General features: G+C 45.4%; 1 protein-coding gene and 1 non-coding gene across 2 annotated transcripts; one reads left to right on the top strand and one right to left on the bottom strand.

Annotated features, from left to right (window-relative positions):
- The first annotated feature begins 13,257 nt into the window (after positions 1-13,257).
- LOC142869754 (U6 spliceosomal RNA) lies at positions 13,258-13,361 on the top strand. Its single transcript, XR_012918322.1, has one exon. It is a non-coding gene; the product is annotated as a U6 spliceosomal RNA (small nuclear RNA).
- Positions 13,362-61,896: 48,535 nt separating this feature from the next.
- UCK2 (uridine-cytidine kinase 2) lies at positions 61,897-139,911 on the bottom strand. The gene is made up of 7 exons (XM_076000351.1): positions 139,642-139,911; positions 81,611-81,770; positions 80,683-80,779; positions 76,179-76,321; positions 70,085-70,182; positions 67,189-67,237; positions 61,897-65,811 (listed from the first exon to the last, which is right to left on the bottom strand). The coding sequence occupies exons 1-7, from the start codon at positions 139,738-139,740 to the stop codon at positions 65,672-65,674; spliced, it is 786 nt and encodes a 261-aa protein (XP_075856466.1). The 5' UTR covers positions 139,741-139,911; the 3' UTR covers positions 61,897-65,671.
- Between the last annotated feature and the right edge of the window lie 4,268 nt (positions 139,912-144,179).

The raw sequence follows: 144,179 nt of genomic DNA, 5'->3' as shown, positions 1-144,179 counted from the left end.
GAGGAATGACTCCACAGAGGAATACGTTGTTTGAATCTAGTTGTTGAAATGTGGCAACATGTGAGTAGCTAATTTGCTCCAGAAAATGGATGCCCAAGATTAAAGCCCAGCTTTTACCATTTGTTATGGAGTTCAAGTCCTAGATAATTCAATGTCTAATTTTTACTAAAGCATTCTGGCCCCAGAATGCCTCTCTTCTCTGTTGTTTGACACACATGAATATGCTAAGGGAAAACCAGTAATAGAAAATAGCCACACCCTCTATTCTCCCCCACCCCTCTTCCTTTAACTCTCAAAACATTTGGGTAAATGACAACTGCTAGCACTTATTGAGAATTTACCAAGGTCTAAGTAATTTACAGGTACTATCAAGAATACTCATAACAACCCTACAAGTATTATTAATAACCACATTTTACAGATGAGGAAACTGAGGCACAGGAAGTTAAGTAACTTGCCCAGAGTCACACAAATGAAAGACCCAGAATGTGAACACAAGTTAAGTCCAGTCCACACTTTTTACCGTAATACCTCATGCCTCTGGACATGTTATGTGCTGCCACACCCCTGTGCCTTTATCCATACTTTTCCCTCTGTCTAAAATTCCCTTCTTGCCCCTGATCCATTATTTAGAGAGCTACTGCTCATCTTTTAAGACCATGAAATCATTCCCTAACTCCACTGGGAGGGTTACAGCCGGGCTCTCCTCCCTGTTCCTACGTATATTGCATATATTAATAACACAGCCACATTTCTTCTGCACCACTGTGAGTGCGGCTCCTGTAACCATCCCCTCTGGACCAGGTGACACTGGGGATCCTCAGGGGTAGGCCTACTTATTAATACTCTTTATTTTTGCAACTCCGAAACTAAGCACACATGGGGTTGAGCAGATTGTTGCCATTCAAAACGCTGTTGAAATTAAATTAAAAAGCAGGACCTGGTAGTAAACTGTTTGAATTCAGCAAACTCAGTAAACTGTTTGAGTTCAAGATCTGAACCTCATAATGAAACAGCTGACATCAAATTTTGTGCTGCAGATTTGCCAAGGATGAAATAGGATCCCGGGTTCCGTCGGCTCCTCAGAAATGTTTCTTCCTCGCCTTTACCACCTCCCTCCTCAGTTCTTGGCTGAACGATCGCTGTGGTCCCCAGCTCTTGGGTCCTCAGCCTCTTGTCTTACCCTTTCCAATTTATCCCTCCCTGCACAACCAGAATGATCCACCTAAACAGATCGTTTCCTACCACCCTTTCCACATCCCCACCTCCCACTCTGCTTCCACAGCCCTGCTCTATTGTGGGTGGTGCAATCTCATTTGCCCAGTTACAGCTCTGCATTTCTAAATACTTAAATAATATCACATTTCAGCACCAGAATGCATGTTTGGGAGAAGATGCTGAAGTCATCTTGCAGGCTTAAAGTGAAAAAATTTTAAGCTCATCAGTTTTCCATGCTGACCAAGTTCCAATTGGCTGGAAGCAAACAAATCAATCGCATCATTTTTCACTTAATTAGCCTTGAAGCTGCTGGCCTGGGCATTCTCACTGCCAAGCCAGCACAAACCATGCCTGCTTCATCCCCCTCCCCATTCGTCAGTAGAGGCTGTCACCCTTCCACAGTTAACTCCGAGGCCTGCAGTCACTTCCCCTGAGCTCCTCACTCCTTTACTCACACCTATGCTGGAAGCTTTTCCCATTCTGCCGCATGAAGCAGATGCCTGCCTTCCCACTGGGCTCTCAGTTCTGAAAGGGCAAAGACATTGCTCACTCATCATCTATCCCCAGGACCTGGCATGGAACTGGTACCCAATTAATTTTCAATAAATGTCACATCCTGGAGTGAAATTCCCAAGGGCCATGCTTGAGAAAACTTCTTGTTCTACTCCAATAACTGCATGGGGTCCTGCTGTCCTGCCGCACAGCGCACCCTCACCAGCTTTTCCCTTTAGGTAGAGGGTGGCAACATTCTCCGTGTGTCCAGCTGCCAGGAGTTAAAGCCAAGCTCTGGCATCTGACTGATCCCCTCTCCCCTTTTCAGTGGATAAACGGCTCCTTGGGGTGTTTAAGAACAAGATGTAATTAGCCTAATATTTTGCTTGTTTTAGAGGCATTCAGAGAGTTAGAGGACAATTATGATGTGTGATAAAGAACATGTGCTTTTTTATGAGTCAGTGGTCTTTGGATGATCCTAAGAAGAATGCAACTCATGGCCCCTCCAGGGGCGGGGACCCTGTTGCCTCAAGGCCACATGTGGCTCTCTAGATACCAAAGTGTGACCCCCTCAACCAAATCCAAACTTTGCAGGACAAACCTTTTATTAAAAGGATTTGTTCTGTAGAATTTGGATTCAGTCCACACTCAAGGATCTAGAAGACTAAGACCTAGTCTACTCGTGATCCTGTGGTTGCCAACAATAACTCTATCTGTACTCTTAATCTAAGGCCAAACTCTTCAATTGTGCACTGGAGCCTATTTTCTCTCACTTATGGAAGAACATCATTCCAGCAATTTATCTTATTCTCTCCTGCATCATTATATTTTTTTCTTTACCAGATCATTTCCATCATTGTACAAATGTACTATAATATCTCCCATATTTAGCAAAAAAAAAATCCTCCCTTGACTCCATGTCTCTTTACAGCTACATATCACAGAATAAAACTTTGGAAGAGTTTTCTACACTTACTGTCTGCACTCCCTCTTATCCTTTTCTTTGGAACCCATTATAATTGGCCGATAGCCCCAACATTCCACCAAAACTATGCCAATCAGTCCCTCATGACCTCCATGTTGTCAAAAGCAATGCCACTTCTCAGACTTCTCTTACTTGACCTATCAGCAGCATTTAATATAGTTGATTACTCCCTCCTTTCCTCACTTTGCTCTTGGCATACCACTCGCTTCGTTTTCCTCTGACCTTACTAGTCGCTCCTTCTCAATTACATTCACTAGTTCTTCCTCATCTCTCCTTATCTACACTCATTCCCTATGAGGACTGAACCCTGATCTTTTTCTTTGCCCAAAAAACTCCTTTCTAAGGGGGCCTGGTGAGGTCATACCTACAAATTATAAAATCTCAGTAAAAAGGTTTTTATGATGTGGTTTACTTCCCAACCCGATTCAGGTACAGCATCACATAAAAGACAGAAGATCCTTATCTTAACTCAAGCAATCCTTTCCGCTGATTCCTAGTCTTTTGCATAAAGCCTAACTCTCTCAGCCAATTGTCAACTAAAGAATCCCTAAATCCACCTATGACTTGTAAGCCCCTGCTTAGAGACATCCCCACCTTTTTGGGCCAAGCCAACGTATGCCTTCCATGTATCGATTTATGACTTTACCTGTAACCCCTGTCTCCCCAAAATGCATAAAACCAAACTGTAACCCAGCTACAGTGAGTCCACTTGCTCAAGGCTTCTTGGGTGTGGCTCCAGGCCATGGTCCTCAAATTTGGCTCAGAATAAACATCCTTAAATTATTTCACAGAGTCTGTCTCCTTTTCCATTGACACCTAAATGATTTCATGCAGTCTCATAATTTTAAAAACTGTGTAGATGACTCCCAAATTTATATATCTCTCCTTGAACTTTAAGTTTCCTCCTTAAACTTCAGGCTCATAGTACCAGCTGACTTATTAATATTAGACACCTCCCTTGAATGTCCAGTTAGCACCTCAAGCCTCATATGACTATTAGCAACTGACCTAACCCAATTTGCTCACCCACAACACTTTGTTTCTTTTGATAAATAATGATACCTGCCATTGAAACTTTAAAGCAAATGAAGGTAAGGTACTCTCCCAAACGTTCACTCTCCAGGGGTCCATCAAACTATGGCTCACGGGCCACATGTGGCCCTCCTAGGACATTTATTTGGCCCACCGGGTGTTTTTGCCACCGCTGCCTGTCCTGCTTAGCAGCCGACTGGTCCCGGGCCCACAGTGCGCATGTGTGCAATGTGTGCCGCACTCTCCAACAGCCCTCCGACGGTCTGAGGGACAGTGAACTGGTCCCCTGTTTAAAAAGTTTGAGGACCCCTGGTAGCCTATTGTCCGTCACTCCTGGGGTTGATCACCACGTTGTTCATAGCATCATTTGGAACACAGTCTGTGTTTAACTTATTAATAATATCATTCATGTCATAACTCCCAGACCATGGGTGGGGAACCTACAGCCATAAGGCCACACGTGACCTACTAGGTCCTTAAGTGTGACCTTTTGACTGAATCCAAATTTTACAGGACAAATCCTTTTTTTTCTTTGAGACAATGTCTCACTCTGCAGGCCTGGATAGAGTACAGTGACATCACTGTAATTCACTGTGACCTTAAACTCCTGAGCTCAAGCAATATTCTTTCCTCAGCCTCTTAAGTAGCTAGGACTACAGGTGTGTACCATGTTGCCTGGCTAATTTTTCAATTTTTAGTAGAGACAGGGTCTCGCTCTTGCTCAGGCTGTTCTTGAATTCCCGAGCTCAAACAATCCTCCTGCCTCAGTCTCCCAGAGTGTTAGGATTGCAGGCATGAGCCACCATGTCTAGCCCCTTTTATTTTTATTAATTTTTATTTTTATTCATCTTTTATATTTTTATTTTATTTTTTAAATGAACATATTTAAAATACCAAAGAATAAAATAGATTTCAAGGAAATAATCCTCCAAGATTGACCACACAATTAGACCATTAGTAAGCCAGAAGGGCTAAATTGACAGCTGCTACACACATGATTTTATTCCACCTTCCCCCCACCTGACTGGCACCACTATCACACAAGGCTGCTTTCAAGAGTTCATGGGTGTTGAGTACGCCAGTCAGTTATCAGCTTTTGACAATGGTGCACTGTGTTTCCGTTTGAAGTGGAATTTGTGAATAGTTGCACACAACTCAACAGTATTTTTTAATTGTCTGCTTAACAGCCCATAGTGTCAAAGAAGACCAAGAGAACACAGAAGGAAGAAAACAGATTTTTTTAATGAGGATTGGGAATTGCAGTATTACCTTGTTTCTGCTAAAGATAAGATGATTTGCTTGCTTTGTGATACTGCAATGTCAACATTAAAGAAATTCAATGCTCATCAGCATTATAACATTCATAAGGACCACAAATATTTTAAATTAGAGGGAGAGGCACGAAAGGTTGTATTGCAGAAATTAAAAGGTGAAGAGCAAAAGCAAAGACAATTCTTTCCAGCAGCAATATGACCTGGAAATAATGACACTGAAGCAACTTATAAAGTAGCTTATATACTCTGGGGAAAAAAGGGAAGCCACTCACGGATGTAGAAATTGTAAAAGAATGCATTGTTGAAGTAGTAGGATGCTTAGACCCTGATAACATTTCAAAGTACAAACAGCTGTCTCTTTCAAAGAGCTGACTGGCAGCATAAATTAGCCTTCAACTTAACAGAACAACTTCATGCAATGCTTCAACAGGAAAATATACATTATTCAATCACTTTGGATGACAACTGATGCTCCTGACTCAGTGCACATTTTATGCTTCATTTGGGTCATAACAGAAGATTTTCTTTGCTATGAAGAGTTACCCACTTTGGGCACTCTTGCAAACAGAACATGAGGAATAAATATCTTCAACAACTTTCAAGATAAATGTCATGAAGGTGGACTGAATTTGGTAAATTTAGTGAGTGTATGTATGGGTGGTACACCTTCCATGACAGGAAAACATGAAGGGTTTATTGCATGGATTAAAAAGTATTAACAGATCCAGATGCTCTCAATTCTTTTCATTGTAACTTGCATCAGCAAAATCTCTGTGCTGAAGTTACTATTTTAAATGACACTTTGCAACAAGTTATAAATATTGTTAACTATATTCTTGCAAATGCAACACTGCATCATCAGTTTCCTAACATGCTAAAGTTGAATGATGAGGTATTCAGTGAGGATTTGCAGTATCATTCTAAAGTGTGTTGGTTATCGCAGGAACAGGTGTTAGCCAAAATTTTATCTCAGTGAGAACAGATAATTAAATTTTATGAAAACAGAATAAGCAATGTGAATTGTTTAAAGAAGATTTCTATAGAAATGGAGCATTTCTGTATGATATCATGTCAAATGAAAACGACTTAAATCTTTCTTTGCAAGGTAAAACTAAGTCTATATGTGATATGTAGCAAAAAAAAAAAAATCCAAGCATTTAAAAAAAAAGCTATCTTTTTTCAAGACATTTCTTCAAAAGGAAATTTTGGATGAACATTTTCCCCAGTTAGGAAAGGTCATTGGTGAGCTGGACGATATATGTGAATCATTTAAAGAATATGCAGGCCGGGCGCGGTGGCTCACGCCTGTAATCCTAGCTCTTGGGAGGCCGAGGCGGGCGGATTGCTCAAGGTCAGGAGTTCAAAACCAGCCTGAGCAAGAGCGAGACCCCGTCTATACTATAAATAGAAAGAAATTAATTGGCCAACTGATATATATATAAAATTAGCTGGGCATGGTGGCTCATGCCTATAGTCCCAGCTACTCGGGAGGCTGAGGCAGAAGGATTGCTTGAGCCCAGGAGTCTGAGGTTGCTGTGAGCTAGGCTGACGCCATGGCACTCACTCTAGCCTGGACAACAAAGTGAGACTCTGTCTCAAAAAAAAAAAAAAAAAAAAAAAAGAATATGCGGCTATTATAGACCTGTTAATTGGAGAACACAATGAAAGATTCACTGACTTTGAGAACCATGACATCACACTCAAATTAGCATTTCAGCCTCAGCTAGTTGATATCACCAAGGCACCTAAAGAACTACAGATGGAACTGATTGCACTCTCAGTAGATGACATTTTAAAGTCATTATTTGATGCTAAGAAATGTCTTACTGAAATATGGGGAAATGCAGTAAGATACCCATGCCTTCAGCAGCATGCCTGAAGAATGCTTTCTTGCTTTTCAATCACTTATTGCTGCAAATCTTCATTCTCCTACCTAACCCAAATCAAGATGCTCTTAAGATCACAAATGACTGACACCCATCTAGAGGATCAACTGAAACTGTGGACCTCCATGCTGCAACCAAATATTCAAATGCTTTCCAATAAAGATCAGACAGAACAAAGTCATTAAAAGGTTAGTTAACTTTAAAATTAACAAATAGTTTTCATTTTTTAAAATTAATAAGTACATAGTAATTAGATTTTTACAAAATAATGTACGTTTTTAAGTATACCTGATTGAAGTTTCTTGAATGTGGCCTTATTTGACTGTAGCTAAATTAATGCAGCCTTCCAACATGAAAATGTTCCCCACCCCTGTCCCATACCCTCAGTCTATACTCGCTGGGACATGCACTGAATAGGAAGAGAGAGAAATGCTTGAGTAACTTCTGCTTCCCTATAACAAGACCTCAAGACTGATGGCCCAAGGCCTCACAGTTCCCTGGGTTATAAAATGGAAATGATGAGACCAGATCTGGCTACAAGGCAGCCTGGGCTAATTCAGCTTCCCCCACTGCCCATCCTCAGACCTCTGTACAGGAATGCCAGACAAAATATAACCAAGAAAAACATTTACACACATAACCAAGCTAGAAAGAAATTGAAGTCCTCAAGTACTGAAAGTAAAAAGGAAATTCATAGCCAAAGCAGTATACTCCAAATAGGTCCATGGAGAAGGACCACAAGGACACTGTACCTAGTTATGGGCTCAGGGGACTTGGATATGGAAACTCAAGGCCGTCACAGGGACAGGAGAAGGGAGTTTATGGTCAGCCAAGATAGGAAAATGAAGCCAAGACCTGAAAAATCTGGGAGACTTGAAGAGTTTCTATGTCCTTAAAGAAAGAACGAGAAGTCCTCCAATTCACTCCTATATCTCTGGCCTAGAGAAGTTATTAGAAAGCTCAGTCTTTGTCTCAGACTCTGGATACCAAGGAAGAAGAGTCATCTAGATATTAAAACCTGAAATACTTGACCTTTAAGACCCATGGCACAGTGCATCAGTTAGGATATGTGGCTGCAAGCATCAAAAACATCAATTCAAATGGGCTTTAAAATTAGGGAAGGTATTAACTCTAATAACTAGAAATCTAGAAGAAATGCAGGTATAGACAGGTACGATCAGCATCTCAGTAGTGTCAAGTTGCTTTCATTTTTGTTCAAATCTTTTATAGCCTTACTAATATTTTTTATGCTTGAATTGTTTCTTTCTATAATTATGACAATTTTTGCCTTATCTAGTTTGAGACTATTCTGTTAGATGCATATAGGTTCTAAATATTATATTTTCTTGTAAATTATTCCCTTTATTATTTTATAATAATGTTCATGATCCCCAATCATGCCTGCCTTTTTGTTTTAATTTCTATTTTGTTAGATCATAATACCGCTATACTAGCTTTAATTTGGTTCTTGTCTTCAAAGTATGCCTTTTTTTATTCCTTTGCTTTTAAACATTTGGTGTCATTACATTTAAGGTGTTTATCTTGTAAAGAGTTTGTATCTCCATCTTTCAACAAATGGGTTTAATTGTTTTATATTAGTATGACTACTATTATATTTAGCCTGCTTCTATAGTCTTATTTTACATTTCTGAGTTTTATGGGATTTTTATACTCTTTTGATTGGCCTTCTTTTTCCTTTCTTTCTTTCTTTATTTTTTTTTTCGAGGCAGAGTCTCACTGTGTTGCCTGGGCTAGAGTGCCATGGTGTCAGCCTAGCTCATGGCAACCTCAAACTCCTGGGCTCAAGCAATCCTTCTACCTCAGCCTCCTGAGTAGCTGAAACCACAGACACATGCCACCATGCTCAGCTAATGCCACCATGCCACCATGTTGGCCAATTAATTTCTTTCTATTTTTGGTAGAGACAGGGTCTAGCTCTTGCTCAGGCTGGTTTTGAACTCTTGACCTTGAGTGATCCTCCTGCCTTGGCCTCCCAGAATGCTAGGATTACAGGTATGAGCCACTGTGCCCAGCTTGGCTTCCTTTTTCTACTTTCAATTTCTCCTTGTATTTATTTAAAAATGAAAGTTACACAACTCATGTTATAAGGTTAGTATAAGACTAATACAACCTTATTACCTAAACTCAACATAGAGAATGCATGAAAGAAAAATTACAGATGTAGCTGAATGAAAATTCTAAATAAAATATAGCAAATTGAATCAAGGAATGCATAAAGAAAATATATATTATGATCAAGTAGAAGTTATCTGGGACATAAGGATTATTTAACATTTAGAAAATCTAATTAGACAATTTATCATATTAACAGATTCAAAGAGAATATCTGCTATGGTGTGGATATGTCCTCCAAAGTTCCGGTGTTGAAAACCTAATTCCCAATGCGACAGATTGGGAGGTGGGTTCTGATAAGTGATTAGGTCATGAGGGCTCTGCCTTCATACATGGATTATTGTTGTCATAGCAGGAGTGGGGTAGTTATAGAAAGAGTGAACTTGTTATAAAGGTAGGTTTGGCTGCCTCTGGTTCTTTGGCTCTCTTGCTTCCACACTCTCTTGTCTTTCCACTTTCAGCCACAGGATAACACAGCATGAAGTTCCTCCCCAGAAGCCAGTGCCATGCTCTTGGACTTCCCAGCCTCCAGAATCATGAGCTAAATAAATTTGTGTTCATTATAAATTACCTGATCTCATATAGGTAATTCTCATATAGCAACATGAATTAAACTAAGATAGAAAAGAAATGGACTAAGACAATAAGAATGAGATACTTTAAATAGAAACAGAGAAACATGTGTCAAAATTCACACATTTCTTGATTTTAAAAAATCTCAAAAAATTAGAAATAGAAGAAAGCTGTATTTTTTTAATAGGACAGAGGATATCTACCAAAATTTATAGCAAACATATTGTTAAATTGTGAGATATTAGAAATACTCCTACTAAAGTTCGGAACAAGGCAAAAATCCCTGCTTTTGCCTCAAATATTCACTATGTAGTCAAGGTTTTTAACAGTGTGATAAAACTAGAAAAGATAGAAAGAGAAAAAAAGTGAGATAGGCAGAGACAGAGACAGAAGGATTTGGAAAGTAAGAAACAAAAGTGTCATTATTTACTGATGATATGATTATCTATATATAAAGCCCAAAGAACAAGAATTTAGCAAGGCTTCTAGATATTTAAAAAACAAAACAAACCAAAAAGCAACCATATATTAGCAATAATTAGTTAGAGAAGATAAATTTTTTAAAGTATATGACACTTATGAGTAAAGCCTAAGCAAGATACTTTGTATATAATTATAAAGTCTAACTTGGTAACATAAAATAAGACTTAAATAAATTGAGCAATATATCATATTAATGGGTGGGAAGATTTAATACCTTAAAGATGACAAATTCTCCCCCAAATTAATCTGTACAGACAATGAAGTTCCAATCAAAATCCAAAAAAAGTTTTTGGCAAACCTAGATAACTTGATGCCAATATTTACACAGAGGAGTAAAGAGTCAAGGATAAACAGAACAGTTTTGAAGAAGAAAAATAAGGAAAGAATGTTGTGGCCAGGCGCGATGGCTCACGCCTGTAATCCTAGCACTCTGGGAGGCCGAGACAGGTGGATTGCTCGAGGTCAGGAGTTCGAAACCAGCCTGAGCAAGAGTGAAACCCCCATCTCTACTATAAAAATAGAAAGAAATTAATTGGCCAACTAATATATATAGAAAAAATTAGCCGGGCATGGTGGCGCATGCCTGTAGTCCCAGCTACTCAGGAGGCTGAGGCAGGAGGATTGCTTGAGCCCAGGAGTTTGAGGTTGCTGTGAGCTAGGCTGACACCATAGCACTCACTCTAGCCTGGGCAACAAAGTGAGACTCTGTCTCAGAAAAAAAAAAGAAAGAAAGGAAGGAAGGAAGGAAGGAAGGAAGGAAGGAAGGAAGGAAGGAAGGAAGGAAGGAAGGAAGGAAGGAAGGAAGGAAGGAAGGAAGGAAGGAAGGAAGGAAGGAAGGAAGGAAGGAAGGAAGGAAGGAAGGAAGGAAAGTTGCCTTATTATGAGACAAAAAAACATTAAGACAATGAGACAGGCATGGAGGTTGCCCACCCAAAATCCATTTCCCCTTATTAACCTCTAATAAAATGTCAATTTTGTTTAGTTTAGCAACATGAACAGTTAAAAAGAATCACCTTCTCACACTTTCTTGCAGCTGTGTGTTCACGTGACTGCAGTCTAACCATAAAGATACAAGTTAACTGAGTAAGAAAGCTATTATTTCTCTGAAAAGCAAAGGGCAGCCTTGGGGACATATGCCTTTTTCCTTTGCCTATATTCCTTTTTCCTCAATAGAATAAAAATGCTGTACCTGAAACTGCAGCAGCTGTCTTGTGACCATGAGACAGAAAAAGGCATGGTACTATTGGTGCGACAAGAGGAAGGAGGCTGGATTCTTGAGATCTCCTCAAGCTACTGCATTAGTCTTAACCTGACTACGGTACTTCTGTATTTTTTATTTTTGTCACAGGAGGAAAGTAAGTTCCTATTTACTGAGCTGGTTTAGTAAACTTGCATGCAACTTGATGCACCCCTGATTGATAAAGACAGAATTGTGTAAGTACACAAATAAAAAATGGTTTATGGAACAAAACAGAGGGCCGTCACAGACACCTGCATTTATGGAAGCTACATATGACAGAGAGGACATTACAAACTAGTGTAAAAGGATGGGAAATTCATAAATATTAATAGAACAAATGGCTTTCCATGTAAAAAATCAAATTAAAATTATACCTCACATAATACACATATTTTAAAATCCACTTAAAGTTTTAGGGCAAAATTTTTTCCAGAATACAGTTAATGCCACTGAATTGCATAGTTTAAAATGATTTCAATGGTAACTTTGATGTTATGTGTATCTTACCACAGTTAAAAACTACATGTATGTGAGGGAATGGGGTGAAAGGGCATTTATTGAAACCTTAAAATCTGTACCCCCATAATATGCCAAAATAATATATATATATATATATATATATAAAGAAAAAAAACAAATTTAAAAAAAAAACTACATGTAGCATTTATTCTTTTAAAAAAAACCTTTTAAAATTTTAGGAGAAAATATGTATAAATCTTTATGATATTGGGATAAGAAAAGATTTATTACTTTTATCAGGTGGTGGGCAGATGGGAGGGGGGAAGGATATATACTTACAAAATAGGTGCAATGCGCACCACCTGGGGGTAGGACACGCTTGATGTTTTGGTAAGGGAGGGGGCGGGAGGAGGAATGGCAGGAGCAATATATGTAACCCTAACAATATTTGTACCCCCATAATATGATAAAATAAAAGGAAAAACAAAAGAAAAGATTTATTAACTAATACACAAAAGCATGGACCATAAAAGAAAAAAACTATGAATTTAACTACAGTTTAATCTCAAATGTCTGTGCAACAAAAGTTGCCCGTTAACAAGAGGCTAGGATGGGGAATATCAACTGCAAGCATGAGCTAGATAAGGTGATCGTGGACGGCCCTTCTGCAGCAGTAGCGTTTAAACTGAGATGGAAAGGACCATATGAAGGGCAGGGGAGAGGCTCTTCCATGCAAAAGGAACACCGTGTGCAAAGACCCAGAGGTAGGGGAGCTTGGCAGTTATACAAACCATAAAAGGCCAGTGTGCCTGGAGATGGAGTTAAGGAAGGAGAGTGATGGGCCACACAGTTGGAGAGACAGGCAAGGGAAAGTGCCTCGGGGACTTGTAAGTCGTGATTAGAAGTTTGGACTGACCTGAAGTGTGCAGGAAGCTCTTGAATAGCTGTGAACAAGGAGAACCGTGAGCAAATTACTTGTAATACAGGGCAAATAATGATTGAAGAAGAGCTGACAAGGAACTCTGACTTCCTTCCTGCAACAACTAGATCAAACACAGGAGAGCATGTTCTCTAAGTCATTAGTGGTCTCACAGAAGGAGGAAGACTCCAAGAATGATGCTACCTCCCCACCACCACCAAAAAAAAAAAAAAGACAAATGGCCGAAGTGCCTTTTGGAGGCCTGAACTTAGAGAACTCAGAGTGAGGGAGCTAGGGCCATAAGGACTCTCAGACAGTCAGAAGAGTAAAGTTATCTGAACCTATATCAAGGCTATTGAGATTTTGAAATTTGAAAGAATATCTAGGTGAAAAACCTGTGCCTCTTGCTCTGAGTCCAACCCTTTTAGGAGGGCAGAAGTGGTCATGCCTCAGGGACACTTTTTGCCCATGGGCTGAAACAAAACAAAGCAAATGATCTCTGAAGGAAGCTTCCCCATGTTAGGTCTGCGAGACTCACAAACTAAGATCAAAAGGTGAGTTCAGTGCTTGCTTCTGCAGCACACATACTAACATTGGAATGATACAGAGATTAGCATGACCTCTGCTCCAAGATGACACACAAATTCAGGAAGCTTTCCATATGTTTCTAAGCAAAAAGAACAAAACTAGAGGAATCACACTGACTTCAAAACTTATTAAAAAGCTATAGTAACCAAAACAGCACTGTTTTTACACCGGTGTAAAAACAGACACAAGGACCAATGGAACAGAATAGAGAACCCAGATATAAATCCATGCATTTATGACCAACTTATCTTCTAACAAGGTGCCAAAAATTTTAAATGGGGAAAGGACAGTCTTTTTAATAAATGGTGCTGGGAAAACTGGGTAACTGTATGCAGAAGAATAAAATTAGGCCCTTATCTCTCACCAATAAACAAAAATCCAATCAAAATGGGTTAGAGACTTGAATCTAAAACTTGAAAGTACAAAACTACTAGAAGAAAACATTGAGGAAACATTCCAGGACATTGGCCTAAGCAAAGATTTCATGTGTAAGACCTCAAAAGCACAAAGAACCAAGCAAAAATAGACAAATGGGATTACATCAAGCTAAAAAATTTCTGCACAGCAAAAGGAAAAATCAACAAAGTGAATAGACATAAAGGAAGAAAATATTTGCAAACTATCCATCTGACAAGGGATTAATAACCAGAATATATAAGGATCTCAATTCAATAGCAAAAAAATAATCTAATTAAAAAGTAGGCAGAAGATCTGAACAGACATTTTTTTGAAAGAAGACCTGCAAATAGCCAAGAGATATATGAAAAAATGTTCAACATCACTAATCATCAGAGAAATGAAAATCAAAACCACAATGTGTTGTCATCTCACTCTAGTTAAAATGGCTTGTATCAAAAAGACAGGCAATAATAGATGCTGGCAAGGATGTGGAGAAAGGGGAACCCTTATACACTGTTGGTGGGAATGTAAATTAGTACAGCTACTATGGAAAATAGTTTGGATGTTCCACAAAAAACTAAAAATTGGATGGGTGCAGTGGCTCACACCTATAATCCTAGCACTTTAGGAGGCCAAAGTAGGAGGATTGGTTGAGGCCAGGAGTTCAAGACCAGCCTGAGCAACATAGCAGGACCTCATCTCTACAAAAAAAAAAATAGAAAAATTAGCCAGGCATGGTGGCGCACACCTATAGTCCCAGCTATTTGGGAGGCAGAAGTGGGAGGATCTCTTGAACCCAGGAGTTTGAAGTTGCAGTGAGCTATGATGATGCCACTGCACTCTAGCTCAGGTAAAAGAGCAGGATCCTAACTCAAAGGAAAAAAAACCTTAAAAATAGAACTTCCACATGATTTAGTAACTCCATTACTGGGTATATATCCAAAAGAAAGGAAATAAATACATCAAAGAGAATCCGCACTCCCATGTTTATTGCAGCACTATTCACAATAGCCAAAACATGGAATAAACCTAAGTGCCCATCAATAGATGAATGGATAAAGAAAATGTAGTATATACACCCAGTGGAATATTATTATGCCATAAAAAATGAAATCTGTCATTTGCAACAACATGGATAGAGCTGGAGGCCATTATGTTAAATGAAATAAGCAAAGCACAGAATGAGAAATATACATGTTCCCACTCATATGCAGGAGCGTTAAAAAGTGGATCTTGTGAAAGTAGTTACCAGAGGCCGGGGAAGGGAAGGGGAGAAGAAGGGGAAAAAAACAAATATAAATGTATTTATTACCACTAATCCATAAACTTAAAAGTGGTAAAGATTGGTAAATTATATATGTATATTTTACCTCAATCAAAAAAGGTTTTTAAAAGGAGTTCACAATTTAAAAAGCATCATTCCTCAAAAAATTAAACATAGAATTACCATATGACCAGTAATTCCATTTCTAGGTGTATATCCAAAAGAATTGAAAGCAGGGACTCAAAAAGGTATTTGTATACCAATCTCCATAGTAGTATTGTTCACAATAGCCAAAAGATGTAAACAACTCAAATGTGTATCAATGAATGAACGGATGAACAAAATGCAGCTATACTTATAATGTAATATCATTAGCCTTACGAAGGAATGAAATTCTGACACATGCTACAAAATAGATGAGCCTTGAAAACATGTTAAGTAAAATAAGCCAGACATAAAAGGACAAGTATTTTATGATTCCACTTATATGAGTTACCTGTAATAGTCAAATTTACAGAGACAGAAAGTGGAATGGTGGTTACCTGAGGCTAGGGGTAGGAGAAAATGAAGCATTGTTGTTTAATGCATCCCAACAAAGTTTCAGTTTGGGATGATGAAAAAGTTCTGGAGGTGGACAGTAATAATGGCTGCAAAACAAAGTGAATTTACTTAACGACACTGAATTGTACAGTGGTTTAAATGGTAAATTTTATGTTTTATATATATATATATATATTAATATTTTACCATGATAAAAAGTAGTAAATACACAAGAAGTCACTATGAGCAAAAGTCAGCTGAAGCATAAAGCAATAGATTTTGAACCTAAGGACCTCTTGTGAGAATATTTACAGAATATTTTTAACCACCTATGTTTAAAGAAATAAAAGATGTGATTACAAAGATAAGCATTCAATTAAAAACTATTAGGAAAGAAGAAACAGTTTGGGGGGAAATGGAACAATTAGTGAAAAATATAAAATAAAAAATTTTGACTGATTAAACAGCAGTTTCAGATTCAATTTAGCAGAGAATTAGTGAGGTAGGAGATACCTCCAAAGATATGTCAGACTATAGCAAAGCAAAACGAAGAAGAAAAAAATATAAAATAGAAGTTGAGAGCAATTGCAAATATAATGCGATACAGGGGTCCCCAAACTTTTTAAACAGGGGGCCAGTCCACTGTCCCTCAGACCGTTGGAGGGCCGTTGGAGAGTGCGGAGCACATTCCACACGTGCTCACTGTGGGCCCGGGACAAGTCGGCTGCTAAGCAGGACAGCCAGCGGTGGCAAAAACACCCGGCGGGCTGGATAAATGTCCTTGGTTTGAAGACCCACTCCAACATGTATGTACTTGGAATCCCAGGAGGAGTAAACAAAGGGAATGAAGAAGAGGCAATATCTAAGACAATAGAGATTCCACAGATTTCACAGAGCTAATAGAAAGTATGGATCCCAAAATCCACACTGAAATATCCCAGACAGGGCAGTCATGGTGGCTCATGTCTGTAATCCCAGCATTTGGGGAGGCTGAGGCAGGAAGATTGCTTCAGGCCAGGAGTTTGAGACCAGCCTGGGCCACATAGTGAGACTCCATCTCTACAAAAAAATTAAATATTAGCCAAGAATAGTGACATGCATCTGCAGTTCCAGCTACTCAGGAAACTGAGGCGAGAGGATTGGTTGAGCCCAGAAGTTCAATGTTGCAATGAGCTATGACTGTACCACTGCACTCCTGGGCAACAAAGTTAGACCCCCCTCCTCTCTAAAAAAAAAAAAAAAAAAATCCCAGATTTTTTTATGATAAATAAAAATAAATCCACACCTAGTATAGTAGTGAGCTGCATAATACAAAAAACAAAGAAAAGATCTTGAAAGCAGCCTGATAACAATAACCAAAGACTTACAAAAGATTGGCTATTAAAATGACAGCTAACTTGTCCATGGCAACAACAGAAACTATTCATAGAAAACAGTGGAGTTACAACTTAAATTTGTGAAGAGAAAATAACTGAAAATTAAAATTATGTACCCACCCCAGACCTCACTGCCATACAATACAACCGTGTAACAAAACCGCATTTGTACCCCCTAAATATATTGAAATTTTTAAAAATTATGTACCTCCAAAATGATCTTATAAGACAGAGGGTAAAATAACAACATTTACAGATAAACACTGATGGAACTTAGTATCAAGAAACTTATCTGTAGGACATACTCTCCAAAAAAGAAGAAAAGATACAGAAGGGTGATCTGAAATACAAAAAGGAAGAGACCAAAGAAAATGGAAAACTTGTAAATAAATTCGAACAGACACTGTCTAAATAATACAATAATAGTATCTTGTTTCTTGGATTAAAATGTCAAATCTAAAAAAATTAACAATAGCACATAAGTAGTGCATAAATAGTACATAAATTGGAAATGGAGTGACCCTTAGAATATTTGGAAATGGATGACAAGATACCACTTAACTTTTTCAATGGGTGAAGTGTAGCAACACTGGAAATTTGGAGACCCACTAAGAGGCTGTTGCAAGAGTCCAGTGGGGAGATGATGGTCCCCCAGACTAACAGGTGGCAGTGCAAATGGAAAGAAGCAGACACTTTCAAGACATATTTTGGATAGAGAAAGAATGGGAAGAACCAAGGATAACCTCCAGGTTTTGGATTGCATAACTGTGTGAATGGTGGTCCTAACCCACCCAGATGGAAAAGCCTGGATCAGGAGGGTGGGTGAGAGAGAAGCCAAGTGTCCCATTTGGACATGTTAAGTTTGAGAAGCCTGTGAGTCTACCAGGAAGGTAAGTGACAGGCAATTCTATCATGTTAAACATAGTTCTGAGCTGAGGAGATCAATCTGTGGGGCATCAGCATAGAAATGCCTTTTAAAATTCATGGAATTGGATAAAATTCCTTAGGAAAATAATTTAGAGAGAGATTGGAAGGGGTCTCAGGCAAGTCCTAAGGCACATGGGCTTTTAGAGACCAGGAAGAGCAGGAAGAACCATCAGCTGGACGTGCAGAGAACAAGTAAGGTTAGAGGAAGGAGGGGAGGGTGGTAGCACCGCATCCAAGAGGGGAGGGGTGCAGAAATAACTTCATGCCCTGCAGGGTCGGGTATGATGGGGCCAGAAGCAAGTGCAACCTTGAGAAGTTAATTTAGGGAAGTGGTGAGTGTTGAGTTGAGTGGGAGAGAAGGAAGTGGGGAAGGTGTGTGGGATGTGACCATGAAGGTTGGGTACGTAATGGGACACAGAAATGAAACATACCTGGACAGAGAAGGGAGGTCAACAGAGAGGTGTTTTTGGATTTGGAGGTATTGGACTGCCCCTGTATCGTATAGGGATGATAACGCTGGAGGGAAAACAAATCATCAAAGAGGTGCAATCTTTGACACACCGAGAAGGGCTGAGATCCAGAAGATAAAGAAAAGATTGGCTTTTAATGGAAAAAGGAACGCAGCCTCTATTTTTAGCAAAGGGAAGAAAATGTATTTATGTTTTCAGATTTAATGTCAGGAAGACGAAGGAGTTCACATGGACCTCTTCTAATTTCTCATTGTCATATGAGGTACGATGATCATCTAGGGGTCAGGAAAAAAGGAGCTACAAGTAGTTGTGGGGGGAAAGGCATAAAATAGTATTCTATTACCCCTACATCACAGCACTCCACTGCTTTCCTTTGTGGCAGTTATAACAATCTTTGTTTATTTTTCCATTTACTCGTTTGTTATCTGCCTCCCCTATTAAAATGCAGGCTTCGAGAGGGGCAGGAGCCAGGCCAGCCTCGTTCACAGTTAGATCCAAGGCCTAACACAGTGCACAGCACGTATTACACCCTGAAAAACTGTTACCTGAAAATTGAATGGATAAACATATTAGTGTATTCAATGCCCAATAATTATTAGAGAATTCTAGAACTCAAAAGTAGACGTTGTACTACTGAGACCAGTGTTGAGTCGGTCACCTGCCAGACACGCCTCCACCCCCAGCCTCCCTACCTACTCCATGCAGGCTTCAAGGATAGAGTCAAGACCCTCTGAAGAGGCCAGGCGTGGTGGCTCACGCCTGTAATCCTAGCACTGTGGGAGGCCGAGGCAGGAAGGTCACTTGAGCTCAGGAGTTTGAGACCGGACTGAGAAAGAGCAAGACCTCATCTCTACTAAAAATAGAACAAATTAGCCAGGCAACTAAAGTAGAAAAAAAAATTAGTTGGGCAAGGTGGTGTGTGCCTGTAATCCCAGCTACCTGGGAGGCCGAGGCAGGAGGACTGCTTGAGCCAAGGAGTTCAAGATTGCTGTGAGTTAGGCTAATGCCACAGCAGTCTAGCCTGGGTGACAGAGCAAGACTCTGTCTAAAAAGAAACCCTCCTGAGACCCAGCCACCCTCAGCACTTAGCACACAGCCCCGTGCACAGCCTGACACCTGGCACTGAACACCCTCGCCACCTACTCTGACCGGCTGGCACTCGAAAGTGACAGAGCCTTGAAGAAAACCCTCAGAGCCTCTGACGTTACCAAAAAATGTTTTTTTCTTTTCCTTTCTCATAGGAAGCAGATGGGATTGAAGATGGTCATAACTGTCTATCATTCTTAAGTAAATTAAACCAGCATCAGGTGCTCTGTCCTTAAAGAGAAGCTTCTGAAAAGGAAAAAAAAAAAAAGTAACAATGACAGAATCTCTTCCAAGCCGCTCCATTTAGAAATCAAGCTGGCTTGATGTTCATGCTTCTATCAGCATCCCAATTGAGGCAGGGCAATTATAATGATGTCATGACAGGCCCATGATGCCTGCCCCAGGGAAGATAGCAAGAGGGTCCGAGACACCCCTTCCCACTCTTCCTGTCCCCATCACCACTGGCAGTGCCAATTGTGTCTGCAAAGCTTGACTGTGCGCTGTGAGCAAACCTGTCTGGATCCGCCTTCAAGAGCCCCAGACTGTTCAGACACTTGGGAAAATTCCACCTTTAACAGAAGCCTGGAGGAAGCACTGATGATATCTGACTATTGCTCAATGCCAGGTTGGAAAAGGAATAAAGGAGCAGTGGGAACCTTCTAACAATTTCTTGGCTTCCTGAAAAGTCTATCTTATTGCAATTAAAAGAATTAAAAAAAAAAAAAAAGACTCATCCCAGGGAAGGGAGGCGCCCTTATGTTTGACAGGTTCTGAAACAGCAACACACAAGAACACAAATATGTTCACAGACACAACCCTCAGCTCCACAAGGTTAGGAGCAAGCTAGCAGTTAGCAGGCTTGACTAATACGCACCATCCTTCACCAGGAATGAAAGAAGATTCTTCACACACACACACACACACACACACACACACGAGGTGCAAAGGACTGTGTTTCATATGCCAGGTTGGCCCCGTTCACCTCATTGCTTTTCCACGTGCCCAGAATGTCTGCTCCCCACTAAAGTCTGCTTATCCTTCAAGTCTCACTCCTTCCTTGAAGCCTTCTCCAAATCCTCCAATACTTCTCTGAACTTCTACGTTTCTGATCCTGGCCACTGAGTATGTATATACTGCCTCTTAATCTATTTAAATGTTTCAGATTTGTCATCTCATCTGCCCAAAACAAGAACAGGGTAATTCATATATTGCCTTCCCCCAGAGCCACCAGGGTGCTGAGCTCACTGCAGATAGTCAGTAATAATTCAATGCATATTGTCCTACTAGTCATATGCTCAAATGGGTATGCGTAGGTGGCCAATCACATAGCAGGCACAACAATAACAGTAGCAGCTACTCTACTTGAGCAGTCACTATAGAACAGGTACTATATAAGCACTTTCTATGTATTACCTAATTTAAACCTCTCACCAACTCTATGAAATAGGTACTATTTTTATTCCCACTTCACAGGTGGGTAAATTGAGCCTTAACCCAAATTTGTCGGTTAACTTTTAACCAATAAACTGATTCCAGAAAAGTATGTATGTATGTATGCACATATATATATATATATATATAATTTATGAAATTTTAAATAGGACATTATAAGCCCTACTAATAATACTTTCCAAATACGTTCATAGACTGTCAGCCCCCAAAGGACTTTAGAGCTCATCTATTCCAACCCTCTTGTCTTACATATGAAGGAAACAAACCCCAGTGATCTGAAATGATTTGCCCAAGACTATACAGTCAGTAAGAAGCAAAGGTAAGACTAGAGCTTTGAGTCCCTTGCTCCCGGGGTGTGTGGCTTCTACCACTCACAAGTCTACAAATCAATGTTATCTTTTCTTCTCCTCCACACAAGCTTAACAGCAGACTCGGTCTGGCGATCTCAGGTCTAGAGGTTGTTAACACACCCATCTGGAGTGAGCAGGGTATTCCTCAACCCTGCTTTCCGTTCTTTCCCTTCCCTGCCATCCCCCCTCATCCATCTCCTCCTGCCTCCCCCACCCTCAACCCCACCCCGATTGCATTGCCCCCTGCCCTTCCCCATAGCAAAGCTTCTCTCTGGCCAAGCAGAGCCATTAGAGTGCTATTTGAATAAGACTAGATCCCTGGGAGACCAACATGGAGCCACTTCAGTGAGATTTGGGCGATAATTCACAAAGAAGCAGGAAGCTCAGAGGGTCGTGTCACCAGCCTGTACAAAAGCTCATAAGCCCACCCACGTCCACCCTAATTGCAGGAATCATTAGTCCTCTTCCCTGACATTCCAGTCCTCTTCTTTCCAGGCCCATGGTTGGACCATCTTTCCCTCCCCTTCTTCTGACCATATGACTAACCTTGACCAAAGAAATGTGAGTGGAAGTGACAAGTTACTCTTGAGTAGAAGCCTTTACATACTGATGTGCAAATTTCCATATCTCCTGCCTCCAACCACAGCAAAGTTTCAGAAAGTGGGAGCTCCGTCAGCCTGAGCGTGGAGTGAGGGCAGGGAGCAAGCTTCCTGGTGACCTGGGATGGCTTGTAGCATGAATAAAGATTCAGCTTTGCTGATTTAAGCCTCTGAGATTTTTGCACTTGTTTGTTCTTAGAGCATAAGGCAGCCCGACCAAACTCCTTAGGCTGGTACTCACGGACTTCCCATAAGTCAGGGCACCTACTCTTCCAGGCTTTTCTTTCATAATACTTATATGAACCCCACTCTCCAGCCAAACTGGTCTATGTACCATGTTCCAATCATAGCCAGCACCATCTAACAAGTAGGCCTCCCCATGCCCTTGGATAGCACTAAAAAAATAATAATAATAATAATAAGTAAATAAATGAAAAGCAGGCCTTTTCTCACACTAGTCCCTTTGCCCCAAATGCCCTCCTCCCATCTGAATCCTACCGACCTTATAAAATCCAATGTAGTAACTCTCTCCTCCAAGAGGCCTTCCTGAATGACCTGAATTAGAAATGCATCCTTCTGTGAATTCCAATAGCCCTTAAAGCATCGTCCACGAGCATTATATCTTACAGAAATTTCTAGAATATTTGGCCATTTGTCTGTCTCTGCTAGACTGTGAACTCCATGAGAGCAAGGCTTTGGATCTCACTGGTCTTTGTGATCCACACTCCATGTAACCCACACTGAGTGCCTTGCAGATTGCAGTCGACGACGATCATTCGCACAGGCTAGAACATTCCCTAAAAGCAGTTTTCATGAATCATTTTGTCTTATTTCTGCATCAAGAATATGGTGCGCTCTCTCAGTCACATTATGAATCCGAGCCACTGCTTCCAGCTTTTATCCCAAATTTCTGTTTTCTGGCCCACTCTCTTAACCTCCACTATTTTCTTTTCACCTTCATCCTCGATGCTAGTTGTTAGCTTTCTTTCAGAGGCCATTTTGCACTGAAGAACTAAGCTGTTATCCTTGCAAGAGTTATGACTTCTGAGGAGGCGAGGTGCAGGCACTGGGCAGGCAGCAAGCCTCCCTCACCCACCACGTAAGTTCCTTCTGCGCCCAGACTCACCATGCGTGACACAACACTGTTTTTAGCTGCACAACATGAACCTCCAGGTTGCGCAGGGATATCTGAAGCTGCAAGTGATAAGTTCCGTAATTCCCACCTTGCAGGGTTCCCATGAGGATTAGAGACTAGCCTGGGCAGTGCCTGGTACACAGCAGGCACTCAATAAGTGACAGCCATTGTTGTTACGACACAGCTTCAGTCAGGACACACACGCGCCTGAGCGTAGCGGGCATGGGGAGATGTAAGGGAGGCTGGCAAGCCCTCTCTCTTTTCACCACACCCCTCCAGCTCTGGCTCACTCTCCCACACACGCATAGTCTCCTCCCACTCTCTGTACGCTGTCTGAAATTCCAACACTAGAAAGCCTGTCTTTTATGTTTGAAAATACTACCCTTATCCAAGAAAGGCTCCTAGGAAAAATGAAAATAAGTTTATGTGACAACTTAAGCCTCCATCATCTAACATTTCATAGAAGACTCCATAACCAGGGCCAGCCGGCCCAGAGATTGGGGCATAGGATCACAGGTATAGGAGATTTGGTAACCAGGGCCATTCTAAGAAATGGGGTGTAGGATCACAGGCACTGTCCCATTGGTGGGATAATGTGGGGAGAGACCCAAAACTATAGAAAGAATCGTGGATCTTTAAAACAGAAATGACCTTGGAGATCAACCCCTCATCACAAATATAACGATTCTGAGCCCCAGAGATGGGAAGTGACTTGCCTACAGTCCCAGATGTATAAACAGGCATGCTGGCTCCCAATCCCTGACCTGCTGACTCCCTGTTTGCTGCTCTTTCTACACCATGCATCTCCTCGAGACAGAGGATGTTAGGGCCAAAGACCATTTTGCTGGGGCCAACTCCACCCCATCCTCCTATCACCTGCCCGAGTGTCTTCATCCTACCCAAGTTCATACAGCAATCCCTTTCTTATAAGTAGCATCACCATTAATAGAAAATTCTAGTTATCTTTTTTTTAAAAGTCGGTGGGGAGGGGAGGAAGAACCAAAAAATGGAGCTTCCCACACGCAAGTACAAAGCCCTGGCAGGCCCCGGGAAATATACAGCTGCTCTGGTTTTCTCATTTGAGCTGTTAGCGGAGATTCTGGAAACACAGCTGCTCGGAACACAGCAATGGAAGGCTAGCCCGCTCGGCCTCCCACATCTGCTCCTGGGCTCCAGAAGCGGGAGGGGCCGCCCAGCCCGAGCCTCAGAGCAGATGGCAGCGCTGCTCCCGCGGCTGACTTCACTTGGGTAATTACACCTGCCTTGCAGGTTGGGAAGCCGCCTTGCTGATGATAATTAGCCGGGGTAAATAAACTGAGCCCTGCTTGGAGGTCTGGGAGAACATGAAAGATTAATATTAATACAATATTAGTGGCTGCCAGTCACAGGGCACCTACTAAGTGCAGGTACCTTACACACCAGTTTTTTGTTAATCCTCCATGAACCCTGTGAAGTATAGGGTTTTTTTTTTTTTTTTATTGGATGGGGGGTTGTTTTTTCTCCCTTTGATCTATTGATAAATGAAGTATAGGTTTCATGATCTCTGTTTTACATGGGGAAAAAAACCACTAAAGCTTAGACAATATTAAAGCAACACACCCAAGATCACACAGGCAGTAGGTAATGGCTTCAAGGTTCAAATCTTTGTTCAACTGACTCCGGAGCCTGTGTTTTTTCCTGCGGTGCCACACGTATACCCATGTTGTCAACAATGTGGATCCCTCTAGCCACTGTGAATCCAGTCCCTGCTTTATGGCAGACACTCAAATGGCCCTGAGCATCCAAGGATAAATAAGCCACCATCCCCACCCAGGGGCTCACAGCCCTGGGGAAAACAAAAACAGAGACGTCAATGAGAATTACAACACTAAATGAGAAGCTTCTTCACAGAGGTGGGTAGTCACCTGGATGATTTCTGCTGTTGCTATTTAATCCCTTTCTATTGCCCCCAGGACCCTAAATAGAAAAATGTTATTGAGAGAAAGGAAGAAAAGAGTAATAAATGCAAGAAAGAAAGAAAAGGAGAGGGCAAAAGGGACGTATATATGTATATATCTACGTGTTAGAGCAAGAATCTCCAAATTAAACTAAGAGCACACAATAGGGAATTTGTAAGGGCCATTCAGGTCCTTGGCTACCAATGACCAGGGCTCCCTTCCATGGCTCAAAGACATTTATGCTGGATAAGAGATCACCTGAGTCAGACATCTGCCTCTCTTACTCGACAGAAGACCCTATGGCCCACCTCATGTATTCCCACCCTTGGTCTCAAAAGGTCATCGGGCCTCCCACTGCAATCATTTTCCCCCCAGAAATGTAAAGGTAAGATCTTAGGGCTAAAACTGGAAGTAGAGTGATTCCATGTGCATACTAGCTCCGAGAAAGATCTTCAGAGGCTGATGGTCATCTTCCAGGGTGGGACAGGAGGTTTCCTGCACTGAATACATCAGGGAACTAAACAATCTATAAGGTCCCACTCCACTCTGAGGGTCCTCTGCCATGTAAGCTGATCCCAGGCACAGAAAAGGATGAGAAGACATCCCACTGGAGCTTTGAAGTTATTGGGAAACTGGCCAGAGGACAAAAACAAAAAGGTAAAGAATGTCATAGGCCAATCTCATTTGTGAATATATTTATGAAGCAGCCATTATTCACTAGGCAGCATTTCTTAGGAGCAGTGGGCAGCATAGACCAGAAATCCACACTCTAAAGGCACACACGTTCTGGTGGGAGGAGACAGACGATCTCCACATAAAGAGATGTAATCAGATAACTAAAGGCACTGGTAAGTTCTAAGAAAATACAATAGGATAGTGTCATATAGGAGTATGACTAAGCTGCCTAACTGGACAGCTCAGGAAGAACCTCTCTAAGAAGGTGGCATCTGGGTTGGGTTAGGAATGCTGAGGAGGAGGTAGTGCAGAAAAGGTCTGGGAGAAAGACATTGGTCTGTGACAGAGTGAGGTTGGCATGTTCAAAACCAGAGCTGCCGCATCCAGAGGGCAAGGAGAGCAGGGAAGGAGAGCCAGGTGGGAACTGGATAATAAATGGTCTTACAGGTCATGAGATTTTATTTTATTTCCATTACAATGGCAAATCACCGCAGGTATTTAAACAGGGGACTGACACGATCTGACTTATGCTTTAGAAAGATAATTCTGGCTGCTGTGTGGAGTTGGGACTGAAAGAGTGGAGACAGGAGGACAGGTTAAAATACTATGAATGGGATTTGGTACATTAAAAAATAAACTCCTTGACTTCATGGGCCCCTTCCTGTCCCTTGCAGGCCTTCTAAGCCTGTGTCCGAGGGAAGTTTCCTAAATGTAAGAACGTGTTCTGTAATAATGGCAATGATGCCCAATAAAATAAGCCACCTAACATGCAAAAAATAATAATAATAATAATCCCTGAAGATGAAGCCAAGTTCATCCCATCAATACAAGGCTAGTCCAAAACTAAGAAAGCTGTATGTCTTATCACAACTTGGACATTCATGCATCGCTTAATGATTGGAATAAGTTCTGAAAAATGCATCGTTGGGCAATTTTGTGGTTGTGGGAACATTACGGAGTGTATTTACACAAACCTAGATGGTACAGCCCACCAGCCCCTGGGTACCCAGGCTATATGCTGTAGCTCCAGGTCACAGACCTGTACAGCATGTTACCGTACCGAATACTGTAGGCAATTGTAACACAAGTATTTGTGTATCTAAACATGTCTGAACATAGAAAAGGTGCAGTAGTATAACCTTATGAAACTATCATCATATGTGTCGGTATAGGTCTGTCCCTTAATTGCGTCATTAGACAGTAGATGACTGGGTATGACAAAATGCAGGACTATTTCAACAGGTACAAAAAGGGCATTTAATAAAATTCGAATGCATTCTAAATAAACAACATTTTGAAATTTGAAAATAGACAAGTTATTTCTCAATATATTCTGTTTCCAACTGACATTATTTTTAGCTATGAAATACTAGAGGCCCACAACAAAGGTCCTCATCATTTCCATATGGTTCATTATTTTGTTTATAAAGCTCTAGATAATTCAATAAGATAGGAAGCATCAATTTGGAAAGAAGAAACTTGTCATTATTGATAGAGTTTGATTTCTTTTCCTGCTGAAAATCTAACCTTGACACGGGCCTACTGTGTACCAGCTGTCCCCCGTGCACTACCCAATGAATCCCACAACACGTTAGGGGTGACGTCTTTCTTTTTATTTGATAGACAAAGATGCGTAATTTCCCTGGCTAGGAAGCAGGGAAGCTGAGATTTGAACCTGAGTTTGTGATTACAAAGCCTGTATTCTTACACTGTGTTGCCAAAACATAAAAAGGTAAAGCCAGAGGCTGCCAGCACTTGTTTCCTGGGGTCCCAGCACACCTCTAGGATCAAGGTAGGACCTAGAGCTCGCCAGCATCTCAAAACCCTTGGTGCTGGAGGAAGGTGGTGCGGCCAGAAGCTGCCTCCTTCCCCTGCATCCCCTGGGCCATTCCAACTGGGAAGAGGCCCAGAGCTTTGGCTGCTCTGCATAAAAAAATGCTAAGGAACCCTGCATTTCACTGAGTCTTAGCCCTTCCACAGGGAATATTTAAATGTTTTGGTTTTTTTGTAAGACAAAGTTTCACTTTGTTGCCCAGGCTAGAGTGAGTGCTGTGGCGTCAGCCTAGCTCACAGCAACCTCAAACTCCTGGGCTCGAGCAATCCTGCTGCCTCAGCCTCCCGAGTAGCTGGGACTACAGGCATGCACCACCATGCCTGGCTAATTTTTTCTATATATATTAGTTGGCCAATTAATTTCTTTCTATTTACAGTGGAGACGGGGGTCTCGCGCTTGCTCAGGCTGGTTTTGAACTCCTGACTTCAAGCTATCTACCCGCCTCGGCCTCCCAGAGTACTAGGATTACAGGCGTGAGCCACCGTGCCCGGCTGGGAGTATTTAAATTTTAAAAGTACTTTTTTTTATCCAGTCGAATCTGCAATTAGTTGAATTGTGTGAACAACATTTTAAGTGTGGGAGGGGCGAGTCTTTCTAGTTTCTCTTGCCTCCTCCAAGTTTTTGCCATGTGTCACATGTCACATCCCCCTATGCTAGAAGAAAGCTAGAACATCAGCCTGACATGTGAAGCACCGAATTGCTGCCAAAACCATGGAACTTTCTATTCTCATTTTGAATGCCAACACCAGAATAAAGTATACCTCTCCCCATTTTCAAATGAAACCCTCCGTTCCAAGAATTGAGGCCTATTGCCTCTCCAAGATAAAGTGGACTGACATCTCTCTACATTTCCCTCATTACTCTTGAAATGCCATTGTCACGGGCAACAGGCAGTTCACCAGGTGCCTCGCATCTGCCTGAATGCAAAGCTGGCAAGCCCAGGCTGGCCTCTCCCCAGCTGCCAGTCATTTTGAAGCTTTTCACTTTCCTGTGGAGGTTTTCTTTCCTCCCACCCAGAATAACACAAGACCCACCTGCAAGCAGCCTCTGCATCCTGGCCCTTCTCCCATCTCAGTGCTCTGCCGTGGAGCAGGTGGCAGGCCTGGGATGGCAGAGAGGGATGAAGAGGACACACGGAGGGGAGGAACAGGAGAGGAGGACGGAAAAGGGGGAGCACCTAAAGCAGGGCCCAGAGGGTGCAACAGAAGACTCTGATTGGCCGGGCGCAGTGGCTCATGCCTGTAATCCTAGCACTCTGGGAGGCCGAGGCAGGAGGATCACTCAAGGTCAGGAGTTCGAAGCCAGCCTGAGCAAGAGCGAGACCCTGTCTCTACTAAAAATAGTAATAAATTAATTGCCCAACTAAAAATATATAGAGAAAAAATTATCTGGGCATGGTGGCACATGCCTGTAGTCCCAGCTACTCCGGACCCTGAGACAGGAGGATCGGTTGAGCCCAGGAGTTTGAGGTTGCTGTGAGCTAGGCTGACGCCACAGCACTCTAGCCGGGGCAACAGAGTGAGACTCTGTCTCAAAAAAAAAAAAAAAGAAGAAGAAGAAGAGTCAGATCCACAGGGTGGTGGCATGTGGCACCAGCTCTGTGCTTCAAAAGCAAGGGTGCCAGTGGAAGTGTCTCTATCATTGCCTGAAACACCTGTCACTGCATCACGAGGGCCATGCTTTCCCCAGTTGTCTCAACTTGTGATCCAGCCACACAGCTGGGCACTGAGGGAGGTGGCATTTCACTGTCCAGGGACCTTAGGAAATCTGCCCCCAAAAAGGCTTCCTGTTTCCTCCTGACCAAAGCTCGCCACGCACCCTGGAAGAACGGCCAGCGGCCGCCAGCAGCCACTATGCCGCCTTCTGCCCCCGGCCCCGGTCCAGCACCCTGGACAGCTCCCTGCGGCCCCTGCCTGCAGCGGCTTCCCGCAAAGTTTCACATCTCACTGATCTTGGATTTCAGTCACATTGACAGTAGAAACAGATTTTAAAAAATAATAAATTGGGGGCTCTCTGATCCACAGAAAGGGCTGGTCTTCTGCAGAACACTAGGGCTCTTTCAACATGACTCCCACGTCCCCTCTACTTGCCCCGTTTATCATTTATGACAAGATGTTTATTAGCAACAGAGCAGTAAATGGTGAGTGAACATCTGAAAACAGGGCTATAAAATCCTGTAAATCACAACTCTGCACACGCAGCCTCCAGCACCGGGATGACCCCTCCCTTCATGGCTCTGGAATCCATTGTCGGTCTCCCTCTGCACCAAGTCATCTCCCCTGCTTGGACGCACTGGACTGCTCTTTCTTAGGCAGACTCACTTTCCCACCTGCCAATCTCATTTGCAGAGCTCCTACTGTGTGCCAGAAGCTGTGCTCAGTGCCAGGACATGAAAACAGCCCCAGCCTTCCAGGAGCTCAGGAGCTATAAATACGCATGTGGCCGGGGCCGACCCCACGGCAGTATCCTTTGCTCCCTGGGGGACCCACCCCCTCTCTTCCTATATTTCTGCCTCCTACCACCAGCATGCTCCCCAAGCTCATGTTTCTTGTACAGGACCCAGAGTGTCTGTGTCCTGAGATGAGCCTGGCCACGGATCACTGCTTGGTGGGACTGGTGACCCTCCAGGAGGACCGCCTGGTGCTACTGTGTTCTTGTAGGCCACAGAGGGGAGGGCTGGGTCCGGTTGGAGAATGATTCATGGAGCTTCAGCATTGTCTTCCTGGCAGAGGCTGCATCATCGTAGTGTTTCACCTGCAGAGCCCTCTGGGCCCACTGCCACAGCGGTCCCAGTCCCCCACGTCCCTCAAGGCACAATGTGGCAGCACACCGCACACCTCACAGGTCAGTCTTCATGCCTGTGCATCCCGGGACCCCACCCCACCCCCCAGCACACACAGTGCATGGCCCACGAGGCCGCTGCTGCAGGCAGGCGGGGAGGGTGTGAGCAGGCTCACCACCGTCTACACTATGGGATCTGCCTTTTCCAGCAGCTGTGCAGGGGACCAGGCAACATAGCCTAGGAGTTAGGGCCCCAGGGGGGAAAACTCCGACAGATCAGAGCAGGAAGATAGGAAGGAGACAGCAAAACCTCCCAACAGACTGTTCTCAGACACAGTGTTTCTGTACCACCTCTCCAGAGACCTCCCATTTGATGGAGCAATAGCTATGCTTTTTGGCTAAACTGTACCCAGTTTGGTAAGACACCTCATTCCCTCCTTCCCAGCCCCTCATCACCCTCCTTCTCTCCCTCTCGCTCCCCAGAGATTGCACTTCTGCACCCTACACAGCATGAGCGCCTGTGTTTTGCTCCAGGCTCTATTTCCTAAGGAATTCAGACTAAGATACTGCTCAACCATAAATGACCAAAAATAACTTCCTCACGATCTTCCATTTACCCCGCTCAGGCAGTCTCTATGAAGCCTACTTTAGGCTTTGCCTGGGAGCCAGCGCCCTGCTACAGGGTGAAGGAAGAAGTCAGGAAGTAACTTTTCAAAAAAAGCTACAGTGGAAGGTGAAAAGGGTTTACTCTTCAATAAATGGAATAAGATCCCTTATCAGCTTGGGGGCTGGGCTCATCATGGCCTGGCAGATGCAAGTCCCAAGCTGGGAAAGCTAGCTTGTGACTTACACACACACACACACACACACACACACACACTGACATCCTGAGTTCTGCAGTGACAATGGCTTATGTGAGGGGAGAAGACACACAAACTATGAAGTCCCCTTCAATTTGGAGCGCCATGAGGAGCCATTTCCCAGCTTGCCTTTGAGGGGGCCGTGCCAGCCTTAGTTAGTGGGAGCTTCTGACATGCTTGGCACCTTGCTGCAGACACAAAAGCGAGTAAGATCGTTCCTGCCTTTAAGGAGCTTACTTTTCGGTAGAGAGCACCAGGCTTAAAAACTAGCTATCCTCTGTGTGCACACCCCAAACCTCGCCCAAACTGATTCAGACCCATAGTCACGCCAGGCTTCCCTATGACAAATGGTACGCTCTTGCAGTACGACTGTCCGAGAGAGAGTCTACAAAATGGCCCATTGATTGAGGTTTAAGGTGAATGGCCATGTTTGTAATACCGTGTTTCACCGAAAATAAGACCTACCCATAAAATAAGCCCTAGCAGGATTTCTAAGCATTTGTGCAATATAAGCCCTACCCCGAAAACAAGACCTAGTGATGGGCATGGATACGCAGCGTATCTGCACAACCCATGCATTTTGTCGCAGAGCGGGAAAGAAGATGAGCAGCCCTTCTCTTCTGCCCCACCGTGACAGCTACTATCCCAGAGGTGACCAGAAAGGTGCGAGCAGCCCCACCAACAAGGTCGGCTCCCCCTGTCTGGTCCCAGCCATCCTGTGCGTGCTGCAAGCTGAGGCTCTGAGGGGAAAATAACACATCCCCTGAAAATAAGCCCTGGAGTGTCTTCTTGAGGAAAAATAAATATAAGACCCTGTCTTATTTGCAGGGAAACACAGTATGAACCTATTTTTAAAACATGTATTCTGTGCTTACTCCACACAAGCAAGCTAGAGGCTAAAACGTCAAACAAAGATAAACAAGGCCCTGGTTCTGACTTCAAAAAGCTTACATTTATTCCAGGCCACTAACACACTCACAGTTTTAATATGATGTGGCATTCTATTAGAAAAGCATATTAGGAGCAAAAAGGAAGCTATGTGGGCTCATCAGGAGGCTGGGAGAATGCTGAGCTAAGTCTTAAAAAATGTATAAGAAGCAACCTGAGAAGATAAGGCGACACAGGACAAGGGACCGGCATCACTGGAGGATGCAAAGGCTTGGGGGAATGAAACCATTCTGAGATCTCCTGCCAAACATTCCTTCAAGGGTTCCTCATTCAGAAGCCCCATGATAGCCCGGCGTGGTGGCTCACACCTGTAATCCTAGCACTCTGGGAGGCCGAGGCGGGTGGATTGCTCGAGGTCAGGAGTTCAAAACCAGCCTGAGCAAGAGTGAGACCCCGTCTCTACTATAAATAGAAAGAAATTAATTGGCCAACTAATAGATATAGAAAAAATTAGCCGGGCATGGTGGCGCATGCCTGTAGTCCCAGCTACTCGGGAGGCTGAGGCAGGAGGATTGCTTGAGCCCAGGAGTTTGAGGTTGCTGTGAGCTAGGCTGATGCCATGGCACTCACTCTTGCCTGGGCAACAAGGCGAGACTCTGTCTCAATCAATCAATAAATAAATAACTGCCCCATGATGCTGCTACTGCTGCTGCTGCCACTGCCACCACAACTATGACCAACCACACTCTGCAATGGCATAATTTGGAAACCTCCACATCTGTTAGGGACACTAGTTTCCTTTGGCTTTTTCCCCCGAAGCCTTCATGAGTGTTTACTCTACTTGTCGCAGGGAACAGTGGGTTGGTCAGGCAGATACGTAAGGGGCCTCTCGAGTTCTCACCAATAACAGGGCTCCCTAAAGCAGCGACTGCCAGCCTCAGGGGGGTGGGGAGGAAATGTAAGGTAAGAGATTAGAGAATGGGATGTATTAAAACAAAATCCTAGGGAATTGCCTGGGAAGTCCATGAGGGAACTTTCCGGGAAGATGGCAAAGCTCTATGTCATGATAGGGATGTGTTTTATAGAAGCATATTCATTTGTCGAAATTGAATAGTTAAAATGTATGCACAAATGTTGCCTTTTAAGAAACTGTAAAAAGATAATAATAAAATCGAGTGGAGGGTGGACAGTGGGCAGAGGGATGAAGGAAACAAGAGTGGCCAAATGCTCGTCATTGCGGCAGCTGGAGGGTGGGTCCACATACTATTCTGCTCACTGCATGTCGCAAAGACTATATTGTTTGTCATGTGTGGCCACCAACATCGGTGTTCTGTTAGCTTAGTGGTCAGCTGGAGATTACACAGAGACATCCCTGAACACCTGGAGCCAAGAAAAAAAATGAAAGAAAAATGAAATTATTGTCCGAGTCTTTGCCTATTGGCTCTGTGTTGGGGCACTCCTTCAACACCTAGCCAGGCCATTTGCAGTTCTGCCTTAGCCTTCACTTCCTGCTTGCAGGGAACCTAAGATCTGCTGGAAGTGAAAGCTTCGGGCCTTGTCAGGTCTTCTCTGAGCGTGTGTCCAGCCCTGGGCACATCATGGCCTTCTAATTCCCTGCCGTGCATGGGAGCTTTTCCCAGCCTTTCGGCCCCCATCTAGCTCCTTCCCCGGCCTCTTCCTTCCCAGGATTTCCCATCTCTGCTTGGCCTGATTTCCATCCCTTGCCACAGGTGGCTGCAGCTAGTATATTTGCTTCGAGATGCTTCCAACAAACACAGGCTGGGGAAGCCGCTTTAGTCAGGAGAAACAAAGGCAAGCCTATTGTGATTGCATGTTTTGTGTGTGATTGTGTGTTTTAACCTGTCTGAGCAATTCAGTAATCATAATTGTTTGAAAATAAGAGCAAGAATGTTGCTCCCCCTGGTACCCGCAAGTTTCTCCGGGAATGCAGATCACCGTCTTCACAGCTACAGAACTGAGTGGGGGTTGGTGCCGGGTAAGTTAAAACAACACCGTGCTATCTTCGCCAAATTCAGCAGCTTCTTTCTTCATTAGGCTTCCCTTGGTGGTTGTGAGTTTTTCAGTAGATTCCAGAGTTCTGAAAAAGTTGACTCTGATAGTTTTTGCCAACTTATGCATTCCTTTAGTGGAGGAACAGATTTTTGGAGTTTCCTACTTTGTCATTTTCAGTGACATTACTCCTGTTTACTTTGTATGTGTCTCGATTTTTCTGTAATAAAAAGTTTTATAAAAGCCCCAGGTAATTCTTGTAACATCTAAGTTTTTTGGAATCACTAGTTTAAATGGACTCTGGCTCTCCTTCTGATTTGAGCAACCTTAACTCACTGCCCCCTGTCATCTCCGGGATTAGCCAGCCATACAATGACATTTATCCAGTGTCCTCCAAGTTTCCAGGCATCTCCTGTTATCCTGTATACCAACCAGGGCACCCTGTGTCAGCCAGTTGTGTTGATTCATTTCCAGCTGCTACAGAATCCAGCAAGCACGAGGCATTACACAGAGCCCACCATGACTCGGGGGTGGGCATTGGTTCTCCTCTATGTTTCTACGCATCTTCTGCTCCAGATTGCTCTGTCCTTGTATCATTTTCCTCTGCTGACAAGCAGCACAGAGAGAGAAATGAGGAAATTGCAACCACATAAGCACATCTGCAATCCTAAGAACTATTTGTTGCTAGCCCATGGTTTGATTTGGTTTGGTTGTTGTTTCGTTTTGCTTTTAGTCAGTGCGGGTGTTCCTTGCCGCCACTTGCAGAATCTCCAGCAGACCCTCAGCAGATAGGCACCTAAAGAGCAAGGCTTTTCTCCTGCTGAACACACTTCCGGGAAACACCTTCAAGCAGCCACATACGCTGCTGAGTAGCTTGAGTATTTGTGAATGCTTTTTCTCACCTTCTGACTTTCTTTTTCATTTAACTATTTTAGAGAATGTTTCTGGCCACCTAGAGGGAACTCTGAGTAACAAACAGATCTCCATGTGGTTGTTTTCCCTAAACCAGATGCATGTAGCACCTGGCAACTGAGCGATTTGGAGAAAACAGCTTCTTGTCACACCTCTCTGCACTCCACTGGCCCAGGGAATCACTGGGGACTTCAGAATGCACAGAGCTTGGCATTGCCAGTTCTTACTTTTCACAGAAAACTGTGGGGAATATGAAACTCTGCAATCCTCCTTTTCCTTTTATTTAACATATAGCTTCTTGGCTTCATCTCAGAGCAAGATGGGAGTGCATTCCTTCTCATTTGTTACTATTGTGTTGATGTACAACTCTATACATCATGCTACTCCCATGCCAAAAAGATACCTCAAATGTCTCTACCAGTAAATTAAGTCCAACATTTTTCCAAGTCTCGAATAAGCAGAACCCGATCTATCTTTCTAATTCCATCCTGCAGTGTGTAGGGTGCGAATCAACCGTCACCTACTTCCTGACTGGCCCAGGTTATCTCCTGTGACCTTCCTCGTGCCGTCCCCTCCAGCCCCAGCACTCTCTCGTCCCACTGTGCCTGCTGGACATCCGGCCCTCCTTCTGGAATCCACACAGTCCCAACCAGCTCAGAGCTCACCTTCCTCTTAACCCCACAGCGCTTTGGGGGTGCCCCACCTACCACATTTCACATCCCGCTTCGTGTTGCAGTTTTGGTTGGTCGGTCTGTCTCCTCCACTGTCTTCAAGGTCTCCCTCGGGCAGGGACAGTGGTATGGCCACTTTGGTTACTGAGAGTATCTCGAATGTCTTAGGCACTCAAAAACATTCCCCCTGAATGAAGCTTAAATGAAAACAGAGCGAAATGTCATGCCAGTCATTTCTCTTGAGCACTAAGCAGCCCCCAAGCAAAATTAAACCAATATCTGTCTCCTCGCAAGTGCTCTATTTAGTGCCTGTGACACTCCTGAGTTTTGTCCCCCAGTCTAAGTCCTGACCAGCCAGTGGAGTGCTCTTGAAGTTGACAGATCGATGCCCAAGGGATTAGAAAAACTCCATTCCAGATGCACTGCCTCTTCTCCCGCTAATTATCTTCAGTGTCTTCCGAACAAATTGCTCTGTAATCAGTAACTTCATCCTCTACAGAGAGACTGGGTCTAACTTAAGATGTCTGAAAAATAGCCTCATCCTCTCCCACCTCCAACAGGGGTAAGAGGGCAGTAGGCAGGCCTGGGAATGGGGCCTTCACACCAAGTAGGTGCAACAGACAGGGAGGCTGCAGGAGCTCCATCTGGCCTGATGCTCTCATTTCACACGCAGGCAGAGTGAAGACCACAGAAGAAGGCCACTTCCCCAAGGCCGTGTGATGCCTTGAAGGGAGGAATAAGACAGGCACTCTGGAGTCCTGATCCCCACGGCTGTGCTTACCATCAATTACATCGGCGGTTTTCCTGAAATCTGCCTCAGCCTGCAAACCACCTCGTGTTTTTGTAAAGAAGAAAGAATCATCAAGACTTTGTTACCACTGGAAAACGGGAGTTAAAAAATGCAGGGTAAAAGGTGACTCAAGCTTCATGCCTAGGGGATGAGGAAAGGAGGAGGCTTTAAATAGAAAAGGGGAAATCACGGGGGAAAGGGGGAAATCGCAGAGGGCAGTAGAGAGGAGTCAGTGTTAGCACCAGCACTGCAGATAATGCAGAAGTGCAACACAGAGTTCTAGGATCTAACTGGAAAAACTAGACTGGAGTGCATCACCCCAGAGACTTGGAACTCAGCACTGCTGGCATTTGGAGGAGAGGAAATGACTGTGATTACTAAATGATCAGGAAAGGCTTCTTGGAGGAGGTGGTGCTTGAGCCAGATCTTGCTGGTGCGGCAGAGGGGTGTGGCACAAAGGCAGTGGGGAGGAGGGGTGGCCTGCAGGGGTGCTGGAGACCAGCCATCACCAATTAAGGGACCAGGAAGACTTGGGAAAAAATGTTATCGTCAAAACACTTAGGTAAATAAACGATGCTTCTGTTCACCTTCCCCCTCTTGGTGTCACCTACACACCTCTGCGTACTTATTTTCTCACCAATGTCACCCAGCACCTGCTCGGGGCAGCACCCCACTTGGACCTGTCCCGCCCTAGACAACTTCTCCCTCTCTTACAATAATTAGGAAACAGGTACTGAGAGCTCACTATATAACAGCCTGTGCCAAACAAATGACATGTGACATCTAACTTAGTACTCACAGTTTATCACTTAATAATTGGTATTGTTATCTACATTTAATAGAAGAGTAAATTAGGGGTGGTAAGCCAAATAATGCTCCCACCTCCCCACAAAATGTCCACGTCCTAAAGCCTGGAACCTATGACTGTGCTACCTTACGTGTGTTAGAAGATGTTACAAAGGGACTTTGTACACGGGATTAGGTTAAAGAGCTTGAGACGGGAGACCAGCCCAGACTCACTTCGTGGGCCAGTGTAATCACAAGGGTCCTAAAGAGAGGGAGGTGGAGACACCAAAGTCAGAGGGGAGACGTGATGATGGACGCAAAGTCACGGGGTTAGAACCGCACACCTTGAAGATGGAGGAAGAGGCCATGAGCCAAGGACCCAGGCAGCTGCTGGAAGCTGGAAAGAGCAAGGCATTTGCTTCTTCCTAGAGCCACCGGAAGGAACACAGCCCTGCTGAGTGCCTTGATTTGGGCCCATAAGACCCATTTCAGACTTCTGACCTCCAGACTGTGTGTCATTTTAAGCTGCTAAATCTGTGGTCACTTGTTATAGCAGCTGTGGAAAACGACTACACTGGGTTTACACGACCTTTGCACTTCCACAGAGACCTTACTATTTTGATTCAGTGGAGTTTCAAACAAAGGAAACTGTCAATCTGGCAGTCCAGCAGGGGAAAAGTGTGTGAGTGTGAGTGTGAGTATGCGTATGAATGTGTGTATGTGTCTGTCTGTCTGTCTTGCAGAGTAGGAGCAAGAGAGTGTCCCAAGAAGTAGCTGTTTGGGGTACCCAGAAAATCATCATAATGACAATATGTTCTAGCAGAGAGAATTCCCCCAAGCAGTTAATGCCACACCCAGGATGGGTTTCACGTGGCTCTCCCAGCCTCCATCCTGGAAGCAGTGCCTGTAGTCTTTGTTCCCAGGAGCCTGCTATCCACCTGACCAATCAGGGTGGTGCAACAATCAGAAACGGGAACGTCCTTGCCATTTCCTGTTCCTTGTGGGTCTTGTGTCTTGGAGTCTGGCATGATGAAGATCTCTGTGCTCTTAGGCAGCTCCTTCCTCCTCTCTTTGTTGTTTTGGAATCCTTCTGGATTAGACTCAACGATAACTTCAACGTGTTCTGAAGATTGGTTGATAGAGTGAGAAGAAGGCTCTCTAATAATGAAACAACGGAAATTAGAAGCGACAAAGTATACCTAGGAGATCACTGTCCTATAACGAGACTGCTGTTAGATAACTACGAGAGTTTTCTTATCCTGTCACTCATTGTGGGATCAAGAAAATTGTGGTCCCAGGGAATGATGTTGTTATATTATCTGAGACCAATTTTACACCAGTGTTGGACGTTCTCTATGAATTTCCGGCGATTTGCTTTGTGAGGAAGCATAAAGCCCCATCTTTATTGCATTTTGGAATGAATGGGTATGAAGTCAAAACTGTGGGCGATGGCCCTCAAGGGACAAAAGAAGGGCAGGCCTCCTCTCGGCTCCTTCACAAAGTCAAGACTGTGAACTTACCTGTAGCAGCACTAATAGCGACCTGTCCATGAATCACTGCACCGATAATGCCCGTGTTATGACTCCGCTTTTCCCTAAGACACAGGAGCGAGAGGTTCATATTTGTCTTAGAGCCAGTTTCAATAACGCTGTTATTATACCTGTCTGAAGATGAATAGAAATATCTGTTACCTGCTTGAATCCTTCCCAGAATTTTAGATAGCATTAACATATATTATATAAATATAATATTTATTATATTTAATTTTTTATATTTAATTTTTTAAATATTTTTAAATTTTAAATTAATTTTTTAATATTTTTTAAATATTTAAATTTATTATATTTAATTTAATATTTAAAATATTACAATGTGATATTTAAACTTTTTAATGAGTTAATTTTAAGTAAAATTGCCATTCTAACTTCGTGTGTGAGTTTATACACAATAAAGTTTGCCTATATTCAAAAAAAGAAAAAAGAAACAGGAACGTGGCCGGGCGTGGTGGCTCACGCCTGTGATCCTAACACTCTGGGATGCCAAGGCAGAAGGATCACTCACGGTCAGGAGGTGGAAACCAGACTGAGCAAGAGTGAGATCCTGTCTCTACTAAAAATAGAAAGAAATTAATTGGTCAACTAAAAATATATAGAAAAAATTAGCCGGGTGTGGTGGTGCGTGCCTGTAGTCCCAGCTACTCGGGAGGCTGAGGCAGGAGGATTGCTTGAGCCCAGGAGTTTGAGGTTGCTGTGAGCTAGGCTGACACCAGGGCACTCTAGCCCAGGCAACAGAGTGAGACTCTGTTTCAGAAGAAAAAAAAAAAAAAAAGAAACGGGAACGTAAAAGGAAAATTGCCGAGCCGTTGGCTGCCCATTAGAGAAGGGCTGTGCCTATCACTCCCCATTAATAAAAGAAAGGTGGGACTTTGCATCAAATCTCAGCTCTGATATTGCCTGGCTGGCTTTTATCGGCCATAGGAGACTCTGAGCAGGAAATGCTGGAACAGTTCAAAAGCACTTTATTATACAAAATTTACTTTGCATTCAACAAAGCAAAGTAAAGTGGTTCTGCTGGGGGTTAGCTGGTACGGTCGGGTACCTGAGCATTTTGTTTGCAAGATAATATAATCAGTCACTGGAGAAAAAACATAAAGATTACCCTATGATGCGAGGAGAATGGCACTTTACCTCTCTGGTCTTCCTCCCAAAAACTCATACCCTTGTCTAATCCCGAGGAAAATTTTCATAAAAATCACAGTTGAGGAAAATTCTACAAAATAACTGGCCAGCTCTCCTCAAAACTACTATATGCAGTGGCAGCTCCAGAGACTGCCCATGATTTGTGTGACCCTCCCGGCCTCCCCTGCCCCCTCACCCCTCAGCCCCTCTAAAAGTCTTAGCCTCAGGATCAAGGTGGGCAGTTCTCCCAATCTCAGAAACAGCCACCGTAAATGAACACCAAGACTCGCATCTGCCAGGCTCAGGAGACAGGAGCTGTGCCCGTGGGCAAGTCATCCACCCTCCGGAACGGCATCTCCTCGGTTTAAAACTAAGGAGTTTGGTTCAGATCAGGATGACATCTAGCAGGCCCACGAGATGGCTCACGGCGTGACTGACCACCCAGCCCCTCCATGCTCCTCCTCACGTGAAGCAGCACAGAGAAACTGTCCCCACAAATCCAGATGACCTAGGAGTGAGCCCGATGCCCTCGCCTCCCGGCTTGCCCAGGTCTCTGCATGACCTTGGGCGAGTCCCTTTGCATCTTGCAGCCTTGGTCCGCAGCCTGTACTCGAGAATAGCTCGGGGACTTCACGGGGTTGTCGTGAGAACTACGCTAGAGCCAAAATAGGCTACCGACCCCCCACCATGTGCCGGCACCATGGTGAGCACTGGGGCTACAGCCGCGAGCAAAACAGACTAACACCCCTGCCCTGCGGCTCACGGTAGGCCCTGCACATTTTTTGTTGAGTTTGCCCAAGGAAAGTTAATGGGGCGCCTCTCCCTGCGAGCTGGGTCCCACACGGCCTCCAGCCACTCACGAAGGGAAGCTCCGCCAAGCGCGCAGCTGGAGCCGAGGACCCGGGGCCCAGCGAGGCCGCCCCGGGATGAGTTATCGTCAGCTCGATATGGCACAGGGCCGCGGCTGCCTGAGCTTTAAATATTAAGGGTTTCATCATAACTATTTCATTACCCTGAGCAGTACACCGCAGGACACAAAGTGACTCAGCGTGACCCAGGCGGAAGGTGAGGCTGGCTGGTGGCAGACGTCCGGTCTGGGAGCTGCTGAACTGGACAGGGGCTGTGTCCTGAGCGTCAGTGGACAGGTGGGGACAGGTGGGGCAGGCCCCTTCGTGCCAGGCACCTCGCAGGGTCCCGGGGAGGGTGGCCCTCTGGGCCCGAGTGCCGAGTGACAGGCCCTGTGGCTGACTGCTGACCCTGCCCCAGGACCGCCAAGAGCCACAGGTGCCTTTCTGGATGAAGGTTCCTTCTAGATGTCGGCCATGAGCTCTGGCCGGTCAGCACAGCAGGTGTGTTTGAGCTTCCAGGGTCCCCACGCCACGGGTCCCAGCAGTGGCCGGAAGCCATGAGCCGGCCCTGCCCTGGTCTGCCTCCTTCCCTGGTCTGCCTCCTTCCCTGGTCTGCCTCCTTCCCTGCAGCACGACTCCTCCCTGAGACCCGCCCCCCCGGGCCCCTGGCCTTCTTCTTGCTGTCGCCCCTTCTCCCAAGGTAAAGCCCAGTGTTTGGGGTCCCTTCAAGGCTTACCCAGGCTTCGACCCTTTCTCTCTGGACCCCACTCCCTGCTATTCATGTTTAACTAAATGTGATGAACTCTTCCCCCTTGCTGGGCTTAGCGGATACTAACTTGCTAGTGTTACTCCTCACTGACACATGGATTCAGTAAACACAGATTCACGTTTTTCTTACAGGTCTTTTGGAGACTAATTTTTATCCCAAGGGAATGATGGATGTGGAAAATCTGCAGCGTCCCGAAAAAAATGTGAGGAGACAAAAGGTAAGATATGGGGCTATGAAAGCGTTTATTCCTGCTGCCGTGGGCTGCCCCGGTCACAGTAACCCTGAAGGCTAGCTATTACTTGGGCCCATTTTCACAAATGTGGAATCTGTGGTGAGAGAGCTTTAAGGAACTTTCTGAAGAGTCACACAGCTAGCAAAAGACCCAGCCAGGATTTTCTGACCTGAAAATCACATGCCCATCACCTCCTCTGGGAGGAGGGAGAGGCGCTGCACCCTCTGGGAGAAGCCAGCCCTCCCCACGGGCCCGGCCTCCTGTGCTCCTGGGGGGCTCCAGTCTGCAGAACCCCGGCTCCCCTAACACCTGTGCTCAGCCTCCTTCCGCGCTTGCCCTCCCAACCCCCCAAAGCCCGGGTCTGCGGGCTGTAGCTGCAGCAATTAGAGAAAGAAGCCAAGCAGTAAGGCCCAGCCTGTGCCCACGTGGGAATGGAACCAGTTCAGGTGTTCCCTAACAGGAATCCCAGTTTGGACCCACATAGCACCGCCCTCTAAGAGCTCAGAAGGCCAAACTAACACCAGACATCATGTCTCCACGGCCTGCCTGGCATGGCAGCTCACTGGAGCTAAGCTGGCCAGCTAAAGCCAGCTGCAGCCTAACAGCTGGTAGTGGCTTCAAATGCCAGCCCTCCTGGGTTCCATTTGCATTTTAACAGCCACCTTCACACTGGCACACTGGGGAAAGGGAGGTGTGCTTGAGAGAGAAGGGAGGACTTTCCTAGACCCGGGGAAGGTTTTGATTTCCCAAGTGCTATTTTTTCATTTCCTACTCGAGCCTTCCCTGCAAGGCTGCTACTCATTACTTTTCTACTGCACTGGGGAGGGCTCACTGGCTTTCGGGGCCCCCTGCCTGTGTCCTTTCGGGTAAGGGCTCCAGCTAATGGGCTCCCTGGGCTTTTCCCCAGTCCAGTCTGGGAGGGGTCCCTCCTGCCCTTCCTGCTGGCCCCTGACTCCATGCCACCCACCACATACCTCCCCAAACCCGTGGTGGGTCTCTGTGTCTCACAAGGGTGCCTTTGACTCCCATGTCCCTGCCGCCTCTGGAACTGATCCACCCATCACGCCCTCCACTGATTCCCTTCCCGGACCTAAACAATGATGGAGTCACACCTCACACGGCACACACACCCATGGCAAAACAGAAACGGTCTGGGTTTGGTGCTGGGTGATTCAGGTGAGACTCCCGGCTCTGCCACTCATTAGCTGGGGGGACTTAACACATCATCTCTAAGCCTCAGTTTACTCCCCTGAGAAATGGGAAGGAAACCAACACCTGCCTACCTCAGAGAGCTGCTGTGAAGGTCAACTAAGATTTTGCATATAGGGGCCAAATAAATGCTGCTCCTGTCTGCTCTTCCTGAGTCCAGAACTAATTGAGAATAAAGAAAAAAATGAAGCAGAGTATGTTCTTAACGATCAGTTTCATTGCTAGAGCTAAACTGGAGACCATGGATTAGATTTAGGGCCAAGGGGGCTTCTTCACATGTCCCTCCTGGATGCAGACGTGAAGGTAGAAGGAATCTGTGTGTGGAACCCTGGGCCAAGGACTGTACCATTTTTATCTCCAGTAATCACGCACAAGACCTGACACAAGTGTGGCTATACCTGTGACCCAAGAGGCCCAGGACAGCAACCTCGTCACCCAAGAGGCAATACTTATACCTTTCAAGAGGATTTTGTCTTCTTTATCTCATCCACTCACTCATCCATTGAATACATATTTATTGAACATCTCCACGTGCTAAACAGTCTTCTAGATTCCAAGGATGCAGTCGGTGACAACACAAGTCCCTGCCCATAAAAGTTTACGTTCTAGTGCAGGTGTCCTCAAACTATGGCCCGCAGGCCACATGCGGGTGTTTGTGCCTGTTTGTTTTTTACTTCAAAATAAGATATGTGCAGTGTGCATAGGAATTTGTTCATAGGGTTTTTTTAAACTGTAGTCTGGCCCTCCAACCGTCTGAGGGACAGTGAACTGGCCCCCTGTTTAAAAAGTTTGAGGACGGGCGACTTCCGGGGCCCCGCTCTTGGGGCCCCAGAACCTCGTCCACGAGTGTATAATAAAGCCACGTGGTTTGGCCCCCCTACTCTTTAAAAAAAAAAAAAAAAAAAAAAAAAAAAAAAAAAAAGGCCGGGCGCGGTGGCTCACGCCTGTAATCCTAGCACTCTGGGAGGCCGAGGCGGGCGGATTGCTCAAGGTCAGGAGTTCAAAACCAGCCTGAGCGAGACCCCGTCTCTACCATAAAAATAGAAAGAAATTAATTGGCCAACTAATATATATAATATAAAAAATCAGCCGGGCATGGTGGCTCGTGCCTGTAGTCCCAGCTACTCGGGAGGCTGAGGCAGTAGGATCGCTTGAGCCCAGGAGTTTGAGGTTGCTGTGAGCTAGGCTGACGCCAAGGCACTCACTCTAGCCTAGGCAAGAAAGCGAGACTCTGTCTCAAAAAAAAAAAAAAAAAAAAATAACACAAGACAAACACTAGTAAAAAAAAAAAAAAATAAAAAAAAAAAAATAAAAAAAAAAAAAAAAGTTTGAGGACCCCTGTAGTGAGACCAAAAAGAACTACCTAGAGAGGGAAAGGTAAGTGGACGGTAAAGACATAAACGTAGATAAATGTAATGAAAAACTTAAGTCAGGGCTGAGGGGTAGGCAGACTTGTCAAGGATGGCTGCTCTGAGTGTTACATCCAGCAGGAACCCAAATAAAGTGGGAAAATGTGAATGTCAGGAGAAGGACGCTGCAGGCAGGGAGAGGGACCAGTACAATGTTCCCAAGAAGGGAGCGACGCAGGCGTCAGGTGCTGGCCGGGCACTGCCAAGTAAGGCGTTACGGCTGAAAACAGCAAGGAGGAGAGCAGGAGGAGATGAGATCTCAGAGTCGGAGGGGTTTGAGGGGGACATATAATCTTGTTGATCACAAGAAAGACTTGGGGTTTAGTTTTCAGTTCTCCGGTGTGTTAGAAACTGGAGGATTATAGAACCTGTGCGAGTGGCTTGATCTGATTCACATTTTAAAGACAGGACCATGGTCCGACAGATAACGCACCGGGGTGAGATGCTGAGAAGTGGCTGGATCCGGGAGCTACTGTGAAGGCAGTGGGGTGGGTATGATTCCCAGAAGCAGGAAGGGAAACCCAGAGCCAAAGAGCAGGAAAGGGAGGACAAATGAGCACATGTCAGGCATCCAGTAAAGGACAGACGCGCCCGCTCTAAAAGCAGCTGCCCCCACCCCACCCCCCGGGCTGGGGTCTCTGCATTGGATGCCCTGGGACAACACAGAACGTCCCAGCCACAGCCTGGTTGGGCCACGGATCCATCCTGGTCCCTCGGCCCCCTCCTGTCAAGACGGCAGGCCAGATGCACCACCTCACACTTGCTGTGTGTTTTTCCAATGACATTTTCCCAGTAGCAAAAACACAGCTTGCCACTTTAATGCAAGATGGTGGAACAAAGGCACAGCTCTGGGGAAGGCATACCAGGTCCCTCCCATTCAGGGAGCCACACTGTGTGTCCCACAGAGACGTGGTGACACTCCATCTCAATAAATGTGCCTGAGCACCGCACTGCGGGGTGCTTGCGGGGAACCAAGGTGTATACTACTATATGCTCAGCCTGGTGCTGGGGAGAGAGGTACAAACCAAGGGGCCAGTGGCTTGTTCCCCAGGGGGTTGCGGATATAGGAGACCGAGCACAAGATAAATCCAGGGTGAGGAAAGAGTCTTCAACGTGTGCCCTGAACGGGATTCGGTGACAGTGTGTGGCGAGGGGACAATCGGTAGGACAGTGTGCAGAGGCCTGAAGGTGTGCATAGGCCTGGACCCTGAGCAGCCCCTGCAGGGAGCCGTCTAGAGTGGCCTGGGCGACAGGAGCTGTGGCAGAAGCAAGTCCTATGTACTGAGCAGGGTGCCGGGCCCTGCACTCAGAGCTCGTGGGCACCTGCTCATTCACTCGTCCCCACGCTGTGAGGCAGGCGTTATCATGGCCCATCGTGGGGGGTGAGGAAACTGAGGCTCAGAGGCCCATCACACAATGAGTAAGAGGTAAAGCTTGGATTTTTTTTTAAATGTCTTTTATTGAGATACACTTACAGAAAAGATCGCAAATCCTAAGAGTACAGCTTGATAAGACGTCGGAAAGGGAACGCACACAGTAACCGCCACGGAGCTCGAGAAACAGGATCTTGCCCTCTGAAGCCCCTCTCGTGCCCCCCAATCCCTTCCCTCCCCTCCTTCCCAAAGCAAACGCCGTGCTGACTTCCAACCGCACGGATTCGCTTTCGCAGCCGGCGCGTGCCCGTGGGGCCGCGCGAACCCGAGCCGGGATTGCCCGTGCACACAGTGCCGGGAGCTGGGCTTCCTTCCCCGACCGGGTGGGACCCGCGCAGGATGCCGGGGCTGCTTTCCCGGCCCGTCCCGAGCTGTGCCCTCCTCCCTGCAGTCTCCCTGGTGGCGTGTGGGAGACAAGTGACAGCGCCAAAGACAGCCTCCGGAAGCGTGGGGGCCGCCTGCGTCCCGCGCAAAGGAGCCCCTTCCTGCGCCCAGTGACCCGGATGTGCACCAGGCCGCAGGCAACCAGGCTTCCCACCGTCCCCTCTTTAGGAGAATGGGATTTAATGACAAGGGTGTCCTTCCGGAGAGAGCAAATCAATAGCCCTGGGCAGTAACCTTGAATAGATTCCGCCATGTTCTCAAAGTTAAGGGTTTCAATCTGTGAAATGTGAAGAAAACCCTACAGTTATTACGAAATAGAATAGATTTCAGTTGGTCGACTCACGCCCCGCCCCCCATGCCCTTGTCCCACCCTCTGGCCTATGTTCTGATACAAAAAACAAAAAATAAGCATAAACGTTGCTGAGACGTGATTAACTTGGGCCCCTCCTCCAAAGCCCTAAGTCACATGAGCCCCAGCCCATCTGCTGCCGCCTGCACCCCAGTGGCATTTTAGCCAATTCTTCATATGGAACCCCATGGCCCGGGCCTCTGCTGTCCACTCTCCTCTCGCAAGCCTCGTTTTCCCTCCTTCCTCTCACCCAGGACGGGGTCAGCCACTGACTTTCTCAAGCGTCCTCCGTCCGGGCTCTACTCTCCTCACCCCACAGTGCTGGCTAGACACTGCATTGCTGGGTGGGGACGGTCCCCTCTCGGAAGCAGAACCCCTCCTCTCAAAAGCCACTGTGGGTTTAGGAGAACTCAGCCCAAGCCACAGAGCCAGCTAAGAGGAAACGTGGGTGCTTCCATAGCGTCTAAGTTGGGAAAGCGCCCTGAAAATGCAGAGATGAAGGATAAAGTCCCAAGGGGTGTTACAAGGGAACGTGAGGCCCAGGCGAGGGCCAGGCGAGCAGTGACTTCCAGGGACAAGCTCGGCGGGGAGCTGGGCACTCTGAAGGCGGGGCAGGTGAGAGCACAGAACTCAATCTTGGAGATGACATGACATAGAAGAGGCAGCAGGGGTGTAAGGGGATAGGGCTTAAGCTTTGCAGCCAGAAAAACACGGGTTCAAATTCCAGCCACTCCACATATCGCTGACTCGAAGCAATTTACTTAACCCCTCCTAAAGCTCAATTGCCGTTAAGAACAGAGGGGTAATGTAACCTAACTCATAGGATTCGAATGAGGCTTAAAACAAAACAATGCCTTTCAGTGACCGGCATGCGATAGAAGCTAACTAGATAAATGGTTGATGAATGAAATGAGTGGGAGAAATTGCGGTTGCGCCCCCTGGTGGAGTTTTGAAGCCTACCATATTGAAGAATGAAAAGCATTTAAGTCAGGAGATGGTGATTATCATAGGTTGTGTCATGGCCAACACACATACACACACACACAAGCACACAGAGGCTACTTCTACCGGTAGTCTACAGTAGCAAACACAGGTAACCGTGTATTAGGCCTTTCTCTCTGTGCTCACACACACAAAAATGCAACCAAGAGAAAAAAATCTCCAGATCTGAGTGTGTCCAGACACCGTATCCAAGAGCTCTACTATAAAATGTCTGTTAGCAGACTGGATGGTATTGCTGCTGGCTGCATGACCCTTGCAGGAGCAAATAAATCTCTAACATAAAACAGCAGTCAGAAAACTGATTAAAACCCTCTCAGAGAAAACGTTCTTCTAGAATAGCCTTTCGTTTGGTACCCATTCCTACCTCAGCAACCCCCAGCACATACACACACACACACACACACACACACCCCAAAGCGTCTACATGGAAATTTCACGTTAACTGAAGTTTTAAAAACACTGATGTTGGCCGGGCGCGGTGGCTCACGCCTGTAATCCTAGCACTCTGGGAGGCCAAGGCAGGAGGACTGCTTGAGCTCAAGAGTTCAAGATCAGCCTGAGCAAAAGTGAGAACCTGTCTCTACTATCAATAGAAAGAAATTAGCCAAACAACTAAATATAGAAAAAAATTAGCTGGACATGGTGGAGCATGCTTGTAGTCCCAGCTACTCGAGAGGCTGAGACAGGAAGATCGCTTGAGCCCAGGAGGTTGAGGTTGCTGTGAGCAAGGCTGATGCCATGGCACTCTAGCCCAGGCAAGAGAGTGAGACTCTGTCTCAAAAAAATTAATGAATAAATAAAAACACTGGTTGTGATCAAACCAATGAACAGGTTGTTACTGAATTGGAAACTGAAGGAGACCAAAGAATCTCACTGGGGTGTTCTCTGGTGCAACAGGAAGACAAGCATGGTGACACTTCCAGTCTGTCCTCGTCTCCCTCCCACGGACCATGGATAGGCACTTTAGGTCTCCCATCAGCTGGAGAAGGAGTACTTCTCCTTCCCTCAAGAGTGAGAGGAGATGGCAAAGCCCTCCCCAGCCATTCAGTTCCTTTATCACATTGGTCCTAAAACTCGTCACAGTAGCTTTCTCAGCTCTGAGGTTTGTCTGCACCAGCCTGGTATACATCAACGTGTTGTGGGTCCCTTCATTCTAATCAATTCAATAAAAGCCCATGGTGGACCCAACCTTCCTGGGTTATGAAGGAACTTTAGGGAAATTTATATTAACAATGATTTTAGTGCCTCATATATACATGGCACTTATGAATTTTCAAAGTATTTTAACTTTCATTACTTCACTTAAATTTGGCACAACCGTGTGAGGTAGTAAGGACTTGGTATTACCATCCCTTAAATAAAGAGATTAAAAATTGAAGAGTAGGTAATCCAGGGTCATGCAATTAGTCGATTGCAAAGCTAGACCTAGGGTCTCTAGTAAGCACTGATAAGACATGCCCATGAATGGTTGTATGGGTGAGACTGAGCAGGCGGGTGACACAGGTCCTGTAGATTTCCTTCTTAGAAACTGACCAGAGTTCTACAGAGAAGATACCAACAGTTTCACCTTTTTCAGACCCCCTAGATCTAGGAATTGGAAACGTACCTCTTTGTGCACATTCCATTCTGCCTTTTATGAGAATTGTGTTTAAATGTGGGTGCCTGCTGGCCATTTATGAGGTCCCTAGGGGCAGGGAGGGCTTGGGACAGTACCTGGCACACGGTAGGTGTTCTCCAATGTTTCTGAAGTGACTGTCCTCCAGCAGTTCTGAAGGTTACAGCAGGACTTGACTGGGCTGTGGCTCACTCTCCCCATCTAGTGGCCAGTTCTAGGAGTAAACAGACCACAGACGGAGCAGAGTTTTCCAAGCCAATGTGGAGGAACCGCCACCTGTAGGTCAAACCCCACCCCTTCTGGTCAGACACAGATATCCATGAAACTCTTTTAAAACACATGTGCATCCCATGACAGCACAGTACCTGACTCTAAAACAAAAGGCAAATAAGGAAGTCAGCCAACTGTTTATCAAACATTCGCTATGTGGACAAGTACTTTGCAGAAACACATGAAGATATAGGAAAAACACATTCCACAGTTCCTGACATTAGAAGTCTGCAATTTAATTTGAAGCAACAATACTTCATAGCCCAGGCATCCCAGTATGCTCCACATACCTAGAGCCATGGAAGTTTTAGAACACCAAATAACATCTGATCCTGTGGACAAAACAGAATTTCTCTAGAGAAAAAAAAGTTTGATAAAACCAATGAGACACTCTTACTTTTTTTCATTATCATAGCATAGATAACCAGAAAACTCTTCTGCTACAAAATACCTAGAAATTCTAGGTAAAATAATTTTTTAAATCTTGCTTAATGCAGAGCTGAGGAGTACATAAGAAAATTTAAAAATGATACATGTGCCAAGAATAGAAATCGAAAACATGAGCATAAAGCACTGTAGAAAATCAGCAAGCAAATTTGCAATACAATTAAACAGGGTTTTTTAGCTGAACATGTGGTCAATGAAATGAAAACTTCAATGGATAAGTTTTAAACAGCAAACTAAACACAGCTGAAGAGATAATAACTGAGCTGGAAATAGATCTAAGGAACTTAGCTATATGTGTCTTGAGAGATAAAAAGACAAAAAGTGAAATGAGAGAGTAAGAGGCTTAGAGAAAAGAACAAAAAGTTCTACGTTCATGGAACCACAGATCTAGATCTAAAGGGAAAGAATAGAGAGAAAGGTGAGATGGCAACGTTAGAAAAAAAACAGCTATGAATTTTCTAGAATAAATGAAATACATAGATCTTGCTAATCAGGAAGCACAAGCCCTAAATAGGATAAGTAAAAATAAATCCACATCTCAACACATCATGACAAATTGCAAAACATCAAAGACAAAGAAATCTTATTAAAAAAAAAAAAAAGACAGAAGGCTGTAGCAATAACTGTTCAAAATGTTGAGAGAAATAGCTAACTTATCATTCAAGAGTGAGGGTAAAATAAAGACATTTTCTAACAAAGAGTGTCCCACTAATACCCTCTGTCAAAGAATCATTTAACAATATACTTCAGGAGGAAAAGTGAATCCAGAACCAAGATTGATAATGCAAAATGAAATAGTGAACAAAATCATCAGCAAAAATCTGAGTTAATCTAAATGAGCATGACAGCATAAACAATAATGGTAACTATGGAAGGAATGCAACAGCAAGGTGGAATTAATATACGTAGTATCACTGACATGTAGGATGGACAAGGTGATCAGAGTTTAAGCTTTTTAAAGCTGTCATATTTGTTTGGAAAGAGGGTAGAGAAATTGATAAATTCAGATTTTGTCAAGTATGCATATTAATTTTAAAAGATAACCACTGAAATAAGAAAAATATAATGTGTAAGTTTCAAACCTATAAAGAGGATAAAAAGTGGCCTGTAATCCTAGCACTCTGGGAGGCTGAGGCGGGCGGATTGCTCGAGGTCAGGAGTTCGAAACCAACCTGAGCAAGAGCAAGACCCCGTCTCTACTATAAATAGAAAGAAATTAATTGGCCAACTAATATATATATAAAATTAGCCGGGCATGGTGGCGCATGCCTGTAGTCCCAGCTACTTGAGAGGCTGAGGCAGAAGGATTGCTTGAGCCCAGGAGTTTGAGGTTGCTGTGAGCTAGGCTGACGCCACGGCACTCACTCTAGCCTGGTCAACAAGCGAGACTGTCTCAAAAAAAAAAAAAAAAAAGAGGATAAAAAGTGAACACAGAAATCTCAAGAACTTCTGGTTAAACATAGTAGACTGAACTAGTGTTTTATTAATATCTCTGCTCCCTCCTAAAACCCCTCTAAAAATAGTGAGTTTAGCAAGGCTGCAGGATAAAAGACCAATATACAAAAATCAATTGTATTTCTATATGCTAGCAATGAACAATGGCAAATTGGAATTTTAAAAAATACTATTTACAATAGCATCATAAAATACAAAACAAAAGATGTACAAGATCTATACACTGAAAACAAAAAAAAACTCGCTGAGAGAAATTCTAAGAGAATGAAATAAATGGGCAGATACACCCTGTTTATAGGTCAAAAGATACAACACTGTTAAAATATCAGTTCTCCCCAAATTGATCTATGGATTAAACACCATTCCAATTAAAGTCCCAGCATTGGCCGGGCGCTGTGGCTCACGCCTGTAATCCTAGCTCTTGGGAGGCCGAGGCGGGCGGATTGCTCAAGGTCAGGAGTTCGAAACCAGCCTGAGCAAGAGCGAGACCCCGTCTCTACTATAAATAGAAAGAAATCAATTGGCCAACTGATATATATATAAAAAAAATTAGCCGGGCATGGTGGCACATGCCTGTAGTCCCAGCTACCAGGGAGGCTGAGGCAGAAGGATTGCTCGAGCCCAGGAGTTTGAGGTTGCTGTGAGCTAGGCTGACGCCACGGCACTCACTCTAGCCTGGGCAACAAAGCGAGACTCTGTCTCAAAAAAAAAAAAAAAAAAAAAGTCCCAGCATTTTCTTGTAGAAATTGACAAACTGGTTCTTTAAAATTCACATAGAAATGCAAAGGACTTAGAACAGCCAAAACAATTTTGAAAAAGAATAAATTGGAGGGCTAGTACTACTTGATTTCAAGACGTTATAAAGCTATAGTAATCAAAACGGTATTGTACTGACATCAAGATAGACAAATCAATGGAACAGAGAGCCTAAAATCAGACCTACATATGTGACCAAATGATTTTTTCAGAAAGGTGCAAAGGCAATTAAATGGAGAAAAGATAGTCTTTTCAACAATGGTACTAGAACACACGGATATCACATGCAAAATAATGAACTTTCATCTATACCTGACACCACTAAAAAAAAAAAAATCAACTCAAAATGGATCACAGACCTAAATTTAAAACCTAAAAGTGTAAAACTTCTAGAAGACAACATGAAAGAAGATTTTTGTGACATTAGGTTATGCAAAGATTTCTTAGATATGACACCAAAAATATGTGATAAAAGAAAAAATTAATAAATCACACTTCATCAAAATTTTCAACATTAACTCTTTGAAAGACACTATGAGGAAAATGAAAACAATCCAGAAAATAAGGGAAAATACTTGCAAAGCATAAATCTGAAAAGACTTGTATTCACAATATATAAAGAACTCTCAAACTCAGTAAGTAAACAACTCCCCCCCAAAAAGTGAGCAAAAATTTGGTACACACAACATAGATGAATCTCAAAATTATGCTGAGTGAAAAAAGCCAGAGAAAAAGAAAAGGAATATATACTGTATGGTTCCACTTACATAACATTCTAGAAAACACAAAGTAATCTACAGTGAGAAGGCAGATCAGTGTTCACCTGGAGGAGGAGGGAGAATTACAAAGGGGCATGAGGAAACTTTAGGAGATGATGAATAGGTCACTATCTTGATTGTGGCAATGGTTTCATAGGTATATATGTACATATGTCAAAACTTATCAAGTTGTACACTGTAAGTATGTGTAGTTTATGTCAATTATGCCTCAATAATTTTTTTTTTTTTTTGAGACAGGGTCTCACTCTGTCACCAGGGCTAGAGTTCAATGGCATCCAACTCCTGGGCTCAAGCAATCCTCGTTCCTCAGCCTCCCTAGAAACTGGGACTATAAGCATGCCACAACACCTGGCTGATCTTTCTATTTTTAGTAGAGATTGGGTGTTGCTCTTGCTTAGGCTGGTCTCATACTCCTGAGCTCAAGCGATCCTCCCACCTGGGCCTTCCAAAGTGCTAGTATCACAGTAGTATTACAGATGTAAGCGATCGTGCTGGGCCCTCAATGATTTTTTAAAAAATAAAATTACATTAACAGCTATCACATATTGAGTGCTTGTCATGCTTGCTTTTGCTTGTATTATCATTGCACGCTTCTTACTTTATGCAGAGTAGAAATTCACTCAGCTAAAATGCCCCTTAAGAGGTAGATGTAGAACTAGACTAAGTTGTGGGCAATGAGAAGTAAGCAGAAGTTTCATGCGGTACTTTTTGAGAGTCTTCCTAAACAAGAATAAGGCATGCCTTTCTTCTCTTCCTCTGTCTGTATGGAATGAAGATCTGTCGGCCAGAGCTCCATCAGCCTTTTTAAACCATGAAGGGTTTTGAAAATATAAACAAAATAATGATGATAGAAACACAAGGAGCCTGAGTCCCTGATAACATGATGAAACCACCCCATTAGCCCTAGGCTTTCGAACCCTAGAATTTTTTTTTTTTTTTTTTTGAGATAGGGAGTCTCTGTTGCCTGGTCTAGAATGCAGTGGCATCATCATAGCTCACAGCAACCTCAAATTGCTGGGCTCCAGCAATCCTCCTGCCTCAGCCTCCCAAGTAGCTGGGACTACAAGCATGTGCCACCATGCCTGACTAATTTTCTTTTTAAATTTTTTGTCTCACTATGTTTCTCAGGCTGGTCTCGAACTCCTGGGCTCAAGCAATCCTCCAGCATTGGCCTCCCAAAGTGCTGGGATTACAGGCCTGAGCCACTGCCTCCAGCCGAACTTTAGACTTTTTATGAGGAAAACAAGGCTCTACCTTTTTTCAGCCACTTGTTTTGGGTCTTTGTTTTTCTATTACCGTGTTTCCCCCAAAATAAGACAGAGTCTTATATTTATTTTTCCTCAAGAAGACTAACCCTTATTTTGGCTTATTTTGAGGGGATGTGTTATTTTTTTTAAGTACAGTACAACAGTCTACATTTATTCAAATATAGTTAAGTCGTCTTCTTCTGGAACATCATCATAACTCTCCAAACCCCGAATTCTATCCTGAATTTCTTTCGACTCTATTTCCTTGAGAACCATTGGCCCCAATCTCTCATGTCGAGCAATAGAGCTCTCATGGGGCAGATGAGAAGGGCTGCTTGTCTTCTTTACCACTCTGCAACAAAATGCATGGATTGTGCAGATACGCTGCGTAGCCACGCCCGTCACTAGGTCTTATTTTCGGGGTAGGGCTTATATTGCGCAAATGTTTAGAAATCCTGCTAGGGTTTGTCTTATGGGTGGGTCTTATTTTCGGGAAACATGTTATATGCAGCTGAACCTAATCCTCACTGTGTCCTTGGATGATAATGGGTAGGATGGAACTACTTCTCAGATACTGGGGACGTTAGATCTAGTGACAAGCTGACACTTTGACCAGAAGTAAAGAAATGAACCTTGTCTCAATGCATCTTGCTGGCTCACAGGCACTGTCCCCCACCCACCTGGCAGGCGCAGGCTTTGATTCCTGAACCCGCTTTGCTGTTGTCACCTGCTCCCATCTCCTTTCTAGCTTTGTGTGGACACCTTATTTTCCTCACCCGTACACTGGTCTGAGCTGAACTTAATCAATTCTTAATACCACTTTGGCCTAGTTGCACTTTGTATACTTTGTTTGTATTATGGTTTTTATTGTTTCTAATTCATGTTATATCAATTATTTCACACGAGTGTCCACCGAACCACACAGTTGAGGGCAGGGATCATGCTTTGCTGTCTGAGACCAAGAGGACGGACAAACACGTGACCTGCCCACCTTCCAGGGAAGGGGTGGGAAGTTCAGACCAGGAGGAGGCCCCGACTCTGTGCCCACCGTGTTTTTCAAGCCTGTTTTTCAAGCCTGTCAAGCACCTGTTCTAAAGCAGGAACTACACCGTCCCAAGCACTGGGGACACCAAGAGGAGCCAGACACACTCTCAGGTCTCAGCCCAGGAGAAGAGACCACTCACCACACACACTCGCGGCTCCATGCACAAGTGAGCCTTATGTAAGTACAAGAGCATCCTGGTATTTCCTCCTCTTTCCCTTTGATTACCAGTGACTTCCACCTTCCACTTCATAATCATGTCCTTTTGGCCTCTGTGGAATAAACAGATTCTGAGTGTGTTCCTACCTGTTCAATAGCGTCCCAAACATTTTGCCTTACCATATGCCTTATCGGCAGCTTGGTTTTCACTTCTCCCCGACCCTGGATTTCTTTAGACAAGATTCACTTTGATTTTTGGTTTTTGTTTGAGACAGAGTCTCACTTTGTTGCCCAGGCTAGAGTGAGTGCCGTGGCGTCAGCCTAGCTCACAGCAACCTCAAACTCCTGGGCTCAAGTGATCCTCCTGCCTCAGCCTCCCAAGTAGCTGGGACTACAGGCATGCGCCCCCATGCCCGGCTAATTTTTTCTATATATATTAGTTGGCCAATTAATTTCTATTTACAGCAGAGGCGGGGGTCTCGCTCTTGCTCAGGCTGGTTTCAAACTCCTGACCTTGAGCAATCCGCCTGCCTCGGCCTCCCAGAGTGCTAGGATTACAGGCGTGAGACACCGTGCCTGGCCCTAGACAAGATTCACTTTGCCTTCACCCCTTCCTTAACCAGTATTCACTCCTCCTGCTGTGAGGTGACTCCCACGCCCCCCACGCTCCAGCCTTCCTCTCCTCAGTTGTTTGGCTACTCTCCCGGCACCGCCATCAGTCACTGGGCTTCCAGAGAGAGCACCCCCAAAGTCTGGGCTTCTCCTAAGGACTCAAGGCCTCCCTTTGGCCTTAGGGCTAGAAACTGTGATGTGGTTTATTGAAGGGCAGGGAGATGCCCTGTGCTCTAACTAGCTAGCCATGACCTGGGGCAAGTCCCCTCCTCTCTGAGCCCAACTTCCCCCTTAGGGAAAAGGACAGCATTCAACTGGGGCCCCTGCACAGCCCTGACATGATACAATTCCAACTATACTGGCCTGTGCTGCCCAACGGAATGGCCACTAGCCCTGTGGCCACTGAGTCCCAGAAATGTGGCTAGTCCGAGTTGAGTGACACATGCTGCAAGCACAAAACAGACACCAAAACCTTATACAAAAAAAGATGCAAAATATCTCATAAATAATATTTATGTTGATTACACATTAAAATAACAGTATTTTGGCTACATTATATACATAAAATGTTAACATGAATTTCACCTGCTTTTTATTCTTGTAAATGTGGTTCCAAGAACATTTTAAATTATATTCGTGATGCTCATTGTGTTTCTATGAGCCAGAGCCCGCACAGCTGTCTCAAAAGCAGCCCTGCGCCACTGACCAAGGTCCAGCTTGTTCAACACACACAGAGGAAAGGGGCAATCTTCGGTCTGCCTCAGCCACCAGGTGACCTGGGACATCTGGTTCTAGACCAGAGGTTGTTAACCTGAGGATTAACGGCAGAAACACTGAGCAGAATTCAGGTGATCCAAGAACTTGAAAATTGACCTCTTTCTTTTCCACCAGCCCCTAACTGATATTAATCATTTCCTTCCAGTATGAAGGCAATTTGTAAGCAACAAATCCTAGGAATATTGGCTGTATTTGTCAGCAACAGAGATCAGTTACCTTCATAACCCGTTGTTGTTGCAGAGATTTTCAAAATGTCCTTTTGGCCGAGCACTACCACACAATTGTGGCAGTTGTTAGACTTGTCACTGGATCTTGTTATCTGATGTGTTAATAAAGTGACACTTATTACTATGCCACAGATTTATTTTTATAGTTTGGTAACTGTCCTTCCATGTAATTTATTTCCTTTGATGTTTTGGGGGTGTCATTTAATGTATGTAAAAACATTCTGAGAAAATAAGGTCCTTCTGCAGATGGCTGAGAATCCATAGCAAAAAAAAAAAAAAAAACGAGATTAACCCTTTGCACTCGCTTGCTTTTTTCTCGATTCCTTTATTCTACTCGGTATTTAATTTTTTAAATATCCCAGATTTTACAAAGCATGGCAGTAGAATAAAAAACTGGAGTTTCTTTTCATACAGACTTATTTATTTGGATTTTTTTATATTTCAAATTATCGATACATTCAAAGAGTAATTTTAATCTCTATATAATTTTTCATGGTGTCGTATTTTTTGAAACATTCACCCACATGAACACCTGGTTTACATTCACATGTTTCCCAAATATAAATCATCTCTCTTCTTCCTCCTTTGATTTTTCTGTTAGAACAAACAACACAATCTTCGTGGTTTTTGTTAGGGTGAGGTGAGATTATATGGAGCTTTCCATCTAAACGTCGCTCCAAGTTAGTGGATAATAATCTACCCCTGGAAGTTAGTGTACCATCTCTGCATTTACATTTTACTTGTCCTTTCATGCTAATGAAAACAAGATACTGGAAAGATAGACAAAAATCCCCCTTCCCCCCCGCGGTGAAACTACGTGTCAAGCGTGGCTCGACATACGAGCTGCTATCGATGCTAACCGTGTCGAGTCTCACTCGACATCCGAGTGCAAAGGGTTAAAAATGCTAAATGAGAAAGGTGAGGCATTTTCATCAGGCAGAGAGAGTACCAGCACTTCCCGAGAGATGGGGGACCCCGGCCCTGAAGGGGGTTCCAGGCATGACGTGGGCTGTCCCACTGAAGACACCAGTGCCCTTCAGCTTGTCTGACCTCCAGGCAGAGCCTTCAGCTGCAGAACCAGAGGACACTACTTCTGATCCCTTCATTCTGATGCCAGGACGTTTTGACTGTCATTATTTTGAGGTTTTAAAACACACACCATTAAATTTTAAGATCTACTTTAAATTACTAAATAATGCCTGCAGTATCCTTCCTCACTCCATCCACAAACTGAACTTGCATCTCAAGAGTGTCACCCCAGGGTGGGCATCAGGATTGGCAGAGGCCCAGAAAAGGGTGGGCCTCAGGCCAAGGAGGCTCAGAGCTACAGGAGTGGGCTAAACCCAGAAACCCACAGAGTATGTCTCTGCGTCAACATATCCTGCTTTGTTTTGCTAAACCCCCCCACTTCTGCAATCGCTGAGGTTACCCAGGTGGCAGGGCTCTAGCAGTGGCTGCAGAGAAATCTAATTGAGAGATTCTGCCCTAAGGCAGCCAGCCACTCCCAGGTCCCCTAGCAATGCAGCCACCCATAGCAATGCAGTCACCAGCGGCACACCAGGAGCACGAAAACAACCGCCAGTCACCGGGCAGCTCATGCCCGGGCACAGTACTGCCGCTCCGCCCACCGGATGGCATTCAACACTAGACAAAGCAGGGGCTTAGCCCAAGGTTCCAGATGGAGACTCTGAAGCCAAACAGCATGCCCCAAACCAGACAGCTCCTAAATGAGAAAGCCAGGTTTTTAATCTAGGTCTGTTTAACCGCAGACCTATTTCCCCAAACACGCTGCCTCCCCGCTTAGCCCAGGCCAGCCAACACTGTAACTCTTGAGCAAAAGGTGGAACCCCTTTTACAGAACTCAGCTGACACCAACTAACCAAGTGTAATGTTCAAAACGTGTTCCATTCTCTCTACAAAGCCCCAATCCCATCCACTGCACACCTAGAGCCCAACAGTAGGATCTTTGCCCAGTCGCTTTAGGCCCCTGGGCCCATTTTCTCATCTGTGAAATGAGAAGCCTGGACTTCCATAGTTTCCAAGAGAGCCCTGAGAATTCTCAATGGGAGGCTTGAGACCCTCCTTCCAGCTTCAACCATTCAGCTTTACTTTTCTCAGATTTCTACACTGAGACTCCAGGAAAGATTTCCTGAAGGGCTCCACATCTAAAACACATTTGAAGTCAGCCAATGGACTACCTGACGTCTAAAAGCCCACCCAGCTCTGGAAGATGTCCTAGGGAACTCTTCCCAGAAATCACAGCCCAGAGCCTCCTTTGCTGGTCTTGACTGGGCTAGGGGGCAGCCTCAGAACCCTCTTTCCAGTTTCCCTGCAGGCAGGGGAGGGCATTAAGCAACACATAGGACATTTCTGGGAGAAATGGGATCACCAATCCAATGAACACCATGGATTTTAATGGTCTACATGGTTAAATACACAAGGCTCCTGGTGGCATCTGAGTCACCTGTACAGGTTGTTATAGACCCTAGACCACCAGCATCAGAATTCACAGGAATGGATACCAGCAATGGTTTTAACAAGACCTCACTGACTACAGTGACCAGCTGTGGAAGCACTATACCTTGTAGCAACAGAGAAACTAAGAAGTTCAGCTTCTATCGGTTCTATGAAAGCTTAATTACATCAGTACTTAGCCTTTAGGGGCACTTTGACAACTCATAGAAAACATGGTAGCCAAGTAAATGGCATCACTCCAGCAACCCAAGGCAACTCTCCTGTTGCAATCTGAATCCCACCACCAGATGGCAGACGCACGTCAGTGCTGATTATACGTCTTAGCAGCAATTGCTTTGGGTTAAATCCGTTTCCTTGTCAGTGAAACTGGATCATAATGGCATACTTTGCAAGACTCTTTCAAGGATAGAATGAAGCAAAGTGAAAGTATCACCAAGGCTGGAAAAGTGGAATGTGAATATTACCATGCAAGCTGGAAATTTCTAGAACAGAAGAGAAAGTATATGGCACTGAAAAAGGCAAGAACATCCATAACTGTAGTTATCCTGTGGGAGAGAATCCTGCGCTTTTCGGCATAAAATCCGGTCATAGCCGGGCACGGTGGCTCACGCCTGTAATCCTAGCACTCTGGGAGGCTGAGGCGGGCCGATTGCTCGAGGTCAGGAGTTCGAAACCAGCCTGAGCAAGAGCGAGACCCGTCTCTACTATAAATAGAAAAAAATTAATTGGCCAACTAATATATATATATAAAATTAGCCAGGCATGGTGGCGCATGCCTGTAGTCCCAGCTACTCAGGAGGCTGAGGCAGCAGGATTGCTTGAGCCCAGGAGTTTGAGGTTGCTGTGAGCTAGGCTGATGCCACGGCACTCACTCTAGCCTGGTCAACAAGCGAGACTCTGTCTCAATTAAAAAAAAAAAAAAAAAATCCAGTCATGACACAGGAGCTATTTAGGCAGAGGCCACACTGGCTTTCCCAGGACCAGGGCAGTCGGAACTCAACACTGCCTTGAACCTCGTGCCACTTTCATTCTGGGCAACAGGTCATGGGCACCGCAGGTCTAGTCCAAACTCAGGATAAAAAGGCAATGCCAAGCATGGATTGGACTGTATGAAAAATGTGTCTGTATACGGCACAATTTCACGTTCTCCTGCCCCTTGCCTCCATTCATTTAATTGAAAATAAATGTCTTGGGTTTAGTCCTAACTCAAATTGATTCACTTGGCCCTTTTCTTATTTTAGTTCATAGCTATTGAAAAACACGTAATAAGCACAGTCCGAAATCTAGCAAGTGGCTTTACTTCATTCTGGGTTTAGAAAATGGTCTGATTACAATCTGCTTTAAAAGAGAAATCTAGACATGCCCCCAGCACCAACTGATAGAAACCTGTGTCTCTGGTTCCATCCTCTGGAAGCACGGGAGATCCTTTCTCACGTCCCAAGTCTCCTTCTCCACCCCTCTTATTATTTAAAACCTTTCAGCAGGTCCTAACAGGTTTCTCCTAATCTGCACCGATTAATGGTTCGATTAAAGCAGATGCTAGTCACACAGGTGTCTCCTCCTAAGTGTGGGCAGGAGGTTGGCTCAGAGGGTGCTGTGGCTCAAGGTGGGAAGGCAAGGCAAATCCACCCCGGGGCCTCCCCGGCCCGCACCTCCGCCCCTCCAACTACAACAAGGCAGCAAGAACTGAGCTGTGAGGACTGAGCACAGTCCCGAGCAGAGCTTCGGAGGCCAGAGGTGGTCTGTGTGGGATGGGGGAGATGACGGACCACAGCTAGACACACCCGCTTGCACAACCACCATCTATGGGACTTCAGGCAAGTCGCTCGGTGACTCAGTGTCCCCAGCTGCCAGGAGATGAGAGTAATGCCTGACAACACCAGCTCTCATGGAGGCACCTAAGGGTTATTTAAAGACACAACAGGCTTCCAAGGGTGGATTCTGTTTACAAGATCTACCAAACTCCTAGGTGGGGTTGCCCAGTGTCTGTCAAAGTGGAACAAGTAGCTGGAAGGAGTGGAAGGCCCTGCTCATGAACGAGGGCCATCCGGTGCCCAGCAGGCAGTGGGTGAAGAGGAAAGGGAAGCTGAGAAGCAGGTGGTGAGCTGGTAGGGGCTGGGGTGCTACAAAGAGCACAAAAGCTGATTATTTTTTAATCCCTGGTGGCAGGTGACCTAGGTCTTTGAAAAACAGGGATGGACATACATATCCGTTCATTTATTCCGAAGTACACACAGTGCCCGTATGCATTCAAACTGAAACTGCTTGCATGGTTATGATGTAAACTTTCCTCCACCCACCACCCACCCCCACCAAAAGTTCACTTTAGAAGGTTTTGTTTGAGCGAGGAAGGGCTGGGAGACTGGCCCGGGAAGGCAGGAGGGGTGGAGACTGCATAAACTGGATGACGTCAGGGGACACAGAACCAGGACGTCCGAGAACCACAGCCTCCCAGGCACGTTGGCTTGGGCTTCCCACTTGACAAGGAGAACCGCCAAGTCCACTGGTCTTCCCGGCATCCAAGCCCGGCTGAGGTCTGGGATCCGCCCTGCCCAAGTGCCCAGGACCGCGCCCACGAGGCACGACCATGGCACTGCCCTCGCCCCCGTACCCTCCCCCGTGCCCGCTCCGGCCGCTCCACTCCGGCACAGAGCGTCCTCGATCGCTCGGGGCCAAACAAACACCACACAGAGTTGGATCTTTTTTGTTCAGTCTTTATTTACAGCAAAATACATGACATGTGGTCATTTTGTAACTACTAACAATAAATGTAGGGCGGCAAAAAGAAAAGCGGGAACAGCAAGCATCTGAACAGGGAGAAAAAGAAGCCTAAGTCTATACTGAGCTGCTCAGCCTGCACCTGGGCAGCACTGGGTAGGCACGCCCTGCCTCTGAGAGCCACAGAACGGCTGATGTGGAACGCCTGTCCCCTGGCACAGGGAGGGCAGAGGGGCAGAGACACAAGGCTGAGGGGGACTATGAGCTCCAGACGCCCCCCAGGCATGCCTTTCCCAGACTGCTCTTTTCCCTGTTTTATCTGACACCGAGAATGTTCCCCCACTCTGCCCTGAGAAAGGGCAGGGGCAGTAGAGAGGTCCAGTTGCTCCTTTCTAGAAACACAGTCCTGTACCCCAGAACCTACCCTGGTTTCTCCCAAACCGGCGCAGTTCCTTGGCGCTGGAATCTTTAACAGGCACACAGGAGACTCCGGGGCAGAGAAACGTACCTCCCTGTAAGAGGCTACTTCCTTCCCACAGCCTGGGGTGCTGGCACCGTTGGGGCTGCTGGGTCAAGGACCCTGCACAAGGCCAGCACAGCTGCAGACATACAAACCAACCGGGCTCAAGCCCCTCCTGCCTCCCGACTGCTCTGAGGCATACACAAGCCTCCAGCGTGACCCAGTGGCCTAACTGGTCACCCCATCTAACTGGCAGCCCACCCTGGGTGTGGCCACAAGCATCCAATTCAAAGCCCAGGTGAGGCAGGTAGCCAACATCCCCCAAGATGGCTGGGCGGCCAACAGCAGAAGTGGGGGTGACTAGGTCAGTTCCGAGGAAAGGTAAGCTGGAGACTCTTCCCCCCTCAACCCCCTCCTGGCCTGCTCTACAGCGATCCCGTGGTTTAACCCACTGCCTTTCCAAGGCTCTGCCCCCTCCACTCCAAATCAAGGGACACCTGAGGTCACAACACGTGCATCCTTCTCAGACTCCCATATCTCCGGCTGCAAGACCAGGAGCTCCGCCTGCCTGGAGGAGCCGGGCCTTCCCACGACAGGACGCTCGGGCGTTCTGCTTCCTAAACACTTGGTCCACAGACAGCACCTGGGGGGGGGGGCGCGAGCACCGCTGGGCGGCTCCGAAGCCAAGAACTCCCATCATACACGGCCATTCTACTCACGACTCCCTCCTCCCTGAACAATGAAGACTGCCTAGATGACAGATGCCACGGTTCTGGTCTAATTCTACCCCTGACTCTCCATGGAATCAGAGCTCCAGAGGCTTTTTAAAAAACTAAGACCACGATCTGTCCTACAGAAAGCTCACATTCGGACACACCGCTGGCTGGACACTGGGTTTGCCGCACAGGGGCAGAGCCTCCCGCCCCTTCCTCACCCTGGTGGCGCAGAACCGGGCCAGCACGGCTCGGTGCCCCTGGACAAGCCACCGAGAATCCGTGATCGTTTGACTGAGGGCGTGTGACGAAGACCGTCAGAGATTGTTTCCAAGTTAGGAGTGGGCTACGCAGAGACACTGGAGGCCTGGTCCCCAACACCACAGGTAGATGCGGAAGCGGCTAAATAAAGGCTCAGAGATGACAGGGTCCATCTTCCAAGGCAGTGGGACAGACAGCCAAGGCACTAAATGGTTTGGCACCTGGGAGCTTCAAGTAGAGTTGAGCGTGCTGCCCACGGAAAGGCTGGGCCCTTGTGTCCTCAGGCCGCTAACCTAGGCCCGCCACCTACCCTTCATCTCAGAACTGACCAAGGCATGACCACAAAGGTGACAAAGACACCCGCCCAGATGAGTTCCAGCTTCCAAAGCGGGCACCTCGGGGACCTTCCTTGCTCCAACCAGGCGGCTGCCACCGCCGGGGGGGCTTCCTCAGTGCCCGCCACGCACACTCCTGAGCGCCTCAGGGTGGCAAAGCTCTGCTGGGGACTAGGCTGGGCTTTTTTTCAAAATAGCAACGCAGATTTAGAGCCAGGTTGAGCCCAGAAAAGGGTAATCAGACTGGATGGTGCTGGATACACGAGGAAATTTTGGTGAGACTAGATAGTACCGGAGGCAGGTTTGCCTGAATGGCTCGCACGGGCTCTGAGAGTAAACGGAAGAAGGTGGTTCCGGCCACGGAACCTTCCGTGTTTCCAGCCACGGCGGGACAGCTAAGAGTGTGGCCTGCCACGCACTAGGATGGCTAACACTGAAGCGGAAGTTTCTGGCTCTTCTGCAGCTAGAAACCGAGGCTCGGGGCTCTATCATTCACCTCCTCCCCAAGCAGCTTGGTCCGCCCACTCTCTCCACCCCTCCGCCAAGATCGTCAGCAATCTGTGCTTCCTCCAGAGAAGGTTCCACCAAGAGGAAGCTGTCGGGAAAGCTAGGAATCTCCACTGCGAATGCTTTCAACCCAAGACTTCAACGTAGGTACCCATGACTTAAACACTCTCCTTTCAAATACTTTCTCAGACGGGACAGCAGGCGTAGTTCTGCTCCCTCCTTCCCTGTGTCTATCAGGAAGTGATCCTGCCACAAAATCCCTGCCAGGGCGGGAAAGAGAGGCAGCTCGGCTCCACGGAGAGGCTGAGAAGAGACAGAGTGACGGAGGCGTATCGCGCTATCCGAGCAGCCAGAGGTGGGGGCAAGGGCAAGAAGAAAATGCAGAAGACTTGTTCTCCTCAGTGGCCTTTTCCCTGAGTTTGAATTTTGAGTTGAGGTCTTACCTAATTTCAACTCAAAAAAATGTAAGAGTATCTCTCATCGACATATTCATTAAGCTCTGGCTGCAAGATGGCACCTGACACCAGTTGAGGGTTTCGAACTCCTTTCCCATGGAGCTCCAGGGGCACAAGAGCAGTGGGGCACGAGCTACCCCCTCTACCCCCATATGCACAGACGTCTGAGCCCTCCCCACCTGGAATGCAACAGGCACCTTCCCTGTAGTGACATGCCAGCTCCAGTCCCAAAGCACTCAAGTCCAGGGCCTCCTGCAAAATACTTACGGCAAACGGCTTTACAGTATTTGTACATTTACACAAAAATAGATCCTTTTTGTATATATAGATATATATATATATATTTATAGCTGGTTACACGTTGGATTCATAATTAGGCATCACCAGTAGTAGTTGGCACAGTTTTGTCATTTAAGCTCAGGGTCAAGTTCTGTTTCATTTTGCTGTTCCAAAGTACACAAAGGAAAAAAAAAAAAAAAAAAATCAAAGAGCTGAGCGTGGTGGCTCACACCTGTAATCCTAGCACTCTGGGAGGCCTGAACTGGGAATATCACTTGATGCCAGGAGTTTGAGGCCAGCCTAAGCAACACAGTGAATCCTGCCTCCACAAAAAAGTAGAAAAATGAGCCGGGAGTGGTAGCGCATGCCTGTAGTCCCAGCTAACTCAGGAGGCTGGGGCAGGAGGATAGCTTGAGCCTAGGAGTTTGAGGTTGCAGTGAGCTATGATGATACCACTGCTCTCTAGCCTGGGCAACAAAGTGAGATCCTGTCTCGAAAGGAAAAACAAAAACAAAACAAACCCCAAAAAAGGCCTTTCTCTCTTCTGAGGATACAAAAAGAAGAAAAAAAAAAAAAAAAAAACTGAAAGGAAAAAAATAAAAAAAAAATCAAAGGCATTTCATCCTCATGGTGTGTTCTCAAATGCAGCCATGTTGTTGTAGGAAACCGTATGTACAGATGAATGCGGCCTCCAGACCGCTCCTGTGTGGCTCGGAGACGGGGCCGGGGTCTGCAGCAGGCGGGGTCAGTGGGGCCGGCTGCTGGACTCCGATGCTTGCCTCTTGCGTGAAGGCGTGTAGCCGTTGAGATAGCCGTTGGTCTGCCGTTTAGAGAGCCCTCCGTTCAGGATGTCCTGGATGTGCTGCACGATGAGGTTGATGGCCACTGTGGGGCAGAGAGCGACAGCGTGAGGGGCGAGGGCACACACTGCAAGACCGCGATCGTGGGCCGCTGTCTGGGTGAAAGGGCACACAGGAACCACGGGTGAAAGACTTCCGGGGCAAGTGGCTCTGCCAGGCAACCTCCAGGTGCCTCCAACAGGCCTGATGGGATCTCCCTCACAGGAGGGTTCTGAGAGAGACAGACAATGCCTCACACAGAGCCAGCCCTCGGCGAATGGGCGTCTCATCCGCTGAGCAGAGTCACCGCCGGAGGAAGCAAGCAACCAGAACTCTGCAGACCTGCTGAGCAGCCCCGGTCCCAACACCACGAGTCAGCTAGGAGACCCTTCTGCCAGGGAACCTGCCAGCTTTCCATCCCAAGACAGAGCAACCCCATGGAAGATCTCCTCTCGCCAAAACTAAGGTGGAGCTATCTTTTATTAAGATTAGAAATAAATTATACACATTGACCAAGCGATCAATGTTAACATCACCATAAACAGAATAAACATCAAGTGCTTTCTGAAATGATACGTAAAGAATAACAGCACATGACAACTATCCCATGATATTCCTCCAGACTGTAGGAACTGAATCTAATCGTGAGGAAACAAAGGGCAAACCCAAATTGAGGGCCATCCTACCAAGCAGTGGGGCTGTGCTCTTCAAAAATGTCAGTGTCAAGGCAAACAAAGGCAGGCTGAGGAACACGTCTGGGTTAAAGATTATACCCATAGTAAGGTTCCTAAATTTGATGACTGCACTGTGGTGATGGATAAGAACGTCCTTGTTCTTAAAAATATACAGTGAAATATTTATTGCTTTGACCGACTCCCAAACAGCTCAGCAAAAAAAATAAGCTTTTAAAGGGAGGGAAAATGACATAAATTATACAGAGAATAATAAGACAAGGTCCTGTCTTAGAGATCAACTCGGCCACACTATGCCTAGTCCAGGGATACTCATACGTACTTCCCAGACAAGCAAAGAAATAAATATAATAACGGTGGCAAAGGGCTCCGTTTATGAAGGACTACCATGATGGCAAGGAGGAAACCTGCTTTTGCTAGAAGGTGACTTCAGATGCAAGGTATCCACGTGTCACTGCTGGGGAGGGAGTGTTCCTCACTCCTCGATGAAGAGGTCTACAGATCTCTACTTCTGCCTAAGAAGCACCAGTTCACACATGTCCACATATGGGTACGCACATGTGCCCAAGGGCCTGTCCCCAAGGCCAGGTGTGCAGGTGGGCAATGCCTTCCTGGCTCACCATCAGAGACCAGTGGTGCAGCCAGGTCTACAGAGCTCATCTGGTCACCACGTCCTGACTGACAGAGGGCAGAAGTTCTGTGCCGCAGGATGACACTCCGCCAGGACTCACCTAGATTATCTGCACCTCTGGGGATTATCACATCAGCATATTTCTTTGTCTGTAGAGAAAGATGTTTACAATGCATTAACAGAGGAGTTCAGAGACAAACTGGCCCAGCCCTCCGCTCCAAGGGAATGTGGGGAAAGGAGCAGCCTAGCATGGGACTTCGAATATAATGTTGTTTACAACTTCATAGTGAATGCATCTAAACATCTGGGGAAACCTAAGGAAGTGCTTTATTTAGGGGTGAAATGTGAATGAAAGAAGGGAAGCAGGGCCGGGTGTGGTGGCTCACACCTGTAATCCTAGCACTCTGGGAGGCCAAGGAGGACGGATTGCTCGAGGTCAGGAGTTCGAAACCAGCCTGAGCAAGAGCGAGACCCCGTCTCTACTATAAAATAGAAAGAAATGAATTGGACAACTAAAAATATATAGAAAAAAATTAGCCGGGCATGGTGGCGCGTGCCTGTAGTCCCAGCTACTAGAGAGGCTGAGGCAGAAGGATTGCTTGAGCCTAGGAGTTTGAGGTTGCTGTGAGCTAGGCTGACCCCATGGCACTTTAGCCTGGGTGACAGAGCAAGACACTGTCTCAAAAAAAAAAAAAAAAAAAGAAAAGAAAGAAAGAAGGGAAGCAGGGAATGAGGAATGAAGACTATATGTATCAGTGAGGGAAAGTGGTCCAGGCTAAGTGGTTAATTCAAAACCAGTTTATAATTCAACTATTAATGATCTACCATGGATTTTTAGCTATATAATAATTTAACTTTTTCTTGAGTTTTATTACATTGTTTCACCTTACGACCTGCACAGGGAACATGATCTTTGAAACCAAACACTTAATTGCCACCATTAGGAAAAATGTGAATTAGAAAAACCCAAACTTAAATGGGGACTGGTTCATCTTGGACTTTCACACACAATCTGAAAGGTGTTTATTCACTCCTAGCACAGGGACAAAATTATGAAAAGTAATCTTTACCGATGACCACTTTCACTGGCTCTATTATTATACTATTAAAAAAAAAAGTAAAGCCAGAGACACATTCTTTTCCTCCTTTTTTTGTTTTAAATTTACTCAGCAGGGCACCTCACACCTGTAATCCTAGCACTTTGGGAGGCCAAGGCAGAAGGATCACTTGAGGCCAGGAGTTCCAGACCAGCCTGGGCAAAACAGCAAGACCCCATGACTACAAAAAATTAGCCCAGCCTAATGGTGCAAGCCTGTAGTCCCAGCTACTTGGGAGGCAACAGGGCAAGACCTTGTCCCTCAAAAAAAACAAAAAAGGAAAAGAAAGAAAAACTGTCCTGAGATTTTTATGGACCATTCTACAAATAACTGTGTCCTGGCATACAACATAAGTTTAGCATAAGACCACAAAAACAATTCTTTGATTGTGTGAGCATCCTTCCTCTGTGCAGTTTCCATGCTAGAACTGTTGAAATCTGACAGTGTCAGGCCCAAACCCATGGCTTTACAGGGGAATGAGCTGGTCTTCCCTGAGTACAGTGGCTACACAGCGGGGACAAGCAGAAACAGCCCAGAAAACACTTGTCCAGAATTCTGAGCTCCATTACAACTAAGTTAAACAGCAGAAAACTGGCAGTTTACTCTAACTGATATCCAATAATAAATGTACTTTGTATTCTTATTATTAAGTTAAAAAGAGCAGGAGAGATCTTCAGACAGATAAAGGGATGGGAAGGATTTTATGAGCCTCTTTCCAGTAACCTAATCTTGTAACCCAGTCGTCTTCCGGGGTGATGAATCAGGCACCAAGGTTACTCAGCTGACTCAGAAAGACCATCTGTCCCTGATCTGAAACTAAGTCCAGTTTGCTGTAAAACCTACTAGCAGACTTAAAGAAACAAAGACAGCTTGGGATCATATTTTTCCAGGAGAGGAAAAAAAAAAAGAAGTTAATTACTGGAATAGATAAAGCAAGTCCCATACCCAACCTTACTCTAAACCTATTCTCAATGCCTTCGGATTCCACCCTTCCCAAAGACCTCACCCAAGACAGGTGAGACCCCAATCTCCCTCCCCACCCCTCTCTTTCTCTCACAGCTTAATTATAAATAATTAAGGAGCCAGATCATGGTTTGACCAAGCTAGAGAAGACACACAGCTGAGATGTAGGGTTCTCCTGAGTTAAATACTTCTCCTTCCAAAACTAGGTTCTCTCTCACATCTTCCTCCACTGGACCCCACCAAACCACACCTTGTCTCTGGTGCCCTGCCCTGTCCTTCCCCAGGAAATAGAGGGCATTTCCTGGGCTGGGGGCTGATTTGCTAAAAAGCTGCTAGTTTGCCCTCTTCCCTCCTTCGTTCTCTGAAAGCCACCTCCCTAGGGAGTTCCCAGCGACCGTGGAGAAGGACTGGGAAGTGTGTGCCGCAGGCGGTAGAGGCGAGGAAGCTTATTCCAGTTTGGCACGACATTTCCCAGTCGGGCCTTACACAGGGGCCAAAGACACGCTCAAAGTAGGGCTCACCTGTAGCGGTGGGAGAGGTTCAGAGGGCACAGCTTGGGGCAGAGCCCTCAGTGCACCAACACCCCAGGCATCTCGGACCTTGGAGAGACCCAGATGGCTGAGCCTGATCCTCAGACATGAAACGCCCTCAGTACAGGGTCTCATGCCATGACCCCACCAAGCGGGAGTGTGGAGTGTAGAACTTGCTGGGAATCCAAGAGCCAGCCTAAGGACTGGCAGGGCCCGACAGGGCTACCTGAAGAAAGGACAGCAAGAGAGAGCTCCCAGGGAACCTCGAGGCAGGATATAGGACCCAAGGCTGCCCTCTCTTGGGACTTCAGGACAGAGGATCACTCCATCACTTTACGTACCTTCGTATGTATCATTAAACTATAAGCTCTACAGTCCACAAAAACAAACCGAGAACACAACTCACCGGCAAGCAGAACTCCTCAAAGGCGGGCTTGACGAATGTGATGTACTGAGATAAAATCTGCTCGAGGTCCCTGCCTCTTTCGCTGATGTCCCTCAATACTGTAAGAGAAGGGAACACAAGAATCAAGAACACAGTGCAGGATTCCGCAACCATCCGCCCTCTGCAAGGCCGGCAGCAGCTTCGGGAAGAAGTTACGTGTTTATAGCTTTCGATGGTCAAAAATGGTCTCTGAAACAAAAGGTCACCTGGCCAAGGCCCACGGCCTTCTTGTTTCACACGGTATCTGACCCAATCACAATTTCAGTGAGAACCAGGAAAAGTCAGGACCGCCTGGAGAGCGAAGTGGACTGGGTTTCGGCTGCCCCCTTGCACCCATTTACCTGTGCTCAGAAGCAAGTCCAGGGACCCACCGCCCAGGCACCAGCTCCCTGCTCCAGCTCCACCCACGCCCCCTACGACGGGCGGGGGCTGCAGAGGACCCAGCTGCCATTGCCACTCCTGCATACCTCGAGCTCTGAGGTTTGCAAACCGAAAACTCGCTTAGAGAAGCTGAGAAAGAAAATGGTGGGCTGGGGCAGTGACAAAGCCCAGGTTGACACAATCTCACCATCTTCTATCTGCTACCTTCTTTTTCCTGGACAGGGACTTTTCGCCATATGCTTTTTTAAATTTCTTTTTTCTCTGATAGAGTCTTTTGTCAAAAAATAGAAAGAAGACTGATCATTCTGGTTCTGCCAGATACACTAACCTCCTCGAGCCATGGTTTACCCCTTTTAAGGAGTGAGTTTGCCAGGAGAGTCTCTCAATCGAAACAGCCCCTCCTTATAGATGTCATTTTAAATTTTATCGCCTGAGCTGCCAAAACTTTCGCCCCCACCCCAAAAGGTTATCATCTCCATCAACAATGACTTGCAAAGACCCTTCAGCGCCTTCTCAACCATTTCTCAGTTAACAGACTCAAGTGTGGGGTGAAACGCACTGTAAACAAACACGGGGAATATCTGTGAGTGAATTTCTGCAAAGCCAGGCCTGAAAATAATTCTGTGTTTACACACACCCACACATCCACAGGGACAGGGACAGGGAAGGAGGAGGGTGCCTCTGTTATGATCCAGACTGACATGAAATGCAGAATACCAGGACGCTGCAAAACTGGCAGGAAGAGCACATTCCAGAAAGCCAGGTATTAATGCTACCAATCATCTGACTTTAATACCAGCGTCTAGATTTACAAAGTGTTTTATTCCACAGGTGCCCCAGTAATATTAATAAAATGGTTGGCTGGTCCTGAATGTGTCGGGACCTGCCTGCCCAGCCGGGCAGCAGCGACGCCCTCTCCAGCTAGCGGTTTTCCTGCCATTCGCACCCAGAGCCCTGCTGCTCCTGCGGCTGCCCTGGCGGATCTGCCGTGGAGACTCAGCCAGGGAGCAGCCCGGGGACCTGCCACGTGGCTGGCCCGCAGAAGTCCTCGGAGCTCTGGCACACGGAGTTAGTGAGTTTAACCCGGCCAAAGGCCAAAACACACAGCCAGAGCGGCCTGCGATTCTTCACACGTCTCCAGATAAAGCCCAAAGAAAAAAGGAAGCCAGATCAAAAGGGTTATCTGAGCTGGGGAAAAACACACACACACACCCGAACTTGAGCGGCCTTTAATTAAAGCCCTACAGACGCAGATGCCAGGTTTGTTTCGCAACGTATTTTTCACACAACTGACAGCGTGAGCACTGCAGGAGGCTTTGTCATTCTCCCAGCACACAGGTACACGCACCGCACACGCACACTGCCGCCCCGCCCTCCTCCTGCCCGCCCTCAGCCCGGGCCTCGGCCCCCTTGTGTCTGCAGACCCCGTGACTTCATCCTGGTCGCTGGAGAGAAGCTGGCCGGGCGGAGAGCAGGGGGAGGAGGTGAGTCGCGGCGAATCTGCTCTACAGCCCAAAAGCTGCCTATCGGGTGACCCTGACCTGGACCTGAACCCTGACCCTAGCAACTCCTACCTGTGACCTTGGACAAGCTACTTCACACCTCTCTGAATCTCAGTTTCCTTAACTGTGAAATAGGGACAATAACAATTTCTTCCTCGTAAAGGTCATTTAGGAATACGGGGGGGAGAGTGGAAACCCCCTCGGCACAGCCCCTGGCACCTGGTACACGCACGCTAACACGTGTTTCTGTGCTGATGGTGATGCCAACAGAACCTAAGGGAGCTTCCGGAGCGTGGGGGCTCCCCGAGAGGCAGCCCGGCGCAGCGGGAGGGCAGGAACCACAGACTCGGGCCAGCAGCCCCGGGAGGGACTACTGCTGGGCAGCTGGAAAGGCAGGGGTGCCAGGCAGGACGGGATGGCAGGACACAGACACAAGGAACGACAAGCGAAGGGGGAAGAGGGAGAAATGGGGAAAGTAGTGAGGAGACACACACACTACAGCTTCCACGAATCGGGTCAGAATGTGGCCCAGGCCGTGGGGACACACAAAGTCAAAAGGCACTGCCCACCTCTGCTCCCCAGGAGCCTCTGATAGAGCTACTGCCTTAAGCAGTCTGGGACCCCTCCCTGAGCCAAGGACAACACAAGGCCAGCCAGGTCCCTGCTCCTCAGGCAGCCAGGAAACAGGGCCAGGCAGGCCAAGGACTGAGTCAGAGCAGGGTCTTAGCACGAACTGGAAACTCCAACGACTCAAAACCAGCGCCTACATCAACACCCAGACCCCAGCACATTTGCTGGGCCAAGACAGGCCCTTTCAGAGGATGGGCTAAAGGGTAGGAAGCCACAAGTCTACCCGCATTCCCTGCTGGGCTCTCCACTTCAGCCTTTCCAAATCCAAATAACTCCTTCTGGTTAGCCAAAGACAAGAACAAAATTTAGAAGGACCCAAAATAAAGTCAATACCTCAATGGTGAAGTCCACCCACTTTAAAAATTAGATAACAAGTGTGTTACCCTATAGTAAAAGAACAGAATGAACTCGCGCAAGGCCCAGTGCAGCCCGTTTCTACCCGAACAGGCACAGGGACTGGCGCGCCAGGGCAACAAGGTGTCAGCATCCCGAATCCCCCGCCCACTTCCTCCCTGCCCCGTGTTCGAGGGTGGATCGGGGCAAAGACACACACGTGCAGGGGGGGCCGGCAGGAAGGAGGTACATCTGTCTATCCAGGGCTGCGTCACTCACAGGCAGACCCCTCCCACACAAGGGTCAGCGTGGAATGTGGGGTCCCAAGCCCAGGAGGGTAGTGCTACTGTGCTGGGAAGTTTCCACACTCCCCCTGTATTCCTAAATAACGTTTAAGGGGAAGATACCATGATTGTCCCCATTTCACAGTTAAGGAAACTGAGATTCAAAGAAGGTAAGTAGCTTGTCCAAGGTCACAGGCAGGAGTTACTGGGGTCGGAATCCAGGTCAGCTTGGAATGCCAGGGTCCTGTGCCCAGGAGGATGGGTGTGCCTAACAGAGGGGTAAATAATGGGACTAACTCAAACCTTTAGGAATGTCCTCAGGCCCAACAACTGCTTCTGACTAACCCTCCCCACCCACAGCACCCCCACTCCACAAGGCACATGCCGGGGACGTTTGTTACTCTGCGTGGAGAGAGAACAAACAAGTGAAAATAGCATGTGGGAAAGTCCCAAGACTCCACCGGAGAAGTGACCTGTCCCAGGGTGACCTGTGAAGTCAGCAGATCTGAAACGGGAAAGCAGGTCCTTCCCCGGCAGCACCGGGGAAAGCAGGGGCTGGCAGCACCGGCCTAGGAAACCTCAGGGACAGCCACCATCACCGGGGGATGTCCCCCACTTCACATAAGGATGCCGGTACAAGAAGGAGACGGAGAATGCTCTGTTTAACCTACACACGATGACCGGTTTTAATTGGACACTAAGATTCGTTTATTCAAACCTCGGTTTTAATCTCCTGTGCATCCTCTCCCACCTTCTCCTGCAAGGTCCCTGGCAGCACCATGGCACCCTGAGACCGTCCACGTACCACCTACTGGGCTAACGAGGGCATAAGCCCGGGCATCACCAGCTCCTGGGGACAGGACCATACCTGGCCCCCTCAGAGGTCCTGACAGAAAACCCAGAAAGACAGAGCAGCACCGACCACTGCAGCAGCAGATCTGTGACCCACCACAGCTGCCCGTCCACTGAGGCGCTACCAGGCATTTTACCCGCATTACCTCCCATCTTCACAACTATCCAGGAGTACTAATCATTAGACAGTGTTCCAACAGGAAAATGAGGTACAGAGAGGTTAAAACACAATTCGCCAAGGTCATACGTCAAGTACGTGGTGAAACCAGGATCTCAGCCTATTATACTTGACTCCAAAACTTAGTTTTCCCACTGTATCATGCTGCCTCCCCAATCTGGCGAGCTAATACGGACACGTGAGCAGGACAACCAAAGTAGGACCTGGGTTTGTGTATTAAGGTGACAAGCCAGGCCCTGGCACAGAAGTACGGGGGGGGGGGGGGGGGGTCAGGCTCAGGCATCAATTATCTGTCCATACGAGTCTCACCTGGCCAGAGTCCCGACACTAAGAGCAGGCCCACCCTCCTCCATGCTACCCATGAAGAAACTCAAGTCTAGAGTGTCACAAGAACCCAGTCAGTCACAAAGCTAGCTCGGGCTCTGCTGGGACTAAGACACAGGCGCCCTCCACTCCCGTTGTTTTTCCCATGACATAATAGTACCTGTCCCCCACCCCACTTGGGAGCGGAAGTATCGCTCTCACTAACTTAATGGAGCGTGGATCCTACTCCTACTTGGAAGAGCAAAACCCGGGACTTGTTTCTCTATGCTCTGCCGGTTCCACTGACAGATCTTGCGATGACAGTACTCAGCTGAATAAACTACATGTTTGTTTCATGAACCAAGACGAGAAAATTGCCCAGACTCTGAGGTCAGAGGCTCTGGGCTAGAACTTACAAAATTTCAATGTGCCAGTAATTTGCCCTGTGACTAGAAGCTACCTCATCATTTCCTGTGTCTCCCTCCCTCTTTCACACAATGAAGCTCAAACCTTAGCCATCTTCCACGCCTTTGCTCAGTCGACCCCACTCCCTGCCCCTGCTGGGTCCTGTCCATCCTAACTCTGCTAACACCACTCTCTTCTCTCCCCAGCTCCCTCTCCCACCACCTAAGGACGGCAGCTCCACTCTTGTCCAGATCAGCCACCCCAGCTGCAGTCTTCACTTGCATTTCCTCTGTCAGAACCATCGTCCAACACAGAGCAGTGGCCGTTTCACTTGCCTTGCTCCAAGCCCTGTGGTAGCTCTCCCCTGCCTACTGGAACCAAATTAGAAGTCTTGGTCCCCACAACTGGGCCCCAAGCTACTTTCTAGTGTCTCTTGGTGCAAACCTCTGTACACTCCAGCCACCTAACACTCTTGGAATAAGCCACTATCTGTGTATCTGTGCCATGCACCTTCTTGGCTTACCTGCATCAGTCACCCTGTCCTATCACAAAGTCCTGACCCCCTCCCCTTCCACCACGAAGCCTCCCGATCTCTCCTAGTAGAAGCACGCTCTCTGCTCCATGTCCTACAGGCTTAACTCACAGGCTCGGCTCCCCAGCCACTGGCATTTCTGCACCTTCAGTTCACAGGGGACACGGGGCCTGGGAATAGGCAGGCGTACACTCAGGGCACAGGGGATTGATCACGGGCTGGCTGGAGAGAGTGACAGAGCCTCTAGAAAGCGTTCTGGAGACAAAGAGCTGGAAAAGCAGGGTAACAGGACGGGCTGCCCAGTGCTGCAGGAACAGGGCCATCCTGTCCTCAGATGTAGTCCCCAACATCAAGATCTGGATGCTTTGTGGGAAAAATCACAAGTAGCCAATAAGCATTTAACCAAACCTTTTCCCAGCAAAACCAGAATGTCAACTTCGCATTTCATCTCCCTGACCAAAATACTGTGTGACTAATCCCTTCTCGAATGTCAGCAAACGTCTGGGCAGGAGGCTGTGCCCTGTGACCTCACAGCTGCCTTCAGGAAGGCAGGCACAGGCTCTAGACTGGATGGAGGGACGCCCTGCCATGGGCTCCCAGCTCCCTGTCCCCACGGGAGCCACCAACAGGATCACCTGAGGCTTTTAGGACGCACCTCTGCGGGAGAGCCGGGTGTCCGCATCTGTGTCGACGAAAAGCTTCATCTGGAACAGGTCTCGGACCTCCTGGGAGTAGAAGGCCAGGATCCCTTCAAAGAGCACCACGTCTGCAGGGTAGACAGTAACCGTCTCCTCCTTCCTGCAAAGCAAAGCACAGAGCGGGTGACGGCCACGCCAGGCAGGGGACAGCAGGGGAGAGGAGAACGGGGGCCAGAGCATCTGGCTGGGCTGAGTTCTGGGTTCCATCCCCCCCTCGGACTTCAAAAGCAGGGGCGAGGAGCTCAGCTAACTCAGCCTCTCAGAGCCCCCGGACCACCACCAAGAGTCAAAAGGGGGCCGTGCCGCTGGGACAAAGGTCTCCTTTGACCAGTTCTTCTGAGCTTTCACCATAAAGCAGAAACAGAGGGCAGACATCCTTCTCGGAATTAAAAAAAAAAAAATCCTGCTGTTGAATGAAGAATAAAGAGAGACAAAAGCAGATGTGATTTCTTTTTCTCTCCGAAGGCGTCTCCAGGAATGCTCTCAACGCCTGGCATTCCTGGAACCTAACACTCTGAACTTTAAAAACAGAAACTCACAGTTTTCTCTCAACCACCCCACTCCCTCCTCCAAGACCAGAGGCAACTGAAAGGATGGAGGAAGGGAGGGGCAGGGGAAGAAAGGAGGGGAAAACAGACAAGTTTTGGCAGAGAGGATACCAGGCGGCATTTCCGTGGAAGTACAGAATCCCAAGCTCTGTCTGGTCTGGCTCTACCTGCACGGTGGCCACTCACTCCCTCGGGCTCCCCTCCTTATTAGTAAGGCAGGGAGGCACATGGCCCCATCCACCGCCCCACACGGTGGGGACTTCTCAAAAGCCAGGGGAGGGTTTATGAGAGCTGGCCTCTCCCAGGTGGGCCCGCTGGGTCCGGCTCTGCCGTGCCTCACCTCCCGTGTTCTTATCCTCTGACTCTGTCCTATACCCGCCTCACACGTGCTGGTTACACTGCCTCTTGCTCAGAATTCACTGACACGGAAATAATGATCATCGCTGCAAGGTTTATGCTCACTCTAGCAGATTGGAAAAATTTGCGAATAAAACAAAATGCTTTCAAAGTTCCTTAAGACAATAGTTCTATCTGTGCAAACACAGCAACCTCCAACTAAAGAGGATGCCGTTGGAACTTCCCTCCCATAAATGCTCTCTGATGCCCTATTCGCCCAGACCCTCAGGTTTGTGGTTGATTTTTAAAGCCGGCATTGTTGGGGTAACTGTTAAGTGGCAGAAGGCAGGGCATGGACAACAGTAGGAAAAGACCACGTTAGGAAGATTAGGAGATTCTCTAGAACCGTGTTGTAGCCCGAATGCTTATCAGAATCATCTGGAGAACTTTTAAAAATATTTATACCTATCCCCTATGCCCTGAGGCTCTGATTTTCTTGTCTGGGGTGGAGCTAGAGCTTCCGTATTGTTAGAAGCTCCCCGGGCCAGGGCCGAGAAGCACAAGTGCAGAGGAATGTCAGCCGCTGGGTAACAGGGTGCACCTACTGGACATAAGCAAGCAACCAGGGCAGAGTTCAGAAGTGGAGACAAAACAGGATTCATGGATTAGTGAAAGAACGGGCCAGTCTAGGCAATAGTCCTACACCAAGGAGAAGGGAAAAGGCTCTGCTGGGGAACAAAGAAAATGAATTTTTGAGACTCCTAGGGTTCCATTTGAAAAACATGCTAACAGAGAAGACAAGGACTATGCTGGGTTTACCAAGAGGGGGTGAGTACCCCTTATCGCCAATGCCTGGGACCAGAGTGCCTCAGACATGTTGGATTTTTAAATATCTGCATTATACTTAGCTTACGTGTCCCTAGTGCAAGAGTCTGAAATCAGAAATGGTCCAATAAGCATTTCCTTTAATTGTCATGTTACTGCTCAAAAAGTTTCAAGTTTTAGAGCTTTTCAGATTAGGGACACTCAACCTGTACTGACACTACACAAAGCGATTATCAGGATGCCGTGATAAATATTAAAAAGCAATAGGTGCTTTTCCAGGAAGGAGAAAATAACTGCCTGCTTTGTTGTTGGTGCCCTCAAAAGTTGGAATCAATCATTTCCCAAGGCAAATGTAGGTCTGGGTAGGAGAAACTTTCAAAACAGCTCAGAGCTTTTAAAAGTAAGTAAATAAAAATTATTGAGCAATAAATATGCAGAATGTGCAAGGAGCCATACTAGGCTTAATATACCACTTAGGACTCTGCCTGGGAAGTCCCCCAAAGAAGCTCAGACCATCAGATCATAACTTAGTCCAACCACCTCATTTGGCTTATGAGGAAAAGAAAGACAAGAGTATCTGCAGAGAATGGGTGTCTTGGTCTAACAAAGTGTCCCTACGTTACTAAATCCCCATAGGCGGGTGGGATCAGAAAGCCCTACCTAAATAGCTGGATGCCTAACAAGCAGGCCTTGAGATTTGGGGAGGGGATGGAGAGGTGGCTGTGATGCAGGGTGGTCAGGGAAAGTTTCTCAGAAGAGATGGGCTCTGGGCCACTAAAGAGTAAGGTTTTAAAGAATAAGGAATGAGGCAAATCAACAGGAAGAGGGAAATCTGTCTGTATCGAGAATTCTGCTAGGATTTTCTCTGTTAACGCATGGACTTGGTGGAACTCCTACTGCACAAGGCATTCGGCTTCCTCTCCTCTGTTCCTGGACCCGGCACTGGTGGGCCCTGACTCCCGCCAGCCACCCTCCCTTCCACTGCCTTATCCGTTTCTCAATGGGCTGCTCCAAAGGCTTCTTCATAGACGGCATTGTGGGTCCTCTCTCTTCCTGCCAGCACATGATCTTTCTGCTCCGACATTAGAGCCACCTGAGGCTCCCTAATGCCAACATGCTTGTGCTCCTGGCCCTGCCGTCTACAGCCCTTCATAATCCGGGGCCCGTTTGCCTCCCCACTTCCCAGATGCAGGTTCCTACCAAGCTTGTCTGGGCCTATCCCTGCAATGCTTCCCTATCCATCACCTTGGAAATCCCTCTCCAAAACCAGTTTCTCATCCTTTCCAATATAACGCTTACCCATCACCTCCTCTGTACAGCCTGCTCTACACACTCCAGCTCTTCCCTCCCGTACCCTCTTCTGCAGGCCCTTGCCTTGGCTGTCAGGCTGCATTTTAACCCTCTGCACTTGCTTGTTTCTTTCTCATTATCCACTCGACATTATCCACACTCGACATCCGAGTGCAAAGGGTTAACTTTAGTGGGTGCCCACCCTGAACGTGGCAAGTGGCAGGCTAGACTGTCTCTTGTCAACTTGGCACCACCAGGACTCCTTTCTAAGGGGGAGCTACGATTCCCTGAATCCCTCTCCCCGTGTGCTTGCAGGCTGTCTTAGACTCAGAAGGTGAAAGTGAAGCAGAATGTATAACATTCAGGAGACTGTGACAGAGAGACAGGGACGCTTTGCAAATACTCCACAAGCTCCCACACTGAGGCTGGGGCCCAGGCACGGTGGTTTCTTAGACTTTTCCATGGATCCCAGCTCCAGGGCCTCAGGCTGGAGCCACCGGGGACTATTTTTTCTCTGATCTCTCGACAGCTTCTACAGGTCTTCACTCTCCCAGGCCAATGTTTGAGCAAGCTCGAGTTCCTACACTAAGCCCCATTATTCTTGCGTGATCTGTAGTGGTTTGGTGGCAGGCATGACATGACGCACAGTATCTTGATCTTTGAATCCCCCGCACGGTGGAATCTGGCCCAGAGTAGAAAGTGCTTCTGAGGACATCGGTGACAGGTGGGGGGTGAAGAGGCCCACTCTGCATTCCAACACATGCTCTCTCCCATCGCCCTCCTCCAGCCAAATCTTTGCTACGCTCTCAAGTTCTGGCTCATGTGTGCTGCATTAAAGGCTGGCAGAATTGCTCTGCACAGGTCGGAAGGAGGGTGGGCGTCCGGCCAACAGGAGTACCAGCCTCCGGGAGCCCGTTCCCACCACTCAGAGTGAAGGAGGATGGGATGGAAGCGTGGCCACTCCTCTATTCTTAACCAGGATCGTTCAAATCAAGGCTCCTGGTTGAAATGACTGGTTGGATTTGACTGAGAAACTTTCTGGAGGGTTTGGCTGATTCTGAGATTAGCATCTAGTGACCTCAAACCCTCACACCTCTGCACACGGTCTAATCCCAAGTGAACCAGGAGAACGGAAAGAACAACAGTTTTCTTTGTTCGGCTTCCTGCCCTTCCTCTAGCCACCCCCTTACAGCTTGTTCCAAGAACAGCAGCTCAGGGATGCAGATCAGAACACACGTGCAGTCCTCGTCCACGCTCAGTCGTGAACCTCCCGAGGTAGGGAAGCATGATGACGGGACGGCCCCAGGAAGCATCTGGATGAACTCCCCAACCCCTGTGCCCAGAGGCATGTGCTGCTACCACTGCCGGCTGCAGGACTGAAGTGCTAGAGGCGAGGGGGTCTCAGCACAGACTAGAAAGGAACAGGCAGCAAGCCCAGCCCAGCCCAGAACAGCTTACTTACCGGGAATGGGAGACAAAGTCGTACACGGGGATCTGGACTGTTTTCCCTTCGGTGATTTCTTTGAGTGTTTTGAAGATGAGTTCATTGTCAAAGGCATCTGAAGGAAATCAAACTGTTAAAGTGTTTCTTATTTTAAAATAGCATCTCCTACAATCGTGCACAGGGCATCCTCACCGTACACAGGTAAAACCACAACACCCTACAGCAGCAGACTGCCCGCCCAAGCTGGATTTCTACCCGAAGCAGAATGAAAGTGCCCTGTGTGCCAGAATGGATGTATGAATGAGTTCCGACAAACTGATCTCTTTTCTTCTTCTTCGACATTCCATCCCTGGCTTCAGAAAGCTCTCTCCCCTCTCCAAGTTCAGCTGTTACCCCAGGACTGGCACATGTTTACCTGGAAAGCGTACCCATGACTGGGGCATATAGGATAGGCATGAAGCCCAAAAAGTATGATTCCAACAACTGTAAGAAACCCAAACCAGCGAAAGGAGCAGGGTGCTGATTTGGGGCTACCAGGCAAACATCATTCCAGCAGCTGCTCCGACCCCTCCATCTCCCTTTCTGCTGGTGAGTGAGTTTAGTGCATGCACCCTGTGCAGGCATGGGGAGGAGAGGAGGCAGAAGGACCGGCTGTGTACGTCGTAGCCTGCGTCTGGCCCGCCATGAATCACAGGCTCATGTGGAGTCGCCCTTACTCGGGTACAGATTCAATCAGCATTAATATTTAATGAGGCAGGTGTGACAGGAAGTGTTTCAAAATTCCTTCTTTTACATAAGCCCCATGCTAACCCTGCGGGGCGGTTACCAGTCCCCTGTTTTAGAGATGGAAACAAGACTCAGAGAGGTCTAAGCGGCTTGCTCACGAGCAGAAGAAAAACACTCCCCCGGCCCCAGCACACACCCCGCCTTCGACGCCCCAACTCACCCGGGTGATCGAAGTTGAACTGGCCCTTCAGGGCTTTGGCCTTCTGCTCGGAGGTGAGGACACGGTAGAAGCTGTCCTGGCTCACGATGACCACCTTCTTCTGGCGGTAGTCCACCTCATTCTGCCCCAGGAGCTGCACGATCTTGGCACAAACGGAGGACTGCAAGGAGAGAGCGAAGAGTCAGCGAGCTGAAGCACACTCTCTAGGAAAGGGCTTTGGAGGGAAGAAGCCAGAGGCTGCCGTCAGGTGTGATGAATTAAAAGAGAGAGACGAGAGAAGGACCTGCCTCAGACGCCTGCTGCAAGGGAAGTCTAGGGTTCCCGCACATCCCTTCCCGGTATCTGCAGTGATGCTGAGGGAAGGAGAGCAGTGAGCTCTTTCTTCCATAAAAGCCCTTCCCAAAGTCACTGATAAGAGATAATGCTACTTTATTCTGCCTGCCTGTGCTCTGGTACATACAAACAAACGGTACACACACACGCACCAAAAAAGGCAGTAGAAAGTGGAACAAGGACCTTGGCATCATGATGTGACAGCGCTCAATGGGACATTCCTCAGGCCTGTACATATCTTTCTATAAAGAGAATCAAAAAACACAGCCAGGGAGCTCAACTACTTAGCAGGAGAGCCAAGCTAGCCTGTGGCTTTAATCCTACTTCTGTTGGCTACTTTTGCTCTGGTCCATAGCAACAGACTTCTTTGCCCTTAGAGTAAACCAGGCACAAATGTGTGCAAACACTTACATAAGCAGGAGCAGGACACAAACGTCACCAACACCTAAAACAGCTTCGGGGTATCCTATCTAAGAGTGGGGAAGCCAGTTCCAAATGACTTCAAACCCACATGCTTTGTGCCGTGTTGTGTTGTAATAATACATACGTATATCTCCCTCCCTTTCTTCTCCAATAACATATACTCTTTGTGAAAGGAAAATTATGAAAACAAGCACATTCAAAAGACTGAGGTAGCAAATGATTGTATTTATCAAACAATTGATTTCATATTTTCATTTGATACAAAGATTTAAAAATAAGAATGTCTATGTTATAAAAAAAAAAACAACTCTAAAAGACATAACCTAACCCTCCTTATAGAACTGGCTAGCCTAATTATAAGAGATGGAAACATAGCATATTTAAAGGTTTGGGTGCTCAACCTTAGAACCCTTACTATTGAACTTATTTTACCAAATGATTTTAACAAACAAAAACCATGAAATCTTTTTAAAGTTACAATTCTTATGGAAGTTGTGTATTTGATTTGTCTGAGCATGAGGAAAACTGGCCATTTCAGTTGGTAGTCAATGCAAACTAAACCACTTTACACAGTATGTCCTGTTGTACAAGTCCTGACATATAACCAAATAAGGATCTTCGGAGGAACAATAACATGTTTACTCTGATGTTAATTATTTGAAAACAATTTCTTTTATTCTCATGACAATTTTGCATACTAACACAGAAAAGAATTTAAAGACACTCTGGAGTTTTAGACTGCAGATTCCTCCCCACCACCACCCCCCACCAAAGTCACAGGAAGGTAAAACTTGCACATAACAAACCAGATTCAAAAACGAAAATGAAATCAAATTTCAAAAATGAAAATCAAAGGCTCTATACAATTATAAACTGTAAGTTTTTAAACATCTGTAGACCCACAATTTCCTTTCCTAACTGTTATCTGTTTCTTACTTCCTAAGATTGCAGGGAGGTGAAGTCTAATAAATACTATAGCCTTTACTAGTAGTAGACAGAATTCCTTTTATAAGTCCAAAAAACAAAAAAATGAAAAGAGGGCTTCATGGAGCCAGATGTATATCCTCTATCTGGTTATTCAAATTACATTATTTATAGTTAAAACCCATATTTATAGTTAAAACCCATTACTTTTAATATGGACAGTAATCCTATCACCACCAAAAATATATATGTGTATTAAAAGGTTACACTACCTCCCTTTGCTGATGAACTATCACTTCCTCTAACCAGGGCATGACCCAGGACAGAATCTGCACAATGGCCAGCAAAACTGAGTCAATGAACATGGACTTGGTTCAATTCTACAAAGTTGGCACTCATCACAATTCTTGATCAACAACAAAGTATCGCTGGGCATGGTGGCTCACCCCTGTAATCCCGGCACTTTGGGAGGCCGAGGAAGGGGGATGGCATGAGCCAAGAAGTTGAGGCTGCAATGAATTGGGCTGATGCCTCTGCATTCCAGTCCAGGTAACAGAGTAAGACCATGTCTCAAAAAATAAATAAATAAATAAAAAGTACGGCCTTTACTTTTTGACCCACAGCTGCGTATCTCAGTCCCGTGTTTTCAAGAAAGACCTGGCTGGTGACCCTTCGCTTCCACAAACACACCACCACCAAGTGCTGATGCCCGTAACTGATTACTTATTAGGTGGCAGGCCCTACGTCAAATATGCCATCACAACCACCCTTAGAAGTCACATGTGCTCTCCTTCATGGATGAGGAAACACGGCTAAGTGACTTCCCCACAATCATACATTCCTGGCGCTTTACCTCAACCTAGAGATAATAAGATGTCCCAAGGCAGAAGAAATCCGTTATCACTTAGGAGATAAATATGGACTACATGGACAGGTAAAGAAATAACCTGCCTCTGGGTTAATCTCTGGGTTAATATTTCAGGTATTTTCCTCCTCCCGGACTATGTTAGAAATGAGCCATAAAAAAATCTAGATGACTGCTGGATCTGGGTGAAAGGTACAGAGATGTTGGTGATACCATTCCCTGTACTTCTGCGTAGGTCTGGATTTTCACAAGGTGGAGAGGAAGGAGGAACCCTACAGAGGCTCCTCTCTGCCCCAGAGGGTGGTCTTTTCCTTACTTAATGCCCACCTCTTTGCATCTCTTCACTTTAATTACAGTGTTCCCCTTTTCCCCAACCCTGCTCCCCTCTTCAAAAAGATGAAATGGAGCTTTGAGGTGTCTTCTTCCCTTAAAGAAAGGAAATAATTCACTAATGACTGGGGTTTGAGAAGGCAGGCAATCATGAGCCAACAGAAACCTAAAAATGCTTCCCAACAGGTAGAAAACATAAATGCTCCAGGTGATGGACACCCCAAATGCCCTGACTTGATCATTACACATTCTATGCATGTATGTAACAAGATATCACATGTACCATGTAAGTACATACGAACAGTGTCAATAAAAATAATTTTTAAAAAGAAACCTCATGCGAGAAACTGCATTTATCACAAAAAGACAAATATCGTATGACTCCACTTATATCAAGTATGTAGAGTAGTGAAATTCACAGAAACAGAAAGTTAAATGGCAGCTGACAAGGGCTGAGGGGAGGGGGAAATGGGGAGTCACTGTTTCAGTTTTATGGGGTTAAAAGGTTCTGGAGATTGGACATCCAACAATGTGAATGCACTCAATACTATTGAAATGGACACTTAAAATGGTTAATATGATAAATTTTGTTGTGTGTTTTTGACCACAGCCAAAAACAATCATTATTATAACAAGAGGCCAGTTTCTTCCTATGTGCTAGATACTGGGCTCAGCACTTTAAAATTGCCTCATCTGCATACTACAACCTTATATTCACATGATGGGAATTTTGTTTTGTTTTTAATTTTTTTTTATTTCTTTATTGTTTTTTTCTATTTTCAGTTGGCCAATTAACGTTTTTGGTTTTTTTTTGGAAGAGACGGGGTCTCGCTCTTGCTCAGGCTGGTCTTGAACTCCTGAGCTCAAACGATCCGCCCGCCTCGGCCTCCCAGAGTGCTAGGATTATAGGCGTGAGTCACCGCGCCGGGCCATGATGGAAATTATTATACTCACTCTACTGATGGCAAACACTGAGGCAGAGAGAGGTCACATGGCTTGCCCAAGGGCAGGGCATGGTGGCTCACCCCTGTAATCCTAGCACTCTGGGAGGCCAGGTGGGAGGATCGCTTGAGATCAGGAGTTTGAGACCAGCCTCCAGCCTCCAGCCTCATAGCAAGAGCAAGACAACCATCTCTACTAAAAATAGAAAGAAATTAGCAGGGCAACTAAAAATAGGAAAGTGTACTGGCTCACACCTGTAGTCCCAGCTACTTGGGAGGCTGAGGCAGGAGGATCGCTTAAGGCCAGGAGTTTGAAGTTGCTATGAGCTACTAGCCCAGGCAACACAGAGAGAGACTCTGTCTCAAAAAAACAAAAAACAAAAAGGCTTGCCTATGGCACTGGGCGGTGGAGCCAGGATTCCAACCCTAGCAGTCCATCGCCAGAGCCTACTCTCTTAGAGGGTGCAATGCACCATCTCACAGGCCAACTCACACTGCGCACTGGAGCTCAAGCTCAGCTTTTATCTCCGTATTTAATGAGATGCATCCAGAATAATATATTCTGTCCTTGCTAGTTCTAGAACATTATTCATAAAGGGTAGGGGGGGTGATAGGCTTGCTAGGACTGTGGGTTGCTGTCCAAATACAAAGTTAAGAAACGGCCCAATACAAAGTACCTTTAGAAAAAGAAGGAAAAAATCATATGGAAGAATCAGTTAAAGTGATTTACAACTTCTTCACTTACACATCTTCAGCATTCTGAAGATGTTATCTCATTTAATTCCACTACAAAAAGATGTTACTTTATCTCTTATTCTCCTAATGAGAAAATTGAAGCTTAGAGAATCTATCAAGTTAAATGATTTGCTCACGGTCCCAGAGCTCAGTCTCAAAACCACAGATCTAACTCCAAGTGCACAATTCTTTTCACTATTCCAGAACTGAAGCAGCTTTGGCACTGGCCGCAGTGTTCTCTCTAAGTTTACTTCACTTCTGCAGAACAATGATAGGGGAGAAGAGAACTGATTAGAAACAGAATACTGTTTTGTCCCACTGCATCCTTAAAGTCAATATTTATGTTAAATTTCATAAAATTTCACACATCTATAAAGGCAGGCAGGTAATATATATATACTAAAAGGAAGCCAGAAGTCCACCAAAAAAAAAAAAAAAACTGTTCTAGCAATGTTTATGTTCAAAAGAATCCAGCTGTTAGGAGCTAGTAACCATGGGGCCCAGAGTCCACTAGATGTGCGGAACAATGACCTTCTTTCACAGAGACTTCCCATTCGGGAAGCCCCAGGAACAGTCAACAGTTCATCAACAAGCTCCTCCAGCTGGCAGTTTCCAAAAGGGTGCATGTTGCACCTGCACAGGTTCCTGAATTGCTATAGAAAGGACATTTCCCTAAAATCATTTTCACATGGGAGGCAGCCCGGACAGCCTCAACACCCCTTACTTATGCCAGTTCCAGTGTGTGTCTTCCGGGATGTAATCCTCAAGATCCTTGTGCACGCGTAAATCAAAACAAACAGGGCGACAGAGCTCTCATCGCCTGCCTACCACATACCCTCCACCCCCAACAATTAACTGCTCAGAACTGGACGGGGCCCGGGCCTGGACAGCTAAGAGCAGCTCAGCCCTCAGAGGGCTTCAGGCGGGGCGTGTTCGTCCCTAGGGGGATGGCTGGTGCTTCTCGCAGTCAACCTCACAGAGCGTAGGACAAGAGCCACGCTGCCCAACTTGCCGGAATCTCATTCAGCTGTCTGTCCCACTCTGCGTGGGCTGCTTCAGCACCAAAGGGAAGGATGTTCCGGGGGAGGAAAACCTGGCACCCACACAGCCCAGAGCTTCAAAGAGCCAATCGGCCCCCGGTGAGGAGCATGGATTGGTCACTTCCTCCCCCTTCTACCTAATGGGACCGTCAACCCCGCCGCAGGTGACACTGCCAGAAGGCCAGACGCTGCTCAGCCTTCTCAGGCAGGAAGACCCCATGTGGCTCCTTGGCTCTGGGACCATGTGCGGGTCTGCAAGGGAAAACCCATTTGTACAGGCGATAGGTTTCTTAGGCCAGACAAAATGATTCCCATTCTTGCCCGCCTTCCAGTAAGGCGTGAGTCAGCACGGTTATGTAACAATGACGTCACCTCCCATGTAAAACCCATGTGATCGCGCCTTTTCTTGGCATGCTGCCACTATTGTTCTGAGCTGTACATCATGCTCGCCACATTCTCACCAGAGCTGCCATCACCCCGACATAAAGAGTATGTCTCATCTGCCTGCTGCCACTGGCCTCTTGAAAGAACCCTCCCCCCCAAGGGGTCACATCAATTACTCTTGACAGAGGCTTTCCCTGTCACTATCATTAAGTAAGAAGCACATCACTAACTTATATGGTGTCCATCTCAAAGGAAGCCATCACAGCCCCCAGACATTACATCATTCCTTTGAGGGCAGCGGCTGCTCCCCGGGCAGCTCAGAAGCTGTAATTTACAGGCATGAGAAAACCAAAGCACCAGTAATTTGCCCAGGGTAAAACTAAGAACAAAGTTCAAACCTGCTGATTCGACTTCCAAGCAAACTCACCTTGCTGCAGCCAACAGGGAGTGTCACTCAAAGGCCTCCCTGAAATATCTGCAGGGCCATCCAGTCTTGGAGTCGCCGATGGCCCCAGAACCCTTGCATTGCCACTGGGTCTCTACAATAAAATTACTACCATCACCATACACACGCACACGCACGCGCGCGCACGCACACACATGACCTAAATCTCTGGTACCAAAAAGCAGCCATGTGTCAATACAATAACATTACCAAGAATTCCTGGAACACACAGACCAATATTGCGATTCAGCTTCTATTCCCAGGTCCTGGCAGCACTTGGCACCTGGATGGGGTGGGAAGCTGTCACCCAAATGTAACAGAAATGTCTCAATTCACCAAAAGTCCTCTTTTTCCTCAGACCTGGAATTTCAAAAATATAGCTTGCCCTGCTCCTTCTTAGCATCAGCCTTGATTTAGGTTACTCTCCCAAAGTATCCTTCCTAAAGTACAGGAGTTGCTGGGTAGAGACGATTCATGGCGGGCTCCGAGTTTTAGCTGAGCACATGGCTACATTTCCAGCCTCCCTTGCAGCTCCTCGTGACTATGCTAAGTCCTGGCCAATCAGATAAGCAGAGTGTAAATGGCAGCTTCCTGGAATCTCCTTAGAGAATTAACTGTCCCCTCTTTAGACCCTCCTTCCTCTTGGCTGGAATGAAGACTTTCTAGCCGGAGCTTAAGCAGCCAGGGTTTGCAGCACTGATATCATGCGAAGGATGGGAAAGCAGTTGAGTAAAGGAAGCCCAAGATTTAAACGACCACAGAGTTGAAAGAGGAAGGAAAGTGAGTGCTAAGGTCTGAAAGCGTCCCCCCAAATTCGTTTGTTGAAACGTGATCCCCAATGTGATAATATTAGGAGGTGAGGCCTTTAGGAAGTGATTAAGCCATGAGGCTGGGGCTCTCATGGCTGGGATTGGAGCCCTTAGAAAAGAGCTTGAGAAAATGGATTTGTTCCATTCTGCTCTTCCACCACATGAGGACACGGCATCCGTCCCTTTTTGCCCTTTTATCCCTTCGCCATGTAGGATGTGCCACCTTAGAAGCAGACAGCAACGCTCACCAGACACCAACGCTACCAGTGCCTAGATCTTGGACTTCCCGGCCTACAGAACTATGAGAAATTTCTGCTCATTATAAATTACGCAGTATCAGGTAATTTGTTACAGCAGCACAAACAGTCTGAAACGGCAAGGTAAACTATGCTAGTTAAACTGTGTCATTAGAGGTTTCCTGACACATTCAACAGAAGTGATCCTAATCCTGATGTCAGCACCGATATACCCAAGGTCTTGGTGTGAATGTTTTCCTAAAAGCTGAGGAAATCCTCTTGTTCTGGTCCAAGGGGCTGGCTGCCTTAATCATTATAAAAGCCACAAGTAATTCATCAGCCAAGCCATTTCCGTGTGAGTTTTAAAGGGCGGGGTGATGAGCATTTGCCTGGACCAATGTCCCCAGAGACCACTCACTGGGCAGGCACGGTTCTGTCACCTGCCAGCCTCTATGTATTTACGCAGAGTTGTCAGCACAGAACTAAACATCCTACCCCTATCAACACAGCTTGTGCTACAGACTGAGCTCTCCGCAGAGAAAGCAATACCTAGGAGGGGGAAATGCAAAAGATTACTAACAATATTACGCAAAACATTCCTCACAATGCAAGCGCCCTGTTTTAATTCCTGATCCTAACTTTGCTGGGGCTGCAAAGGCGGTCCAGCCCAGACGTCAGACTGCACCTGAGAAAAACTGCGCTGATCAACAGTCACCAACGTAAACACGTTCCCAGGACTTTTCAGTGAATTGCCAATCTCATTAAGCTCTACTGCTAGGAAAGACATTTAGAAATTCATTTCTGGGTTCATAAAATTACATGTTTGGCTCTGCTCTCTTTACAGTCACCAACACTCAGCAAGTAATTGGTTCGAAATGAACTGAAGGATGCTAACAGTTAACACACGGAAAATATCATATGCCAGGAACTGTTCTAAGGACTTTACATATACTAGGTTATTTAATCCTCAAACCAACCCTATTGAGTGAGTATCTTTATTATCCCTGTTTTACATAATAGGAAACTGAGTCACAGTGAGGTAGATTAAGTGACTTGGCCCAACATCATACATTTGAAAAACAGCTGAGTCAGCCTTCAAATTCAGGCGCTGGCTTCAGGACACAAACCCATAACCCCAACACTTGCCTTGCCTTGCTACACCATCAGAAGATCATGGAAACCCCTTCTTTTCCCAAGAGCCACGGTGACCCTACCAACAGGGTTGTAAGTGTCCACATGGTCAAACTGAACACACAGGAACTGCCAGGATCAAAACATCCTCAGCAAGGCTCTGTAATTTACTCCCTAGGAGCTCTGCCAAGCTCATGCTTAATTTTTCTGATAAATATTTTTCCAGGAAAAGACAAAGGTAAGTCACTTCTGATCCCCTATAATTCATTCTTTGGTAGAAAATGGCCCGTAAGAACATGTTTCAGGGGGCTGGGATTGATATTCCAAGAAAGAGGGGAGCCTATGCAGGTGTCTGGCAGCAGAAATGAGCAGACAGCCTGTTCAAAACCTCACACATTATTAAAACCGGTACACTCATACTAGCTGTTGTACTGTGAATTAGCAAGCCCCTTTTAGAAAGTAATACACAGTAAGAATCATAACATTCCTACCCCCTTTCCAAGTAACAATGAAATTGATGGTTTAAAAAAAAAAAAATTTAACCTAGCAAGTAGGGAAAAAAAAAAATAATAAAAAAATAAAAAAAAAGAAGAAAAATAAAAAAAAAATGCCATCTCTTCCCAGAGTCAGGAAAAGCTGGGTTGGGAGGGTGAAAAAAAAAAGAGAGAGAAAGAAAAAGAAATGAGTAAAAGTGTAAGAGGAAAGGGGAGAATACAGTACAAATACTATGACTATAACCGTTGAAAGATTATGGCTAAACATGATGAGGGAAATCTAAAAGGCAAATTGGTCAAAAATGAAAATTGTTGTAGTTCTTCTACATAATCTGAAACAAAAAAAGGCAGGGGGAGTGTCCACAGTATTCACATTAAACCAAGTTCTAGACTCACCCATAGCCTGGTTAACAGCAAGAGCAAAACATCAGCCAAGACAGGGCTGTGCCTGAATATAGCCCTCACCACTGAGTTAAAATCATCCCATATAGAACAATGATTCACTTTGGCTTCCTCTTGCTTATTTCTAAGCCAGAATACGGAATTGATGGGTATTACTTGGTATTTGTTCCTGTGGAACAAACATAAAAGACATCTCTCTTTCTCTCTCACACACGCACATACTCAAATCTGGATGGATCTAGGCCTGCTGCTGGCTGCGGTGCATTTGCTGCTAGTGAAGCCCTCTAGAAGGGGCAGGAGCAAACAGCAGCACTGCAGGAGGATCAGCTGTTACTGATTTGCGGGTACACGGTGCCCGTAAGGCTGGGTCTATTTCCTTCCCCTTTTACTTGAGGGTTAGGAGACGAGTTTGGATAGTGAACCCAACAAACTGAGTCCCCTATCCTGGGAGGCACCAAACCCAGCCACTTGCCACAGTCTGGCTTACTGAGCAAAGATAATATGCCTGTTACAGAAATTATAGACCGAAAGAAAGAACTGAAGTCCTTTATGTAAGAGACACAAAAAGAAAGCTGACTTTCCCATTTTTAAAAAAATGAATGGATAAAGGAGAGTATAATGTACCAGTGGGATCCTTGCTGAATCTTTCCAAATTGAAGGCCACACATGCGTAAACATTTAATGTGGACTTAACACCACTACAGTGCTTTGTTGTACAAAGTATATTTTAGTTAACCCTTCCAATAATTCTGTGATCCTTACCTAAACTGTGGAAAACAAGAAATCAGACTATCCAGTTATCAAGATTTTTCTTTAATTTCCTCTTGAGTTCTCCTCCAGCATCCATATCTAATACCAACTAAGGAGCAGCAAGGAGAAAAAACAGAAAGCGTGTGCCAAGCATCTACTTCCCTTCCCTTTTCGAGAGTCTCTTTTACTATCTACTGTCTTCGGAAGACTCAACTTATTATTCACTGCACATGGCATTTGAGGAAAAGGGTTCAATTCCTCTATTAGCAGTCTCAATTCCCTTGAGTGTTTCCTTCTAAATTTTGCTGAATCCATCATTCATAATCACCATCTCCAAGACTCCAAAACTCCTTCTAGAATTAAAAAAATATATAACAAAAAACAAAAACGAATACTCCCAAACCCACACAGACCGTGTTACTGCATGAAGAATAGTGAGTTGACACACTGGAAGTCATCCTAAATAATTAGGGCTAATCTACTACTGGCAAAAAAAAAAAACAGTGAGAGAGAAGTTAAAGCATATACCTTTGAATATAATAAAACTGAAGCAACTATTAGTAGATACAGGGCAAATTTTTGTTTTAGGCCCAAATACAAATACAGTCAATCGAATACAAATACATTCAAAAAGACCCTTAATCTAAACCTTATGCCTTACATAAAAATGAACTCAAAAAGGATCATGAATTCACTTAAGCTTAAAACTATAAAACTTAATAGAAAAAAGAAAAACGTTAAGTCTTCAGTATCTAGTGCTAGGCAAATATTTTTAGACTTGATACCAAAAGCACGATCCATAAAAGGAAAAGTTGATGAACTAAATTTCATCAAAATTAAAACTTGCTATGCAAACTCTCTCTTCAGAGGAAGAAAATACAAGCTACCAACTGGGAAAAGATACTTACAGACTACATATCCAACAAAGAACTAGTATGTAGAATATATAAAGAATTCTTGAAACTTAACATTAAGAAAACAATCCAATTATAACATGGTCAAATGATAAAGGAGGCATTTCACCCAGGAGAGGATACAAATAGTAAATAAGCACACGAAAAAGAAAAGATGTTCAACATCATTAGCCATTAGGGAAATGGAAACTAAAACCAGAATACCTAAAATAAAAAACAGTGACACCGAATGCTGGTTATATGGGGGGCGTGGGGGGACAACTAGATAAATCCTTCACAGTCAGTAGAAATGTAAAATGTTCATCTACTTAGGAAACAGTCTGCCATTTTCTTTAAAACCTAAACAAGTCAGAAACAAGGTAAGAATGTCCCCTCTTACCAACACCTCTTTTCTTTCACATCGTACTGGAAGCCTTAGCTAATGTGATAAGGCAAGAAAAGGAAATAAAAGGTATATTGATTGGAATAAAAAAACTAAAACTGTTAGTTTGCAGATGACAAGACTGTTTACACAGAAAATCTGAAAGAATCAACAAAAAATACACTGAAATAAGTGATTATATCAAGGATATAAGATGCAAGGTCAATATACAAAACTCAATCGCCTTCTTATATACCAACAATGAACAAGAGGAATCTGAAATTAAAAACACAATATCAGCCAATGGTATTTAGGTATGAAGGACATCCAGGTGGTTTCTAATTTTTAGCTATTACAAGTAAAAATTTTATGAATATTTGTGTACATATTTCTGTGTGAACATGTTTTCATTTCTGTGGGATGAATGATGAGGAATACAGTTGCTAGTTGCAACCTTAGTTTTTTGTTGTTTTTTTTTTTTTTTAGAGAGCAGTTTGGGGGCCAGGTGTGGTGGCTTACACAAGTAATCCTAGTACTCTGGGAGGCTGAGGTGGGAGGATGGCTTGAGGTCAGGAGTTCGAGACCAGCCTCAGCAATAGTGAGACCCCGTCTCTACTAAAAAAAAAAAAAAAGAAACAATTAGCCAGGCATGGTGGTGTATGCCTGTAACCCCAGCTACTTGGGAGGCTGAGGCAGGAAGATCACTTAAGCCCAGGAGTTTGAGGTTGGGGTGAGCTACGGTGATGCCACGGCACCCTACCATGGGCAACAGAGCAAGACTCCATCTCATTTAAAAAAAAAAAAAAAAAAAAAGGAGGAGGAGGAGCAGCTTTAGGTTCCCGGCAACACTGAATGAAAGGTATAGAGATTTCCTCTATACCTCCTGGTCCCACGCATGCAAAACTTACCCCATTATTAACACCACCCCACACACCAGACAGACACATTTATTACAGTCATGAACCTACGCTGGCGCAGCATCACCAAATTCATAGTTGACATTGATGTTCACTCTTGGTGTTGTACATTCTGTGCTTGGACAGATGTGTAATGACATGTATCCACCATTATATTGTTATATTCGAGATTCACAAGGCCGCAGGACAGAGACAGAGTCACCGAGGCTGTAATTATCAAAAGGAGTTTTATTGTCTAGCCCGAGCCCCCAGAGGGCCAGCGCAGTGGCCTCTTCTCCGGGCAGGGACCCTCCTTTGTGTGTTAGTCCCCTTTTTATAACTTAGTTGTTTACACACTGGTCATGCATCCACCCCCACAGTGATTTTTACTTCAGCCTGCCCCTGATAGGCCCTAACCTGTTCCGGGTCCTAGCTGAGAGACTCCGGTTTCCGCTCTCTTTGTCTTTTTCCTCTGCATCCCATAATATACTCATAATGCCTTGCAGTTAGCAAACAAGCAGTAAACAGAAGCTGGAAGGTGTCTATTGTCCTTATAGCCCAGTATCTTACAATAGTATCATACAGAACAGTTTCACTACCCTAAAAGGCCTCTATGTTCCACTTATTCATCTCTTCTTCATGCCTATCTCTTGGTAACCACTGATCTTTTTACTGTATCCATAGTTTTATTCTTCTCTAGAATGTCACATACTGTTGTTGGAATCATACCACGTGCAGCCTTTTAAGATTGGTTTCTTTCACTTAGTATTATGAATTTAAGGTTTCTTCATGTCTTTTCATGGCTTGATAGCTCATTTCTTTTGAGCACCAAATCATATTCCATTGTCTGGATGTACCACAGTTTATCCATTTACCTACTCTAGCGCATCTTGGTTGCTTCCAGGTTTTGGCGATTATGAATCAAGTATCCTGGTTAATAATTACCAAACACACTAAATAGTCTCAACTTGAAAGTAAAACTAGGTTGAGCACCAGGACTTACAATCTAGCGTTTCCTTGGTGACTAAGTCACCTCCAGATCCAACAGTGTACTGCAAGTTCTTCAAAATGCAATTATTACGCTGCAGGTGTGTGAAAAGTGTTATTTAAGAAAGCTTTTGCCGGGCGCGGTGGCTCACGCCTGTAATCCTAGCACTTTGGGAGGCCGAGGCGGGCGGATCGCTCAAGGTCAGGAGTTCGAAACCAGCCTGAGTGAGACCCCGTCTCTACCAAAAATATAAAGAAATTAATTGACCAACTAAAAATATATATACAAAAAAAAAAAAAAAAAGAAAAAGAAAGCTTTTATGTTTTCATAGAAATGAAAACAATAAACTCCTGGGAAAGATGGGTATTAAAAAAGATGGATTAAAAAAAAAAAAAAAGATGGATGAAAACTACTCACCTACCACAATATTCTAAAAGCAAAATGCAGTCCTTTGGAATCCAGCTGGGGAATAGGACCTGGACTGATTCCTGACTCCACCACACTAATGATATCTCAGGCAACTCAACGTGGGCATCCTTATTGTAAATTGTGGGGAAGGCTGTCCACTCCACAAATGGGCTGTGTTAATGGGCTGATATGCATAAGATAACGGCTAGCACAAAATAATGTGTTCAACAAAAATTATTCTCTTCCCTAAGACCCCTCAAATTTTCATTTGGGAGGGTGTATCTATCTACTGGGAGGTTGGTGCACCCCCCTTGATTGCTATTACTTTCAGACCATTCTCCCTCCCTCCCGCCTAAAACTTTGGACTGGACGCACACCATCCCACTCACTCACTACTCCTGAGCCCTTTGTCCCTGATTTTATCTCCTACCTTAGCCTGATAACTGCATTTTGAAGAACTTGCAGTACACTGTTGGATCTGAAGGTGACTTCTTAGTCACCAAGGAAATGCTAGATTGTAAGTCCTGGTGCTCAACCTAGTTTTACTTTCAAGTTGAGACTATTTAGTGTGTTTGATAATTATTAACCAGGACACTTGATTCATAATCGCCAAAACTTGGAAGCAACCAAGATGCGCTAGAGTAGGTAAATGGATAAACTGTGGTACATCCAGACGATGGAATATGATTTGGTGTGTGAACTAAAATGCTCACCCCTCCACCGGCTGACTGAATGGACCCACTCGTGGCCAAAGGAATATCCTAAAGCAAAACTGCCTGCCAGGAGAGTAGGTGGGAAGACAAGGAACTCTTACTCAAAGATCTTTCTGTGCACTGGCAAATTGCAGGCATTCCCTCCAGGAGCAGGTTGGGGTCCCGGCAAGACACCACTGATGAGGGCGGAATACATGTTCCCATCCACCCCCACCTTTGTTTTTAAACTAAAGGTAGTAGAGAAGTAAATTGATAAAATAGATGGTAGTCCTCAAAGAATGGAATGCATGATGTTAAGACTGTGCAGAGAACTGCAGTTCTGGGTAATGGTAAGGTCTAGGGCAGAGAGACTTAATGATTAAAGAAGATTATCTTATCTTTACACCGAAATACCAAGATCTAAAGGGAAGAGTGACACTGGAAAGAAAAAGACAATAAAGTAGGAGATAAAATCAGGGACAGAGGGCTCAGGAGTAGTGAGTGCGTGGGATGGTGTACGTCCAGTCCAAAGTTTTAGGCAGGAGGGAGGGAGAATGGTCTGAAAGTAATAACAATCAAGGAGGGTGCACCATCCTCCCAGCAGATACCAAGGCTCAAGGCAAAAGGGGTGTGAGGAAGCAGGGAAGTCAGGAGAGAGCAGGACTTTTTGTGGAGAGGAAGTAAAGGAAGGCTAAAATGAAGGGGTTGAGAATATGCGGATTTTATCAGTAGATAATGAACCAAGAGCCAGTGGGAGGAAGGGCTTCCATTCCAGGAGTGGTGAAAGAAGGTCAGGAAATACAAAGAATTCCACAGAAGTGGGTAACTTTTCCTCATCATAAAAAATGATACATAATAACAGTAAAAAAAAAAAAGTACAAGTAAAACAAAGAAACAACTGACTTAGGCCAGGGGACTGGTGGCTCATGCTTCCATTCCTAACACTCTGGGGGGCCCGAGTGGGCAGATCGCTCAAGGTCAAGAGTTCAGGACCAGCTTGAGCAAGAGTGAGACCCTGTGTCTACTAAAAATAGAAAGAAATTAATTGGCCAACTAAAAATATATATAGAAAAAATTAGCCAGGCATGGTGGCGCATGCCTCTAGTCCCAGCTACTCGGGTGGCTGAGGCAGGAGGATCTCTTGAGTCCAGGAGTTGGAGGTCACTGTGAGCTAGGCTGATGCCACAGCACTTTAGCCTGGGCAACAGAGTAAGACACTGTCTCAAAAACAAAAAAAAAAAGAAAAGAAAGAAAGAAGCAACTGACTTAATCCTACCCCTAGAGAGAAACGTGGTCCCCATGTTGGCAGACATCTTCCCAGACATCTTTACAAGCATGTGCAGTAGCTTATCTCTGAGCTCAAGCTACCAACTCCTTCCCCCCCTTCCACCATGCAACCCATACCTGCCTGAGGGGAGAAAACTATTCCATCCGTTGTATACTGACTTCTTTTAAGATAACCATGCTTTACTTTTCTCTATCCTAGAACTCTGTTATCTGTCCCTGCTTCACCATTAATCTTGGCAATCTAAAATCAGACATGAAATTCTGGGTTTGTGGGTTTTTTCATTTTGTTGGTAGTTCCTACCCTGGTCTTTCTACTTATACCTTAGTTCTCCTTCTATTACCCTTTTGAAGGCAGTTAATTTATTTTTTATTTTTATTTTATTTTTTATTTTTTTTGAGACAGTCTCACTCTGTTGCCCTGGCTAGTGTGCTGTGGCATCAGCCTAGCTCACAGCAACCTCAAACTCCTGGGCTCAAGAGATCCTCCTGCTTTAGCCTCCCAAGTAGCTGGAACTACAAGCACGTGCCACCATGCCCGGCTAATTTTTATATATATACTTTTAGTTGTCCAGCTAATTTGTATTTATTTTAGTAGCGACGGGGTCTCCCTCTTGCTCAGGCTGGTCTTGAACTCCTGAGCTCAAAAGATGCGCCCGCCTTGGCCTCCCAGAGTGCTAGGATTACAGGCGTGACCCACCGTGCCGGGCCAAAGGCAGTTTAATTTTTTATAAAGTATCTCCAACGTGATATAAAATTCACAAGGTTCAAAATGGCATAGGGTACAAAGTCTGTCTTCTGTGTACCCTATATCCCCACCAAGACTGCTGACCACTTTGCTGACGGCCACTGTTTACAGTCTCAAGCACATCCTTTCAGAGGCAGTCCCTACATATAAAACCATGTGTGTATAAACTTTTCAAATACAAACACTAAGCCATGCTGTCTGTACCTTCATTCACTCATTTATCTCAAATATCATCCCACCAATACTGTTAAGAATGCCTCCTTTTTAAGGGCTTCATGGCATTCCATTGCATAAAGGCATCATAGCTAGTCTTCCGTGGATGGACATTTAAATTATATCCAGTTTTTCTAGAATGAATTCAATATATGGGACTACGTATATATTTGTAGGATAAATTTCCAGCAGACTTGCTAGGGCAAAGAATATGCATTTTTTCACTTCTATACATAAGCCCAGATAGCCCCTACCAACAGTGACATATATATACTATACTACTTATACTGTTAATGATATCTAACTTTTGATCTGTCTAACTTGCCTTTCTATTTTAAGTGAGGGTAAACATCTCTTACAGGCCTAAAAGCTTTCTGTTTTTCTGGAACTAATATGTTGACACCCTTATCCTCACTATCCTGTGGGTTATTGGTCTTTTATTTCTTATTGATTCATAAAAGCTCTTTGTATATTAAGAAAACTAGCCATTGCAGACATTCTTTCCAGTTAACTATCTTTTTACTCTAAGTAATGTTTCCTAAAGAGAAGTTTTATTAATATGGTTAAATTGATTAATCTGATGTTTATCATATTATATTTAGAAATGAGTACCATTCAGAGGATTTTTTAATTTCTCTAAGTCTTGTTCTCAATTTCATGCCTGCCTTCTTTACTCCTCAGTGGCTCTCTCACCCGTTCTTTGCCTTCAACTCCCAAGATCCTGAACAGATCAAAGGAAAACCATGAGAGGGCACCAATCCAGCAGCTCCCTGAACCCTAGAAAGGCGTGCCAGACACCCAGGGAGCACTGAGGTCAAACAACTGAAAGGAAATGAGATCTAACAGCCTGGGTTGTAAGGAACTTCCTGTGCACATACAAAGAGCTACAGAAAGACCTGCAGCTGTGTCCCTCTGGGGTTCATCAGGAAGGAGGCAAAGGATCCACTTTCAACCCTGGAGCCCACAGCTGCACACATGCTGCGGGATCAGACAGGCTCTGTGGCACAATTTGAACAACGGAAATCTGCAGGGAATCTGAAATACATCATAGTTCGTGAAGGCCATTTGTGAAGCTGTTTTTCTTTAAAACACAAGGTATATTTTCCCACCCCATGCAGGGTATTTGGTTAAGAGTATGAAATCCTGTTTCTCCCCACCATGAAAAATAGCTAATAAATACATGCACACACACACACAGACACACACAGAACTCACTTTCCTAAAAAAAAAAAAAAAAAAAAAATGCGCTAAAGACTAACAGGTAATTTCTGTCCAAGCCTTCTGTTCAATATTAATAGTAATACATATGTAACTGAAGGCAGGCAATTAAGAAGCACAATAAATACCATGTGTTTCTAATCCTCCCTTGATAATCTCCTTCTGCTTCCGCTTCTCACTTGAAATGGTTCTGGCACTTTTCTAGAAAACAGGACACAAAGTCCCCTCAGGGAAGCTCCCTGTGGCATGCACTCTACCCACCACAGGGTAAGGCTTGGAGCTCTTCCTCCTGTGTCATTCAGTCAGCACCTCTGCAGCCAGACACGGTGGCTCACCAACTCCTGTGAGTAGCAGCTCACCATCTTCTTTCACACACAAAAATTAGTTTTCAACAAAAGGTACTGGGAAAACTAGATATTCATATGCAAAAAATGAAGCTGATCCTTCCTTCCTTATATCATATATAACTCAAAACAGATCAAAGACCTAAACTAAGGAGCTAAAACTATAACCCTTAGAAGGAAACATAGGAGGTAAGGCATTGGATTTGGCAATGATTTCTTACATAAGATCAAAGCATAGGCAACAACAAAAAAAGGTAAGTTGGACTTCAAAATTAAAACCTTTTGTGTATCAAGATCAAGGGGCACTATCAACAGAGCAAAAAGGGAACCCACAAAATGGGAGACGGTGTTTGCAAGTCACATATCTGATAAAGGGTTAATATCCTGAACACATGAAGAACCCCTACAAGTCAACAACAAAAAACGTGATAGAAAAACAGGCAAAAAAACTGATCAGACATATTCCAAAAAAGATACATAAATGACCAATAAGCACATAAAAAGATGTCCAACATCACTAACCATTACAGAAATGCAAATCAAAAGCACAATGAGATATCCTTTTATACCCATTAAAATGGCAGTTATTTTAAAAAGTAAGAAATAACAAGTGTTAACAAGGATGTGGAGGAACTAGAACACTTGTGCATTGCTGGGGGGATGTCAATTGGCGCAGCCACTGTATGGCAATTCCTCAAAAAATTAAACGTAGAATTACCAATGACCCAGAAATACCATTTCTCGGTATGTACCTAAAAGCCCTGAAAGCAGAGACTCAAACAGATACAGGCATACCTTGTTTTATTAGGCTATGCAGATACTGTGTTTTTTACGGTGTATCACGCAAGGCTACCTGTGCCACTTTTGCAGCAACATGTGCTCACTTCATGTCTATGTTACACTTTAGTAATACTCATAATATTTCAAACTTTTTCATTATTATCCTGTTACGGTGATCTGTAATCAGTGATCTTTGATGTTACTGTAGTAATTGTTTTGGGGCACCGTGAACTGCACCTATAAGATAGTAAAATTAATTGATAAATGAAGTGTGTGTTTTGACTGCTCCACCAATGGCTGGTTCCCCATCTCTCTCCCTCCCTCCCTCGCTCGCTCCCCCCTCCCTCCCTACTCGGAGACAACATTATTGAAATTAGGCCAGTTTATAAACCTAAAATGGGTCCCCTCCAAGTGTTCAAGTGAAAGTAAGAGTCACCATCTTCTCACTTTACATCAAACATAGAAATGAGGCCAGGTGTGGTAGCTCACGCCTGTAATCCCAATGCTTTTAGAGGCCAAGTGGGGGAGGATCACTTGAGGCCAGGAGTTCAAGGCAAGCCTGGGCAACATAACAAGACCCCATCACTTTACAAAAAGAAAAAAAAAAATTTTTTTTTTTTAATTATCCAGGCATGGTGGTGTGTGCCTATACTCCCAGGCAAGAAGATCACTTGAGCCCAGGAGTTCAAGGCTGCAGTGAGCTATGCACACCACTGCACTCCAGCCTGAGCAACAAGGCAAGACTGTCTCAAAGAAAAAAAGCTAGAAATGATTAAGCTTAGTGAAGAAGGCATGTCAAAAGCTGAGACAGGCTAAAAGCTAGGCCTCTTGTGCCAAACAGCCAAGTTGTGAAAACAAGAGGAAAGTTCTTGAAGGAAATTAAAAGTGCTACTCCAGTGGACACACAAATGAGGAGTTTTTTTTATAGCTGGTTGTTTTTTGTTTTTAATTTACAAATTTAATTTCTTTATGTTTTCTTTTTTTTTTTTTCCCTTTCTTTCTTTCTTTTTTTTATTTATTTATTTTTTTTTTTTTTTGCAATCTGGCTAGATATCAACATAGCCTGGTTGTTGATACGGAGAATGTTTTAGCAGTCTGGATAAAAAAAAAATCAAACCAGCCACTATATTCCCTTACACCAAAGCCTAATTCAGAACAAGGCCCTAACTCTCTTCAATTCTATGAAGGCTGAGAGAGGTGAGGAAGCTACAGAACTAACCCTGCAAACTAAAACTTTGGTTCATAGGGTTTAAGGAGAGAAGCCACTGCCATAACACAAAAGTGCAAAGTGGAGGAACAGTGCTCATGTAGAAGCCGCAGCAAGAAGATATCCATAAGATCTAGCTAAGATAACCAATGAAGGTGACTACACTAAACAACAGATTTTCAATAAAGATAAAAACAGCCTACTGTTGGAAGATGATGTCCTCTATGACTTTCATAGCTAGAGAGGAGAAGTCAATGCCTGGCTTGAAAGCTCCAAAGGACAGGCTGACTATCTTGATAGGGGCTAAGGCAGCTGGTGACTTTAAAGTCAATGCTCATTTACCATTCTGAAAATCCTAAGGCCCTTAAGAAGTATGCGACATCTACCTACTCTGCCTGTGTTCTATGAATGGAGCAATAAAGCTAGGATGATAGCATATTTGTTTATAGCATGGGCTGCTGAATATTTTAAGCCCACTGTTGAGACCTACTGCTCAGGGAAAGATCCTTTTCAAAACATCACTGCTCATTGACAATGCGCCTGGTCATCCAGAGCTCTGAGGGAGATGTATTAATACAAGGGGATGAAATGTTGGTTTTCATGGCTGCTAACACAACAGCCAGTCTGCAGCCCACGAATCAAAGAGTAACTTTAACTTTCAGGTCTTATTTTAAGATAATGAATTTCGTAAGGTTATAAATTCCTCCTCTGATGGATCGGGCAAAGTAAATTGAAAACCTTCTGGGAAGGATTCACCATTCTAGATGTTATTTGTGATTCATGGAAGGAGGTCAAAGTATCAATATTAACAGGAGTTTGTGAGAAGTTGATTCTAACCCTCACAGATGACTGAGCTGAGGCTTCAGTGGAGGAAGTCACTGTGGGTGTAGATGCCGTAAGAGAACTGGAATTAGAAGTGGAGCCTGAAGACGACTGAATTGCTGTAATCTCATGATAAAACTTGAAAGGAGAGCAAAGAAAGTGGTTTCTTGAGAAGGAATATATACTCCTGGTGAAGATGCTGCGAATATTGCTGGAATGACAACAAAGGATTTAGATTACATAAACTTAGCTGATAAAGCAACAGCAGCAGGGTTTGAAAGGATTAACTTCAATTTGAAAAGAAGCTCTAAGGTGGGTAAGAAGCTATCAAACAGCATCACATGCTACAGAGAAACCTAGAGCAAACTTCATTATTGTCTTACTTTAAGAAACTGCCCTGGCCACCACAGCCTCCAGCAACCACTACCCTGATCAGTGAGCAGCCATTAACCAGCAAAAAGATTATGACTTATTGAAGGCTCATATAATCATTAGCATTTTTGGCAATAAAGCTTTCTGTTGCCTGGGTTAGAGTGAGTGCCGTGGCATCCGCCTAGCTCACAGCAACCTCAAACTCCTGGGCTCAAGTGATTGATCCTTCTGCCTCAGCCTCCTGAGTAGCTGGGACCACAGACTCGTGTCACCCTGCCTGGCTAATTTTTTCTATTTTTAGTAGAGAGGGGTCTCGCTCTTGCTCAAGCTGGTCTCCTGAACTCCTGACCTCAAGCAATCCTCCTGCCTCAGCCTCCCAGAGTGCTAGGATTACAGGCGTGAGGCCCCCATGCCCAGCCTAAAGCATTTTTTAATGAAGGCATGTACATCTCTTTAGAGATGATGTTACTACACGCTTGAATGCGTAAACATAACTTTTATGTACACTGAGAAACCAAAATATTTGTGTGGCTTGCTTTACTATGATATTGACTTTATTGTGGTGGTCTGGAATGAAACCCACGATGATATCTCCAAGGTATAACCATATTTACTTATACACTCATGTTCATAGCAGCATTGTCCATAATAGCCGAAAAGTGAAAGCAACCTAGTGTCACCAAATGTGATATATACATCCGATGGAATGTAGCTTTAAAAAAGGAAGGAAATTCTGGCTGGGAGAGGCCTAGCACTCTGGGAGGCCAAAGAGGAGTGTTGCTTGAGGCCAGGAGTTGAGACCAGCCTGAGCAAGAGTGAGACCATGGCTCTAGTAAAAATAGAAAAGTCAGCTGGGTATGGTGGTGCGAGAGCCTATAGTCCCAACTACATGGGAGGCTGAGGCAGGAGGATCGCTTGAGCCAATGAGTTTGAGGTTACAGTGAGCTACGGTGACACCACTGTACCCTAGCTGGGGCTACAGAGCAAGACTCTGTCTCAAAAAAAGGGGTCGGGGGTGGAATTCTGACACACAATACACTATGATGAACATTGAGGAATTATGCTAATAAGTAAAATCAGCCTATCACAAAAAGACAAATATTCTATGATTCTACTTATTGTATGATCCCGCTTACATGAGGTACCTAGAGCTGTCAAATTCAGAGTCAGGAAGTAGAACAGTGACTGCCAGGAGCTGGGGAGAGGGGGACATGAGGAGTCATTGTCTAACAGAATTTAAGTGAGAGACAATGAAGAGCTCTGGAGCTGGGCGGCAACGATGGCCGCACAACAATGTGAAAATAATTAATGCCACAGAATTGTAAACTTTGAAGTGGTAAATCTTGTGTATATTTTGCCACAATAAGAAAAACTACCGATTTGTATTACTACTCCTCTCTCCATCACTAAACTAAGTCAAGGACAGAGATCTTAGTGTTATCAACCTTTGTCCACCTATCCCAGTGCCACGCCCTCAATCAAAGTATACTGAGCCTAAGTCACATTTCTCAGGTGCAGTCTCTAAGACCAAGAGGTCTCCAGGCTCAGAGTGCTACAAAAATAGCACCTGAAACCATTAGTGGACGGGGGAGACCTTGTCCTATAGGCTTTTTCTCGGTTAGATAAGTCAATTCACTCAGGAACATATATTTACTTTTTTTCTTAAAAAAAAATCAACTTGCATTACTACTTGTCAACTTCAAGCCAGGCCCTTCCTGGTATCTGCTAAGAGCACAGCAAATACTCCAATCTCCGAGCTAACTTCTTCCTCTTCCAGGAACATTTATTTAAAAGATTGCTCCTTGAAAGTACTCGGCCCCCTACTCCTCTTCTTCCACACCCTACTACTCCCCACACTAGCTTATCACTCCATTTCAAGCAGCCCTTCCTCAGTTTCCAGCCACACACCTCATAACTGTTTACAAAGCCCAGGTTCAGGAAGGGGAATGAAATCTTTCGACTAAGCACGTGGTAGGCATTAGGTCTGGGATCATACTTCATAGAATCAAAAATCCTGGTTGAGTGTTTATGACCGTGGTGACCCCAGTTATCCTCACCCAGCCCCCACCCTGGCCGCCTTTTCCAAGCTCTCTCATCGGGGTGCTGGGACAGTGATCAGGGGCCTGCTCATTTCTGAGCCTCTGGGCTGTCTTCTGGTGGCACAGGCTTTGTTTGAAGAGCTTGCTAATGAAAAGGAATGGATACTCCGTCAGTGGCTCTCTTTTTTTATGTAGGAAAGACATTTAAAAGGCAATGTATCTCACGTGATTGTTCACAGTCAGTTACAGATTGAACTCCTTGTTCTACTATTTCCCCCCTCCTCACCACTGCACCTGACTAGTCTTAAAAAATAATAAAAAAAAAAAATAAAATAAAATAAAAAGGCAATGTAATATAGGAGGTCTATTTTTTTTTTACATGAAAAAAAAACACAAGTGTAAAAGAAGAAGTTGGGAATGACAGTTATTCTAGTTTCTCCTGCTCTGGCTCTTGCTGCTGCCCTGGCAGGAAGCACACTGCACCTGGGAAACTGGTCGCAGTGCTGCCAACGGCAGCACCGAGAAAATTGCCACCAATTTGGCAAGAGCATAGAAAATGTCTGTACTTTTTTAACTCATAAATTCCACTTAATTTATCCTAAGGAAATAATTAAAGAAGAATAAAAAATGTATTTAGGAAGATGTCCATCACTGCACAAAAGCTGATTAACAAACTACATGGTCACCAATGGTGAGGGTTGTTAAATAAATCTGGGTACATCACAAACACAATGTAATGTATACAGCTACCAAAAATCATGTTTGCCAAGAATACTGGTAATGTGGAAAATGTTCAGGAGCCATTCAGTTACCAAAACTATATATAAAATCTGTTTTGTCCAAAACCAAAGCTAAAGTCCATACACATATAATATATAGACACACACACATATATATAAATATATAAGACATTGAAAACTGAGGCAGGAACTACTAAAAACTAGATGACTTTTTATAAAACATGTAAGGTGATTGCCGTATTTAACAAATATATGATGTGACTGACATATACCATATATGTTTTCTATATAAATGTCAGAGAACTTTATCTTCATCACAGATCAAACCAGTCTGCAAACTGGCAATCAGAAACCGCCAGATGATTGGTAGCAAACCCTGCTGGGTGTTATTCAGGCTCAACTGTTCTATGGTCAAGTCAAAAAGTTTGAGCATGCCTTTTTTAGCATCTGGTTCCAATGACAAAACTCCCCTTACCCCACAGAAGCCCTTGGCTTGAAAAGAATGTTCCCTTTTTTGCAAAATACCCTACAGGCAGTCTTCAACTTGCAAACACATTGCCATTGGAAAGTTCACTGGCTGGGCAAAAACTGGGAACACATTTTCTCATACAAATGAGTGAGGATCAGGTTCCTAGCACACTTTCTGATGCCAATTTAACCCATACTGCTGATGAAATACTAAAGATCCGTTTAACAAAATAGAGAAAAAAATACTTCTGCAAATCTAAAACTTAAGAAAAAAAGAAATCCAAAATGCTGGTGGCTTGCCTGTGTTTCTGAAGCTTTTCTGTCCATGCCATTCTCAGCACGTGGCCAAAGTGGCTTGTTCCCCAGCAGAGCCTGCCACCTCCTACAGACTTCCCTGCTTCAAACCTCTCTGTCCTGCTAATTTTCTGAGGTCAGCCCTCAAATGCATAAATCCGTCTCGGGGTCAAGCTGCAAAGCAGACCTGTAGCACGCCTGGACACCTGGCACTGGGGAGAACAGCACCCTCTGACTACAGCTCTTTTCTCTGGAACCCACAGTCTCACACACTGTGACGTGTTTTCTATGTTCCCCATCCGGCTGCGGGCAGTTGAGAACCAGACAGTGAAAATGACTTCTAAGTGGCCCAATGCCTATCGAAATCCCCAATTTAAATAAAGCTTTGCTTTTCTACACAGAAGAAGGTCCTATTGTTTTTTATTTTCACACACAAATCTAACAAGCTTCTCTTTTCTCGACTTCCAAAAGCCTGAAAAAGGGAAGTGAAAGGGAAGATGCCTAACATTTGTTGAGTGCCTCTCTGTGTCGGGCACTTTTTTGCTCTCAATTACAAGAGGAAACTAAGGGTTTTAGTGCCTTGTCAAGATGCCTCAGGAAAAGCCTAAGACCTGTGAGCAGAAACTAGAACCTACCTGGCTGGCCTAAAGTCAGTGGAGGCAGGGTCACAGCCAGCTGCCACCTGACTACAGTAAGGAACTCCAAAGGCCCACAGACTTCACCTGCAGCAGTTCCACTCACCAACTTCCCCTATGGACACAAAGCAGTGCTTGAAATACTGTTCTAACATCTCTCTCTAAAACTAAGTATTCCCAAGTGCAGGCACTTCAAAGGGGCTGTCTGAAACACTGCTAACCTTGAGGTTTCAGGCAGACGGGGTTTTTATACACCAGTGGGCCCCCGTCATCTCTGCTTGCCTTTGCCTTGTGTGTCACGCTACACCTCTGGATGTTTTCTGATCCAGATGCGCGCTGTCCTGACCCTGGCTGCCTTAGCAAGAGCAACTTTGCAATTGTTTGTAAAGCAGCATGGAGAGACATTCCAGAGCACGGGTAAATTAGCTTCTGAGAATTTTATCATCTGAGGCTACAAAACTCAAGGAAGAGAAAACAGAGATTAAAATACTATGCATCTGGGAGGCCAGGGCGGGCGGATTGCTCAAGGTCAGGAGTTCGAAACCAGCCTGAGCAAGAGCGAGACCCCCGTCTCTACTATAAATAGAAAGAAATTAATTGGCCAACTAATATATATACAAAAAATTAGCCAGGCATGGTGGTGCATGCCTGTAGTCCCAGCTACTCGGGAGGCTGAGGCAGGAGGAATGCTTGAGCCCAGGAGTTTGAGGTTGCTGTGAGCTAGGCTGACGCCACGGCACTCACTCTAGCCTGGGCAACAAAGTGAGACTCTGTCTCAAAAAAACAAACAAATAAAAAAGACTATGCAGGCCGGGCGCTGTGGCTCACGCCTGTAATCCTAGCTCTTGGGAGGCCGAGGCAGGCGGATTGCTCAAGGTCAGGAGTTCAAAACCAGCCTGAGCGAGACCCCGTCTCTACTATAAATAGAAACAAATTAATTGGCCAACTGATATATATATATAAAATTAGCCGGGCATGGTGGCGCATGCCTGTAGTCCCAGCTACCCGGGAAGCTGAGGCAGAAGGATCACTCGAGCCCAGGAGTTTGAGGTTGCTGTGAGCTAGGCTGACGCCACGGCACTCACTCTAGCCTGGACAACAAAGCGAGACTCTGTCTCAAAAAAAAAAAAAAAAAAAAAAAGACTATGCAAATCAACAAAGATTGATGAGAGCCAAACTTAGTGACTCAATGTTTTCAGTCAAGAATTAATCCAGGGGGCGGATCACTTAAGGTTAGGAGTTCGAAACCAGCCTGAGCATGACCGAGACCCCGTCTCTACTAAAAATAGAAAGAAATTAATTGGACAACTAAAATATATAGAAAAAATTAGCCAGGCATAGTGGTGCATGCCTGCAGTCCCAGCTACTCGGGAGGTTGAGGCAGGAGGATCGCTTGAGCCCAGGAGATTGAGGTTGCTGTGAGCTAGGCTGACGCCATGGCACTCACTCTAGCCTGGACAGCAAAGTGAGACTCTGTCTCAAAAAAAGAAAAAAAAAAAAAAAAAAAAGAATTAATCCAGGATTTCTACCATGGGTGATAAGAGGACTTATGACTTTCTTTTCAATAAGCAAAGACCAGCCAGGAGGAGTGGCTCATGCCTGTAATTCCAGCACCTTGCTTGGGAGGACAACCAGGGAGGATAGCTTGAGGCCAGGAGTTCAAGGCTGCAGTGAGCTCTGACTGTGCCACCACACTCTAGTCTGGGAAACAGCACGAGGCCCAACCTCTAATAAAGAAAGAAAAAAAAAAAAAAAAGGAAAGGATCTTCAAGTGAAAGAATAAAAAATGCTGAGGGCATCCACCAGAACCCCTTTTATCTTCTATGGACTGCCCATTAATTATCAACCAATTAACTGAAAATGATAAAAAATAGCAATGAAATTATGAAAGTGGCATCACAAAATTGGCAGATATTTCACTAGAGGCAGGAATGGCATAGTGAACAGAAAAAGAAGGTTAAGTCACACAAGCCGATATTTAAATCCAGATGTACTGTCTGCTCTTGAACAAGGTGGTTAATCTCCTTTCCCAAAAGTTCCCGCATCTGTAAGATGGCCAGCTAGGGGACCCCGTCTTATATAGCAACGTAGTAAACAGTCAAACACAAAGTATATTTGACAAGTTGCTGTGGTCTGCATGTTTGTATCCCACTAAAATTCGAATCCCAAAGCAATAGCATCAAAATGTGGGCCGTCTGGGAAGTAATTAGATCATGAGGGCTCTGCTCTCCTGAATGGGATTAGTCCCCTTTTAAGAGAGGCTTGGAGCCCTTTTGCCCTTCTACCAGTGAGGACAAAGAAAAGTCACCTCCTATGAAACAGAAAACAAGCCCTCACCAGACACTGAATCTGCTGGCGCCTTGATCTTGGGCTTCCCAGACTCCAAAGTTGTAATAAACTTCTGTTGTTTCTTAATTACCTAATCTAAGGTATTTTGTTTTAAAGCTCCAAACAGACAAATTGTTGCTTTCTTTACTTCTGCTTTTCAACAAAGATCAGTTTCATGCACTTAACTTACTCCTGGCAAAGTAACAAGCATTTTAGGCAAATCATGCAGACTTCATCCCTTCTCTCTTAGAGTTTATCATCACAGATGCAAGGATACTAATAGAACAAGGAAGTAAAAATTAGTGAATACATATAAAATTAAGAGTTTACTCTGGGCCATGCATGGTAGCTCACACCTGTAATCCTAGCGCTCTGGAAGGCCAAGGTGGGAGGATCGCTTGAGCTCAGGCGTTCAAGACCTGACTGAGCAAGAGTGAGACCCCGTCTCTACTAAAAATAGTAAGAAAAAAAAAATTAGCCAGGTGTGGTGGCATGGGCCTGTAGCACCAGGTACTTGGAAGGTTGAGGCAAGAGGATCACTTGAGCTCAAGAGTTTGAGGTTGCCGTAAGCTAGGCTGATGCCACAGCACTCTAGCCAGGGTGACAGAGTGAGACTCAAAAGAAAAAGTTTACTCTGTACAAACATCATGCACAGCTGCAGGGAGTTAAAGTCCTGCAGTCACAGGCCCCTCTCCTATGAATAGGGGAAGACAAGAGAAGGCTTCAACTAAGAAAAGGCCAACCTCAAAGGGGTGGCGTGTGGCCTTAGACACAAGGCTGAGGAAGAGGGGGAGGACAAAGGTGGATAAAAACAGCGACTGAGAAGGTGATCCGGAAAGCTACAGGCAGGTAGTCAACACAGCCTGAAAGTGCAGTGGGACACAAGCTGAGCATCTCCAATCCGCCCTGCAGTGCAACAGGCATGCAGGGAGTTAAAGCAGGAGTGCTGATCAAAGTCCAGGGGTCTGGACTATGCAAAATATGCTGGTGATCTGAGCCTGCACTGCAGCCCAGACCCCAAGTAGCAATCCAAACGAGAAGAACTGGTCACCCACAAGGAGACTGGGGGCCAGGGGGGAGTGATGCAGCAGAAGGCACAGGTTTCTTTGCCAGAGTTGGGTTTGGGAAGGGACTTTCACTCTCCTCAACTCATTGATCTCATTGGCAGGGAGCTATTTAGGTTTGAGATGCGGGGGAAGGTACAGGGATCCAGACACAGAGGGCAGAATGTCACTTCACTGAGAGCTGGAATATTTTATATAACAAGGAAGAGAGTTCACCAAGGAGGTTCCATTAAGGTTAACCAACTCAGCAGCCGAGGACAGGCAGCGAGTCTCCCAAACAGGAAGAAGACACAGTTCTGGCCTAGAGGGGCTCCCTCTCTACACATCCAGAAAAGGCAGGGGCAGCAACTGGTGTCAACCTCCACTCTCAGTTTGCCAGCGGCCTCCTCCGCAGGGGAGGATGGCCAAGATGGCACTCATTCGGAACACCCGCCCCAGGAAGTGCAGAGTACACATAGAAAATGTGGCCTTTCATGTAGGTTTGATTACATCCTCCATTCCCTGTGCCATAAATGTTACAGCTCAGTGAACCGTCTTATCTTTTTCATTCTTCAAAACACAGTTATTAAACCCGTTGTAGCAACCAAAAGCAATCCCAGCGGAGGATTTATCTAGCAGATGCCAATCTAGAGAATCTGATTCATGATTTACCCGGCCCTTTCCACATTCATGTTGCTAACAAAACAGTCCCTGAAGGCCTCAGAATGATGAATACATAAAACAGGACTCGCTCCCATACTAGTGGTCACTGCTTTGAGCACAGCTAGAATGCCTGGCTTCCTAGTGACCCTTCTCTCATCAGCAACTCATCTTTGCTCTTGCAACAAGTGTCCCCAGCCAGGCCCTTGTGAAGATCCTCTTGGAGATAAGGGAAGTCCCTATGGTACAAGGTACAAAAGTCCCTGAAACTCTCCCTCCTCTTATTGGACCTCTCCTGGGCTGAGGAATGAGTATCAGGCAAGGAGTCCGCACAGGGCACGCAAGCCTGGGTAACAAAGCAGATTCCATGACATGTCCAGACACTTCTGCTGCAAGGCCTGGCTGGCATAACCTTCCTGCACTTGGCCACCCTCTCCAGGGACAAGTTCCCAGGCCGATCAGAACAGCTGGCCGCTTGCCTGTTCACCTGTCTGCAAACTGAGCTAATGTAGGCAACCTGCCAAGGGGGCAGACTGGGAACCACAGCCACTGTGTGTGACACCCAGGGCGGTACTGGCAGACCCATGTACACAGGTAGGAAGCATAGGGCATGGAGGAAGAGATGGCCAGGCCGACATGTGAACCCTTGGTTCCACCCCTTACTGGTGGGGCAAACTTAGACAGGTTACTTAACCTCTGAGCCTCCACTGTCCCACCCCTGGGGTACACAGGACCAGTACCCCACACCTCAGGATCAGAGCACACGGGCTGGCGGTCTTTACCTGCATCTTGTACAGTGGTTGGAACACGCAGTACACGCTAGTGAGGCCTCACTCGCCCACCTCATGCACACACCCGATACACCCTGAACTCAGTGAGTTTTTGCAATGGTGTAGACAAGGGAAAACCTTTCTCCAATCCTAGGACCACGCTCACCCCCTACCAACACACTTTTTCCGAGTGCTAACTCTAGATGCCATGATCTGCAGAACTCCTTCTGTACCTCTGTCTCAACTCCGCCAGCACACACAGACACAGGGAACTCTCTCCTAAAAGGCAGATTAGGTCTGGTGGGGGCATCTAACCGTCTCTGAGAGGCGTGATAAGGCAACAGGAGCTGGGCAGAATGACAGTCCAATGCCAGCCAGAGCCGCAGGGGAGAGACGTGTGGTGTACAGTGGTGATGGGTGGGACATCATTCAAATGCCTTACTTGGCACACAGGGCTGTCAAGCTGGCCTCCAACTGCTGTTCCTGCCTCTTACTCCTGCTCCATACCAGGTGTGAGCACACACTCCTGTTCCAAGCCTTCCAATGCCAGCCTGGAATGCCACCCTGCGCATGCCTGCGTCCCTCTTCCATCTGGCTAGCTCCTGTTCATCCTTCCAACTCCAGCTCAGTCATCACCTCCAACTCCCCACCCCAGGCAATTATGTCTCCCTCGTGGGTGTTCCCACAGTGCTCTGCCACTTACTCAACTGCACTGTCACAGGTATATCAGGTATCCGTCTACTGCCTTACTCATCTTCACGTGCTGGGCACTAGGGACACAGCAGGCTGAATCAATTCATGATTCAGGCTTCACTTAGTACTTTAGTCTGCCTACTGCCTTGATGGACCCTGATCAGAGAGAAGAGGGTTCAGGTACTGGCTGTGCCACTGACTACCTGCACGCACTTGGGGAAGACACTTTCCTTTCTGAGTCTGAGTTTCATCGTGTATTAAAAGAAGGAGGGATGAATAATCATCATCTACCCCACAAGACTGTGTCTGACTCAGGATCACTTGAGAAAGCAGGTGGGAGAATTCTAGTAACTGTGCGTGCTCCTTTAGAGCCCAAATGTTTTCCCAAACCCCCTAAAATGTTCTATCTCCAGAGAATGAAGCCATGGCACACATACAACTGCCTTATGAGTCTCATCTGTGTCAACACATTAGCAAAAATTAAAAAGAAAACCCCTATGAGGGCCGTATTTAACACGTACCCTTAATTCTCAAGCTCTGAATACTTGCCCAGTTGACGTCGGCAGCTGCCAAAGAAGTGACATTTGACTCTGGAAGTGTGTTCCAATTAATTTACTATTAAAGCTTTCCAGCTGCCACTAGATAAGCCCAAGGCTGAAGACTTATGAAGGTTAACAGTTAAATCACCTCTTGGCAAAACAAACATAAGCAATTTGACACGATCATGTGTCATAACTCAATAGTTCACTTACTGAAATCATTCTAAGTCTCTTTTCCTAATAGATACCCCTCTGGCCAATTACGTGATAAATATACACAAGAACGTCAACTAAGAATTTACAACGAAGAACCAAGGATAGAATAGTTAAAAAGACGGAAATTTTTTCAAAAAGCTCAATGCCTTTGAGGCTCATTACAACTTAGGGGGGAAAAAAATCTTAAAGACACAAACAAAACTCACCTAACATCTGAAAAGCCAGGAACTAAGGATATAACAGGCACTTAATGTTTGCAAAATAAATTAATGTATCAGATGGTATTTAGTACCACATGGTACCTATTGCTTCAAAGGACCCTGGATCAACTTAGTAGAAACCAGGATTCAAAGAGAAGATTCAAATACTGGCTATGCCATTGACTAGCCGTGTGAGCTTAGGGATGACGCTTTCATTTCTGAGCCTCAGCTTCATCATTTGTTATAACTGGGTATGTGTGCGTATTTATGTATATATTATATAAGATATATATAACACATAAAACTCTCTACACGAGAAGACACACATCACTTAATCATGGAGGGTTCTTCATGATTTACAAACATTTTCGTATCTATTTTCACATTTTATTCTCGCAACACCTAGGTCCTATAGAGAGAACACATTCCCATCCCCTTGACAGAGATGATCAAAAAACCATGAAGGTATGGCCAGGAGTGTTGGCTCACGCCTATAATCCTAGCACCCTGGGAGGCCACGGCGGGAGGATTACTTGAGGCCAGGAACCGAGATCATCCTGAACAAGAGCGAGACCCCGGTCTCTACAATAAAACAGAAAAATTAGCCAGGCGTAGAGACACGTGCCTGTAGTCCTAGCTACTCGGAAGGCTGAGGCAAGAGGATCGCTTGAGCCCAGGAGTTGGAGGTTGAAGTCAGCTATGATGATACCACTGCACTCTAGCCCCAGGAGACTGAGCAAAACTCTGTCTCAAAAAAAAAAAAACCATGCCTTGCACCATGATATATAGAAACTGAGCAGAGAACAGATTCACAGTATTTTGACTTCTCTCTACACTGCAACTTTTCCCAAGGTTACACACTGGCCAGGACAAGGAAACAGAGTTCCACGTCTCCACCCAGGCACTGCTGGAATATTCATGTTCTCCATCACAGACAGTCAGTCCCAGCCTCTACACACTGCAGTCTCAGACACCGCAACTCCAGCAGATTGCCCGAAGCAAGGTTCGAATAGCACATTTCTACTGCTCTGCACATATTCATCCAGACAACAGCGGAAACCCTGGAATGTGCAACTCAGCTGATAGAGGTTATGTGGGTCCTGGTTAGGCAGGACAGGTGTTTGCAAGGAAAAAAAAAAAAAAAAAAACCACTGGGAAGTGACTGAATATATATGTAAGAACAGTTTTACTTCCTACCATGGTAGATTCTGTGCCCGGTGAAATGTGTTAAACTGCGTGAGCTGTTCTGAAACAAGTAGGATTGGTTGCTATATATAAGCGCCATATCTGGAGACATCTCTGCTGCAAAATAAATGGAGAATCAGACAGGAACTAGGAATAGGTGTTTATGGAATGAATTCAGAAAGCCTGACATATTGCAACTCTTCTTCACATACTAGGAAGGAGCTAGTTGGACTCTATCAATTACCATCTGTCATTCCAGAGATAAAGTAGGTCCTTTTCGGTTATTTTATGAGTCCATCCCTCCAGGGCAGGACAGTTTAAAACAGGGAGGGGGAAAAAAAAAAAACCAGGCTGGCAAACAATCTGCACTACTTATGATTTAAAGCTGAAAAGTAGCAATGGTTAATTAATTTCCCCAGTGGGCTACTTCACAGATTCTGTCCCTTCTCTTTTCAGAGTTCATTTGTACAACAAGGTATCTGGCAAATTATTAATTACTCCTTCATGGAGGAACTTAATTACTATTTCAAACCCAGTTGAGATCTTCTCCATTCTGTTTTCCTAAAGGAGGGTTCTGAACATGATGGAGACCTGTGGGAAAAATAGAAGTACGAGGGAGAGAATGAGGACGGGAATAAAGCATGTAAGTTATTCACGGCCTAGAAGAGATCTGTTGAAGTAAGAGCTTAGTAGGGGGCGGAGGGAGCTGCTTCAGAGTGGGGGGCTAAACAAAATCAGGGCAAACAGGAAGAGAAAGTAAAGATTTCTTTTTTAAACTAAAGAGATTCAAAAGTTACTTTATTTCTCCGAATCTTTAGAATCTTTGAAAAAAAAGAAACTTTTTATTTTATTTTTTTAAGGAGGCAGAGTTGGCAGTGTACAGTCTAAGAGACCGGGCTGGGGAGGGGGTCCCGGCCCCCTGCTACACCGCTCAAGTGGGCCAAGGGGCAGTACACTACCTGTCAGTTCTCCGCGTTGCTGAAGTGATTCGGTCTTACGGGGAAATCAGCTTACTTTCCCACGGGGCACCTGGGAATCACCAGAATGAAGTTTGCTAATATCCAAGGGCCAGACACCACCCCGCCCTGCTGTCGCAGCACCAAACGCCACACACACACCTCCAGCAACAGGAAACAACACAACACACAGACAGGGATGGCTTCCAAGCCGGGCCACAGTCTTTTTGTGAGGGATCATGCAGACATCCCAGCGCCTGAGTGAAGCCATTCCAGCAGGCACCGTTGGACTGCTTCCTACCCCCTCCTCCCTCGGGAACTCTCAATAGGCATTCTGACCCAATTACCCTGATTTGATTAATCCACACGGTGTGCCTGTATCAAAACATCACATGTACCCTTTAAAGATATACAACTACTATGTATCCACAATAATTAAAAATATTTTTTTTAAAAAAAATAGGCATTCTCCCTCACAGAATTTTGAAAGTTTGCCTTACAAACTTTGAAAGAGGAGATCTTTATATTCCAGTAATGCAGCTGTCCCCAGGAGTAGACATTCCAAGAGCCCTTGAGCGTTTGCCCAGAGCTGCTTAGTGCAAGTCAAGAGCTCCCAAGAAGATAACTCACTTGTCTCCAGTCATGAAATACTCAAGAAGGGAGGTGCAATTAGAGCGTGGAGATAAGAATGAAAATGTTCCAGGGAATGGCTAGTACCTAAACCTGGTAATACTAGAGACCCTACGTAAACAAATAGGTTGTTTTCGATGGCTCATAAAAGCATCAAGGAGGGGAAGAAGGAGTAGAGAAGAAAAGAATCACTGTATGAAATACCTTCTGGCTAAGGATGACATTCAAGGAGGGAGGGGCACTAAGGGCAAACAAAAGAACTCCACTCTCAGGTTTAACATTCCTTTTGGGAAAAGGATCCTTTCCGTAAATAGCTGGTTGGAGAGGGGCAGTGGGAGAGAGAACCCACTGGATTTAGCAGGCAAACATAATACTTGGCCTACTTTTTAAAAAATAAACATTGATATTTTTGGTATTTTAAGTTGTCACAAAGACAAAAAAGTTCTAAAATATGCCTGCCAACACATACAGGAGATACAATACAGGAGATACAATAGGGGGGAATATTTTTTCTCCTTTCACTTTGCAAATACAAGTGGGCATTAAAATCACTGAGATAATCTGCTCTACACTCACTTGCTCCCCAGCACCCAGATTTTCCCCCATCTCTGATTACAGATCCAGGAGAGAGACATCATCAGTAATTCAGCTCTACCTGGGGCCTCCGGCACTAACCCGAAAGCCTGCCAGCAGATCAGTTTTATAAAACCTGTTCTCTGTGACACACTTGGTTCTGCAAAACTCTGCTGGAAGACAGTCCTTGGGAGCTCTCATGGAGGCAGGACTGGAATCCTGATATTCACAAGACAAGTACCAAAGAAACCACTTAGAAGAAAAGAAACTGGAGCCAGGGCACTGGAAGAGGATAGCCTAGGGCAGGCGTCCTCAAACTACGGCCCGCGGGCCACATGCCGGTGTTTCTGCCCGTTTGTTTTTTTACTTCAAAATAAGGTATGTACAGTGTGCATAGGAATTTGTTCATAGTTTTTTTTTAAACTATAGTCCGGCCCTCCAACAGTCTGAGGGACAGTGAACTGGTCCCCTGTTTAAAAAGTTTGAGGACCCCTGGCTAAGGAATAATATAGCCTTTAAAGGGAGGACCACTCTTTGATATTTAAGGGACGTTTGACTATGCATCGATCATGCAGAATAGCCCAGGAGTTTGCACGGAGCTGTGGTAACACTCTCCCATCTTATTCCCCAACTATCCATCCACAGACCCATCTACTGTTTCTCCTTTCTAGCCACATAACAAGCCACCCCATCCCGAATCCAGGAGAAAGGACTTAAGAGGACAGATGAGATGCTAAGAGGTAGGTAAAGGGACCTGGGATCTAGGAGTAGTAAATTATGTGGCTCCCCTGCCTTAGGAGCCTTTACAAATCCACAAGCAGCTTCAAGAATTGGGCCCTAAAGAGCATCACATTTTAATAAACATGGGGGAGGGAGAGTACACAAAGCAGCAAAAGCAGCTTTACTACCAGCTTGCCTTTGAGTCTCATCACTTGATAAAGGGGCCTTTCGGATGTCCAAATTAAGCTGGACTATATACCAGGTATCCGGCTAGGCTCTGAGGTCATGCCAAAGAGCCACGCCTAGATGCAGGAAAAAGAGCAGGGGACAAAATGAGGGCTTCCAAAATGTTCAAAAAGAAACTAAGACCAGGGCAGGAGCCTGAGAATTTGTGCCTGTGGGGGAAGCCAGGAGATAAGGATAAACCACAGAGAAAAGCCGTAAAGACAAGGGGCCTTGCACCTTTCCCATACTGCCTCTCTCACTCCTGCCGCCCGAGCTGCACGATCTCAGAGATACCCAGGTGCACAGGGCCAGCTCCAAAGACGATACTCAGATGACAGGGGACACAGAATGCTGGGTTTGCCTTCCCAAAGACTCAGCCTGTGTGGCCTAAAGGGGACTTTAAAGGCTGTTTAATCCCATCCCCTTAATTTTACTCCCAACACAGCTCAGGGACACGTCATGATCTCAGGTTCTTCTAGCCACTTCATACCATTTCTGGGTCACTCCAGTCAAATCTCTACCTGTTAATCCAGGCACTCTGAGTAACAAGTGTTATTAATCATACCTACTTTACGTAGATGATGACTTGCCAGTAGCTACTCAGCAAAATCTGGTAAAAGCTAGATAAAAACTGTGGAGTCAGGCACCATACCAAGAAGAGAAAAGGGGAAGAAAAAATACCTCTGGGAAGTAGAAAGGGAAGAAAACTCTCTGCTACTCAGTCCAGGAGACCAGTTTTCCTCCCTAAAACTAGCGTTTCCATTTTTACAGATTTTCCAGATTCCCTCCCTAAAAAAAAAAAAAAACACTCTCCAAAATCAGTCACTAACTCCGAACACAAAAAAATGGAGAGCCGAAAATGGAAAAAAGGAATTCTGTTTTAGGCAGAAATTAACTCCATGTTTCTCTGTGCATGCTGCAAGTTGTCATTTGGTGTAAAACTATAATTAGGACACAAGCTCCGGTTTCCTCCGGAGAAAAAGGCCAGCCCTTCCTCATCTCACTTCTTCACCTCCCACTCAGCCAGACTCCCTGCAGGACTATTTCATTAACTGGATCCCCAGAGAGAAACCTGTTTTGACCCTGGGTCCCCCACCTTACCCCGAGTTCAAAGCCACGGTTTTTGCCATCTTCTACACAAAGACAGTGGTTTGCCAGAGGCTCTCCACCACCTGACCCTTCCGTCTGGCTCCCTGCCCAACCCTTGAGAGCCACAGAACCCCAAATCCGCCCCTCCCCACCCTGGGTAAACTGTACCAAGTAAAAGAGAATCAATATTGACATTCCAACCGTGAGATCGGCCTAATCCTTTTGTTCAGTGCACTTTTCAAACACCTCTGTTCCTCCCTATCTTATTTACTTTTCATAATCATATTAATTTGCCTTGTCCCACTCTGGGCTCATTTTGTCCCACATCCAACGAGGCAGTCCCACTTGTGCTTTCCTGTGAACCACCGTGTTTTCTGAAAGGAGTTAATAAGGCTTCCCACCCAGAGAGAGGACCATCGGCCTAAAAAAATAAGGACACGAAGCTGCCAGGCTACACATCACCCATTTCTATCCCACACTCATCAATCTAAAGCCTAATGTTTTTCTTCAGTAAGTTTTACCCTTTACCAATTCTTCATAAGATTTCAGACTGTTTGTCTCAACCAATGAGGCAAAGCAGAGCATCTGAGGAGAAAAATGAGCAAGTCTCAAAACAAGCCTAAACAGACTGCAACCACACGACAACCTTTCATTTCACTCATAATTAAAGGCCAATCAACAGATATTCCATTCTCTTTTTTCAATTCAGATTAGCAGTTAACATGCTCATATGATCGTGATGTGAACACTAAACGTCGATTTAGCCAACACGTGATATAATCATATCAAGACAAAGGGGAGAAGTATGGGGAAGGGAATGTCACTTAAAACCTCATCTTCTCAAGCCGTTACCTCTGCTTGAAAAAATAAAAAAATAAAAAATAAAAAAAAAAAAACCTCATCTTCTACAACAGCAAGTCAATAAAGAACACCTAATATGGGGGGGGGGTGCATTGGGAAATAGCAGTGTAAATGTAATTTTTTTTTTTTTTTGAACTATGAAGATAAACAAAAGGGAAATCACCAGAAGAGTAAAAGTAGTTGTCTCTGGGAAATGGGCTGGGATGAAGAAGGAAGGACTCCTGGTTTTTGGTTACAGGCCCTTCAGCAGGGGTAGTTGTCATTATTCTTATCACCACCGCTGTCATGAGAGCTATATCTTATGTAACCTTTACAACCCTCCTAAGAAGGGCAGGCACCAGTTTGGTACCCATTTTACAGAAGAGGAAAATGAAGCCCAGCAAGTAACTCTGCCCAAGATCACTGCACTAGGAAGTGGCTGAGCTGAGAATATGATTTGTCTTTTTATACCATACCCTTTGTTTCACTTTTATCAAAGTAATCATGTACACGCTACATTTTTAACGACGTACATGCACACACACACACTCTGCAGCAGCAGCATTTGAAAATAAAATTGGGTGGCTCACATCTATAATCTTAGCACTCTGGGAGGTCAAGGCGGGCGGATTGCTCGAGGTCAGGAGTTCAAAACCAGCCTGAGCAAGAGCGAGACCCCCGTCTCTACTAAAAATAGAAAGAAATTAATTGGCCAACTAATATATATAGAAAAATTAGCCAGGCATGGTGGCGCATGCCTGTAGTCCCAGCTACTTGGGAGGCTGAGGCAGCAGGATTGCTTGAGCCCAGGGGTTTGAGGTTGCTGTGAGTTAGGCTGACGCCACGATACTCACTCTAGCCTGGGCAACAAAGAGAAACTGTCTCAAAAAAAAAGAAAAGAAAATTGGCCAGTTAAATGAGGGTATAAACTACATAAGGCTCAGGAGGAGACAAAAGCAGGCATGACACTGCCGTCACACCACAATATGATTACTTAATTTGAACAGGTGCCCCCTGGATGCAGGCGGATCCCACACACCCACCTGATGAGAACCCCTGCGCTTTAATGAGGAACAGTCCAAACTGCCCTCTCTCATTTTATTCCCACTCATCTCATTTTCTGGGACTGGGACAAAAAAAAAAAAAATTCTAATTCCTAAATCAAGTCAGCTTCCAGGATCCTTGTTGCCAAGGTGACTGAGAGTGTGCTGATACCCATACCAAAAAGAGCTCTGGCCTATCCTCATACTGGAATCTGGAATGCAATATTCTCCCCAGCAAAATGTGCACGCAACAAAAGTCCACGTGCAGTTTCAGAAGACGGATGGCCCTTTGGAAGCCCATCCATGGAGCCCAGGCTAATCTAAAAGCCCTGACCTACAGGGATATCTATGTGCTCCCACTAGAGGAGAAGAGAAGGAAAGATAAGACTTAACCACCTTTCAGACCAAAAAAAAAAAAAAAAAAAAAAGGGCAATCTCTTTTTTCTTATCAGCACAGTCAGAGACTAAGACCAGAGTCAGTCAAAATTCCAAAGAAAGCATACCCTTGGGAATTCAGGAACTTTCTCTACAGGGGATGCCATCTTCTAATAAGAATCAAGGGAACATGGGTGGCAGAAGCCATCCCCAGGAGTGCCACTCCCTTCCGAATATTTCTGTGAGACTGTTTCCCAAATCTCAAGGAGACTGACATTAGGTAACGTAAAAAAAAAAAAAAACCACCTCAGATCCAGTTCATTGTTACGAAGCTAAGATAATGTCACCTCTCAAGGGACATAACCCCCCAAGGAGTTGTGAAGGAAAAAAATGGGTTTCCCAAGACGGATAGCACTTATGTAATAAGTGCTCTATCTGTGCATAAATGTGTATTTTTTTTTTTTTGAGACAGAGTCTCGCTTGTTGACCAGGCTAGAGTGAGTGCCGTGGCGTCAGCCTAGCTCACAGCAACCTCCAACTCCTGGGCTCAAACGATCCTCCTGCCTCAGCCTCCCGAGTAGCTGGGACTACAGGCATGCGCCATCATGCCCGGCTAATTTTATATATATATTAGTTGGCCAATTAATTTCTTTCTATTTTTAGTAGAGACGGGGTCTCGCTCTTGCTCAGGCTGGTTTCGAACTCCTGACCTCGAGCAATCTGCCCGCCTCAGCCTCCCAGAGTGCTAGGAGTACAGGCATGAGCCACCGCGCCCGGCTTATAAATGTGTATTTGTAATTGAAAAGAAAAGGCTTTATGAGGAAAACAATCAAATTCTAGCAAATCATCTCTGAGGAGGGATGGTCCAAGAAGTTACAGGAAAAAAACCAAAGGCCTTTCCTACTCTCTACTCTCCCCAGAATATTTCACCCCTGGCCCCTGAAACACGTGGGGATTTCTCCAGCAGACAACCAGGTGTCCTGCCTTTCAACTCTGACACTACCTCCCTGGAGTCAGTGTCGGATCCCACAGGAAGAGGGCTCAGTCCCAAAACAATGCCCCCTCTTCAGAGGCCAACCATAAGTCCCAGGTTGTGACTGCACTCCTGACGAGCCAAGCCTCAAATGAGGGTTCCAGGAACCCTTCACGGGTTCAAGCAATTTGCCAGAGCAACTCACAGAACTCAGAGAAACACTTTACTTAAAGGAAACAGATGACGAGGCAGATGGCAGAGACGCCCAGGGCAAGGCATGTGGGACAGGGTGCAGGGCTTCCACGCCCTCTCTGCAGAGCCACTCCCTAGGAGCCTCCATGTGTCCAGCTATCCACATGCTCATCTGCACCCTGTGTGTCCTTTTGGGTCTTTAGGGAAACCTCATTATGTGGGCACGATTGATTACATACTGGCCATTGGTGATCGACCCCATCCTTAGCCTCCTTCCTTCCCTGGAGACGAGGGAGTAGGGCTGAAAGTTCTAACCCTCTCATCGACGGTTGGCTCTCCCTGCCAACCAGGCCCAGCGTGAGGCTATCCAGGAGCCCACCGAGAGTTGCCTCATTAGAACAAAAGATGCTCCTATCACATCTAGCACCTGGGAAATCCCAAGGGACTTAGGAGCTCTGTTATTATTGGGGAAACTGCAAAGGTCTTAGGGGCTCTGGGACAGGAACCAGGGATCGGAAGACCGAATTTTAGAACAAGAGACTCTCTAGTGCTCCCATCCACAGGGTTTTAGGACCACCAAGGAGCAGAGACCAAATATGCCTTTCTTATTATACCATAGTATCACAGGTGCTGAAGGACTGTATTCTTCCTTTTCCCTTGGCATGCTCAATCCCGTGCTCACTCCACACTGAGCACCAACTATGAGGAGGGTGCTGTTCCGGGTGCAGTCACCGCAGGAGCAGGGACACCTACCCTCTTGGAACTGCATGGAGACGCGGCAGCGCAGAGTGGGTTCTTTGGACTTGGAGCCAGGCTGCCTGGATTCAAATTCCAGCCCCACCACTTGCTGGCTATGGCGCGTGGAATACTTACTTAACTTCTCTGTGCTGTAGCCTCCTCAATGTTGAAATTGGGGATAATTGTAGGGGCATACTTCATGGGGCTCTTGGAGGTAACACAGGAGTTAACACACATAAAACACTTGGAACAGCACCCAGCATATAGTCAGTGCTCAGGAAATGTTAGCCATTATTAAATGTACATTGAAAGGAAATAGATGATTAACACATAATAAATAATTTCAGATACTATTAAGTGATATAAGGAATATCAAACAAGCAGTGGAACAGAGAGCAGCAGTAAGCACTCTAACAGGATCATGTCAGCATTTTACAAGAGTACGTATTACTTTTATTAAGGAAAGAAAAGTGGCAAAATGTGATAAAAGTTGTTCTTTCTAATAAAAGCCTGTTCCACCCCTCAAAAACCTATGGCCTAACTTCTTGAAACTCAATCATCTGCCTAACATCGATAGAAAAGCAATAATTTTGGCTAAAAACACAGGGTTCATTTATAGCTGACTTTTCCAAAAACTATACATGTGAGATTAACTTTTTTTTTTTTTTTTTTTTTTTTTTTTTTTTTGAGACAGAGTCTCGCTTTGTTGTCCAGGCCAGAGTGAGTGCCATGGCGTCAGCCTAGCTCACAGCAACCTCAAACTCCTGGGCTCAAGTGATCCTTCTGCCTCAGCCTCCCGAGTAGCTGGGACTACAGGCATGCGCCACCATGCCCGGCTAATTTTTTTATATATATATCAGTTGGCCAATTAATTTCTTTCTATTTATAGTAGAGACGGGGTCTCGCTCTTGCTCAGGCTGGTTTTGAACTCCTGACCTTGAGCAATCCGCCCGCCTCGGCCTCCCAAGAGCTAGGATTACAGGCGTGAGCCACAGCGCCCGGCCGTGAGATTAACTTTTCAGACCTCAAATTCTGATGTTCGAATGAGGAACAAAAACTGACACAGATGAACCCTCACATAGCCCCTGCCCACATTCGTGGCAAAAATATTTCAATACATTCGCTCTCAAGCACTTCTGAGAAATTAGTATATTTTAGGCACAATGGAGAGAGATAAAGACAGTCTACTAGGAAATTGGGAAGACCAAACAAGTGGACAGCCACACAGGGTGTCAGAGGAAGAAAAACACAGGATGGAAAGAAACCTTGATTCAGATCGCAGTGAACTGACAAAGGACACTTCTAGGGGGAGGTGACAGCTGAGGAAGGCTTTGAAGGATAAGCAAAAGTGACCAGCAGAAGCAGCTGCAACTCACACTGGGGTGGGGAGGGGAGAGCCCTCTGAGAGCTGGGAACTGGGAGCAGCTGACAATTCAAGAGGACAGGTATGGCAGATGGGGAGTGACAGGAAGCAAGGCTGGAGAGACTAAGCCTTGCACGGCTTAGCTGGGAGGAGATGATGACGATGACAGCAAGACCAAAGGGAAAGACGAGCCACTAAAGAATTCTAGGAGAGAGACAGGCATGATCAGAGTTGCATTTCTTAGCAGACCCCTGCGCGGCAGCAATGTGGAGAGCAGCTTGGAGGAGGTCCAGATTGGCAGCTGGGAACTCAGTGACTGGAGAGTCACCCAGGCAAGAAATAATGGATACCGACTGGGAGGGGAAGTAATTTCAAGAAAAATTCAGGAAGTAGAACTGACTGCACCAGGAGACTGGATGGATGTGGGAGCATGTGGAGGCGCAGGAGTGACAGGAGACGACCGGAAGGTTCCTGTCCTGTGCATCTGTGTGGAGAGAAAATACAGGCAGGGCAGCAGGTCTGTGGCTGGGAGCAGGAGAAAGCTGAGTATTATTACGAGTCTAGCTCTGGATACATTTAGTTCAAGAACATCAAGTGGAAGTGCTTGGTAACAGATGAATGAGAAAGACACCCAGGAAAGGACTCGAGGCAGGAAATAGCCAACCCGAGAGTGACTGACAAAGGGAGAATACAGAATACGGAGAGGGAGAAAACCAGTGAACCAAGAAGGGGATTCAGAGGCATGACAGGTTCGTAGGCAGAAAAGAACCCACGGTGATGACTGAGAAAGAATGGTGAGAGAGGCAGAAAGCAAACCAACCAACAGTTTCCCAGAGGACATGGGCACCGTCAAATGTCACAGAAAAGGTAAGAAATCACTAGCTTTAAAGGGACTTAGAGACCGGGTAATTATTGGTGACTTTAGCCAAGAAAGCTTTACCATAGCCATTAACACCTTCCAACTCCTCTTGACCCAGGACAGCACTTCCTGACTGCCCCACTTACTGGGCACTCGTCATATGTCTTCAACACTCAGACTGAAGGCCACGCTACATAAGAAGCTGGGGATTCTGGGGACAGTCCACATTTCAGGATCCTGGAATCTAGACGTCAGAGGCATAAACAGCAGACCATAACAGAAGAAAATTAATGTTTCCAGAAACCAGTAAACGGGAGTATTATTTTGTTCAGTTTGACAGACACTTATTAAACACCTACCGTGTGGTCAGGTACTATATGTTGGGCACTAGGTCAGCACAGTCAGACCTAGACGTGTAAGCTCCCTGAGGTCAGGGGCTTTCTCCAATGCACCCCTGTGTTCCCAGCACCTCACAGGTGCCTGACACACTGTAAGTAATGAATACATGCTTACTGAATGAAAGAAGACAAGGACCTTTTCTTTTAGGAGCAAGAAAGGGTGGAAGGAGTTTCCAAGGAGATAATTTGTGATCTGGATTAAAGAAGGATTTTCCAGGCATATGGAGACTTATTTTCGTATTTAGGTATCTCCTACACAAGGCTAAGTTCCTACAGTCACACAGGTCTTGTACACTACAGCTGTAAAACAGCTAGGCCAAGGGCAGTGGGTCACACCTATAATCCTAGCACTTTGGGAGGCCGAAGCAGGAGGACTGCTTGATGCCAGAAGTTTAAGACCAGCCTGAGCAAGAGTGAGACCCTGTCTCTACAAAAAAAAAAAAAAGAAGAAAGAAAAATTACCTGGGCATGGTGGTGCATGCCTTTAAATCTCTGTTACTTTCTACCACATCTGCGATTAAAAAAAAAAAAAAAAAAAAAAATCTCTGTTACTCAAAATTGCTTGAACCTAGGCCTTTGAGTTGCAGTGAGCTACACTATACTTACTCTATCCCAGACAACAGAGTGAGATAAAGTCTCCAAAAAAAAAAAAAAAAAAAAAAAAAGCTTCAATTCTAACATACCCAAAAAAACCTTAAACCCCACCAACACCCAGCAAACAGAGCCTTGGAGCCAGGCCCAGGAGTTCTTCCCAAGGGACACGTCTGAAACACATCCTTTTCCATCTCAAGCTTGGATGTCTCCTGATCTTGTCTTCCAGAAACCAAATGGTCAATCTGATGCCACTTCAGTTTATGCTTGCATTTCCTTCCAGAAGAGTATTCACTGCCTCTCTTGTTCAAACACTACGTACCACTCAATATTCTGCTCCCACTCGCAAACATTTACTTTCACCAGAAAGGTGGCAGAAAGGCCGGGCGCGGTGGCTCACGCCTGTACTCCTAGCACTCTGGGAGGCCGAGGCGGGTGGACAGCTCGAGGTCAGGAGTTCGAAACCAGCCTGAGCAAGAGCGAGACCCCCGTCTCTACTATAGATAGAAAGAAATTAATTGGCCAACTAATATATAGAGAAAAAAAATTAGCCGGGCATGGTGGCACATGCCTGTAGTCCCAGCTACTCGGGAGGCTGAGGCAGCAGGATTGCTTGAGCCCAGGAGTTTGAGGTTGCTGTGAGCTAGGCTGACGCCATGGCACTCACTCTAGCCTGGGCAACAAAGCGAGACTCTGTCTCAAAAAAAAAAAAAATGGTTGCAGAGAAAAATGCAGTCACTGACTAATCAAAAAAGGATATCTCACCTCAATTAAAAAAATCAAAAATCAAGAGGTCCCCACAAGATGCGCCTCACCCGAAACGACAAGGCTCTTAGCCGAGCTCTGCACCAAATTCAGACTTCTGGAGAAATTCCAGGCAAAGTCCCCTCAGACAACCAATATGCCACATGTTAGAACCACAGCCTCAGAAACCCTCCACTGAGATGGAGCAGTCATACCACAGCTGCGTCAATAAATGTCACCCTGATCCCAACGCATCTGTTGGCAGAGATGCCAACCAGTGAGCCACACAGATGGGGCCGGCTACCTGCAGCCCTCCATGTGTTGTCCTGGGTTCTGAGTTCTAAACCTGCTCGGAACTACGTCTTGCCAATCCCATCATAAATATACTAGAAAAGCAAGCACCCTAGCGGCCTCACAATTTACAGGGTGCTTGCATTTCTTTTGTCCAAAAAAGAATGTTTTTAATAGCAGTGTCTCAGATCTTAACACTACTGTTTCACAGCAGAAACGATAAAGTTTGTAACACATATAATTATATATCATCTGTGTTGACAAAAGAAAGAACACTGATCATCCAAATGGGACAATACAAAATTACACATAGAGCTTTGCAAAGTGCTTTTGTCAGGTCTTTTTAAAGTCTCTCGGATTCAATGAGGACATTCCCTATTCCCAACAAGCACACTAAAAAACGCAGCAGATAAGAAGCTGCCAGGCTTTCCCGCCACAAGACTCTGCTCAGTATTCTAATTCCATCCCATACCAGAAACAGATGTATACTGAGACTACTGCAAGCTGCCCGAAGCAGAGATGGGTTTTTTTTCTAATGTTGGATCCATCTTTCCCTAATATAGGGAAGATAATCATTTTGCTTTAAAAGATCTGCTCTTACAGTATTGCTTGAGTTAAAGATCCAGTTCATATCAATTAAGCATTCAGTTAAACAAAATAGGTGACAACCTCATAAGAACTTGACAGCACAAAGTTGTTAAAGTCACTCTCTGGCTGACTTTATATTTTTTTTAAATGCACCATGAAACAGGTACCTAAGCCATCTAAGCATGCACCCTTACCCCAAGCCATAACTGACAATGTGCCAGCAATCTACCCAGGAGAAGGGATACAAGAGAAGTACAAATGTGAACAGCAAAGGGACAAACCATCCATGTATCTCCCAGCAACAGGTTTAAATGCTGCAAACTAATATTAGAAGAGGAAACTGAGCAAAGTAGTGATGCATTCATTCAACAGCTATCTGAGTGTCTATGGTGTACAATTTTAAATAGGGTGGTCATGAGAAGACGCATGAGCAAACACTTGATTGAAGGAGGCCACAGGGTCGACCACACTGATATCCAAGGGAAGAGATGTCCTGGGGGAGTGGACCACCAGTGCAAAAAAGGACCCATTTGCAGGGCCTTGTTGACCTTTTTAAGGACTTTGGGAGTAAAATGGGAAGCCACTGCAGGGTTTTATGCAGAGCAGGGAATTATCCAACTTTAACAAGGTCACTCTGGCTGCTATGAAGAGAACACAGCCTATAAAGACAAGGGCAGAAGAGGGAGATGAGTCAAGAGACAATTGCAATGCGCAACCCAGAGATGGCGGCGGCCAGGCTGTGGCATGCTGAGGAAGGCAGGGCCAACAAGGTCCGAGGTCATGACGGACTCAGCTGTCACGAATGCAAACACGTTTGAAGACCATCGTCCCAAAATCAGCACTCCCACCAGCCCATTCCACCACAAGCTCTCTCTGGAAAGCCTGAGAGATTACAAGAGAGAAAAGAGTAGTCAAGGATGACCCCAAAGTTGCAGGCCTAAAAGGACAGGGAGGATAATCATTTTGGTTTAAAAGATCTGCTTTTGTAGTATTTCTTGAGAAATACTAAAAGGATGAAGCTGTCACCAACTGAGACAGTAAAGGTTGCAGATTGAGCTAGGATGAGGAGTTAAATATTGGACATGTTGAGAGTCCTATCATACATGGAGTTTCAGAAATGAGGTCCTTAAATATTTGGTTATTCAACAAACAATTAAAAACTTACCCTGTCTTTGGACGATACATTAATCTCAGGCAACAATGAGGAAAAACAGTCTCTCTGATGCTGAGAGCTTGGTCTAGAGAAGACAGACTAAACACGCAAGGACCACACAGGGTAGGGGGGAAATCCTCTAACTGAGGTCTGTTTAGGATGCTTTAGCAACACCAAAGAGGAGCAGCGAAAAGGAGCAACGACTTTTTACAAAGGCTTGGAAGTGAAAGTGAGCGCACAGCTGTGGGAAATCTAGCTGGTATCCAGAGGAGGTGAACTGTTGGCAAGTGGCAGGGGATGTCAGTCTTTCAGAACTCCAAAGGAAGTTGACAAATGCCACTTAATACAAGCTCAGATCAAGAAGTATTAATGCTTGGTCTGTGTGACCAGCGGTATGAAAACAATTACAGGATACTCAAGGATAGTCATAGAACTGTGAGATTTTAAGAGCTGTATGAACCCTCTTGTACAGATGAATATACAGATAACTCAGTTAAGTGACAACAGTAGCCTGGAACCCAAGGGCCACGCGTTGAATGTGTTCCCCAAAGGTCCTGTGTAGGACACTCGATTCCCAGTGCAGCAGCGTTGGGAGGTGGGGCCTCATGGGTGGCGTGTGGCCACAGGGTACCACCCTCATGAATGCGTTAGTGCCGCTGTCATGGAAGTGGGCTCCTTATAAAAGGAGAGTCTGGACTCCTTGTGCACAAACCTGCAGGAGACAAACTCTCTCTCCCACCTCCCCACCCCCACCCTGCCCTTCCACCTTCTACCATGGGGTGACCACAAGACAGCAAAAAGTCCCTGCCAGATGCCAGCCCTTCAATCTGGAGCTTCCCAGCCTCTTGAACTGCGAGAAATAAATTTCTATTTGTTATAAATTACCCCAGTCTCAGGCACTGTTATAGCTCAACAAAACAAACTAAGACACCAAGTTATCTTCAAACCATGGTACATGGAGACTTCCCTGGGCGTGTGAGGGCAAGGATAGTTTTAAGGGAATCAATTAGTCCAGACCCAAATTTTCAACTCTCCTCAAAGGAGTCTTTCCCGAGATCACAAATGGGAAATGTCCCCTTTCCACTTACCCCTTCACAACCAGGCTTCTCCACCCACCACCCCTCCATCCTGAGTCCATGCCAACAGGTGACCCGAAATACTAGTGCAATTCTAGAAAAAGAATTGCCTTAAAGACTGGATAACAGGCTGGGGGCAGTGGCTCACACCTATAATCCTAACACTCTGAGGCCAAGGTGGGCAGATTGCTCAAGGTCAGGAGTTCGAAACCAGCCTGAGCAAGAGCAAGACCCCACCTCTACTATAAATAGAAAGAAATTAATTGGCCAACTAATATATATAGAAAAAATCAGCCAGGCATAGTGGCACATGCCTGTAGTCCCAGCTACTCTGGAGCCTGAGGCAGGAGGATCACTTGAGCCCAGGAGTTTGAGGTTGCTGTGAGCTAGGCTGACGCCACGGCACTCACTCTAGCCTGGGCAACAAAGCGAGACTCTGTCTCAAAAAAAAAAAAAAAAATGACTGGATAACAAATCCCTTTAAGTATGAAGGTTCCTGTGTTCTGCTTTAAACAAAAATAGGAGGGGAGCAGCAAGCTGTTTGATTCACAAAAATCCATTCTGTTCTTACATATTATATGAAAGGTTAAAAACTGAGTGACCTTTGTTACAGTAGACTGGTCAAAGAAAAAAAAAAAAGAGTGACCTTCACGTAACAAAACTCCTTCCACTCTCATCCACTTGAGATCTACACAAATGAAAAATATCATGCTAGCATTACGTAGTGATCATCCACAGAATCATGAAACAATTGGGGGTGGGGGGCTCCATCTCTCTCATCAGGATGCTGTCCCTCAAGGTGTCTAATATACCTGTTTGTTTTGATGAATGTTATACGAGCAAGTATAGTAGTAGTAATGCAACCCAAAAGACATTAATACTTAAGAGACTTATGGGCCGGGCGCGGTGGCTCACGCCTGTAATCCTAGCACTCTGGGAGGCCGAGGCGGGCGGATTGCTCAAGGTCGGGAGTTCGAAACCAGCCTGAGCGAGACCCCGTCTCTACTAAAAAAATAGAAAGAAATTAATTGACCAACTAAAAGTATATATACAAAAAATTAGCCGGGCATGGTGGTGCATGCCTGTAGTCCCAGCTACTCGGGAGGCTGAGGCAGGAGGATCGCTTGAGCCCAGGAGTTTGAGGTTGCTGTGAGCTAGGCTGACGCCACGGCACTCACTCTAGCCTGGGCAACAAAAAGTGAGACTCTGTCTCAAAAAAAAAAAAAAAAAAAAAGAGACTTATGAGAACATGAAATAAAATCTCAATGTATATACATACTTTTGTCACATGAGTATGACAGAATGACCAATAAAAGATCTCTAAGCAGAAAAATAAATGAAATTGGCTGGGCATGGTGGCTCACGCCTATAATCCCAGCACTTTGGGAGGCTGAGACAGGAGAACTGCTTGAGGCCAGGAGTTCCAGACATGCCTGAGCAAAAGCAAGATTCCATCTCTACAAAAAATAGAAAAACCAGCCAGGCATGGTGACCGCGCCTGTAGTCTCAGCTACTTGGGAGGCTAAGGCAGGAGGATTGCTTGAGCCCAGGAGTTTGAGTTTGAGGTTGCAGCGAGCTATTGACGACATCACTGCACTCTAGCCTGGGCAACAGAGTGAGACACTTTCTCAGAAAAATAAATAAATCAATCAAATGAAATGAAATTAATATCTGTGGAAGAAATAAAATTGAAATATGATTTCAAGGAAAAAAAAACATGGACATTTCTGACTCAAATAAGAGCTTTTTCATGATTTTTGCATGTATGACAACAGGTCAAATTATTACAGTTATTAGAGCCCACAGGATACATTTACAAGAATAGTGAAACAATTATTATTTTTAAATGTCAGTATTTATAATATATCACAAGTTACTTTCTTGGCAACTCTTTAAACCTATGATGAAAAAAACTGGTATCAAAAATATTCGACAGTCAGACATGAGGATTTTGTAAAAAGAAATGGAAAAAATATTAAAGAAAAAAATTAAAATTAAAAAAAAATTCTACGGGATAAGGAGTTCTTGAAAATTCTCTTAGCAATGATGAATGCAAACATGTTTGAAGACCAGAGTTCAAAATCAGCACTCTTAACCAGCCCATTCTATCCCAAGCTCTCTAGACAGCCTGGGAGACTATCTGCCTACAAAGGGCAAAGACAGGGCTCATCTTTACTCTTAAGGAGGAAACTGCAGACACATCAACAGAACTTTGGACAAGAAGCATGGGAAAACAGAGCATGCCTGCTGAGGTTACAGTCAACCACTGTAGGGGGGAAAAAATGGCCAAAATGTTAGGCCAGAAAGCACACTCATGGACTGATTAAAGCAATAAAGAAGCACAACTCCACAACACCACACACAAAACTCCTATGCTGCTGCCTTGTATGTACCTGGCAAAATTCTTACCACAACCCACGTGTGACTCGAACAAAAGGTACCTGCCTAGTAGGGTGCTGAAGGGTAAGTGTGGTGGTTCAGAGAAACACTCAGACCCTTTTCCTGTAGTTTCACAGGGTAAAACTAAGTAAAAAGTACTGCTTAAAAACAACAACAAAAAGAAAAACCAATGCTATGAAAAGAGCATCTCTAATAGCCAGTTGGCAAAGCAAACTGATTTTTTTCAGAATTATCACCTTTTCCCATTGTTCAAAATCCTCAAAGAATACATTTTAGAACCATTGGCCCCACATCTAATCAAATTACTGCTTTTGAGAGGCCTGAAAGCCCAATGCTGGAGGTTTATATAGTTCTTTATATTTTTCAGGTCATTATATTAAGTTTGGATTTGAAATAGGATTATATTTCAAAATTAATATAGTCAAAATATGATTATAATTCAAATCTAATTTGAATTTATATTAAATGACAGTACTTTTATGATTGTAAATACTTTGGCTTTCTCTATGTGAATTCTCATGTTAGACTTTTACTCTTGCATGCACGTGAACAGAATGCTGATTTGTATTTTTTGTCAACCTTTGACAATTATTACACCTTTCATTTTGTCTTTTAAGAAATCCTGTCCTAGGGCCAGGAGGCCAAGGTGGGAGGATCCTTTGAGCTCAGGAGTTCGAGACCAGCCTGAGCAAGAGGGAGATCCCTTCTCTACTAAAAATAGAAATTAGCTGGACAACTAAAAAGGATATATATAAAAAATTGGTGGCCCTAGTAGCACATGCCTGTAATCCCAGCTATTCAGGAGGCTGAGGCAGGAGGACTGCGTGAACCCAAGAGTTTGAGGTTGCTATTAGCTATGCTGACAGCCACAGCACTCTAGCTGGGGCAACAGTGAGACTCTGTCTCAAAAAAAAAAAAAAGAAATCTTGTCTTTTCCTCTTTATTTTCATGTAAGTTTTGCAGTTACTTGTTCACAGTATTTCACCTTTAAAAAGTTTGACTTGCTATTTTATATAGGATTAAAATTTTATGAAGGATTGAAAGAAAATTAAAACATTAAAAATTATGTTAAAAAAATACTTGAGAATGTTTCCATCGTTAAGCAACTTTGTGGCCAAAAACTGTGTGTACCTATAAAACTCATAAATAGAAACCTGTAAAAACTTATAAAGAGAAATTTTTTAACTATTTTACAATACTCCAAATGAGGCTTTTCAATGGGTTTTTAATCTACTAAACTTTAAATGTAACTCCCTGGTTTGCAAAAACAACTGATGGACAACAGGAGAAAAAAATTTCCTAGCTGGTTTTTAACAAAAGCCACTGCATAATTGGGGGATGGGAATATTATGATTTAGTAAGTCCTGCAAATGATGACTTTCTTCTACTTGAATCTTTTTATGGGTTAACTTTTTCAAATATGACAGTCATCAAATCAAAATTCAGAAGACCAAACTTAGAACAAAACCTTTGGCCTTGTATTATCACCAAAACTAATACCACCAAGGTCATCCAAGATTCACCAAGTATTACACAAGACTTTTAAAAATAAAACATTCTTTTTTTTTTTTTTTTTGACAGAGTCTCACACTTGTTGACCCAGCTGGAGTGCTGTAGCATCAGCCCAGCTCACAGCAACCTCAAACTCCTGGGCTCAAGTGATCCTTCTACCTCAGCCTCTAGAGTAGCTGGGACTACAGGCATGCCCCACCATGCCCGACTAATTATATGTATATTTTTTTTAGTTGTCCAGCTAATTTATTTTTATTTTTTTTAGTAGAGACTGGGTCTCGCTCTTGCTCAGACTGGTTTAGAACTCCTGACCTCGAGCGATCCTCATGCCTCGGCCTCCCGGAGTGCTATGATTACAGGCGTGAGCCACCGTGCCCAGCCATAAAACATTCTTTCATCACAAATAAATATTTTAGTTAAGAATCAAAAGAGCCTTATTCCATTAAAGAAATCATGTGTTCTAGATGTTTCATTTTTCTCATTCTTTTATAATTCCTATTTTTGTAGTAATTTCCTAATTTCATAATTACAAATATGGGGTTATAACTATATTTTTCTATACATGACACATATATGAAAAGATGATAAAATGCTTTAATGATAAATCAGCTTAACGGTAAAAATGGTATAATGGACAAGAAAGTATATACACATACATACAGACACATATATAGGGAGTATACTCTCAAACCTTTTCTGTTGATTTGAAACATTGAGACATAACGTTTAAAAGATTTAGAGACCTTGAGCAGTTCCAACAGTGCCATCACAGAGCCCACTAGCAAAAAAGGTCAGGTCTTCAGCAGTGAATTTCCCAAATACAATCTGTCCCCGTCACAGAGCCTCATAAAGACAAAGAAATGGCATCAAGGCAAATGTTATGCAGTGTGCTATAGTTTAGGTGACCACAGACAGAGAGAGCAACAGAAACCAAACTTCAAAGACACCCAAGGAATAAAGGAGGAACTCAGGCCGGGGAAAGGAATATGGCAGCCAGACAGAGAAGAAATGCTAGAGGCCGCAGGGCCTACTGTTTCTTCTTCATTCTACCGGGCACGGTGCTAGACCCCCCGCACAATGAACAAGACAGGAGAATTTTAGGCGGAGCAAACTTCAAACGCGCACCTCCTTGGATGGAGGACAGCATGGCCTGCCAAGCAGCGGGTGTGGCAGGCCTAGCCAGAGCAAGGAGAAGATGGGACATCAGAAGGACCAGATCTCACCAGGCCTTTCCAGCCACAGCAGCAGTTCAGGGTGACAGAAAACACACAAGGCCAGCTCTGAGAAAACCAGGGCAGAAAGAAGGACCAAACCAGTCCCACAGTTCTCGGAACCCGTAACAGAAGGATGGTGTGGCGAAAGTGATCTAGCCCGATGGCAATGGCTGCTGAGGTTCCAGGAACAGGACAATGGGACCCAAGGTGACACACACAGGTCCAAGCACAGTCTGAAGCTCTCCAAAAGCAGATGCTGACTCATGGTCAAGCTGCAAGAGGTGACAGTCCAGACCTCTGAGGGGACCGCGATTTCCTCTCTTGTCCTGTATTACTCACATGCAGACCCACTTCCCTAAATATACTTACAAGGATGCCGCTGCTTGCAGATAACGTTCAAAACACGCACAGATTGAGAAAAGGAAAAATCTGGACCCCAATCCCAGTTCTATTACTAAGTCAAAAGTTCTCCTAACCTCATCTTCCATGGTCATCTACCAGTGGGGAAGACACCTGCCTGACTTCAATGGGAAGAAATAATCAAGCGCTTTAATGATAAACTGGCTTGACTTTAAGCAGCTTAAAAACAGTAAAACACTAAGGACAGAGACCTTCTCTCATATTTCCTTAAATTCTGATTTCCCCCTCTCCCGAGCACACAATACAGTAGTCTCTTATACTCTGGTGGGAGAAGCAGTCAACAAATAAGAATAGTAGAAGGCAAAATGTGGTAAGTCTATGGAAGCAGAAGAGAAAAAAAAAAAATTCTTATTAAGGAAATGGATAACAAAGCTCGCTAGAGGATGTATCAACAGAGCTGAGGCTTAAAAGGACTAAAGGCCATTCCAAAGAGGACTATAAGCAAAAGCATAAGTGAAGGCAGTTCAGTAAGATATGTCTGTGTGCATTTGGCTGAGTAGAATAATAAACCGCCTGGGACTGCATTTGGGGGCTGAGGGGATGTGCGCTGTGCTGAAGTTTTTGACCTGTACTCTGAGCAATCAGGAGTCATTCAAGGTTTCCAAAAAGAAGAATGGCACAACCAGAGCTACACCTAAGGCAGACCACTCTGATAGCAGAGTAAAGGTGCAGATTTAGAAGCTATTTTCATTGGCCGAGGAAGCGGTCACAAGAACAGCAAACATTAAAAAGAAATGGCCCCTAAAAGTCAGGGGTTTTTTTGCAGGCAAAAAAGTTTAGACATTTTTTTTTCCCCTACCAGTGTTACTTCTTGCTATCTCTGGACTCATCCGTTAGGATGAAATATGAGAATCTGGTTTTTAACATAGGTCTGAATAACCTTCTCAACCCTCCACAATTTTAAGATGACCTTTAAACAATAATTTGCCATGTCAGCCTAGCAAAGTTTAAAGTTGTATCTAATTTGTCTTCATTTATAAAACAAACTGAAAAATGTGATATATGGAGCTGCAATCCCCAGTCTTGCCTTCTACAACCAAAATAATTTAGCCTAAGATAAAATACTTACACTCTGGGAAGCCACAACATGGAGACAAATTAGAGCCCACAAAGGAAAATGCCTGCTATTCCTCAAGAAAATCTGTTTTTATAAAGAAGGGATGGGGAAGGGAGAAAACAATCAAGATGGACACATGACTGCTAGGCTACAGGCTACAACACGGTCTACACTTCCAATTTCTTTGGGGTAAGTAACTCTGAAAACCAACATTCATTCCTAGCCATTTCCAAGTAGCAGCCCCTTTCCAAGGTGACAGCATAAATATGTGCTATCTCCTTTCCACATGCCTTCCTCAACTCTTAAACAAGCCAACAACAGGAACTGAGCAGCACTGGTCTAGTCCTAGCTCTACCACTGAATACACAATGTGAATCTGTATTAACTCAAGCCTCATTTTCCTCATCTGTAAGTGATGAAACTGTTGGGACTCCAGAGCCTCTGAGGTTCCTTCTAGGCTCTAAAACCCTTTGCCTTCTCCCAATTCCCTTTAACCAGCACCAAGTATCAACCTGCCTTGCTTCCAAACCCTACTGCACCGCAGTGTTCAGGCCTGAGACTTCCAAAGAGTGGGGTGGGTTGATGCTGACTAGCCTCCTCCTCCCAAAAAGAAAAAGAAAAAAATTTGAATTTCTTAGAAAGGCACGAAGGACTGGAATAATATGACATGTTAGAAATCCAAGGCTCCTTTGAACTTTTTTTTACAACAAAAAATTATAAAAATAATCCCAAACGATGACAAACTATCATATGTCAAAAACGTACAACATGCTTTGACAAGTGAATGAAAACAGACCCTTCCTTTCCTGGGAATTTCTACTCTTCCTCCTGGATGAAAAACAGGGACAGCAGACAATTGGTGACTCTCACATTGTCTCACTACTATCTCCCATTCCACAGATTACCTAAGCAACACATAATAGCTTATGCTGATTATCATCTGCAAACAGGTGACCATTGAGAAACACAAGAATAAGGAGAATGAAGTTATTTTACCTTTCAGGGTCTTTGTGTTCGCCTCTATAGTGATTAAATTATTTACATGACAACCAAGGTCACTGTGTTTCTAAATATTCCACCCATCTGCAAGTTTAAGCGATCCCTCCCCTCCCCCACCCCCAGGGAGACTGGACTTGGGGTTAAAATTTGGACCCCACTATATGCCAGGCACTGTGCTAGGAGCGCTGGAAATACTGCCAAGGACAAAAAGAGATCCCAGTGCAACAGGAACATGCTACGGAAACAAGAGAGCAAGAACAATTCTAAAAGAAACAGGTAAAGATTCCTGAAAGGGCTGGCATTGCTTTGAATTACTGGTTTTGCTTTGAATTACTACTAGTAAAGGACACAATAAGAAAAAAAAAAAAAATGACAAATTTTTTTAAAAAAGCATTCAACCAGGCAGCACACAATACAAACTTAAGGGACCTAAAGCAGGCAGACCCCTAGCCCCCAGGAGCTAGGTACGAAATCAACTTAATAAATAAGTTCCACCAGGACCCGCTGCCGCGCCTGGGTCCCTAGCGCCCAAGCAGCCCAGTCCCACAGGGAAAAACGTGCGACCACAGCGGAGGAGGAGCCACGGGCCCGGGAGCCACAACCTCGTGGCGCTCTCCGCGTGGCGCCAAGCAGCCTTCCCGCTCGGCTCTGCCCCGGCCCTGGCGCGCAGCACCGAGCCCGCCAGACCCGCGCGGCACCCAGCGCGCAGCCAACCCCCGCGGGGCCCGGGCTCCCCGAGAAGTTGCACGCTGTCTGTGAAGCGGCGGGGCAGACTGGTCGCCACGTCTTAAGAGCGGTTAGGGGAGCAAAGAAAGAACCGCCTGGGAGGACCCCACCCTTCACCTGCAGAAAAAGGCCCGGGCAAAGCTGGTGGAAGTCATTCCCCCCCGTCTCCGCTTGCCTGGCAGAGAAGACAAAGGAAAACAGGCGCCTGGAAGTCAGAAACCCACAGGACGACCCCTCCCCGCGGATGCAAGACGCGGACGCCGGAGAGCACGGAGCCAGCGCAACTTTCTCACTGAAGCCGACCACGTTTCCTCTTAATAACCAAAAAGAAAAAAAAAGAAAGAAAACGGAAGCCCCTACTACTGTTACCGTTTCAGTGATGCGCCGCACCGATCAGGCTCTCGGGCTTCCCCAGAGCCCCGGCGCCCGGCCCCAGCCGGTGCTCCCCGGCCCCGGGACGCCGCCTCGCGCGCGCCCGCCGCCCTCGCCACCCTCCCGGGCGGGCTCCCCGGCTCGCTCCGCCCTTGGCACCCAGGCTGCGCCGCGGGACGGGCGCGCCAGTGCCGGGCCTGGGGGAAGGGGCGCCCCAGCGGCTCGCGGGGGGCCCGCCACGGCCCCCGCCCCCAGCGCTGCACTCGCGGAACAATGAGCACCCGCTTCCTCCGCCCCTCCCCCACGGGACCCCGGCCGCGAGTTGCCGCCGCGCGGCGGGGAGAAGCGACCCGGAGCGCGCCGGCCCTGTGCCCGGGGCCGGGGGCCGCTGGAGCCTCGGCGGCCCGGGTCCCCGCCCGCCGCTCGCGCGGAGCCCCGGGCCGCGCGGGGAACTCTCGGCGCCGGAGCGCGGCCGGGAGCGGAGGCGCGCGGGCCGGGCCACGCGGCGGCCGCAGCAACGGACGCGGCCCGCAGCCGCCAGCCGCACGCGCCGCCCGCCCGCCCGCCCGCCCGCCTGCGGGCCCGGCCGGCCGGAGCGCGGCCCCGCCGCAGTACCTTGCCGCTGGCCGTGCCCCCGCTGACGCCGATGAGGAAGGGCTCGCCGCTGTCTGGCTGCTGGTGGTCCTGCAGGGTCTGCTCGCTGTCCCCGGCCATGGCTCGCGCCGCCCCTCCTCCCGCCGCCTGTGCGCACGGGCGCACGCTTCCCGCCCGCGCCCGGCTCCCCGCGCTCCCCGCCGGGGCCGAGGTCGCCGCTGCTCGCCCGAGAGCTGCCCGGAGGCCGGTGGCGGGGCCGCGTGTCCCCGAGGAGCCGACGCCGTCCTCTGCCCGCAGCGGCCGGGCCGGTTTACATCCCGGGCCGAGGTCAGCGTGATGCCGCTGCTCCAATCCGGGCGGGCAGCGCGCTGCAATTCGCCAGGCGGCGGCGGGCGGCGGGCCCCCGCCCCTCCCGGCCCCTCCCGGCCCCGCCGCCGCCCGAGGTCCCGGGAAAGGTGTGAGCCCGGCCCGCCCGGTTAACCCTTTCCCCGAGGCTCCCCGGCCCACCCGGAGAAAAGAAACGGGCTTCTCTGAGTTGCGCTTCGGCATGCCACCACTTATTTCTAAAGAAATCAAAAGCTTGGAGGGATTAGTAGGCGGATTAAAATAATGGGTGGAATAACCCGGGTTTGAGGAGCAAAATTTGAGCACGCTTGGAAGATTAAGATGGAACAAAGAGTTCATGTCATTTACCCATTATCCAGACTAAAACCTTGTGTTTCCAGAAAATGAGATTTTTTTTCCCCCTCCCGTTTCCCAAAATAATATGTCAGCCGCTGGCTTCAGATATTTCCTGACTTGCAAATCCCCAAGCGCAGTCCTCCTCAGCAGGCCTGTCCTCAGGCAACTCCCCAAAGAGCGAGTTGAGGGGCTTCTGTGAAGGGTGCCCTCCCTAGAAAAATCAGTGCCCTTCCAAACCGCAGTATCTCAAATGCCGCACACTGAGGTTCCTGTAGAGCTAGGGTTTGTGGAAACATTGAAATAACCCTAAACGCCATTTTGATCTATTAATACCTTTAACTGAACTGGTTTTTCAGAGACTGGCAGTTAAGTCACTTGGTCGGAAAGGCAGTACCAGACGGTGGCCAAGAACAGCCTCCACGTATGATGCCAGGGTTCCGCATTCACACCCAGGTCCCCGAGCAAGTCACTTAGTCTCCCTGTGTCTCAGTGTTCTCATCTGTTAAATGGGAATAGGAATGGCAGTTACATCCCAGGATTTTTGTGAGGATTAAATGAATTATTATGTGTAAAGTTCCTACAACAGTGTCTAGCATAGTCTATGCCCTATAATTAATGTTTGAAGAGAAAAGGCCTCTAAAGAGCTGAAACTGGAAAGGGCAGTTTGGCTGGGGCACAGCTGACAGGTAGGAATAGACTAGTAACTTCCTGTCTCTGCTCCTGCGAACTTGGGGCTGGTATCAGCCCGCTAAAGGAGGCTACGGTCTAAAACAAAACTTAAAGTCAATAGCATTGTCTTTTAAAACTTACTAAATTGCCTATGTTTTGAAAAGAAATTACTAAAGAAAATTAAGAGTATCAGAAAACACAAACATTGTATCCACTATTGAAATACAGTTGACTCTTGAATAACACAGGTTTGAACTCCACAGGTCCACTTATAGGAGGCTTTTTTTTTTCAACTAAAGTACAGTATTTGCAGGTGGAGCCCACTGATATTGAGGGCTGACTTTTCCTGTTTGAGGGCTCCTAGGGGTCTAATGACAGTCTTGGGTATGCCCAGATTCGGTGATATGCTGGAACTAATCCATCCTGGAACTAATCCCCAGCAGATACCAAGGGATGACTGTACTTTATGTCACCTTCCAACACCAGACTCTACATCAGAAGGGAACCTATAATCCTACCACTTTGGAAGGTGGAGGCAGGAGGATTGCTTGAGGCCAGGAGTTAGGGACCAGCCTGAGGGTTAGCCTGGGGATATTAGATAGCTGAGGGGAAGAAGAGGAGGATAAAAGAATGTGGCATCCTCCATGAACTTTCCCTAAATCTCCACCTTCCTTATCATTTGTATAGCTTAGTTTCCATACTATTTTATCATAAAATTTTTTTTTAATTGTTGAAAGACTTTATAGCAAACACCAATATACCCACCACCTTCACTCTACCATTAACATTGTACTGGCCTGGGGGTGGGGGTGGGGTGGCTCACACCTATAATCCTAGCACTTTGGGAGGCCAAGAAAGGAGGATCACTTGAGACCAAGAATTCAAGACCAGCCTGTGGCCAGTCATGGTGGCTCATGCCTATAATCCTAGCACTCAGGGAGGCTGAGGCAGGAGGATCACTCAAGGTCAAGAGTTCAGGACCAGCCTGAGCAAGAGTGAGACCCCATCTTTACTAAAAATAGAAAGAAATTAATTGGCCAACTAAAAATATACATAGAAAAAATTAGCCGGGCATGATGGCGCATGCCTGTAGTCTCAGCTACTCAGGAGGCTGAGGCAGCAGGATTGCTTGAGCCCAGGAGTTTGAGGTTGCTGTGAGCTAGGCTGACACCACGGCACTCTAGCCCAGGCAACAGAGCAAGACTCTGTCTCAAAAAAAAAAAAAGAAAGAAAGGAAGGAAGAAAAAAGACCAGCCTGAGCAACATAGGAAGACCCAATCTCCACAAAAAGATAGAAAAATTAGGGCGACTTCCGGGGCCCTGCTCTTGGGGCCCCAGAACCTCGTCCAAAAATAAAAAAAAATAAAAAAAAATAAAAAAAATAAAAAAAAAAAAAGATAGAAAAATTAGCCAGACATGGTGGTGCACGCCCATAGTCCCAGCTACTCAGGAGGCTGAGACAGGAGAATCACTGGAGCCCAGGAGTTTGAGGTTGCTGTGAGCTATGATGATGCCACTGCACTCTGGCCTGGGCAACAAAGTGAGACCTTGTCTCAAAAACAACCAACCAACAACAAAAACTACATTGTACTATACTTGCTTTATCACATAACTAGTCATCTACCCATCCCTCTGTCCATTAACATATTATCATAGTACTTATTTCCCTTTGATTTGTTAATTTTAATTGGCTTATTCTAAACTAGTTTATACATTTCTTGCTCTCTTTTCTTTAACTACTATATCCTCAACACCTAGAACAATTTCTTGCACATAGTACAAGAAACATAAATGAAGAGACACCATGGTCTCACTTCTACATTCTCCAGGGCCCACTTAGCAGAATGACAGGCAAGTAGGAGGCATTCAATAAATAATAATTGAATTAATGAATGAACTAATGAATGAATATGGAAAAGTTAAGAAAGTGTCATCAAGCAAACTTCATTTCCACCACCTTGGAGGGAAAGGCAGCGTTCCTTTGATAGTATTTATGTAATTACTGCTCTTATTTCTAAATGTTTTGTTTCCCTGGCATTCCAGAGTAACTGTCTATATCTAGTCCTAATTCGTCCGTTGCCTAGTTGAGCTAACTCATTAACTGAACTATTCATGTCACATCTCTACACCTTGTTTAATAATAATAATATTTGACTTCTGTGCATGAGTTATAATATACATGAAAATGCTATGAAAAAAAATCAAAAGCATTCTATATAAAGGTAAGGCCTAATTAGCAGAGGGCAGCCAGCTGCACTCTGCATGCCCTGTCTTCCTTTCTCTCTCTTACCCCTAGGGCTGGCCCACCTACATATAAGGAAGTTATCTGTGTCCATTTAAATTATGAAGAATACTCTTAGGACCAGTGCCCTCAACAAGGACTTTCGCATCTCTGCTCCCTACAAAGCAAGGCAAGCTGCCCGTGCTATTCCCTGTGCTGTGTCATCCTCTCTTGGGAGGCTGATCACCAAATCCCATAGCTAGGGATGTTCAAATGACTTTTGAGCCTACCGTAGCAATTACACTGCAGATTCTGAATTAAGTGATTTCAAGCTGTCCTCCTTCCCCTCCCATTAAGAAAAAACCAAATGTTTTTAAGAAAATTCAGAGTTAGAAGAGATTCAGGAAATACATTTTCTTGGTATCTATGATATATATTTTTTTCTTTATACAAATTTTAGTCTGATCAAGTTCTGGCCTAGTTAACATTTGAGGATGAAGTCAGCATGAGTATACAAATGCAGCTGTAGCCAGAGAACAATAAGAGACATTGCCATTGACAGTCCTTTGTCTGCCTGCCTTTTCTCCTTAAGTAGCCGTAGTTCTGAACTAGACAAGGAACATTACATTTTGCATCCTATTGAAATGTTCTACCTCTAGGTGCTTCATGCACCACGATCAACTATCTTTTTGCTTATTTCATTCCCTAACCAGAAAAATAGATGTTATCACACTTCAGCATCCAAAGCGTTTTAGTTGTCTGTATTGCCTTTCCAACTGCTTTTCACCTTTTACCAATCTGCAATTGCTTTGACAGATCCTAAGTACTATTCTGAAAGATGACTAGATGATATTAAAGCTACTTCAGCATCTAGCTCTGTGACCGTAGTCAATCACGGTCTCAGACACTATTAGGTAGCACAGTACACTAGACCAGCAGCAGCAACAGCAGCACCTGGGAATGCAAATGCTTGGCCCCACCCCAGAAC

The sequence above is a fragment of the Microcebus murinus genome, chromosome 2 (genome assembly GCF_040939455.1).
Source record: "Microcebus murinus isolate Inina chromosome 2, M.murinus_Inina_mat1.0, whole genome shotgun sequence".
NCBI lineage: Eukaryota > Metazoa > Chordata > Mammalia > Primates > Cheirogaleidae > Microcebus > Microcebus murinus.
The sequence above is the reverse complement of the archived record's forward strand: the minus strand, read 5'-3'. Positions and strand labels throughout refer to the sequence as shown.

Coding starts and splice junctions, on each gene's coding strand:
- UCK2 (XM_076000351.1), bottom strand. CDS start 139,740: ATGGCCGGGGACAGCGAGCAGACCCTGCAGGACCACCAGCAGCCAGAC. Junction 80,780..81,610: donor GTTCAACTTCGATCACCCGG/GTGAGTTGGGGC, acceptor GATTTCCTTCAG/ATGCCTTTGACAATGAACTC. Junction 67,238..70,084: donor TTGAGGAGTTCTGCTTGCCG/GTGAGTTGTGTT, acceptor CTTTCTCTACAG/ACAAAGAAATATGCTGATGT.